The sequence below is a fragment of the Gymnoscopelus microlampas genome, assembly GCF_963454915.1.
Source record: "Gymnoscopelus microlampas genome assembly, chromosome: 5".
Taxonomy (NCBI): Eukaryota; Metazoa; Chordata; class Actinopteri; order Myctophiformes; family Myctophidae; genus Gymnoscopelus; species Gymnoscopelus microlampas.
This window is the reverse complement of record NC_139942.1, coordinates 15,752,920-15,856,660: the sequence shown is the minus strand read 5'-3', so window position 1 is coordinate 15,856,660 and position 103,741 is coordinate 15,752,920. Positions and strand designations below refer to the sequence as shown.

The following is a 103,741-nucleotide window of genomic DNA, read 5'->3' as shown; positions in this document are numbered from 1 at the left end:
TGGAGTATGGTCAGTAAGCTGCCTGAATTCATCTATCTGTACTTTTAATTCATAGACCTGTTCACAATAAACATGTCCATTCAAATTAATGTAATAAATAGTAAACACCATGATGAATACTATAGTTGAATAAATGTTTGTGTATGACTTTATGTTCATATTATTATTGTATGACTGTACTTTTACCTGCAGTCTTACGTTGTTGTTACAGTAAAGTGGACTGGGACAGTGCTAATATACTTTATATTAAAAAAAATAAGAGATTAGTCTTTTTCATTGTTGTGGATCATATGCATTTGTTATTTTAAAAGTAGTTTTTACTAGTGAAAGTGACTTTGCTATGATGTAGTTATAATATTGCATGTTATCTGTATTTAGTTTTGTCATTATGATGACAAGACTTCCCTACCAAGCCACAGCCCTGAGAGAAGCAAATATGTTGTTGGTACAGAAGTAGATAGTAGGCTTGCTTGTGTGTGTGTGTGTGTGTGTGTGTGTGTGTGTGTGTGTGTGTGTGTGTGTGTGTGTGTGTGTGTGTGTGTGTGTGCTTGTGCGTGCTTGTGCGTGTGCTTTGAGAAACTGATAAAACAGGAACATCTGGTAGGTTGGGCATAGCCATAGCCATGTATACTTTTTGTGTAAAAAAAATGATTCCAATGGATTCAGAATCATAAAAATACCCTAGTTTGACACCTCACATGCTACTTAAAACAGAATTGAATTTGGATTTTTTTGGGTTTTTTTTTTTTTAACCAAGGTTATGGTGGGTACTCCAACTTTAAGGAGCTGTCAAAAATTCTCCTAGGGATACTGAATTTCAATAAAGTTGTGATGTGTTACTAGACACCTTTGCAAACACATTGGTGAAGATTTTTTTTGGTAAGGAATTTATTCCAAGACTTTTTTAATATCCCCTGACTATATTGTAAGGCTCTTGTCCAAAATGCAATATGAAATTCAATATGTTACGCACTCAGGAAAGAGTTAACCTATCTTTTTTATCTTACAGTATATTTTACACTACAGTCTCCCAGTCCACTTGACACTGAACACAATAAAGAACATAAGACAGCAGGTTAAAGTACAGTCATAAAATAATAATAATAAAACATGTATTTCACAAAATCCATTTGAATTAAGAGACACACAACCTACTTCAGGTCTCCTGAAGGAGTGGCCGCCCACATCACAGAGATACAGGAATCGAGTCTTTGTTTCCTATCGTATTGTGTCTGGTTAAAAATAACCCAGGTTCGATCCACGTCACCAGCTGGAGGCATCTTAACACCACAGACCTGGAATCAAATGTTGTAGCAGAGCTGGTGGACAATAAATAATCAGCTTCCACAGAATATCCTTCTTTGACCTTATTAACACCTTTACACAGCAGTGAGGACTGAGGAGCATCACACAGGCCCTAATCTGGGAATGTCTTTCTATCCACCCTTTTCTACACAGCCCTTTGGTCTGTTTGGTGCTATTGACTATTATATCCACTAGGTGGCAATAAGAGTCAGTCTAACTGTATATCACATCTTGCTACCATAATTGACGGCCACAGTCATGGAGTGTACACGAGTGTATGTGCTCAATTGCCAAGCAGACACATGGTAGACACATGGCCCAACTAACTCCACATTTTCCCCCAAAATTCCTCAATATTCTGCCTGTGACACCAGCTGCTTCGCATCCCATCACTGTACTTGCAGGATGTACAATTAATATCAAACGCATTATGCTCCAATACTTATGCAAATCACTTCGCCAACACAAAATTCACGTCCGGGTGTTTCTTTTCACCAGCCAATCACCTTTCACGTTGCCACGTCCGTTGCCACGTCGCGCTGACGTACGCTAAACAAGCGCTGCCGTGCGCACAATGCAAACGAGCCCAAAGGCGCGCAAAAATAAGCCGACCATTGCTTAGACACAAAGTCAGACCTGGCAACGCAGCCTACGCCAATCATGTGTGAGAGATCTACAAGCTATGGGGCAGAGACGCCACCGTATCTTAGCAACAACTACAGCGCTCACTCTCATTGGTCGTGTCACGCTAAGAGCAGTCTCCAGACAATGGCATCGCAGACAGCTTGCTGTTACTGCTGTAGCCATCACAGGCAGTTGCAGCACGACGGACAGGGCGCTGTGATAGCTGCCATGTCGCTAACGCTAACGTGGTTGTCATGCCTGCAGCGGCTGTGCAATCACTTTGTCAACAATGCACGTTCGTGTGGTGAATGTCAATATTGCTGCTCAGTTCGTCCATTGTAGATGGTGTATGTTTGTGTGTGTCTTCTGGAGAACTATGTAGCTCCACAGCAACTACAGTAACTAACGTAATGGCAGGACCGCCCCGTGCAACGCATGTTAGGCTGCATTATGGTCATGTAGTAATTTCAGATAATTTCGCTCCGATTAGAGCAGTGCTTATCAACCCTTTCACGCCGCCCCCCCCAATACACGTACTTCATCTGGGACCCCCCCATTCTGTTTGACTCCGTTCCACAAGTAAATATTGTGAAAATAGCCGATCTACAAGCTCGAAACGCCTCACGTTGAGAGGCTTTGTAAGCTTGTAGATCGGCTATTTTCTACATGATTGCCTCTTTCTTACATTCTTTGCCAATGTGGCCCATGTTTTCATAGTATAGTTTGTTGACTACTTCTGTTGCAGAAATGGCCATTTCCTTTACTTTCGTTTTTTTATTGTCTCCGCCAGGCCGAAAGGCATGGCGCAAGACTATGTTTCACCCCCTGTCCGTCCGTCTGTGATAGCTAATCTCTCACATCGTTGACTTGATCGCAGCAAAATAACAGCCCGATGTGGAGAGTCAGTGAGAGCTGGATAAACGAGGTAAAATGTGTCAAAAGGAGTCTGTACGGCTGTCGATAAATGAACACATGACGTCGGTGGGAGAGGAGATATTGTGTCTTTTGGACAAACAGCAGCGTGGTGCTGATGTTTGTTGTGTGAAGCAGCTTAATGTCAGAGTGTTTGTGTTGGAGCGCCTCAGTGCGGCTGCAGAGTTCATGTGCAACCTCTTCCAGAGAGACACAGAGACACTAGAAACTCTGCTGGGGAAAAAAAACACTGCTGGGCATTGACTTTCATATGGACATTGATCTACACACTGCAGGTATATCTGCTACACACACAACATCAAACTACACACTGCAGGTATGATGCAGCGTTTGCATTACAGCCAGCATGCCAGCGTAGTTCCCATATGGTTTCAAGGTGGGCTAAACCATATGGACCCCATGTCAGCAATGTCAGCGGCATCCACTTCAGTCCCAACTGCGATGCCCATGCAGGCTATAAGTAGCTTCTACCTGGCCCTTAGGTGGGCCCCAACTAGCCATGTTTATGTGGGACCAAGGCGGGTCCTAACTGGGTTTGCCCATGCAGGCTTTAACTGGGTTCTACCTGGGCCCTAGGTGTACCCTAACCAACCACAGTGCAGTGCCCATCGCTCCAATTGTTGTGACGTCAGGGCTCTCAATACTGCACATTGGTGGAGGAGGAGGGGCCGCAGGGCGACCGCACACATCGCTGAACCAATGGTAGCCCACGGATGTTTCCTCTGGGGATTTACAATCTGCCCCTCTATGCCACATATCATCCGCACTACAGGGTCTTCACTGACCGAGCCACGGCCCCACTGACCCTCATGACGCTACGCCACTTATATGAGTTGCCAAGTGGCCGCGGGCGCAACGTGGGCGTGGCCGCGGGCTAGACGCGAGCCCCCGCGTAGCGGGGGCGAGCTTCTAGTCATAGTAATGCAGTAGAATAGTACAGTTGAGGAGATGAACAGGGTGGGAGAGGTAGAAAACAATGAATGATGCAGGGGCCGAAAGATGGACATGAGTCCTATACCAGGCTAAAATACTCCCATCCACACACATTTACCTACTTTTTTTCTCTCTTTGTGTCCACAATGTTGGTCATTTTATAGTATATTAAAGGTGAACCAGGTATTTTGCCACTTTCAGTAAAAACAATTTCCAAAGAGCTGTGTTTACAAGCAACATCATTCCCATAACCCGGAGGGATGTGTCAGCTGTTTAGATCCCATAACCCAGAGGGTGCATTGTAATTGGCTGCTTGTTTGGGGGTGGCAATGGCTCAGGAGGTAGAGTAGCCGCTTGGGAAACAGAAGGTTGAAGTTCCCAGTTCGAACCCTGGCTCCAGTGTCAGTGTCGAAGTGTCCTTGAGCAAGACACTGAACACATAGTTGCTCCATATGAGCAGGTCGGTGCCTTGCATGGGATCCTCTGCTTAAGTGTGTGTGTGAATGGGTGAATGTAATGCATGGCACATTGTAAAGTGTTTTGGATAAAGGTGCTATATTAAATGCACCATTTACCATTTAAACAACTGCTAGACCATAAGTAACAATTGAGGAGTATACATCTTTATTTGTCTTTTTAGAATAAACGTTGCTTCAGTTTATTGCATCAAGTACATACAATCTCTGCTTGTAACACTTTCAAGATTTTTAAAACAGTAGCAGACGTACACATTGTACAAATGTGCAATTTTCAAATAGAGAACGTATAAAGTATAGATAAAGGGGTTAAAATTATTGTGATGCTGTATTAACAAATTTAGCTGTGGACCCCCTGGAAACCCCTCAAGGACCCATGGGGTCCCCGCCGCCCGGAACCCACTTTGAGAACTACTGGTCTACAGTATACCACACAACTCATGTTTCACATTTTACTTTATTGTCATCATTTTCACTCCCTTACAGCATCCTCATGACACCCTCTAGTGACACCTCTAGTTACACCTCCCTCTCAAAGATCAGTGAATCTACACACCCAATGTCCGTCCTCTGAGATATTTGAAGACATGACAGTGTCTGTGTCAAAGATAAGGGACAAACTAGAGGGCATTCTTAAAGAGGAAGGGATAAACATCTCAGAGAAAGTGAATAGAGTGGATGTTTTACTGTCAACACCACCAGTCCAGAACCCAAGACCAGAGCTGAGTTCTTACAATATTCATGTCAAATCACACTGGATCCAAACACAGCACATCAACGCCTGTCTCTGTCTAAAGGTAACAAGGCTACAGTAACAAGGATAAGCAAACAACAATCATATCCTCATCACCCAGAGAGATTCACTGGATGTATTCAGGTTCTGAGTAGAGAAGGTCTGCTCTGACTGGACGCTGTTACTGGAAGGTAGAGTGGGGTGGAGACATTGTTCATATAGCAGTCTCATATAAAGATATATAGAACAGGGTCCAGAATAAGTAGATTAGGATACAATTATAAATATTGGTCTTTACAGTGTTGTAATGAATATTATGTTTTCAGACACAGACATTTTGTACAGAAATCCCAGGTCTTGTGTCCTCCAGAGTACTGCAGTACTTGGGGGTTCACAATTAGCAGCGGTGAGTGTGTGACCTCAAATAGATCACACTTTGTGTTTGTCTCTCATGACTCCAGAATAATGTATTCATAATCATTGTTTTTTCTCTCTCAAGGTCAGCATTTTCATCCACCAAACTGTTGTGTTGATAAAAAACAAATTTTGTCTTTGACCTCAGAAACCAGCAGTGATGCTCCTAAGCTTTTTTTATTGAATCATATGTCATTATGTTTATATTATTTGTCTATTGAGAAGATATTGCTAATTATTGTTTCTAATCCTACATGATCTTATACAGGATCATGTTACGTTATCCATTTTATTAGGTTTCAGAAGTCTGTGGCATAACCCTAGACATCTCTAAGCGTTTTGTAACGACTCGCTCTGAAATCTAACGACATCCTTCTCGTCCCTCCTAATTTCAATGTAGGAAACCTCTGCCTATGGCCCAATGCAGTGGCCCTCCTTCATCACCTGAGATTAACTGTAGCTTCGCTGCTGAATTTGACTGTTGGTTTGGTATCAGAGTATTTATTTTGTATCCAGGATAATTGGATTCAAGGAGGCGTTTTTTTGAATACTAGCTAAACCCTTTTAATCAATACCCAAACAAGTTAGGCCACCCTTAGATTTATAGGTTCAACACAGTAATATTTATAAGAGAGAAGCATAATAATGGTTGTACATTTCATAATGTTGATTGTAAAAAATTGGATTTTAGAATTATTTATTTCGCAGGTATATATTTGTTAAAGGAATAAAGGTTTTCACAAAAATAGAAAAAAGCGTTTTTAAAGTCAAGATAATTTTCAGAATACCAATCGTTTGAACAATTCAAAGTACATGTATATCAATGTTCCCAATTGAGTCAAAATCATCTTGATTGATTGATGTACTATATTTAGTAAGACATGAGAACAACAGTACATGGAATTACAAATTCACAATACAAGGTATACTAAACTGGAAGGCTCATAAAGCACTAAGCTTGTTTAAAATGAGATCCCCACCCTTCACCCAATGTATGCATCTTTATCCTTTAAACGAACAACAACCAAATAATACATATCTCATTTCATCACAGGTACTGTACTGTACACATATCATTTAGTCCATTTCATACGTCAGCATGATCAATACTGTTGATTAAATTATATTATTCATATAATTATAAGTTTCATCATGAGCAACTCTGTGCATCACTACAGCCAAGGTCTTCTTTCTTGAACACCCCTGTGATTTTGTAATGGCCCAGTGTGTATTGCAGCAGCAGCACCCTAAGCAATCTGTGTGTGCGTGCGTGCGTGCGTGCGTGCGTGCGTGCGTGCGTGCGTGTATTGCAGTAATATCCCGTCCCCCAGATGTGTCGTTTTAGCAATACAAAACAAGCTTTACACACAACATTATGCAGTGTGCAGTGATGAAGCAAGGTGTATGAGCCCTGCTGTGCTAGGCCTACTCCTTCCCAGAGGCGTACCCACTGCAGAGGAAGGACAGGCGGTCGCCTGCCCAACTAAGATCTCTCCTCCCCTAGAAAAATCCAGGCCACTTTCGATTTTTGTTTTTTTGATCGCCGATTTTTGATTGAATTGAAATATCTTTTTTGGGGGTAATAGAAGGGGGGTGCAATACTGTACCAACATGATACATATTATTGGTTGGATCTTTGTGTATTATTGTGCACACGCACGCACGCACGCGCGCGCGCGCACACACACACACACACACACACACACACACACACACACACACACACACACACATACTGTAATAAACTGCAATAAGACATTTGTAAGTAAAACCAGTTGTTTTAAATAAATATCCAAAACATAAATAACACACATGTGCTTTTTATCAATTTAATTGCTAAAATATCATTTCAATGTTTACATTTTAATCAGCGATAATCATTCCTCCGTACATAAATAAAGTTAATGTGTACATTGTAAGTTTGGTGGTCGTAGAGCTATAGATATAGAGTGGTAACTGGTTAATTAATGGGCCAATACATTGATTTATGGTTGATCAATTCATGATTGAATGCCTATGCTATTTTAATACTCAGGATATTGTTGAAAATCCATAACGTTATTGTAATACTCAGGGTCTTGTCAGTAGTACAGGAGTTAACAGGATATAATGTAGTAATATTCATACACCAGACAGATACAGCTGCCCTGCAAGCCAAAGAACAGCAAATACCTGAGAAGTGGAAGATATCTGTAAAATGTCAATTTTCAGAAAATTGACGATTAGTTTGTCATTATGATGACTATACTTCCCTTTAAACACTATAAAGAACAAAAGACAGGAGGTTAACGTACAGCCATAAAACAAAAAATAATAAAACACACAAACATTTATTGAACTGATTGTATTTATTAATATGTTGGTTACTTTTATATTGCATTAAATTGAATAGAATCATTGTTTCCAACATGGAATCACATGGAATATCAAAAAAAACTAAACAATTACACATGACAAATCCCAAATTGCTCCTTGAGATAAACTGTACTGTATGAATGCAAGATAACAAAATAGTAAAACAGATTATTAACAAATTCTACAATTTCTTTCCTATAGACAAAATAAACATAATGTGATTTGAGAGACAGAGTCAGATCTACTTGAGGTCACACAACTCAGCAGTGCTTTCTGCAGCTGTCCAAAATCCAGCATAGAGTGTCTGGGTGAATGTGGCCTTGAACATGCCGATAAGAGTCATGGTGTCAGAGATGCTGTAGAAGGACAGTGTACCTGCACTGTGATCCAGGTACACTCCTACTCTGGAGGACACATGGCCCGTGAATTTCTGTACTTCACCGTTGTATCTGTAGCTATAACCTCCTGCCTGACACTGTAAAGAAAAAGATGTATCATTCATTCCAAATCCAAATTCCTTATCGTGCCCTGTTCTGCAGAAATCATTATATGCGACTGCTATATCAACCTTGTTTCCACTCCACTTTACCTCCCAGTAACAGCGTCCAGTCAGACCCTCTACACTCAGAACCTGATAGCGGTCAGTGAATCTCTCTGGGCGTTGATTGTTCATCCTGGATACTTTTCTGTTTCCTTTAGACAGAGACAGGCGTTCATGTGCTGTGTTTGGATCCAGTGTGATTGGACATGAATAGTGTAAGAACTCAGCTCTGGTCTTGGGTTCTGGTGGTGTCGACAGTAAAACATCCACTGTATTCACGGTCTCTGAGACGTTTGTCCCTTCCTCTTTAAGAATGTCCTCTAGTTTGTCCCTCATCTTTGACACGGACACAGTCACATCTTCAAAGTGACAGACACTGCTGATGACTGGGTGTGTAGATTCATTGATCTTTGAGAGAGAGGTGTAACTCTGTAGAAAATGGATGTGATCCTCTGTGTGTGAGATCTGCTCCAGCTCAGCATGTCTGCTCGTCAGTTCAGAAACCTCCTGCTCCACACACTTCCTCTGTTCTTCAACAAGACTCACTTCATGTTTCTCCTGGTCTCTGATCAGCTCCCTCACCTCAGATCGTTTTCTCTCAATGGAAGAGATGAGCTCAATAAAGATGGTGTCACTGTCCTCCACTGCTTTATCAGCACATTGATTGATGGACTCCAACTTCTGTTGAAACCCCTTCATATCTTTCTCTCTCTCCTGTATTCTCTGCTGGATGTTCTGCTGACTCATATCTAGCTCTTTCTGTCTCTCAGTTCTTTCTACTGCAGCTGAGATAGTATCGTGACCTTTGTGTTCTTCCATGCAGCACAGATAACAGATACACTGCTGATCAGTACGACAGAAAACCTTCTTCACCTCGTCGTGAAGAGAGCAGATGTTCTCCAGAAGCTTGTTGGAGGCTTTGACCAGCTTGTGTTTCTTAAAGGCAGGAAATTGATAGTGAGGCTGGAGGTGAGTGTCACAGTAAGACACCAGACACTGAAGACAAGACTTCACAGCTTTCAGTTTTTTCCCAGTGCAGAAATCACAGGCCACATCTCCAGGCCCAGCATAGCAGAGATCAAGAGGAACTGCTTGTAGTCCTGTCTTCTTCAGGCTCTCCACCACCTCAGCCAATATGTTGTTTTTCTTCAGATCAGGTCTTGGGTTAAAGGTTTCCCTGCACTGTGGACAGCTGTAGAGTCCCTTCTGGTCATCCTTATCCCAGAAGCCTTTGATACAGCCCATACAGTAGCTGTGTCCACAAGGAACAGTCACTGGATCCTTCAGTAGATCCAGACAGATAGAACAGCAGAACTGTTCCTGGTCCAGTTGAACTCCTTGCTGTGCCATTGTACAACTGACTGTCTGACAGCCAGACTGAGAAACAGACTGAATGCAGTTCAGTTTCATTTACTCAGAAATCACATGACATGGGAGGTTCTTTTTGACTGTGTGTGTGTGTGTGTGTGTGTGTGTGTGTGTGTGTGTGTGTGTGTGTGTGTGTGTGTGTGTGTGTGTGTGTGTGTGTGTGTGTGTGTGTGTGTGTGTGTGTGTGTGTGTGTGTGTGTGCTTTGAATTAATCAAATAAACAATTAAAACCCTGGTCAATATTTAATGACAAGATACACTGGAACTTGTCCTGCCTCTCTTTCTCTCTCTCTCTCTCTCTCTCTCTCTCTCTCTCTCTCTCTCTCTCTCTCTCTCTCTCTCTCTCTCTCTGACCCCTCATTCCATGCTGAAAGTGATTAAAATGTATTATGATAATAATACATTTTTAAATTGTATTTGAAAGTTTCAGAGGAATACTTTCCAGTTTATTCACAAGTCTCCAAGAGTACCGAAGTCTGACGACGGGGGGGGGGCCGGGGCGGGGGGGGGGGGGGTAAAGTAACTATAGGCTACATTTACTCAAGTACTGTACATTTTAACTTTTACTTGAGTATCTACATTGCAGTATTGATACTTTTACTTAAGTAAAATAATAGAGTACTTTTTTTCCACTGCCCCCCCCCCCCCATTCTCGCGCAACGATGGTTTGACGGGGAAACCGGTTTTTAATGGCCACTCATTAACAATCCGGCCGAATGCAAATAAGCCCGATTTGAAAACAAAGGCGGATTTCTGTGGTTGGCTACAACAGAATGGGTGATGGGGTGCTAATGTTGTTATGTTGATTTTTTGTTTTTTTCCCCTGGGGGAGCAGAGTTTTCCAGACCGGGCCTTGGCCCCATTGGCCTCTATGACGATACGCCCTTGATATAGATGACCATAGAGTTATAATATATCTAGAGAGCGCACGGCGGCCCCGCCCACACCAGTTCATTTCAATGAAAGTTGCTCACAAGCGTATGAAGCACCCGAAAGTACCTCTACTTTTTTGGCTTCCAATTTTGGAGCCAATAGAGCAGGCGCACTAGCGTTTCAGACAAAAGAAGCATTCGCAGTAGCGTTTTAAATGCGGATGTCCTGCAATCCCAGATTTGACCACCAGGCGACGTCAACGTCACTGTTCTATACACATAGACTGGGTTCTACCGCGGTTCTGGGGGCTTGAAGATGACCCAATAATGTTATTTGGGGATGAGCGAGTGACGTCAGGGCTTCGGTACATTTTATTCAACTAAGCTAAAGCCTTCAGCAGTGGTGGAAAAAGTACTCTCATGTTTTACTTAAGTGAAAGTATCAATGTAGTAATACTCTGTCTCTGTTACAAGTAAAAGTCTGGAATTCAAAATGTACTTGAGTAAAAGTACAAAAGTATTGGTATCAAAATGTACTTAAAGTAGGCTACCAAAAATAGAAGTAGGCCTACCCATGCAGATTGTCCCATTTCACAAGTTTTCAAATGTATGCAAATCTTTTGAAATAGCAGATCTACAAGCTCACAATGTTGCATTGATCGCTATTTTCAATTGGCCGAAATGTTGTTAATGTATGCTTTGTAATAATAATACAAAATAATCTACAAAGTAAGTAACTAATAATTGTAGTGGAGTAGAATTAAAAGTACTGAATATTGGAAATACTCAAGTAAAGTTAAAAATATATATATATATATTATGTACAGTAGGCTACTTGAGTAAATGTATATAGTTACTTTACACAATGCTTTTCAGACCCAGCTTAGACCAGGGCTGGGTCTGAAGGTGAGTTAAACCAAAGATCCTTAAGTTACCTAACACTGTAGGTACAAAAAGTGACATACAATGTTCTCCTATTAAAGGCAGTGGTTCTCAACATGTGGGTCGGGACCCTCAGGGGGGGTCCCCAGATGTTTTGTTGTTGTTGTTGTTGTTGTTTTATGGACTTTTAAGACCTTTTCAATACCTCAAAGAAAACATTGGCCAAATTGTCAAATAATATAAGAAAGGTGAGAACCACTGTCCTATAGTGGTTGTAACAGACCTGGTGTGCAATAAATAATCTGCCTCCACAGAATTACACCTTTAACCTCATGAATATCTTTACACAGCAGAGAGGAGCGTCACACAGGTCCTAATGTGGGAAGGTCTTTAAATACACCCTTTTCAACAAATACAAGAGACACCCAAAGACCCCTTTGAGATCAGAAAAGTTAAACTGCTGTTTGGTATTAGTATTACCACTAGGTGGCAGTAAGAGTCAATCTAACAGTGTGTCACATCAGATTCCTGAAGTACATTAGAATAGAGGCAGATGGGGAGGAAACCCTGAATGAGTCAAGAGGCCCAGAGCTGGATAGGTTCCCTTCGATACCAGGCTGAAATACTCCCATCCACACACATTTACCTACTTTTCTTTCTCTCTTTGTGTTTAAAATGTTGGTTATTTTGGAAGAGTTTAAAGGTGCACAATGTACATTTTGACACTTTGGCCCGTAAAACAACTTTCATAGAGTTGTCTTTACAAGCAACACCGTTCCCATAATCCAGAGGGATGTTAAATAAAGTTGCTAGACCATAAGTAATGATTGAGCAGTATAATTATAGGATATGTTTATGCTACCTCAAGCAAGGGGTCAAATCCTGTAATGTTTATAGCTAAAATGCAAATGAGTGATGAAAATAAACTTCTAAAAGAAGGAGGAAAAAACTATATATATATATATATATATATATATATATATATATATATAGTGTTCCAACTGATCCCAAACTAGATACTGATGGCAATGTTTTTAACAGAGGACTCAAATTATGGATGGAAAAAAAAGAAACTGCATTGAAAATGCTCAGATGTTGACTGAATTATTGTTATGATCATATTGCCTCTGTTTATATAGTTTATGTATGTTCAATTATGATTAGTGAAGTGTTGTAGCGACAATTCAAGATCACTCTAGGATATTGCCTGATTTTGCAAATATGAAATCATTATTACAAAGTATAGCTGTCCCACTTATATGTCCAATATCATTTAATATAATATAATATAATGTGAAATCACCATACTTATTGGTGACTTTACACTGACAACGATACAGAACCTATAGGTTAAAGTACAGTCATAAATAATAATATAAACACAATACACATACAGGCATACACAAGCATTTACTCAACTAAAACTATTTATCATGTTGGTTACTTATTACATTAAATTAAATAATTTAAAATCAGTCAGGAATGTAAACATAACTGTAGTGTTAATTGCGATCTGCCTTGAGAGAGAGATTATTTCTTCTGATTAAACATGAAGAAATAGATGATTGAATGATATTACACATGGAATATGAAACCCATAAAATAATGGTGACTTCATAATATATTAAAAGAAAACGGGTACCAAAAAATGTAAGAAAAAAAAAACCCTGTTAAATACATTTTATGAATAAAAGAGAAGAACAAAATAGCAAAATACATTATTAACACATTGTGCAATATACTCAGTAGATCAACAGAACAGTTTATTTTTTTGGAGGCTGAAAATGTTGACCTTAATGAAACGAAAAAATAAGAAATTATTGTAGAGCCATTAATAGTTGCCAACACAAAGTCTGATCTACTTGAGGTCACACATCTCAGCAGTGGCTCCATCAGAAAGCCACAATCCAGCATAGAGGGGCTGGGTGAATGTGGTCTGGACTCTGTGGAGGAGAGTCATGGTGTCAGAGACACTGTAGAAGGACAGAGTACCTGCACTGTGATCCAGGTACACTCCTACTCTGGAGGACACAAGACCTGGGATTTTTGTTTCAATGTTTCTGTGTCTGAAAATATAACCTCCTGTCCAACACTGTAAACACCAAGATTTATCATTGTACCCAAATCCACTTTCATTACTTATCCCTGTTCTGCCAATATCTTTATATGAGACTGCTATATAAACAATGGTTCCACTCCACTTTACCTCCCAGTAACCACGTCCAGTCAGACCCTCTCTACTCAGAACTTGCCAGCATTCAGTGAATCTCTCTGGGTGATGAGGATATGATTGTTGTTGAATCATATTCAGTACTTTTCTATTCCGTTTAGACAGAGACAGGCGTTCATGTGCCGTGTTTGGATCCAGTGTCATTGGACATAAATAATGTAAGAACTCAGCTCTGGTCTTGGGTTCTGGTGGTATTGGCATCAAACCATGCACTCTATTCACTGTCTCTGAGACATTTGTCAGCTTCTCTTTAATAATGTGATCTAGTTTGTCCCTCATCTTTGACACAGCCATAGTTACATCTTCAAAGTATCGCAGAGGACGGATTTTGCTGCTGATTGGGTGTGTTGATTCACTGATTCTTGAGAGGGAGGTGTAACTATGCAGAAAATGGATGTGATCCTCTGTGTGTGAGATCTGCTCCAGCTCAGCATGTCTTCTCCTCAGTTCAGTAACCTCTTGCTCCACACACTTCCTCTGTTCTTCAACACCACTAACTTCACGTTTCTGCTGGTCTCTGATCAGCTCCCTCACCTCAGATAGTTTTCTCTCAATGGAAGAGATGAGCTCAGTAAAGATGGTGTCACTGTTCTCCACTGTTCTATTAGCACATTGATTGATGGACTTCACCTCCTGGTGAAGCATCTTCACATCTTTCTCTCTCTCCTGGATTCTCTGCTGGATGTTCTGTTGACTCATATCAAGCTCTTTCTGTCTCTCAGTCCTTTCTACTTCAGCTGAGATAGTGTCGTGACCTTTGTGTTCTTCCATGCAGCACAGATAACAGATACACTGCTGATCAGTACGACAAAAAATGTTCCTCACCTCATCATGACGAGAGCAGATGCTCTCCTGAAACTTGGTGGAGGCTTTGACCAGCTTGTGTTTCTTAAAGGCAGGAAATTGATAGTGAGGCTGGAGGTGAGTGTCACAGTAAGAGACCAGACACTGAAGACAAGTCTTCACAGCTTTCAGTTTTCTCCCAGTGCAGAAATCACAGGCCACATCTCCAGGTCCAGCAAAGCAGAGATCAGGAGGAACAGCTTGGAGTCCTGTTTTCTTCAGGCTCTCCACCACCTCAGCCAATATGTTGTTTTTCTTCAGATCAGGTCTTGGGTTAAAGGTGTCCCTGCACTGTGGACAGCTGTAGAGTGCCTTCTGGTCATCGTGATCCCAGAAGCCTTTAATACAGCCCATACAGTAGCTGTGTCCACAGGGAACACTAACTGGATCCTTCAGTAGATCCAGACAGATAGAACAGCAGAACTGTTCCTGGTCCAGTTGAACTCCTTGCTGTGCCATTTTACAACTGTCTGTCTGACAGACTGAGAAACAGAATGAATGCAGTGTGGTTTGACTGGTTTCATATACTCAGAAATCACATGACATGGGAGGTTCTTCCTGGGGGGGGGGGGGGGGGGGGGTGTGTGTGTGTGTGTGTGTGTGTGTGTGTGTGTGTGTGTGTGTGTGTGTGTGTGTGTGTGTGTGTGTGCGCGCGGTAGGAGGAGACATGAGTCAGTCATTTTCAGTTTAATTATAAGTTGACGTTATTCTGCCATTAATTAATTCTGCCTTAGATCACCATAAACCCTCCACCACAAATCACATCAAATTCAGACACTTTATTTTACACTACAGTGTCCTAGTCCACTTTACAGTGACAGCAGCAAAAGAACAAGACAGCAGGTTAACGTTCAGTCATAAAATAATAATAATAATAATACATTCAATACGATTACATTCATACAGAAACATTTATTCAACTAAAGCCTTTTCAGACCTACCTTGTGGACTGGGGCTGGATCTGAAGGTGAGTTAAAACAAAGATCCTAAGTTACCTACGGTACTACTATGAAATGTTGCATACAAGATACATGGTCTCCTAAGGGGCTGTGGTTGTAACAGACCTGGTGTGCAATAAATCATTTGCTTCCACAGAATTCCACCTTTGACTTCATGAATATCTTTTCAAAGCTGAGAGGAGCGTCACACATGTCCTAATTTGGGAAGGTCTTTATATCCAACCTTTTTTTTTACAAATACAAGAGACACCCAAAGACCCCTTTGAGATCAGAAAGGTTAAACTGCTGCTTGGTGTTAATGATTAGGTGGCAATATGAGTCAGTCTAACAGTGTGTCACACCAGATTCCTGAAGTACAGTACATTAGAATAGAGGCAGCTGCACAGGTTGGGAGGGGGAGGAAACGCCCTGAATGATTCCGGAGGCCCAGAGCTGGACAGGATCCCTTCGATACCAGGCTGAACTACTTCCATCCACACACATTTACCTCTTTGTGACCATAAGTAATGAGTATAATTTTAGGATATGTTTATGCTACCTCAATGGGCCAAATCCTGTTCTGTATAGCTAAAATGCAAATAAGTGATGAAAATACAATACTAAAAGATTAATAAGGGGAATAAACATACATAAATACAAGTACTCAATTACTCATGTTCAGTTATGAAAAAGTGTCAGGCGCCAAAAAGTTCTAGCCCACCTGCAGCCACATGAAATACACGCACGCACATGCACACACACACGCACACACACACACACACGCGCACACGCGCACACACGCACACACGCACACACGCACACACACTGGTACATTAGTGTGTGTACTTACAATAACTGTATGTAGGTTAATATGATTAGCGTAATAAACTGCAATAATACATAATTATTATAAGTCAAAGTTGTTTTAAATAAAGATCCAAAACACAAACAATACACATCACATGTGCTTTTTATCAATTCTTTAAATTGCTAAAATATCATTTTAATGTTTACATTTTAAACAGCGATAATCATTCCTTACATATATAAAGTTCATCTGTACATTGTAAGGTTTGGTGGTTGTGTTACATACATGTTCCAGATGGGATCGCTCACTACAGTATGTTTACATGCAAAACATACTGAACATACAGGAAGATGAATTCAGGCTATACAGCTAGAGTATAGAATAGTAACTTGTTAATTAATGGACCAATACATTGATTCATAATTGATCTATTCATGATTGAACGGCTATGTTATTGTAATATTCAGGATATTGTTGAAAATCCATAACGTTATTGTAATACTGAGGATCGTGTCCTGTCCTCATAGTTGATGTCCTAAATCCTAGTGGTACAGGATTGGACAGTATATAATTTAGTAATTTTCATACACCAGACAGATACCGCTGCCCTGCAAGCCAAAGAACAGCACATACCTGAGATATAGCTGGAAATGTTTTATTTTCTCTATGGCTTTGCTATGACGTAGTTATAATATTGCATGTTATCGGTAATTAGTTTAGTCAATATGATGACTACACTTCCCTAGCAAATATATGTTGTTGGTACAGAAGTAGATAGTAAGCTTTACTGTGTGTGTGTGTGTGTGTGTGTGTGTGTGTGTGTGTGTGTGTGTGTGTGTGTGTGTGTGTGTGTGTGTGTGTGTGTGTGTGTGTGTGTGTGTGTGTGTGTGTGTGTGTGTGTGTGTGTGTGTGCCATTTTACAACTGACTGTCTGACAGTCTGAGTGCAGTGTGGTTTCATTTACTCAGAAATCACATGACATGGGAGGTTCTTCCTGGCTGTGTGTGTGTGTGTGCGTGCGTGCATGCATGCGTGTCCTTTGAGAAACTGATAAAAATGGAATATCTGGTAGGCTGGGCACAAACACTCATGCCAGCTTGCCAAGCTATTTGTTGACCATGTATTTGTGTGTTCATTCAGACAAGAAGGTGTGGCTTGGTAGTTGCATGAACGTTTTGCCACAATCAAATCTCTTGTTCATGATCACCAAAAGGATCCTAGGGCCCTGAGAATGGTAAATATACACAGTTAGATAAAGTGCATTAGGCTCTTGTCCAAAATGCTATATGAAATTCAATATGTTAGGCACTCAGGAACCTATCTTTTTTATATACAGTATATTTTACACTACAGTCTCCCAGTCCACTTGACACTGAACACAATAAAGAACACAAGACAGCAGGTTAAAGTACAGCCGTAAAAGAATAATAATAAAACATGTGTTTCACAAAATCCATTTGAATTAAGAGACACACAAACTACTTCAGGTCTCCTGAAGGAGTGGCCGCCCACATCACAGAGATACAGGAAGCTAGTCTTTGTTTCCTATCGTGTTGTGTTTGGTTAAAAATAACCCAGGTTTGATCCACGTCACCAGCTGGAGGCATCTTAACACTGCAGACCTGGAATCAAATGTTGTAGCAGACCTGGTGTACAATAAATAATCAGCTTCCACAGAATATCCTTCTTTGACCTTATGAACACCTTTACACAGCAGTGAGGACAGGAGCATCACACAGATCCTAATGTGGGAATGTCTTTCTGTCCCTTTTCTACAACAGCCCTTTGGTCTGTTTGGTGCTATTGACTATTATATCCACTAGGTGGCAATAAGAGTCAGTCTAACATGTGTATCACATCAGTGATGCAGTAGAATAGTACAGTTGAGGAGCTGAATATAGGGTGGTAGGGGAAGGAAACGGAAGGAAACCATGAATAATGCAGGGACCAAAAGATGGACATGAGTCTTATATAACAGGCTAAAATACTCCCATACACACATTTACCTACTTTTTTTCTCTTTTTGTATCCATAATGTTGGTTATTTTGGAGCATAGGTGAACCATGTATTGTGCTGTGTTTACAAGCAACATCGTTCCCATAACCTGGAGGGATGTGTCAGCTGTTTAGATCCGACAACCCAGAGGGACAGGTGCATTGTAAGTGTGTGTGTGTGTGTGTGTGTGTGTGTGTGTGTGTGTGTGTGTGTGTGTGTGTGTGTGCGTGCGCGCGTGTGTATACAATTATAAATTGTGGTCTTTACAGTGTCTTTACAGTGTCATCAATATTATGTCTTCAGACACAGAGACATTTGTACAGAAATCCCAGGTCTTGTGTCCTCTAGAGTAGGAGTGTACCTTGATCACAGTGCAGGTACTCTTTCCTTCCACAGAGTCCAGACCACATTCACCCACACCCTCTATGCTGGATTTGGCCTGGATTTTGCAGTAATTTGGGGTTCACACTTTTTAGCTGCTGAGTTGTGTGAACTCAAATAGATCACACTCTGTGTTTGTCTCTCATGACTTCAGAATAATGTATTCATAATCATTGTTTTTTTCTCTATCAAGGTCAGCTTTTTCATCCACCAAACTGTGTTGATGTAAAACTAAATTATGTCTTTGACCTCAGAAACCAGCAGTGATGGTCATACAAAATTGTGTTTATTGAATCATGTTTATTTTATTTGTCTATTGAGAAGATATTGTATAATTTGTTAATCATCTGTTTTACTAACTTGTTCTTTGTCTTGTATTCATACAATTTATTCTATGGCTGAAATTAGGTTTAAGTTACGTTTGTTATGAAGTAATCATTATTTTGTGGCAAAAAAGGATGAGACCAAGGCACGCTTGTGGAAGAGTTAAAAGATATTTAATATCCCTGCTAATGCATAGCAAGAATTAAAAAATTGTGTACTTTTTATTCACAGATTATTTATGTAAACGTTTTATGCACCTGACAACGTAGTGCAGTGCAGTGTGTGTGGGTGGGTGCGTGCGTGGGTGCGTGCATGCGTGCGTACGTGTGTGTCCTTTGAGAAACTGATAAAACAGGAACATCTGGTAGGACTGGGCACAAACACACATGCAAGCTGTTTGTTGACCGTGTATGTGTGAGCTTTCATTCAGATATAAGCAGTAGGTGTGGCTTAGGAGTTGCACAAATGTTTTGCCACTATCAAATAGTTGTACATGACCACCAAAAGGGCCCTATAGGCCCAGAGGACAGTACATTTACACAATCAGATAGTGTATTGTAAAGCTCTTATAGAAAATGCAATATGAAATTCAATATGTTTTGCACTCAGAAAAACAAGGCTAATCTCTCTTTTTAATTATTATACAATATTTTACACTATATTCTCCCAGTCCACTTGACACTGAGCGCAATAAAGAACATAAGACAGAAGGTTAAAGTACTACAGCCATAAAAGAACAATAATAAAACACACAAACATTTATTCGACTAGTATTTATTATTTTCGTCACTTTTTCATTACATTATATTGAATATAATCATTTAATTCCAACATGCCTGTGAATTAATTTGCTATGTTTATTCACATACTTATCAATATAATGAAAGGTTATTTCATATGGAATATCAAACCCACATAACAATGACAGAAGTTCCCCCAAATTCCTCCATGAGATAAATTGTAGGCCTACTGTATGAATGAAAGATAACAAAATAGTAAAACAGATTATTAACAAATTATACAATATATTTTCTATAGACTAAAATAAACATGATTTGAGAGACAAACAAAGTCAGATCTACTTGAGGTCACACAACTCAGCAGTGCTTTCAGCAGCAGTGCAAATTCCAGCATAGAGGGGCCGTGTGAAGGTGCCCTTGAACATGCCGATGCGAGTCATGGTGTCAGAGACGCTGTAGAAGGACAGAGTACCTGCACTGTGATCCAGGTACACTCCTACTCTGGACGTCACAGGTACTGTAAATTTAATTACTATACCCTTACTTCTGTATAAATAACCTCCAGCCTGACACTGTAAAGAAGAAGATTGATCATTCATTCCAAATCCACTTTCCTTATGGGTCCCTGTTCTGCAGAAATCATTATATGTGACTGCTATATCAACCTTGTTCCCACTCCACTCTACCTCCCAGTAACAGCGTCCAGTCAGACCCTCTACACTCAGAACCTGATAGCAGTCAGTGAATCTCTCTGGGCGTTGACTGTTCATCCTTGTTACTTTTCTGTTTTCTTTAGACAGAGACAGACGTTCATGTGCTGTGTTTGGATCCAGTGTGATTGGACATGAATATTGTAAGAACTCAGCTCTGGTCTTGAGTTCTGGTGGTGTCGACAGTAAAACATCCACTGTATTCACTGTCTCTGATACGTTTGTCCCTTCCTCTTTAAGAATGTCCTCTAGTTTGTCCCTCATTTTTGACACAGACACAGTCACATCTTCAAAGTGACAGACATTGCTGATGACTGGATGTGTAGATTCACTGATCTTTGAGAGGGAGGTGTAACTTTGTAGAAAATGGATGTGATCCTCTGTGTGTGAGATCTGCTCCAGCTCGGCATGTCTACTCCTCAGATCAGTAACCTCCTGCTCCACACACTTCCTCTGTTCTTCAACGAGACTCACTTCATGTTTCTCCTGGTCTCTGATCAGCTCCCTCACCTCAGATCGTTTTCTCTCAATGGAAGATATGAGCTCAGTAAAGACGGTGTCACTGTCCTCCACTGCTTTATCAGCACATTGATTGATGGACTCCACCTTCTGGTGAAGCCCCTTCATATCTTTCTCTCTCTCCTGGATTCTCTGCTGGATGTTCTGTTGACTCGTATCAAGCTCTTTCTGTCTCTCAGTTCTTTCTACTGCAGCTGAGATAGTGTCGTGACCTTTGTGTTCTTCCATGCAGCACAGATAACAGATACACTGCTGATCAGTACGGCAGAAAACCTTCTTCACCTCGTCGTGAAGAGAGCAGATGTTCTCCTGAAGCTTGCTGGAGGCTTTGACCAGCTTGTGTTTCTTAAAGGCAGGAAATTGATAGTGAGGCTGGAGGTGAGTGTCACAGTAAGAGACCAGACACTGAAGACAAGACTTCACAGCTTTCAGTTTTCTCTCAGTGCAGAAATCACAGGCCACATCTCCAGGTCCAGCATAGCAGTGATCAGGAGAAACAGCTTGGAGTCCTGTTTTCTTCAGGCTCTCCACCACCTCAGCCAATATGTTGTTTTTCTTCAGATCAGGTCTTGGGTTAAAGGTTTCCCTGCACTGTGGACAGCTGTAGAGTCCCTTCTGGTCATCCTGATCCCAGAAGCCTTTGATACAGCCCATACAGTAGCTGTGTCCACAAGGAACAGTCACTGGATCCTTCAGTAGATCCAGACAGATAGAACAGCAGAACTGTTCCTGGTCCATTTGAACTACTTGCTGTGCTATTGTACAACTGACTGTCTGACAGACTGAATGCAGTTAAGTTTCATTTACCCAGAAATCACATGAAATGGGAGGTTCTTCCTGGCTGTCTCTGTGTGTGTATGTGTGTGTGTGTGTGTGTGTGTGTGTGTGTGTGTGTGTGTGTGTGTGTGTGTGTGTGTGTGTGTGTGTGTGTGTGTGTGTGTGTGTGTGTGTGTGTGTGTGTGTGTGTGTGTGTGTGTGTGTGTGTGTGTGTGTGTGTGTGTGTGTGCGCGCGCGGTAGGAGGAGAAATAGGATTCAGTAAGTTTCCTCTTGCTTTGAATTCCCCCCCCCCCCCCCCCAGTGGTAAAAACTTTACTGGAATATTTCCAATTTTCAGTACTTTTGCTTCTGCTCCACTACATCTAAGAGACAATATTATACTTTTACTCTTCTGCAATTATTTGAAAACTTTAGATAGTTAGTAGATTTTGATTATTATTACAAAACATTACTCACTTCATACATTTCGGTCATTTGAAAATAGCAGATCTAGGAGCTCACAATGCGTTGCGTTGTGACACATAATATGGATCTGCTATTTTCAGAGATTAAGATTTTAATACATTTTAAAACTTGTAAAATGGCCCTGTGACATTCTGCATAATGTGTAGGCTACTTTACACTTTTGGTTTACTTTAAGTACATTTTGATACCAATACTTTTGTACTTTTACTCAAGTAAATTCTGAATTCCGGACTTTTACTTGAGTAGGCCTATTGCAGTATTGATATTTTTTACTTAAGTCTTCTCTTCTTTGACCCTCTTTTAGTAGGCCTAAGGCTCAGATGGAGGCCTCATCTTGATCTAAAGTTAAGGGAAAACAGGGTTGAAAGGCTGATTTGTAAGCCATGTCTTTCGACATCATCTGTTTTATTAAATTGTTCTTCTCTTGTATTCATACAATTTTCTGAAATGGGATTTTTTTGGGGTATGTATCTTGTTATGAAGTAATCATTATGTTGTGGGTTTGATATCCCATGTGAAATAACATTCATTCATTTATGTTTTTCCTGATTAATCAGAGTAAATATTATCTGTGCAACAGATCCTTATTGAGTCCACAGATTTGATTGAACATTACATACCATACTGTACCAACATGATACTGTAGTGTACATATTATTGGTTGAATGTTTGTGTAAGATTGTACACACGCACGCACGCACGCACGCACGCACGCACGCACGCACGCACACACACACACACACACACACAGACACACACAGTGGCACAGTGGGGCGGCAGTGGCTCAGGGCCAGAGTTGCCGGGTAGAGTGAACTGGAAAACCGCAAGGTTCCCAGTTCGATCCCGGGCTGGGGCGCTCCCCTAGAGTTAGTGTCGAAGTGTCCTTGAGCAAGACGCTGAACCCCTATTTGCTCCCGATGAGCATGTTGGTGCCTTGCATGGTTTCCTCCGTCATCGGTGTATGAATGTGTGTTTGAATGGGTTAATGGCACAATCAAGTAAGGCGCTTTGGATAAAAGCGCTATATAAATGCACCTTTTTACCATTTTACGCACACACACACACACACACACACACACACACACACACACATATATTATTGTCTGTAGTTACATTTACAGTAGGCTAATATACAGATTACTGTAATACACTGCAATAAGACATTTGTAAGTTGTTTTAAATAAAGATCCAAAACATAAACAACACACATCACATGCTTTTTATCAATTTAAATAAAATATAATTTTAATGTTTGCATTTTAATCAGCAATAATCATTCCTCCTTACATAAATAAAGTTAATGTGTACATTGTAAGTTTGGTGGTCGTAGAGCTATAGATATGGAGTGGTAACTGGTTAATTAATGGGCCAATACATTGATTTATGATTGATCAATTAATGATTGAATGCCTATGCTATTTTAATACTCAATATATTGTTGAAAATCCATTACGTTATTGTAATACTCAGAATCTTGTCAGTGGTACAGTATTTGACAGGATATAATGCAGTAATATTCATACACCAGACAGATACAACTTCCCTGCAAGCCAAAGAACAGCACATACCTGTGCTGAAGTGGAAGATATCTGTAAAATGTAAATATTCAGAAAATTGTCAATTAGTTTGTCATTATGATGACTACACTTCCCTACAAAGCCACTGAGTAGAAACTACCAGAGAGATGTGTTTACCTTTTATCTTAAAAAAAACAAAAAACAGTCTACAATATTCTGAACACTATAAAGAACAAAAAACAGCAGGTTAAAGTACAAGCAATAAAACGTACGTACAATAATAAAACACACAAACATTTATTCAACTAATTGTATTTATTCATATGTAGGTTACTTTTTATATTACATTAAATTGAATAGCATCATTGTTTCCAACATGTCTATGAATTAATTTGCAATGTTTATTCACATACTTATTTTTTATCAATATCATTGAATGTTATATCACATGGAACAAAACAATTACACCAGAAAATGAAACATGAAAAAAGCCCAAATTCCTCCTTGAAATAAACTGTACTGTATGAATGCAAGATAACAAAATAGTAAAACAGATTATTAACACATTCTACAATATCTTTTCTATAGACAAAATAAACATAATATGATTTGAGAGAAAAACAAAGTCAGAACTACTTGAGGTCACACAACTCAGCAGTGCTTTCAGCAGCAGTCCAAAAGCCAGCATAGAGTGTCTGGGTGAATGTGGCCTTGAACATGCCGATAAGAGTCATGGTGTCAGAGATGCTGTAGAAGGACAGTGTACCTGCACTGTGATCCAGGTACACTCCTACTCTGGAGGACACAGGACATGTGAATTTCTGTACTTCACCGTTGTATCTGTAGTAATAACCTCCTGCCTGACACTGTAAAGAAAAAGATGTATCATTCATTCCAAATCCACATTCCCTATCGTGCCCTGTTCTGCAGAAATCATTATATGCGACTGCTATATCAACCTTGTTTCCACTCCACTTTACCTCCCAGTAACAGCGTCCAGTCAGACCCTCTACACTCAGAACCTGATAGCGGTCAGTGAATCTCTCTGGGCGTTGATTGTTCATCCTTGTTACTTTTCTGTTTCCTTTAGACAGAGACAGGCGTTCATGTGCTGTGTTTGGATCCAGTGTGATTGGACATGAATATTGTAAGAACTCAGCTCTGGTCTTGGGTTCTGGTGGTGTCGACAGTAAAACATCCACTGGAGTCACTGTCTCTGAGACGTTTGTCCCTTCCTCTTTAAGAATGTCCTCTAGTTTGTCCCTCATCTTTGACACGGACACAGTCACATCTTCAAAGTGAAGGACACTGCTGATGACTGGGTGTGTAGATTCACTGATCTTTGAGAGGGAGGTGTAACTCTGTAAAAAATGGATGTGATCCTCTGTGTGTGAGATCTGCTCCAGCTCAGCATGTCTGCTCGTCAGTTCAGAAACCTCATGCTCCACACGCTTCCTCTGTTCTTCAACAAGACTCACTTCATGTTTCTCCTGGTCTCTGATCAGCTCCCTCACCTCAGATCGTTTTCTCTCAATGGAAGAGATGAGCTCAGTAAAGATGGTGTCACTGTCATCCACTGCTCTATCAGCACAGTGATTGATGGACTCCACCTCCTGGTGAAGCACCTTCATATCTTTCTCTCTATCCTGGATTCTCTGCTGGATGTTCTGTTGACTCGTATCAAGCTCTTTCTGTCTCTCAGTTCTTTCTACTGCAGCTGAGATAGTGTCGTGACCTTTGTGTTCTTCCATGCAGCACAGATAACAGATACACTGCTGATCAGTACGGCAGAAAACCTTCTTCACCTCGTCGTGAAGAGAGCAGATGTTCTCCAGAAGCTTGTTGGAGGCTTTGACCAGCTTGTGTTTCTTAAAGGCAGGAAATTGATAGTGAGGCTGGAGGTGAGTGTCACAGTAAGAGACCAGACACTGAAGACAAGACTTCACAGCTTTCAGTTTTCTCTCAGTGCAGAAATCACAGGCCACATCTCCAGGTCCAGCATAGCAGAGATCAGGAGGAACAGCTTGGAGTCCTGTTTTCTTCAGGCTCTCCACCACCTCAGCCAATATGTTGTTTTTCTTCAGATCAGGTCTTGGGTTAAAGGTTTCCCTGCACTGTGGACAGCTGTAGAGTCCCTTCTGGTCATCCTTATCCCAGAAGCCTTTAATACAGCCCATACAGTAGCTGTGTCCACAAGGAACAGTCACTGGATCCTTAAGTAAATCCAGACAGATAGAACAGCAGAACTGTTCCTGGTCCATTTGAACTCCTTGCTGTGCCATTGTACAACTGACTGTCTGACAGACAGACTGAGAAACAGACTGAATGCAGTTTAGTTTCATTTACTCAGAAATCACATGAAATGGGAGGTTCTTCCTGGCTCTCTCTCTGTGTGTGTGTGTGTGTGTGTGTGTGTGTGTGTGTGTGTGTGTGTGTGTGTGTGTGTGTGTGTGTGTGTGTGTGTGTGTGTGTGTGTGTGTGTGTGTGTGTGTGTGGGGTAGGAGGAGAAATAGGATTCAGTAAGTTTCCTCTTGCTTTGAACCCCCCCCCCCCCCCCAATGGTGAAAAGTAACTAAGTAGGCTACATTTACTGAAGTAGCCTACTATACTTAAGTACAATTTTGAGGTATTTTTTACTATACTGGAATATTTCCAATTTTCAGTACTTTTGCTTCTGCTCCACTACATCTAAGAGACAATATTATACTTTTACTCTTCTGCAATTATTTGAAAACTTTAGATAGTTAGTAGATTTTGATTATTATTACAAAACATTACTCACTTAATATTTTTTGGGGTATGTATCTTGTTATGGAGTAATCATTATGTTGTGGGTTTGATATCCCATGTGAAATAACATTCATTCATTTATGTTTTTCCTGATTAATTAAAGTGAATATTATCTGTGCAGACAGATCCTTATTGAGTCCACAGATTTGAATGAACATTACAAATGACCTTGCATACAATACTGTACCAACATGATACTGTACATATTATTGGTTGAATGTTTGTGTAAGATTGTACACACACGCGAGTGCGTGCGTACACACACGCGCGCGCACACACGCATGCACACGCACACGCAGTGGGGCGGCAGTGGCTCAGGGCCAGAGTGGCCGGGTAGAGTGAACTGGAAAACCGCAAGGTTCCCAGTTCGATCCCGGGCTGGGGCACTCCCCTAGAGTTAGTGTCGAAGTGTCCTTGAGCAAGACGCTGAACCCCTAATTGCTCCCGATGAGCAGGTTGGTGCCTTGCATGGTTTCCTCTGCCATCGGTGTATGAATGTGTGTGTGAATGGGTTAATGGCACAATCAATGTAAAGCGCTTTGGATAAAAGCGCTATATAAATGCACCATTTACCATTTTACACACACACACACACACACACACACACACACACACACACACACATATTATTGTCTGTAGTTACATTTACAGTAGGCTAATATACAGATTACTGTAATACACTGCAATAAGACATTTGTAATTAAAAACAGTTTTAAATAAAGATCAAAAACATAAACAACACACATCACATGCTTTTTATCAATTTAAATAAAATATAATTTTAATGTTTGCATTTTAATCAGCGATAATCATTCCTCCCTACATAAATAAAGTTAATGTGTACATTGTAAGTTTGGTGGTCGTAGAGCTATAGATATAGAGTGGTAACTGGTTAATGAATGGGCCAATACATTGATTTATGATTGATCAATTAATGATTGAATGCCTATGCTATTTTAATACTCAATACTGTATATTGTTGAAAATCCATAACGTTATTGTAATACTCAGAATCTTGTCAGTGGTACAGTATTTGACAGGATATAATGTAGTAATATTCATACACCAGACAGATACAACTTCCATGCAAGCCAAAGAACAGCACATACCTGTGCTGAAGTGGAAGATATCTGTAAAATGTAAATATTCAGAAAATTGTCAATTAGTTTGTCATTATGATGACTACACTTCCCTATAGTCAGGGGATATTAGCAGAATATTTTCCAATCTTGGAATAAATTCCTTTCCAAAAAAAATCCTCACCAATGTGTTTGTAAAGGTGTCTAGTAACACATCTCACAAAGACTGAAATGCAGTATCCCTAGGAGAATTTTTGACAGCTCCTTAAAGTTGGGGTACCCACCATAACCTTGGTTAAAAAAAAATCCCCAAAAAAAATCCAAATTTAATTCTGTTTTAAGTAGCATGTGAGGGGTCAAACTAGGGTGTTTTTTATGATTCTGAATCCATTGCAATCATTTGTTTTGCACCAAAACCACTCCTTGGGCTAAAAACGGCCATAGCCATGTATACTTTTTGTGTAAAAAGCCCATCGAGATTTGGCCGTTTTTAGCCCAAGGAGTGGTTTTGGTGCAAAACAAATGATTGCAATGGATTCAGAATCATAAAAACACCCTAGTTTGACACCTCATATGCAACTTAAAACAGAATTAAATTTAGATTTTTTTTTTTTTTTTTTTTTTAACCAAGGTTATGGTGGGTACCCCAACTTTAAGGACCTGTCAAAAATTCTCCTAGGGATACTGAATTTCAGTCTTTGTGAGATGTGTTACTAGACACCTTTGCAAACGCATTGGTGAAGATTTTTTTTGGTAAGGAATTTATTCCAAGACTTTTTTAATATACCCTGACTACTACAAAGCCACTGAGTAGAAACTACCAGAAAGATGTGTTTACCTTTTATCTTAAAATAAAAATAAAAACAGTCTACAAAATTCTGAACACTATAAAGAACAAAAAACAGCAGGTTAAAGTACAAGCAATAAAACGTACGTACAATAATAAAACACACAAACATGTATTCAACTAATAGTATTTATTCATATGTAGGTTACTTTTTATATTACATTAAATTGAATAGAATCATTGTTTCCAACATGTCTATGAATTAATGTGCAATGTTTATTCACATACTTATTTTTTATCAATATCATTGAATGTTATTTCACATGGAACAAAACAATTACACAAGAAAATGAAACATGAAAAAAGCCCAAATTCCTCCTTGAAATAAACTGTACTGTATGAATGCAAGATAACAAAATAGTAAAACAGATTAGTAACACATTCTACAATATCTTTTCTACAGACAAAATAAACATAATATGATTTGAGAGAAAAACAAAGTCAGAACTACTTGAGGTCACACAACTCAGCAGTGCTTTCAGCAGCAGTCCAAAACCCAGCATAGAGTGTCTGGGTGAATGTGGCCTTGAACATGCCGATAAGAGTCATGGTGTCAGAGATGCTGTAGAAGGACAGAGTACCTGCACTGTGATCCAGGTACACTCCTACTCTGGAGGACACAGGACCTGTGAATTTCTGTACTTCACCGTTGTATCTGTAGTAATAACCTCCTGCCTGACACTGTAAAGAAAAAGATGTATCATTCATTCCAAATCCACATTCCCTATCGTGCCCTGTTCTGCAGAAATCATTATATGCGACTGCTATATCAACCTTGTTTCCACTCCACTTTACCTCCCAGTAACAGCGTCCAGTCAGACCCTCTACACTCAGAACCTGATAGCGGTCAGTGAATCTCTCTGGGCGTTGATTGTTCATCCTTGTTACTTTTCTGTTTCCTTTAGACAGAGACAGGCGTTCATGTGCTGTGTTTGGATCCAGTGTGATTGGACATGAATATTGTAAGAACTCGGCTCTGGTCTTGGGTTCTGGTGGTGTCGACAGTAAAACATCCACTGTATTCACTGTCTCTGAGACGTTTGTCCCTTCCTCTTTAAGAATGTCCTCTAGTTTGTCCCTCATCTTTGACACGGACACAGTCACATCTTCAAAGTGAAGGACACTGCTGATGACTGGGTGTGTAGATTCACTGATCTTTGAGAGGGAGGTGTAACTCTGTAAAAAATGGATGTGATCCTCTGTGTGTGAGATCTGCTCCAGCTCAGCATGTCTGCTCGTCAGTTCAGAAACCTCATGCTCCACACGCTTTCTCTGTTCTTCAACAAGACTCACTTCATGTTTCTCCTGGTCTCTGATCAGCTCCCTCACCTCAGATCGTTTTCTCTCAATGGAAGAGATGAGCTCAGTAAAGATGGTGTCACTGTCCTCCACTGCTTTATCAGCACAGTGATTGATGGATTCCACCTTCTGGTGAAGCACCTTCATATCTTTCTCTCTCTCCTGGATTCTCTGCTGGATGTTCTGCTGACTTGTATCAAGCTCTTTCTGTCTCTCAGTTCTTTCTACTGCAGCAGAGATAGTATCGTGACCTTTGTGTTCTTCCATGCAGCACAGATAACAGATACACTGCTGATCAGTACGGCAGAAAACCTTCTTCACCTCATCGTGAAGAGAGCAGATGTTCTCCTGAAGCTTGCTGGAGGCTTTGACCAGCTTGTGTTTCTTAAAGGCAGGAAATTGATAGTGAGGCTGGAGGTGAGTGTCACAGTAAGAGACCAGACACTGAAGACAAGTCTTCACAGCTTTCAGTTTTCTCCCAGTGCAGAAATCACAGGCCACATCTCCAGGCCCAGCATAGCAGAGATCAAGAGGAACTGCTTGTAGTCCTGTCTTCTTCAGGCTCTCCACCACCTCAGCCAATATGTTGTTTTTCTTCAGACCAGGTCTTGGGTTAAAGGTTTCCCTACACTGTGGACAGCTGTAGAGTCCCTTCTGGTCATCCTTATCCCAGAAGCCTTTGATACAGCCCATACAGTAGCTGTGTCCACAAGGAACAGTCACTGGATCCTTAAGTAAATCCAGACAGATAGAACAGCAGAACTGTTCCTGGTCCATTTGAACTCCTTGCTGTGCCATTGTACAAGCAGACTGTCGGACAGCCTGATTGAGAAACAGACTGAATGCAGTTTAGTTTCATTTACTCAGAAATCACATGACATGGGAGGATCTTGACTGTGTGTGTGTGTGTGTGTGTGTGTGTGTGTGTGTGTGTGTGTGTGTGTGTGTGTGTGTGTGTGTGTGTGCGTGTGGGTGTGGGTGTGGGTGTGTGTGTGCGTGTGCGTGTGCTTTGAATTTATCAAATAAACAATTAAAACCCTGGTCAATATTTAATGACAAGATACACTGGAACTTGTCCTGCCTCTCTCTCTCTCTCTCTCTCTCTCTCTCTCTCTCTCTCTCTGCCCCCTCATTCCATGCTAAAAGTGATTAAAATGTATTATGATAATAATACATTTTTAAATTGTATTTGAAAGCTTCAGAGGAATACTTTTCAGTTTATTCACAAGTCTCCAAGAGTACCGAAGTCTGACGACGTAATTTACCCATCCGGGGTCTCCCCCCCCCCCCCCCCCCCCCCCCTATAACTATAGGCTACATTTACCCAAGTACTGTAAATTTTAACTTTTACTTGAGTATCTACATTGCAGTATTGGTTTTACTTAAGTAAAAGATTAGAGTACTTTTTTTCCACCACTGCCCCCCCCATTCAGAATTCCCATAGACGTTAATATCGCGTCATATAAGAACTGTGTTCCCAAAAAAAACAAATGACCTCGGCAGTTTGACTCGTATGGATATGAGCGATCAACTAACGGCGAGAAAACTCTAACGTCAACACCGCCGAATTAATTAATATTTCCACCAGAAACAGACTGTATCAAATATGAGTGACTGTGACTGACTATCATAAACGATACAGAGCCACCTTCATGACAATATCGCCGGGACAGTTTGTTTATTTTTGGACCACAACTCTTATATGAGACGATTCTATAAGGTGACCATAGAGTTATAATATATCTAGAGCGCGCACGGCGGCCCCGCCCGCACCAGTTCATTTCAATGAAAGTTGCTCACAAGCGCATGAAGCACCCGAAAATACCTCTACTTTTTTGGCTTCCAATTTTGGAGCCAATAGAGCAGGCGCACTCGCGTTTCAGACAAAAGAAGCATTCGCAGTAGCGTTTTAAATGCGGACGTCCTGCAATCCCAGAGTTGACCACCAGGCGACGGCAACTTCACTAATACACATAGACTGTGTTCTACCGCGGTTCTGGGGGCTTGAAGATGACCCAATAATGTAATTTGGGGATGAGCGAGTGACGTCAGGGCTTCGGTACATTTTATTCAACTAAAATAAAGCCTTTTCAGCAGTGGTGGAAAAAGTACTCTCATGTTTTATGTTTTAAGTGAAAGTATCAATGTAGTAATACTCTGTCTCTGTTACAAGTAAAAGTCTGGAATTCAAAATGTACTTGAGTAAAAGTACAAAAGTATTGGTATCAAAATGTACTTAAAGTAGGCTACCAAAAATAGAGGTGGGCCTACCCATGCAGATTGTCCCACTTCACAAGTTTTCAAATGTATACAAATCTTTTGAAAATAGCAGATCTACAAGCTCACAATGTTGCATTGATCGCTATTTTCAATTGGCCGAAATGTTGTTAATGTATGTTTTGTAATAATAATACAAAATAATCTACAAAGTAAGTAACGAATAATTGTAGTGGAGTAGAATTAAAAGTACTGAATATTGGAAATACTCAAGTAAAGTTAAAAAAATATATATATTATGTACAGTACTTGAGTAAATGTATATTACTTTACACAATGCTTTTCAGACCTAGCTTAGACCAGGGCTGGGTCTGAAGGTGAGTTAAACCAAAGATCCTTAAGTTACCTAACACTGTAGGTACGAAAAGTGACATACAATGTTCTCCTATTAAAGGCAGTGGTTCTCAACATGTGGGTCGGGACCCTCAGGGGGGGTCCCCAGATGTTTTGTTGTTGTTGTTGTTTTATGGACTTATAAGACCTTTTTAATACCTCAAAGAAAAAAAGGTGAAAAAAGAAAAAGACCATTACTGCAACAAAAGTAATCAAAAAACTATTCTATAAAAACTGCTCAAATATTGGCCAAATTGTCAAATAATATAAGAAAGGTGAGAACCACTGTCCTATAGTGGTTGTCACAGACCTGGTGTGCAATAAATAATCTGCCTCCACAGAATTCCACCTTTAACCTCATGAATATCTTTACACAGCAGAGAGGAGCGTCACACAGGTCCTAATGTGGGAAGGTCTTTATATCCACCCTTTTCTACAAATACAAGAGACACCCAAAGACCCCTTTGAGATCAGAAAAGTTAAACTGCTGTTTGGTATTAGTATTACCACTAGGTGGCAGTAAGAGTCGATCTAACAGTGTGTCACATCAGATTCCTGAAGTACATTAGAATAGAGGCAGATGGGGAGGAAACCCTGAATGAGTCCAAGAGGCCCAGAACTGGATAGGTTCCCTTCGATACCAGGCTGAAATACTCCCATCCACACACATTTATCTACTTTTCTTTCTCTCTTTGTGTTTAAAATGTTGGTTATTTTGGAAGAGTTTAAAGGTGCACAATGTACTGTACCATTTTGACACTTTGGCCCGTAAAACAACTTTCATAGAGTTGTCTTTACAAGCAACACCGTTCCCATAATCCAGAGGGATGTTAAATAAAGTTGCTAGACCATAAGTAATGATTGAGCAGTATAATTATAGGATATGTTTATGCTACCTCAAGCAAGGGGTCAAATCCTGTTCTGTTTATAGCTAAAATGCAAATGAGTGATGAAAATAAACTTCTAAAAGGAGGAAAAAACTATATATATATATATATATATATATATATATACATATATATATATATATATATATATATATATATATATATATATATATATATATATATATATATATATATATATATATATATATATATATATAGTGTTCCAACTGATCCCAAACTAGATACTGATGGCAATGTTTTTAACAGAGGACTCAAATTATGGATGGAAAAAAAAGAAACGGCATTGAAAATGCTCAGATGTTGACTGAATTATTGTTATGATCATATTGCCTCTGTTTATATAGTTTATGTATGTTCAATTATGATTAGTGAAGTGTTGTAGCGACAATTCAAGATCACTCTAGGATATTGCCTGATTTTGCAAATATGAAATCATTATTACAAAGTATAGCTGTCCCACTTATATGTCCAATATCATTTAATATAATATAATATAATGTGAAATCACCATACTTATTGATGACTTTACACTGACAACGATACAGAACCTATAGGTTAAAGTACAGTCATAAATAATAATATAAACACAATACACATACAGGCATACACAAGCATTTACTCAACTAAAACTATTTATCATGTTGGTTACTTATTACATTAAATTAAATCATTTAAAATCAGTCAGGAATGTAAACATAACTGTAGTGTTAATTGCGATCTGCCTTGAGAGAGAGATTATTTCTTCTGATTAAACATGAAGAAATAGATGATTGATGGATATTACACATGGAATATGAAACCCATAAAATAATGGTGACTTCATAATATATTAAAAGAAAACATAAAAAAAATGAAAAAAAAATCGAAAATGTAAGAAAAAACCCCCCTGTTAAATACATTTTATGAATAAAAGAGAAGAACAAAATAGCAAAATACATTATTAACAAATTGTGCAATATACTCAGTAGATCAACAGAACAGTTTATTTTTGGAGGCTGAAAATGTTGACCTTAATTAAACGAAAAATTAAGAAATTATTGTAGAGCCATTAATAGTTGCCAACACAAAGTCTGATCTACTTGAGGTCACACATCTCAGCAGTGGCTCCATCAGAAAGCCAAAACCCAGCATAGAGGGGCTGTGTGAATGTGTTCTGGACTCTGTGGAGGAGAGTCATGGTGTCAGAGACACTGTAGATGGACAGAGTACCTGCACTGTGATCCAGGTACACTCCTACTCTGGAGGACACACAACCTGGGATTTTAGTTTCAATGTTTCTGTGTCTGAAAATATAACCTCCTGTCCAACACTGTAAACACCAAGATTTTTCATTGTGCCCGAATCCACTTTCATTACTTATCCCTGTCCTGCTGATATCTTTGTATGAGACTGCTACATAAACACTTTTTCCCCTCCACTCTACCTCCCAGTAACCAAGTCCAGTCAGACCCTCTCTACACAGAACTTGCCAGCATTCAGTGAATCTCTCTGGGTGATGAGGATATGATTGTTGTTGAATCATATTCAGTACTTTTCTATTCCCTTTAGACAGAGACAGGCGTTCATGTGCCGTGTTTGGATCCAGTGTCATTGGACATGAATAATGTAAGAACTCAGCTCTGGTCTTGGGTTCTGGTGGTGTTGGCATTAAACCATGCACTCTATTCACTGTCTCTGAGACATTTGTCAGCTTCTCTTTAAGAATGTGATATAGTTTGTCCCTCATCTTTGACAAAGCCATAGTTACATCTTCAAAGTATCCCAGAGAACGGACATTCCTGCTGATTGAGTGTGTAGATCCACTGATTCTTGAGAGGGAGGTGAAACTATGCAGAAAATGGATGTGATCCTCTGTGTGTGAGATCTGCTCCAGCTCAGCATGTCTTCTCCTCAGATCAGTAACCTCCTGCTCCACACGCTTCCTCTGTTCTTCAACACGACTAACTTGATGTTTCTCCTGGTCTCTGATCAGCTCCCTCACCTCAGATCGTTTTCTCTCAATGGAAGAGATGAGCTCAGTAAAGATGGTGTCACTGTACTCCACTCCTCTATCAGCACAGTGATTGATGGACTCAACCATCTGGTGAAGCACCTTCACGTCTTCCTCTTTCTCCTGGATTCTCTGCTGGATGTTCTGTTGACTCGTATCAAGCTCTTTCTGTCTCTCAGTCCTTTCTGCTGCAGCTGAAACCGTATTGTGACCTTTGTGTTCTTCCACGGAGCACAGATAACAGATACACTGCTGATCAGTACGGCAGAAAACCTTCTTCACCTCGTCGTGAAGAGAGCAGATGTTCTCCTGAAGCTTGGTGGAGGCTTTGACCAGCTTGTGATTCTTAAAGGCAGGAAATTGATAGTGAGGCTGGAGGTGAGTGTCACAGTAAGAGACCAGACACTGAAGACAAGTCTTCACAGCTTTCAGTTTCCTCCCAGTGCAGAAATCACAGGCCACATCTCCAGGTTCAGCATGACAGTGATCAGGAGAAACAGCTTGGAGTCCTGTTTTCTTCAGGCTCTCCACCACCTCAGCCAATATGTTGTTTTTCTTTAGAACAGGTCTTGGGTTAAAAGTTTCCCTACACTGTGGACAGCTGTAGAGTCTCTTCTGGTCATCCTGATCCCAGAAGCCTTTAATACAGCCCATACAGTAGCTGTGTCCACAAGGAACAGTCACTGGATCCTTCAGTAGATCCAGACAGATAGAACAGCAGAACTGTTCCTGGTCCAGTTGAACTCCTTGCTGTGCCATTTCACAACTGACTGTCTGACACACTGAGAAACAGACTGAATGCAGTTTAGTTTCATTTACTCAGAAATCACATGACATGGGAGGTTCTTCCTGGCTCTGTGTGTGTGTGTGTGTGTGTGTGTGTGTGTGTGTGTGTGTGTGTGTGTGTGTGTGTGTGTGTGTGTGTGTGTGTGTGTGTGTGTGTGTGTGTGTGTGTGTGTGTGTGTGTGTGTGTGTGTGTGTGTGTGTGTGTGTGTGTGTGTGTGTGTGTGTGTGTGTGTGTGCGTGCGTGCGTGTGTTTATAGAAGGAGTGTATTTACACAGTTTGAATTCATTCGTTGGAAATATATTCACCCTGTTGAAATATGAGTCAGTCATTTTCATATTGCGTTGAAATGATCAAATAAACCTCAATTAAAACCCTGATCAATATTTAATGAGTACTGTAGATAAACTGGAACTCATCCTGTCTCTCTCTCTCTCTCTCTCTCTCTCTCTCTCTCTCTCTCTCTCTCTCTCTCTCTCTCTCTCTCTCTCTCTGCCCCTTCACTCCATGCTAAAGGTGATTCAAATAGTTATTGTTTTAATTGCTACTATTTTAATTGTGACAGTTTCAGAGTCCAACAGTCTAACAGTGTATCATATCAGATTTCTGAAGTAGCCTACATTAGAATAGAGGCAGCTGCAGGGTGGGAGGGGGAGGAAACCCTGAATGATTGGGGGCCCAGAGCTGGACCAGAGCCCTATGATACAGTACCAGGATAAAATAATCCCATCCACATACATTTACCTACTTTTTCTCTCTCTTTGTATCCAAAATGTTGGTTATTTTTGATGATTTTAAAGGTGCACAGTGTACCGTACCATTTTGTCACGTAGTGCCAGTACAAAACGGCTTTCAAAGAGCTGTGTTTACAAGCGACATCGTTCCCATAATCCGGGGGGATGTGTCGGCTATTTAGATCCCATAACCCAGAGGGACGTTAAATAACTGCTAGGCCATAAGTAATGACTGAGCACTGAGCAGTATAATTTTAGGACATGTTTATACTACTTATTGGGGGCAAATCCTGATCTGTATACAGCTAAAGTGATTTAAAAAAGAAAAAAACAGTAAAGAAAAAGAAGGGTAAAACCATTATTGAAAATGCTCATTCTCATACCAATACTCATGAAAAAAAATTGTCAGTTTAACAAATATCACGATAGCCCAGGAGCACAGTTGTCAGGGGCAAAAGATTTCTAACCATACCCGCAGCTACACACACACACACACACACACACACACACACACACACACACACACACACACACACACACACACACACACACACACGAACAGGCAGTGTGATCACTGGTACATAGCGCCATCAGATTAATGCGTGTAGCCTACTTACAAAGAGTTTATGTTGGTCAATATACAGATTACTGTAATAAACTGCAATAAGACAAATTGTAAGTCAAACTAGTTTTAAATAAAGATCCAAAACACAAACAACACACATCACATGTGCTTTTTATCAATTATTTTAATTGATAAAATATAATTTTAATGTTAACATTTTAAACAGCAATAATCATTTCTTACATAAATAAAGTTTATCTGTACATTGTAAGGTTTGGTGGTTGTGTTACATACATGTTCCAGATAGACCCCTTAACAGACGACGTCACACTGATAAGAACCAGTATGCGTGCAACGAGTATGCGCTAAATGAAACCCATTCTATCAGGTCTCGCCAGGACGTGCCACACTAGCCAACACACAAGAGGGGGTTGGGGTGTGCTGAAACTAGCGCACCCCGAAACAACAGGTTGGAAATTGATTGCGTGAAACAATCACCTGCGCATCCAGTCTCAATGTTAGTAAACAATTAATTGGTCTATGGGATCGCTCACTACAGTATGTTTACATGCAAAACATACTGAAAGTACAGGAAGATGAATTCAGGCTATAGAGTTATAGCTATAGAGTAGCCTAGTAACTGGTTAATTAAGGGACCAATACATTAATTCCTGATTAATCGATTCATGATTGAACACCTCTGTTATTGTAATATACAGGATATTGTTGAAAATCCATAACGTTATTGTAATACTGAAGAACTGTCCTGTCCTCATAGTTGATGTCCTATATCCTATAGTGGCAGTGGTACAGGATTGGACAGTATATAATTTAATATTATTCATACACCAGACAGATACCGCTGCTCTGCAAGTCAGAGAACAGCAAATACCTGAGCAACGTATATCTCTATGGCTTTGCTATGACGTGGTTATTATTAATATTACTTGTTATCTGTAATTAGCTGTGTCATTATGATGACAACACTTCCCCACCAAGCCACAGAGTTTTGCTCCTTCACAAGCAAATATGTTGTCGGTGTCCTTTGAGAAACTGATAAAACAGGAATATCTGGTAGGCTGGGCACAAACACTCATGCCAAGCTGTTTGTTGACTGTGAATGTGTGTTTCATTCCGATAGAAGAAGGTGTGGCTTGGGAGTTGCACCACTGTTCCAAAAAGGGCCCTAGGGTCCCGAGAGTAAATGCACACAGTCAGATAAAGTGCATTGTAAGGCTCTTGTCCAAAATACGATATGAAATGCAATATGTTACTTACTCAGGAGAGGGTTAACCTTTTTTTTATTATAAAGTATTTTACACTATAGTCTTCCAGTCCACTTGACACTGAACGCAATAAAGAACATGAGACAGCAGGTTAATGTACAGCAATTAATGAATAATAATATAACACACAAATGTTTATTCAACGCATAGTATTTATTATGTTGGTTACTTTTATGGTACATTAAGTTTCATAGAATCATTTAATTCCAATATGTCTGTGAATTAATTTGCAATGTTTATTCACATAAGAAATATATATCAATATCATTGAATGTTATTTCACATGGAATATCAAAACCACAAAATGAATGACACAAGAACATGGTATGAAAAAGCCCAAATTTCGCCATAAAATAAATTGTACTGTATACTGTAAATGCAAGAGAACAAAAATAGTAAAACAGATTATAAACAAATTATACAATGTATTTTCACTAGACAAAATAAACATGTGATTTGAGTGAGTGACAAAGCTTATTGTGGAGTCATGAGAGACAAACAAAGTCAGATCTACTTGAGCTCACACAACTCAGCAGTGCTTTCAGCAGCAGTCCAAAATCCAGGATAGAGGGTGTGCGTGAATGTGGTCTGGACACTGTGGAGGAGAGTCATGGTGTCAGAGACTCTGTAGAAAGACAGAGTACCTGCACTGTGCACACACACAATTTACTCAGAAATCACATGACATGGGTGGTTCGGAACAGGTCTATCTGCCTACATACGGCCGACATACCTGCGCACGTGTGAGCGGCGATCGCGTGTGTGTGTGTGTGTGTGTGTGTGTGTGTGTGTGTGTGTGTGCGCGTGTGGTTGGTGTGTGTGTGTGTGTGTGTGTGTGTGTGTGTGTGTGTGTGCGTGTGCGTGTGTGTGTGTGTGTGTGTGTTTAGGAGGAGTGCACTGTATTTAAAGTGGTATAGTGTCTATTTCACTATGATTTGGTAGGAAATATATTTACCCTGTTGAAATATGAGTCAATAATGTTCCTCTTGTGTTGAATTGATCAAATGAACCTCAATTAAAACCCTGATCAATATTTGACAAGATGAACTGGAACTTGTCCTGTCTCTCTCTTATGTAGTTGTTGTTTTAATTACTACTATCTTAACTGTGACAGTTTCATAGGAATATCAGTTTATTAAGTCAACTTCTCTGCCTTAGATCATCATAAACACTCCTTCACTTACGTTCTATTTTACTCTACAGTGTCCCAGTACACTTTACACACAAACATCAATAAAGAATGTAAAACAGCAGGTTAAAGTGTAGTCATAAAAGAATAATACAAAATACAATATGCATACATACAGTCATGCACAAATATTTATTCAACTGGGGTGACAACTAGTGCCCTCTTAATACGTGAGGGCACTATTGCACTATTACATTACTTCTTAATTATTCTTTTTTATTATTATATTTAATTATTTTAATAAAAATATATACAAGAAATGAAAAAAGTAATTGAAAAACACAGCCCCCTCACACATTAGAAGGACAATATCAGTCACCAGAACCAAGGACGCGTGTTTTTGATGATTCTATCATGGTTAAAATTGAGTTTGAAGTTGAAACAATGGGTTTGTATAGGAAGGGATCGTGTCAGATAAAATGAATATCAAATATCTAAATACGGAATCAGGCAAATTAAAAACTGTCTGGGGTAATCACAAAAGCCAGAGTAGGTGGCCGTGGTTGTCCACCCCCACCCTATTCAATTTCTATTGGAATTAAAGAGACTCACAACTGGTGCACTGGTGCACAATAATTAATCACAGAACACAATAATTCCACAGAATATCCACCTTTGACCTGCTAAGAACATCTTTACACAGCAGAGAGGAACATCACATAGACATATGACCGCAATGGAAACAAGTCCTCAGGACTTTTTTGTGTTATCCTTTTAGCCCAAGTGTATGACTTTACACGTACTGTTTGCATTTGTCTAATAAAGTATTCAATCAATCAATCAATCGAAACCTTTAGGATGTCTTTCTATCCGCTATCCAGCCTTTTCTACAACAACCAGAGGTGTTGGTTTCATTTATGAGTATATTAAACCACACAAACTAAAATCAGTACAGACGCCTCCCAAGTATCGTCTGTTTGGTGTTAATGGTTATTATTGCCTCTAGGTGGCAATAAGAGTCAGTCCTAACAGTGTATAACATTAGATTCTTGAAGTATATTAGAGGCAGGGTGGGAAGGTGGGAGGAAGCTCTAAATGATTCAGGGAGCCCAGACCTGGACCGGAACCCTACTGTACATGTATTTACTAGGCTAAAATACTTAATCTACAAACATTTACCTACTTTTTTTTCCTCCTATTTGAGTCTAAAATGTTGGTTATTTATGTACTGTATGTACATAAATACTGTAGCATGTTGCCACTTTCACCAGTAAAAACAACTTGGTGTGTTTCGAAGCAACATCGTTCCCATGACCCGGAGGGGTGTGTCGGCTGCTTAGCTCCCATAACCCAGAGGGATGGGTGCATTGTAATTGGCTGCTTGGTTGTTAACTGCTAGACCATAAGTATTATTGAGGAGTAGTATCATTTTAGGATATGTTTATGCTACTTCATAACTGTATACAACTAGAATGCAAACAATATTTCTTTTTTATAAACCCAGTAAAAGAAAAAGAAGGGAAAAACTATTATTTAAAATGTTACATGGTATTCAAGTATTGATTGATTGATTGATTCATTGAATACTTTATTAGCCATAATATGTAAACAGCACGTGGTACAGTCAGGCTAAAAGGATAACACAAAAAGGTCCTGGGGACTTGTTTCCATTGTGGTCCTACTCAGTTAGGAAAAAGTTGTACCAGTGCACCCATAATTGTTTTTGAGTCAGTTTAACTATATTATGGTGTCAGGGGGCAAAGGTTTCCAGCCGCACCTGCAAGCAAGCACACACATTTACGCACACGCATTCACACACACACACACACACACACACACACACACACACACACACACACACACACACACACACACACACACACACACACACACACACACACACACACACACACACACACACACAGAGTGTGATTGTAGGTGGTAAGCCACTGCTGGTACATACTGTGGAATCATCATATTATTGTGTGTACTTACAATAAACTTATGTCGGTTCAACCCAACCCAACATACAGATTAGTGTAATAAAATAAACTGCAATAACATATTTGTAAGTTAAACAAAAAGATCCAAAACATCAACACCACACATCACATGTGCTTTTTATCAATTATTTTAATTGCTAAAATATCATTTTAATGTTTACATTTTAAACAGCGATAATCATTCCTTACATAAATAAAGTTCATCTGTACATTGTAAGGTTTGGTGGTTGTGTTACATACATGTTCCAGATGGGATCGCTCACTGCAGTATGTTTACATGCAAAACATACTGAAAGTACAGGAAGATGAATTCAGGCTATAGAGCTATAGCTATAGAGTAGTAACTGGTTAATTAATGGACCAATACATTGATTCATAATTGATCGGTTCGTGATTGAACGCATACTGTATGTTATTGTAATATTCAGGATATTGTTGAAATTCCATAACGTTATTGTAATACTGAAGATCCTGACCTGTCCTCATAGTTGATGTTCTACCCTGCAAATAGTGTCAGTGGTACAGGATTGGACAGGATATCATTTAGTAATATTCATACACCAGACAGATACCGCTGCCCTGCAAGCCAAAGAACAGCACATACCTGAGAAGGGGAAGATAATTATCTGGAAAACAGGGAATTAGCTCTCTGGCTTTACTATGATATAGTTATAATATTGCATGTTACAGTATGTGTAATTATTTTTGTCATTATGACGACTACACTTCCCTACCAAGCCACAGAGCAGAAACTACCTGAGAGAAGTGTTTTATAAGTGTGTCCTCCTTCACTGGCAAAGATGTTGTTGGTACAGAAGTAGATACTATATCATTTATTAACCTTTATGGATGTAACTTCGCTGATATGAAATGGTAAAACGCTTGTCATGGCCTTTAGACTTTAAAACAACACACAGAAAGTGGTTCCTGCTCATTACCTTCTGGAGGGCAGAGCGCAACCATGCAATGTATGGTTCCTTATGAGTTATGGTTACATGTTTAACATGGTGAAATGTATAGTTATGATAGAGCAATACATGGGAGATTTCATGACATACTACTATCAGTGTACTACCAATGTAATCTTTGATACATCTGTTATAATGATGATATGAATACATTTGACTCTATTTGTCTTTAGAAGCTGTTTCCCTGAAATATGAAAAGAACATTAATGAAAGCCATTAGAAACATGACATACAGTGATATACCTGTAATGAGAAATGGTTAAAAAAAACTAAAAGTTACAATATCCAGATTAAATGGTGTGCTAACTTTTACAACAAAGGAAGATTGTGACTCCTGAACTGGTATCATACCCATGATGCATTGCACAAACAGCCCGAGCCAAGCGGTGCCAACCTATGTTAATGTAAAATGTTTGTGTTTTAGGCATTACATTAGAGATGGTTACAGTAAGTTTAGTTATACGCTTAAGAATTGATGCATTTAGACATTAGGTTACACATGGTTTATGTTTATGTATAAGGTTAAAATTGGTAAAGTTTAGGCATTGTGTTAGAGATGGTAAAGTTTAGCTTCAAGGTGTTTAGGCATTAGGTTACAGATAGTTAAGCTTAGGTATAAAGTTAAAAATAGCTCCTCTTGGGACCGGTGAGCCCTGCGGAGGTTGTAGCGGTCAGCCAAGCGCACCATGAGGACTCCACTCCCCTCCCTGTAGGGCTCGTATTCCAGAAGGTGGATCATGAAGGACCCCATCACCCCAGCAATGGACTCTTTGTGCCACTGCGGTCAGGCCAAAGCATACACAGCAACAAAGCCAACTCAGAGACTCCGAAAGGGTTTCATTTTTTCCCCTCAAACTATCATAGCTCTGAACAAGGACTCAGCTGTCTTTAACCTGTAATTACCAGCTCGCCAACAGAGCACTTTGTTTTTGACAATATCTTTTACAAATTTCTTTGCACAAATTAAATTGAATGTAAATTTGTTTGGATTGTATATGGCTCAGAATTGTTATAGTTCACCGCAAAGAATTCACTGCTATGTGCACTATATGTATGTATATGCTTTGGTCGTTCTTCTGCTGCATGAATGTACATTCTGTGTATCTTTGGTTGTTCATTTATTCATCTATTTATATGTATATATTTCTGCAATATTTAGATAGGTCCTACCTCAGTAACCCAGGGAAGGTGCAATTGCAAATTCTAAATGATATGCTAGTCTATGGTTATTCTCTAACACCAATCTGTCTATATTGATGCTATATTTGCACTCTTATCAGGTTACTTAAATATTTTACATTTTATTACTTATTATTACTTAGCACCGTACAAGTATTATGACTTTTGTAATTTACCTTGTATTATACTGTGTATGTTGGACAATATTAGTACAGTTGCGGAGTCTGCCACACCAACATGTCACTGGACATAAGACAAAATCTTTGAATCGTGAATCTTAACAAATGTGTTTAGGCATTAGGTTATACACGGTTAAGTTTAGGTATGGTTTGATGTGGTTACGGTCAGGTGAGGGATCTGGGAGGGTGATTAGCCAGTGGAATTACATCACCAGAAACTCCCACATTCAAGCTTGTAGAAATGTGGTACCTTCCAGTTCAGGAGCCACAACCATAAAGGAAACGTTCAGTAATATCACATGTGCATTAACATTTTCCAGAGAATAACAAGTCTGCATTCAACATACTTTATCCCCTTCAATTAGCTACATTATTTTGGGAGTCAACAGCATCATTTTCAGAATGACTGAATACTGAATAAAGAATAACGAATATATAGAATAACGAATATAAGAATCAAAATAAGTTTAGTGCAGTAAAGGAAATGCATTTCTTGGCTAGTAAATTTGTATCAGTCCTCATTAACATGTGAGAATACATGAATGGGATCCAATGAGAGTTAGCATGGAGGTGCTAACCTGTTGGCACTGCCAGGCTGCGCCTCATTACACCCAAGTTACAATTTCTAATAATATTCTTCATAATTTGAACATAACAGATGATAATTAACGATCATAAACCCCTTAAGGCCAGATAAAGTACACAGTCAGATAAAGTGCATCGTAAGGATCTTTAAACCTTACCATCATACAATACATTTTGTTATCATGTAGCTACTGAGGAAGGCAGAAGTCAAAAGGTTTGGCTGGACACAACATGGACATCACGTTGTTTTAAAATATGTATTAATAAACAAAACAAAGAAGGATGAATATTTGAAGAGGTACTATTAATATAATATTATGAATGTCATAAAACATCTATTTTATTTAATTGGAGTCTTTGCTATAGGGTAACACAGCATCAGGGTGAACTAATAGGAGATTATTTGGTGGGGGAGCACATTGGTTCTTAAACTGCCAACATTCACATACTGTACAAATGATTCTAAGAATAGAAAATCATAACGGAAAGATACAACTAATCATGTTCCTGGTTGGTTGATGAGGTCTTCCCCAAAATACATTTCCACCATATGAACAACTACAGTACCAGGGTTCAGGGTTTGATTTCCCTCCCTCTGGTTGACTGTACAGTGTTATGGTCAGTGGGGATATGATTTATTCCTGCTTCAGGTTAGACTTAAATACTGTATGCATTTCTGTTTGGGAAATTATGTTCGAAATGAACCATTAATTAAACATGTAACAAAAATGGCGTTGTGTTGTGTTGTGTTGTGTTGCATATGTTGTTTTGTTTTGTGTTGTAATGTTGTATTGCATAGTTGTGTTGCATTGCATTGTGTAGTTTTGTGTTGCATTGCATTGTGTAGTTTTGTGTTGTGTCATGTTGTGTCATGTTGTGGCGTGTTGTGTTGTGTATCGGCTTGAATTGTGTAGTTTTGTGTTGCGTTGTATTATTGTGTTGTGTTGCATTGTATAGTGTATTGCATTGCATTGTGTAACTTTTGTGTTGTTGTAGTTGTGTTGCGTTGCATTGTGTAGTGTATTGCACTGTGTTGTGTTGCGTTGTGTAGCTTTGTGTTGTGTTGCATTGTGTAGTGTTTGTGAAGTGCAGCAGGGTGAATGGCTACAGCAGAACAGATGAGATAACATTGGTTGTTGATAATAGTATGTTTTCAGTACAGAGAGTTGAGGAGTGAATGTCTAGTACACTATCATCTTCTACAGGGTTTTGTCTTGTATTCAAATGACTGTCAGACTTATCATGAAGAGAGGTATGTGCTTAAGTGTGCAGATACTTGTAATAGTCATCATTTTTGCACTGTGAGGAACAGTCATGGACCAGTGGTAGGATAATCTGTCAGTCGGTGTAAACGGTCTGTCCTACAATTGAATGTTTCTATAACCAAAGAGATATTCATTGATTTTCGCAGGAGACCTATTACTCTACTTTCCTTTTCCTCCTCTGTCTTTATCCTGGAAGATAAACAATACCTTTAGATAGGGCAAGTGGTTAAGGAAGCTACTTGTTTTAATGTTGACATGTCTCTGCTGAAAGTGTTTTATGTGTAACTTAAACGACCTTTGCCACCTGTACCAGGTCAGAGCCACACAGGTTGTGTTAATGGCCTCCCAGCAGCCTTTACACACAGTGAGTTTCATTTGTTCCCCTCAATGTGGAGTTTTTACCACCCTATAGAGGTGACACTAACACATATATGAGGTTATTACTGCCCGCACAGAGTACAAAACACTGATGTTGGCCTACAAAGCAACCAAAGGTATTGCACCCCCATATCTTCAAAGCCTGATCCAACCCTACAACCCCTCTCGCTCGCTCAGATCAGCTAACACAGGGAAGCTGTCAGAACCTGACACATAAAACATCCGGGACAACGCTCCACGCATCACAGACTCTTCTCCCTTATGGCTCCCGCACTGTGGAACAGTCCCCATTGCAGTTAGAACGGCAGACTCACTCCGAATCTTCCGCCATAATCTGAAGACTCACCTCTTCAGACTCCACTTTAGCCCGTAACACTTGCCGTAGCACTTGCCATAGCCTTGACGTCCATGCAGTCTTATGCAAAGGTTAAAATGTAATTTAGACAGAATAACGGGTTCATTTGTTGACCTGGTATCCTATAGTTTGTATAGTTTCAAAGCAAATATTATACATTTTTTGACATAATGTTCAGACTGATGATAGGTTCTTGGTTTACCTATGATCGTAGATTACTGAGGCACTACACTGTCTGTGTACTACTGTATGTGTTTAGTGTGTATGTATGTGTATAATGCACATATTGTATGGATTGCATTTCTTTTTAATGTTTAATGCTGTTGCATGCCAAATTGTCCCTCTGATATTAAAGCTTTACCATACTCTACTGTAACAGACACACACGCGCACACACACACACACACACACACACACACACACACACACACACACACACACACACACACACACACACACACACACACACACACACACACACACACACACACACACACACAGATGGACAAACAGCTGCTCACTGTGTGTACAGTAACGTGTGCGTGTGCGTGCTACTTGTAGCTTCGGTATTAGACATCTCCTTGGGTCATTTCTAATTGAGTGATTAATTGCATGTGACTAAGTCAATTATTCATTCAATTAGGGTCCTTCTGTTTGGCTGGAGACACACTCTTCAGTTTGGATGGAGCGTCTCACACTCACATTCTGTGTGTGTGTGTGTGTGTGTGTGTGTGTGTGTGTGTGTGTGTGTGTGTGTGTGTGTGTGTGTGTGTGTGTGTGTGTGTGTGTGTGTGTGTGTGTGTGTGTGTGTGTGTGTGTGTGTGTGTGTGTGTGTGTGTGTGTGTGTGTGCACATACACAGGCATTGATGATTAATGTATGATTAATATGAACTAATCAAACGGACCATTTTGACCTGAGCTTATAGAGACCAGCCATGTTTCACTGCTTCCTGATAAACGGGAACAAAAGGAGATGATTTTCTTTTCCAAGGAGAGAATCAAACAAACATTGCTTGTGTAACGCTGACACCTGCAGGACAGATGTTGAACAACAAAGATCACGACTCCAATACACCCACAGAGGAACCACTGACTCATTATACCTGCTGTTATCAGGTGATGGAAGAGAGTCCTACTCTCTCTCTCTCTCTCTCCTCACCTCTATCCCCCCCTCTCTCCCCTGCCCTCTCCCCCCTCTCCCCCCTCCCTCCCTCTCCCTCCCTCCCTCCCTCTCCCTCTCTCTCTCTCTCTCTCTCTCTCTCTCTCTCTCTCTCTCTCTCTCTCTCTCTCTCTCTCTCAGGGTTGTGCTTCTGCAGGTAGCTAATGAGCCACTTAGTGCAGTTCCCTCCATGTAAACAAGAAGAAAAGAAGAAGAGAGCTACGGTTGTTGCTTTTGTCCTCTCAGCTTGAACGGCTATGTGACGTTTACATGTTTATTTGTTAACCAAATTAACGTCGATGTCCCTGTTATGGGCACATTTTTCAAAATTATCAAATCTGTTTCAAGAATATTGAAAATTACGGATCTACAAACTCCTGACACGTCATGACGCGACACATTATGAGCTTGTAGATCAGCTATTCCAGCTGTTTGTCATCCGGCACAGTATATAGGGTGGTTAAATGGGTGTCATATGTTTAGCATTTACTGTCAGTCCTGTGTTTAATGGTTTAAAATGGGATATGTTCACATGTAACTGTAACAGTGTATGAGTCCTGTAATTTATTGTATTTGTACGGTATTTTACTTGGTGAATAAAGTGGTTTTGATGACCCTTGTTGAAGCATGTTTGGACAATTGGACAATTAAAAAAAGAAATGCTACATAAATTTGCGATAGTTGTTCATGTGTTTTGAAGATACACATGTTTTTGTTCAATAAAAGCATTCATAATTCCTTATTAACTATTTGATAAGAGCTATCGTTGTTTAAAGGGTTCCACAGTCACATTCCACCATTTTCCCTCCTCTTCCTGTTTCCCAGCAGAGTTCCACAATCCTCCAACAGTTGAACACAGTTCATCTTCTGGAAGGCATCCCATAATATGTCTCTCCTAGCAACATTTCCGCCAAGCAGCACACGGCCAAACTGGCAACTGTCTGAACCAGCCTGGCAACACGCTCTTTCATCACTTGTTGTTTTGTTCATTTGTTCATTCCCCGCGTGTCCCCGATGATATTCTCCAAAAAAAGAAAAAGCCAACTAGGCAACGCGCTTTCACATCATTGTTCCATTCTTTCTGCAAGATCTTCCATATATTTAAGCCAATAAAAAAAACAAAAAAACATCCCCAAGATTTCATCATCATTCTCCCACCAAAACCATCCAACCGCCATCTTTCCGTCACTGGTTCACTGTTTTGTGAAAACAACCAAAGAAACGTTCCCCCGAACAAACTCCCTGGCAAACCCCCACAAACCTGCCACCCTTGTCCCCCCCCAGTGCTGGTGCCACTACCACCAGGGCGGTGTCACACGTCGTCCAGGTGGAAGGCTCTCATCAGCAGGTCCAGGTCTCCGACGCTGGCGGCCTGTAAGAGCTCGGGCCGGTCCATCATGGAGATGGCGATGCGCAGAGCGGCCCAGATGTTCACCGAGATGTCATGCTGGTTGTCCAGCTGGTTGTGTCTCTGCTGCTTCAGAGCCGTCAGGAAGTTGCTGGCTGCTTCCCTGTAAGCACAAGGGTTCCCAAATGTTTTAGTGCGGTGACCCCCCCCCAAAATAATCATATTTGAACTGGGGATTGGGGACCCCCCACCCTGACAAGAACATTTCGTTTGACACGGTTCCACAGATAAATAACGCCTCGCAGTGTGAGGCGTGGTGAGATTGTAGTTCGGCTGCTTTCACAATGTTTGCCTCTTTCTTACGTAATATTTGACAATTTGGCCAATTTGGTGTTAAAAAGTCATGAAATTGTAACTTTAGATATGTGCATACTGTATGTTGCATGGTTTGTTTACTGTTAAGTGAGAAAACAATGTTGCACCTTAAGCTAATCATCTGGGGACCCCCCAGTTTGGGAACCACTGCTGTAGCAGACACAGAGATATATGTTAGGAAGTCACTGACTGCTTCCCTGTCAAAGAGGTATAATGACTTTATGTAACCCAACCCTCACCTACTGTACTTATAACCCTCAAGACAATTAGGTGCGCTGTGTGTGGTCCTTAACCTTAATTAGCTCAACCTCTTATAGTTTGTGTGTAGGTTAATCTGAATTGTTCTTCATTCGCTATTTTTTTGTGTCTTTGTACAACTCCTTCAAAATGTTTGGAAGATTTTGAACAATTTGGAAATGCTCTGAAATTAGTTGAAATATGTTTTGCGGATTTTATTTTATTGTATTATTAAAAAAAGGATATGTTAGCTTATAATGGCATGCCCAAAATAGGGATGGAAGTGGTTAACACGAACATCAAATTGATAAATTGTTATATCAGTCATGTCACTGAATCCGTCCTCTCCTCCTCACATCGTTGAGGCTTAATCAGGAGTTTTAGGCCAGTGGTAGGCTGAGTGGAATGTCCTATATGTATGTATTTTTGTTTTAGTTTTTTTGTGTCATGTCAAATGTATGTACTGTTTATGTATTGCATACATGACTGCTGGGTCGCAAGACAAATTTCAGTGTGAACTGACAATAAAGTATCATCGTATTATCGTATCATATTATCGTATCGTATCGTTGTCACGGTGTTCACTCTCCATTCCGACATCTCACCACTCCGACTAGTGGCTTCCGCGTGCGGTTAGGGTTAGGGTTAGGGTTAGGTATAGGGTTCGTCAACGTCGGAAAGGCGACATGTCGGAAAGGAGAAATGCACCCCGTTGTCACTGCTTATCTTTACTTCTCTCCTCCTCCCCTACTCTCCCACCATCCCCATCCTCCTTCCTTTCTCCTCCATCTTCTATAGGCCAGTGGCTCTCATACTTAGATTGCTACCATAGATTGGTATGCCTTACGGACACAGACCCCCATAACTCTGAGATGGACCCCCCAGATGGACCCTTACGGGTCTGGTTCCATTTGTACACTCTCAGAGTTACAGTTGAGTTCAGAGTAGAGTTCCATGTAAGTTGAGTTGAGTTCCATGTAAGTTTCAGAGTTACATTTATACACTCGCAGAGTTACAGACCTGTTAAGGCTCCATTTGGTTCCTAACTATCAATTCATTATACCTGGGGGACCCCTGGAACCACCTCAAGGACCCCACTTTGAGAACCGGAGCTTTAGGCTATACCTGTGTGCTCCCAGGTTGATGCAGCTGATTCCCAGGTTGTATCTGGACCTGATGAAGCCAGGCTGCAGCTCCAGGGCTCGGGTGTAGGCCTCCACCGCCTCCTGGCTGCGGTCGCCGTTGGCCAGCGTGGCGCCCAGACGGTTCCACAGCAGGTAGTCCTGCAGGCAATAAAAATCATACTGAGAAGGAAATCATATCATATGATAATAAATACTGGCATAATGGTAGGTTTGAGATAGGCCTGCAACTGTGGATTATTTTATATTTTTCGATTAATCGTACAATCAAGACAATCATATATATATATATATATATATATATATCAATGAATCAACCACATTTCATACAACGGTGTCGTGCTAATATAGCGAAAATATAATATAGCCAATCTCCAAGCTCAATTTTGGAATGTTTCAAACATTTTCTTTATTTCATTTTGTGTATAAGTACATGCCCAAATTAGGGATCAAATACGTTTCAATTATTTTATAAAATATAATCAGTTTAAATCGATTAGTTCGATTAACTGTTGCAGCCCTAGTTATACGTTTCCCATCCAAACATAGTGTTTTGGATTTCTAACCAATCCAAAGTAGTAGTTGGGTCTACTCCAGCAAGCAGTCCTGCAGTACAGAAGGTTATATACAGAGTGGTAAATGTCAGATTCAAGACGGATGCACTGGCTCCCACTTCCACATGCTACCGCCCATGTCTGTATGCTGTAGATGAAGTTCCCTACCTGAGTGTCAATGTAGGCTCGCTGTAGGGATACATTCAACTAGACTTTCAAAGTTGTGCAAACTTTTCATTAACACCAACTGGAGATTTGTCGAAATACATGCATTGTTTTTCAAAACAATACTTTTTTGTGTGAATTCTTGCTAAAACTTTGAAACCGGATTTGTTAATTTTCAGGGGAAAAAACATACTTCTGTGTTTCAAAATTGTTTGGTCAAATTGAATAATCTTTTAGTGCTAAAACATAAAAACGTTTTTTTTAAAAGAGAAAACAAAAAATGTACTGTAGGTGTGTTTTTAGCTATGACAACATTTAGATGTCTATCAAACAGTAACGTGGAGAGGCATAAAAAAAACATCATATATTGTCTGTCTGTTACCTGCTGTGCTTGTGTGTTGTGTGTGCATGCATGCATGCATGCATGCGTGTGTGTGTGCGTGCGTGCGAATGTGTACGCGAGTGAATGTGTGCGCGTGTTTGTGTGCATGAATATGTGCGTGCGTGCGTGTGTTACCTGTGGTCTGATGGACAGCGCTGCAGTGAAAGCATTGACAGCCTTGTCCCACTCCGAGCTCAGGTTGAACAGGACCCCCAGGCCTGTCTGGAGGTCAGGGTCCACACCGTCCGGGTTCAACAGGGCTGCTTCCTGAAACAAATTCCTCACCTCCAACAGCTGAGTACTGGAGAGACACACACACACACACACACACACACACACACACACACACACACACACACACACACACACACACACACACACACACACACACACACACACACACACACACACACACACACTTTGACACACACTCTGAATTCAGTCTGCTTGTCAGCAAGTTTAAGGTCTGAAGCTAAATGAATAAAACTTCCATTTAAGTAGGCTACAGACTCTACAAGCGGTAGAGCCTGACCTGGGAGATACCGCAATGAATGGATCATTGTGCGTGAACGCGCGCATGTGTGTGTGTGTGCATGCACGCATACTCCTCAAGGCTCTGTGTTATCTGAGCTATTGTACTCTTCTCTTCATGTTTAACAATGGTCTTCTGTCACTTCATGTGCAGTATAACACTGTCTGAACGGCTAAACCAGTGCTTCTCAACCTTTTTGTCTGGTGACCCCCCAAAAACACTTGGCCGTGGCTCGCGAGTCGCAACCCCCCTCCTTCACAACTCACCGATCTAACAACATATATGCACTGAACAAGCGTCTCCAACTGAGACCGCTATACTTAATTAAATAGCTATATTAGTTAATTGTCATTTAATTATAGGTAGCCTACATTTTCTAAAACAGGGGTTTTGATAAGAGGAGTAATATTATACTCGAGTCGAACCGTGCATCCCGAGAGGAAAATATAGACTCCTCTTCAAACAGCTCCAGTTAACCAGTGGCACTGGCCACCCACGTTGGCCCTGCTGCAGTTCCAACTCTTACGTTGAAAAACTCCACTGATTTGTATGTTTGAACGTACGTCTTTGTTTTCACTGACGTTAAGCTTTCGTGTGTCAGAACGTCAGGCACATTGGGGCGGATCAATTTCATAAAATGGGAGGTGAAAATTGAAGTCTCCTGATGGTATTCCCCCCCCCCCCCCCCCCCCCGCTTTGTAAACAGAAGTGCCTCAACTTGCCCACTGTGAGTTTCGCACTTGCGGGTCGAAGTCGACAATACTTCTTGTTAGGTGTGTGATATATTTTATTGACCGTAGTATTTTACCAACAAGATGCATCCATCACACCGTTCCATCCACTGTCCACAGAGTGAGCTTGCAGATCCGCTATTTCCACTATTTTTGAAACCGTTGCAAAATGCACAAACCTTTCTCAACATGTGGAAACGATCATGACGTTCCCGCAAAACTACTGCGATTATCTCAAACGATTGCGATTAGGGCGATTACGTAACAATCCATCCACCCCATCCCATCCCTCCCCTACCTGTGCAACCCGTGGGTGGGGGTCGGCGTGCGGGTGGGCGTGCGGGTGGGCGGCGGCGTGTGGGCGAGGGGAGGCGTCAGGCGGGTGGGCGTCAGGGTGGGGGTGGAGGGGCCCCTGCGCGGCGTGGCGGGGGAGCCCTGCAGCGGGCTGCAGCTGTCCAGCAGCAGGTGCTTGTAGCGCGGGTTGTGGCTGATCCAGCGGTGGAGCACCTCGCAGGCCTCCTGCTCCATGCCGCCGTTGGTGAAGCTCACCGCCAGCGCCATGAGCGCCGGGAGGTTGTTGGGGTGAAGCTCCAGACACCTGGCGGTAGAGAGGGGGGTGGGGGGGGGCAGGGGAATGTTACATGTCTTTAAATGTCTTTTAAACCCATTTAAACCAGGAACGCATCTGTGTAACCACTGTATCCATATTTTATACTTTGGCTATTCAAAAATAGCAGATATACAAGCTCATAGTGCGGCAACGAGAACTTGTAGATCTGCTATTTCTTGAATTTTGTGCAAATCTTTGAATATATATTTTTGAAAGCGAACATTTGTAACTCAAATCTTTGCTTCTGGGAGTCCCTGGAACTAAATATTTGAGATGGGGGTTCCGTGGCTAAATACATATCATTTGGGGGGTCCTTGACATGAAAAATGTTGAGAGCCACTGATATTATAGCAACATACGTGTTTCAGAAAAATGATAATTTTGTAGAATCGGCCTCAGGTCTTAATGGGTTAAAACACAACTAAAGACCTTTCTGTTTGCCGCTGCCATTGATTGAGTTACTTTTCTTCTTTCGCTTCTGCTCTGTAACTGTATCTGTTATCTTTTTGTTTTATGCATCCTTGTTTTATGTCATTGTATAATTGTGTTTCCTTTGCTTGATATTCTGTGTAAAGCACATTGAATTGCCTTGTTGTTGAAATGTGCAATAAAAGTGCCTTGCCATGCCTTGCCTTACAGTGGTTCTCAAACTTTTTCACGTCAAGGACCACCCAAAATGACTATTTGGATGCAGACCGCCCAATCTCAAAATATGTTTGGCCAGGGATCCCCAGAAGTGAAGATTTGAGTTAAAAATGACAGTTTAAAAAATATATATTAAAAATTGCCCAATTTTTTTCAAGATTCACAAAAAAATTCATGCAGATCTACAAGCTCACAGCTCAGAGCTTGTAGATCTGCTATTTTTGAATAACCATGTTATTTAATACACTTTAAAATATGGTTAAAGTGGTTAAAATGATTGTGATGCTATATTAACTCATGCTGGGGACCCCCTCCACTTTTGTGAATCACTGGTTTAATATCTCCAACCTTTACCTCAAACATTGATTTCAACACATATATAGAAAATACACTTTTAACATCAACTATTGTGGGGGCGAACATTCAACGGAAATAGCATAATTACAGCTTGTACATCTGCTATTTTCCCCAAAGATATTTAGTGTTGACTGTTGAGTGGAAAACAGGAGAGGGCCTAGTACACGTATAGAGCCCTGGGGAACTCCAGTCTTTATGTGGATAATTGATGCTGTCCTCCAGAATGACAGCCAATCACTTTCTAGTTCACTAAACTCAAACCAATCAAATCCTCTCTGACTGATGAGCACCAGCTTAGACAGCTCTCACTACTCTGGATAATGACAACGGGTTCACCTCATTTCACATTAACATTTTAGAAGTGTAGTTAACAATAACCTATGACTTGGGCGATGCCTGTTCGAGGTGCGCGCCCCTCCGGTTGAACGGCCATACTTTCGCTGAATGTTCGGCTATTCGGACATGCCCAGAATTGGGACGCTAGGGTTCATTTGGTTAGAAATAGGCATACAGCCATTAATGTCAATTTTATCCTTTTTCCACCTTGAACACGCTACATACACTACAAAACATGGTTAGAACCGGTATGGAACTGAAACACAATCTGGGCTTATTCCACTCCAACACGACACCAGCTTTGACAGGGTGTGAGAGCCGTATCCTGCAGAGGAAGCTGCTGTTAACATCTTACCTCTGTAGTGATACGATGGCAGCCTGCTCATTCTCATTCTCAGCTTGCGTCATGCCCAGCACCTGCCACGCCTACCACACAATACAATGAAATACAAGAGAAACAGTTTTAATGTAGTAGTAAGTAGCATTTCTAGTACTAGCAGCATTACTAGTACAAAGTCAATTCTATTGTGTTGATTTAACCCCAAAAATGTATCGACTATTTTATAATAATTCCTTTTTTAAAGAATCTATTGAACCGATTAGTTGGATAGTAGTAGTAGTTGTAGTATTAGTGTTGACCTCAGAGTCGTGTGGGTCTTGGAGGATAGCAGCCTCCAGCAGCAGCACAGCTGTGTTGAGGTCTCCCTGCTTGGCTCTCTCCTGGCCCTCAGAGAAGGCGTTTGGACAGTCTCTGTACGGGTTGTTGCTGTGGAAGTAGTAGCCCTGGAACGAAAGAGCAAATAATAACAACTGTTTACAATGCTACCCCTTGGCCCTCGTTCAGTTTCACTTTGCTCGCCAACAGGTCTGTAGATCAGTGGTTCTCAAAGTGGGGTCCGGGTACCCCCCAGGGGCCCTTGAGGGGTCCCCAGCTAAATTATAGATAGTTAGATACCACCTTAAGGGTCTGTAACTCTCAGAGCGTACAAATGGAACCAAATGGACCTGTAAGGGTCCATTTGGTTCCCTTTGTACATTTAGAGTTACATTAACACTGATTTTGCAGTGTAGACTGGGGTCCCAGAGATAAAAAATGCCATCAAATGGGGGTCCTTTAAATCAAAATGGTTCAGAATCACTGCCATAGCCGTAAACACAGTCTCTTAGGGGGGTCCCTGGCATATCTTGTCAAATGGGGGTCCGTGGGCTAATATGTGTCAATTTGGGGGTCCTTTCCTTGACATGGAAAAGTTTGAGAACCACTGCTGTAGATGACGCAGTCAACACCCTCCACCCACTAGACCCCAGAACCTATGCCAGAATCCTGTTTGTGGACTTCAGCTCTGCATTTAACGCCATCGGCCCGGACTTGCTCCAGAACAAGCTCACCCAGATTACTTCCCACGAAAGTGGATCACTGATTTCTTAACAGACAGGTAGCAGCATGCGTGGCTTTATTAGCATCTCTGGACCACTCCGTCCCGCACCTGCACCACTCCAGCACAGAGAAGCGAGCAGGAACGATTACTGCTGACTCCTCACACGCCTGGCACCACCTTTTCCAAAAAGCTACCTAAGACATACCGTCTATCAAGGCCCCATGCGCATGTCAACACTTTCTTCCCTGTGGCAGTGAGGCTCACAAAAAAGCCCACTGCCCGGCCCCTACTGACTCTCCCCGGCATTACGCCTTCTGCTTGCCTTTCTATCTTTATAATGTTTGAGTCAATAGTTGTACATAAACGAAACATTTCTATATAGTTGTTACTCAGTGTAGTGCACAAACATCACAAAGAAACATACCTGGCAATTCAAATCAGATTCAGATGGATCGGAGAGAGTAAAGGTTTGGAAGTTTATCTGTGATGGACTCATCACGCGTCCAAGGTAACCTGCCTTCTGCCCAAATGCATGCTGGGATATGGTACGCTCTGGCGCCCTGCAAGCCTAAATGGGATTAAAGTGGACACAGAGAAGTAATGAACGAATGAGTGATGATGATAATGTCTGCCTTTCTGTGGGGATTTGAGGGTTGCTGGGGGACAAATCACTTACTCAGTAATCACTCTGCGTTTATTCCACAGATAATGGTGGAAAGCAAAACGGCCAGCAAAAGGTTCCTCGTGTAGGGACTTGAAATCACGCAAATTAGCAAAAGGTCATGTTTCTGTATGCGTGCGTGTGTGCGTGCACGAGCGTGCGTGTGTTTGTGTGTCTGCAGTTGGCTAGTGTCGCCCATTGTCCTGTGGTTTCAGCTACAGATCGGCACCCGTAGGTTAGGGGTGGCTAGCTATTGCTCACACCCATTACCTGACTGCCAGAAGTGTGGGAAAAACTAACATTGAGAGCCTTTTTTTTCAGCTTCTCGCTTTGGAATTTAACAACATTCATTCATATTTTCCGATTTCAATGTATTGCACATAACTTGAAAGCTTGCCGGTGTTAATGCCGGGCTCTAGCCCACTGGTTCTCAATGTGGGCTCCAGGGACCCCCCATGAGGGTCCCGATGTCAAATGAACACTGATAAATCGGGGTCCCAGAAATAACAGAATCGTATCAAATGTGGGTCCCGTGGCCTAAATTAATATCAACCTGGAAATTCAAAGAGGTTGAGAATCACTGCTCTACCCTAAAGCATATTCAGCAATATTTAAAAATACATCATACAGCATAATATAGGCCTATACTGTATCATGTCCAGGTGGTTGGCCTTAATTGTTAAGATTAATGCGGTGGTTGTGTGATGTGCTGCAGTAACTCCCAGCTCCATTTGTCAGTGTGTGTCTGTGGGGGGAGGGGGGGGGGGGGGGGGGGGGGGGTTGGTGGGGGGCGTGGCGCTATGTTGAGGACCGTTGACAGAGGCCATATGTTCACTCACTGCCTCAAGGACAAGCAGCCCCTATAACCACAGAGGTTACAGTAGACATTAAAACACTGGCACAGTGTGGGACACCAAAGCAAGGGATGATACTGAACACTCATAGCGTTGCTGTCGTCGGGCAGAAACCTCTTCTATCCATATTCTAACTTTTTTCGTAATTTAATGCCCTACTTGATCATACTGCAGTGTCACACGAAAGCATTCGCGACGCGTTTCGAGCTTGTGGAGCTGCTACTTTTGCTATTTTTCAATTTGAATCCTGAAAAACTGTTTTGGGCATTATGAGGATTCCACCGGACAGAGACAATATGCAAACACACATAAATATGATTACAGAAATGTTCGCAATATGCTGGTTGATTCTCTTCCATAGTAAAGCGAAAGACGCATTTCAGGGTGGTGCCTGCTGTTATTGTCGGCGCGAGGTCGAAACCTTATGTCCAAAACTGTTAGCCTATACTTTTTAGGAAATGGGAAGAAAAGAACCTGTGTTCCAATGAATCCAGTGCCGTTATTATTTAAGACTCACAAAATCTTGTTAATACTTTTCATTGGCTGAATATCTATAAAAGACCAATTTTCCACACTGGAGTCCCTGTTTTGGTCATGTTATTATAGGGTGAAAATTTCAAAATTCCAAACTCTTCAAAGTTTTTCGATACTTCTGTGCGCAACTCATACAACAAAGTGCAAGATTTCTACCGGTGCAGCGACTGTATTTCTATTCTATTGTCCCTACTGATATAAGACACACACGTGACATAAATGTCCACATTGTGCCAGTAGGCTGACAGAGTGCATTTCAGAGTTATGAGAAATATCTTCTCCATTACGGCCAACATTCCCCAGCACGTAGCACTGCAGTCAGAGAGGCGGTTTATAGCCCCTCTCAGAATCCTTTAAACTGGATTAAATTACACCTCTTTTCACTCCAGAGGCAGGCAGAGAACCAGCCTATAGATCCCACAGACGTCAACACAGCCTTGCAGACAGTATGGATGGATGAATAATAAATGGATGGATAAAATAAATAAATATTGTTGGAGCATTAGTGACGAGTGAGGCATTGATCTGTGCGTTGTTTTATGTTATGTATGCTGTTGTCGGGCAGAAACCTGGTATCTCCCTATTTTAACTTTATTCCCCCCCCCCCCCCCCCCCTCCCCCCGTAAATTAATGCCCTACTTTGTCATACTACTGCTATTTTTGATTATTTATTTGTTGCGAAAGTGAAATTGGTTAAAGGTAGGGTAAGTGATATTTTGTCGTTAAAAGGTTAAAGCTCTATATTCTATGGGTAGGCCTACTCTCTTCTGTATTCAGGAGAGAGTATCACCTTACATTTTTATAGTGTTCCAGATCCAAGTTTGTGTCACACAAAAGTATCAAAAGTAGCGGACATTATTTTGAGCTTGTAGATCTGCTACTTTTGATACTTTTGAATTTGAATCCGCGTGTGCACGTGTGTGTGTGTGTGTGTGTGTGTGCGTGCAGTGAGTCAGCCTCACCTTGTTGGGGGACACAGCAGGAGCCGCGTCGCTCTCTGACTCCTCCAACCAGTTCCTCTTGGCAAGCTCCTCCCACTCCGCCTGCATCTTATCCCAGAACACTGTGTCGGACTGAAGAAGAAGAAGAAGAAGAAGAAGAAGAAGAAGAAGAAGAAGACGAAGAAGAAGAAGAAGAGGAGGAGAAGAAGAATTTGTCATTTTAAAAGTCTCATCCTATATAAAAATTGGCTTAAGGGAGGACCGGCCGGCCGGCCGGCGGGCGGACAAGCGGACAGACCTCTGACATCACACTCATGTCACCATGACTCAGCCATAACCATATAAGGAGTTTACAATGCAGCTACGCCCAAATATGTCGTCATGGCATCAGGCGCAAACAAATCACTCATCTCCATATATGAGCACAAAAGGGGGCATATACTGATGACCTGATGACTCTAGTTTATTAAACCTTGTCTACCATGTACCTCCACATCTCAGTGAGAACAGATTGTTGTATTTAAAAAGAGAAAGCTAAATCAGAACAGCACACCCCGTTTGTTAATATGTTTGCATTCAGTCCGTTACACCAGTTGTTCTCAAACTTTTTCGTGTCAAGGACCCCCAAATTGATTTGTATGTGCCCGCGGACCCCCATCTCATAAATATGTTGTGCCAGAGGCACGAAGTGACGCGCTGTGAACTTGTACATCTGCTATTTCTGAATAGCCAAAGTACATTTACCTCTCCTTGTCGTCTCCTGATAGTTTTTTTCAGGCCAATAGGCCAATTTTGAATGGATGGTGTCAGGGCATTCCACATTTTGGTGGCGGGGTAGTAGAATGAGAATTTTAAAGCAAAAAATACCTCAAAATTGTACATAAGTACAGTACTTGAGTAAATCTACTTAGTTACTTTACACCATTGCACATTCTATTACACAAACCAGTGTGGAGAGAGAGAGAAAGAGAGGGAGGGAAAGAGAGAGCGCGACACAGTTGGCCAATCAGAAAGCTGCTCACATCCTGATAACCTTGCATGGTAACATAGTGACATACAAAGGAATTAATGTCTGTCTGTTCATAGACTAATCCCAACTACATATCGTCTCTGTCGGGTGGAACCCCCTGTCCAAAACTGTAACTTTTCAGGATTCAAAAATATCCAAAGTAGCAGATCTACAAGCACAAAACGCATCGATTTGCGTCACGTTTCGAGTTTGTGGATCTGCTACTTTTGCTTCTTTTGTGTGAGGCTGTAGGCCATTAAAATATGGAGATAGGAGGTTTCTGCCCGACAGCGATGATATACTTTATTCTAAACATGCAGAATCTTTCATGAGTAAATCAGGTTTGTACACGTTGTGTTAATATGGTGCTGTTGTGTTAATAGCATACTTAATAGGACTACAATGGAAATAAGCTCCTGAGCTTTTTTTGTGTGTGTGTATTTTATCCTTTTGACAGATTTTTACAAAGATATGGTCATGCATATGCACTTTTGTCACATCAATCGATCAAAAACAACAACAAAAATCTGCGTATCATATGTTCCTTCTCCTCCTGGCGGGCCTTTTCCTCACACCAAGCTGTTCCACAGAAATAAATTAAAAATAAAAATCTATAACTCTAATTAGTCTACTGGACCACATCACCTGGGGAAATGTGGAGCTTGTCAGTTTGCATTAGCCTGTGTTAAGAGTGAATTTGGAGAGAAACCAATAATTACTCCAGCTGGATGAGGCGCAGTTCAGGCATTCATGTGCATGATGCTGCTGTGAAACCAACAGACCCACATCTAACCTGAGGAGCAGAGGGCTGTGTGTGTTCTGCGCAGCACTCAATGTGCACGGAAACGAACATGTTTGTCATTTGGATTCAATGGAATCCAAATGAGTGGAATCAGTCGTGGCTACTGAGAACTTTAATCCATAAATATTTAATTCCAGGGACACAGCTGTATGTTCTTTAAAGCAGATTGGGTGATCCAATGTATGGCTGCCTGCAACAGTTAATCCAACTAACTGATTTAATCTATAAGCACAAAGTCCAACAGATGCTGCTTTGTCTCAGTGGCATAAACTGCAGGCCAACAAGGGAGAAAAAAAAATCCAAGGCATTCCGTCTTCAAGTGAATTTCTTTTTCAAATTTGTTATTGAGCAAGGCAACTGTTTTGTTCCAAATTGAAGTAATCTATTATAACAAATAATTGATAATGACATTAATACATGAATAAAATAATCTGCAGCCTCAAGAAAAGTTCAGACTGGTCTGGTGCATCTCAAGAGCAGGACTTAAGGCATGAGGAAAGAAGGCGGTGAAGCAAAATCGGACAATTGAAGCCTTTCTTTTATTAAAAGTGTGCAGGCAAAAAACAGTTTCAATGTCACTACATCTTAGTCAGCTATTTCCACTCTTTGTGCATCACAGATGTGCGACAAAGTATATATTAACTCTTAAGTGGTTATTCAATTCATTGATATATAAAAAAAGAAAAAAATATTCGGACACGAAAAAGCAATCGATAGGATAATCGCTATGAAAATAATCTAGCATTTGCAGCCCAATCATCATCATCATTCGAGTGCCCTCGAGATCTGCGACACAAGCTGCTTCCACTGGCCTGTTGCTTGGCCTTAGCAAGACAGGGGATCTGACCGTGAACCAGAAGGAGTGCGTGTGAGTCTATTCTGTATGCATACAGCGTGACCCCTGGGAGATGGATTGCTGAGGTGGAGCGCTGCACCTACCATCAGCTCCCAGTACTTCTGCAGCCAAGCTACGCTACTCATATGCCGAGTTGGCGGTGCCCGGGGTCGAACCCATGACAGAAACACAACAGAAACACATGGCTACTGAATATGCAATATGCAAACCCTATGCAAACCAGGGACCCGCCGCAATTTATTGATTTATCGACCATGGATCGTCAGCCAATGGCGTCGCCTCACTAATTGCCACTCGGTACGGCTCACCCCCTGACACAGGGAACAGCCTGTGTGAGTGCATGTGAGTCCACAGACAGTGACACAGGGAACAGCGTGTGTGAGTGCATGTGAGTCCACAGACAGTGACACAGGAAACAGCCTGTGTGAGTGCACGTGAGTCCACAGACAGTGACACATGCAGGGAACAGCCCGTGTGCACCTGTCATCCACCGCTGTATGGAGAAAAAAAACAACACCGAAGTCCTGACGTCAAAGCCACGCCCCCAGGATCATGAAAACATTTTCCCATTCAAAAATCCAATTGGCTTTTTAAAAATCACTCAATAGAAGAACTGTGTTCTAAAAATAAGTAAAACAAAAAGGAATCTGTGGCAAGCCATTTTAACACATTGTGTGCCAGAGGTTTATTAAAATAGGGTACGTTCAGTGTGCCTGCATATCTTCCATCCACTTACGTTGATGTTTCGTGCTGTAGAAGCCCCGACACGGAAGTGCATGTAAACAGAGCGTGAGTGCGAGACGGCGGAGGGTCCCGACTAACGCCTGGAACAATAATATTTCTAACGCGATCCTCCATTGCAGAGTCGATCGCCGATCGAAAACGTCTCACTTCCACCACGTTAAAAAGAAATGGAGATATTAAGCTTTTAGTCAAGGAGTTAACATTGGAGCGGCCGACCGGAAGGATTTTTGACATGGATCCACATCCGGCCTCTCCTTCTCAGAGACTCCTTGGTTGATCCCAAAGTTTCGTTAGAGCGCCCCACGTGGGCCCCACGTATTAAAAAAAAATGGGCCAAAAACGGTCCGGACCGTTTATGGCACATGACGCATGGATTCTCAAAAACGGTCCGGACCGTTTATGGCACTTAATGTGTTAACATTTTATAGCAAGACTGGATATGTATTCCAGATATCCGTAATTCAATTCTTCTCAGTCAAAATTTACATTTCAGAATAAACTGATGCCGGTAAAGCACTAATTTATCCAAACTGTTATTACGCCCTCATCAGCCGTTATTATACCAGTCTGACATACTAAAATATAAGTATTTATATTATTTATATTAAGTAATTAGTGACAAAAAGCCTCTCTAAATCAATCCGTGAGAGGATTTGATTGGTCTGCGTTCAGTGAAGTGGAAGGGGATTGGTCAGTAGAGGATGGGATTTCAAATGAGATGGGACTTAGTGACGGGCGGAGCTGTTCTGATACTTTACAGGATTATTAGCACTAATGCTAATGCCTGAATGTTATTATACGCATAAGGCAGCATCCTGACCAGAAGGTCAGATGTCTGAACCATAAGGTGAATGACTTGCAACACAAGTCACACGCACACTCACACGCATGCACAAACAGAAATACACGTACACCTTTTGTACACTCGCCGTTAAATGAACAATTGTGATTTTACCATGTACCAGCAGTGTGACAGAGAGGTATGTCACCTCAGAAAAAAGGGCTTGGATATACTTTTCCCAGTGGTGGAAAAAGTACTGACATTTCTTACTTAAGTAAAAGTGTCAATACTGCAATGTAGAAATACTCTGTTACAAGTGAAAGTCCGGAATAAAAAATCTACTTGAGTAAAAGAACAAAAGGATTGGTTTCAAAATGTACTTAAAGTACCAAAAGTAGAAAGTATACTCATTGTGCCAAATGTCCCATTTCACAAGTTTTCTAATGTATAAAAATCCTTAGAAAATAGCAGATCTACAAGCTTGCGATGCGATCATGCGACACATTGTGAGCTTGTAAATCTGCTATTTTCATATGGCCGAAATGTATAAAGGGCTTAAGTGGGCAATGTATGTTTTTTAATGATAACCAAAATCTAGTAAGTAACTAGAACTAAAGTTTTCAAATAATTGTAGTGGATTAAAAGTATTACAAATTGGAAATACTCCAGTAAAGTAAAAGTACCTCAAAATTGTACTTAAGTACTTGAGTAAATGTACTTAGTTACTTTCCACCACTGCTTTGTCCTCACAAAAATAGAGGTTCTACAAGCCCACGGCGCGCCACTGCGTGACGCGCTTTGACCTTGTATATCTGCTATTTCCTGTGTGCGACACAGGCAGACAAGGAAGTGTGAATCTGGCTTAAAATCACACGTGGTATGATCGGAAGAGCATATTGAATATCGTACAGAATAACACAATATGACCACGTTATGGAGCCAATGCAGTGAAAGGACAGAGGCAGGAGGTGTGTGTGTGTGTGTGTGTGTGTGTGTGTGTGTGTGTGTGTGTGTGTGTGTGTGTGCTCGCGTGCGCGTGTGTGTGTGTGTGGGGAGGGGATGAGGACGCGGCTGGAGGCAGCTATAGGAGGGTGGAGGAGGAGAGGTGACTGATGGATGGATGGATTTAGGGAGGAGAAGAGGACTGGAGGGGGCGGGGGAATGAAGAGATAAAAAAGGAGAGGAGGGGATGGGCGTGGATCGTCACGTGAACGATGACAAGGGAGGTGGAGAAGAGAAAATGGATGGCATGTGTGTTCGTGTGTTTGTGTGCGTGTGTGCGTGTGCGTGTGCGTGTGCGTGTGCGTGTGTGTGTGTGTGTGTGTGTGTGTGTGCGTGTGTGCGTGTGTGCGTGTGTGTGTGTGTGTGTGTGTGTGTGTGCATCACTGTGCACACTCATGCAGTTCAGTACTGATGGCCGCCCGCCGTGGTGTCATTGCATGGATCACTTTCCCTCTATCTGTCCTCAGTTCATCCCTCCATTTCCTCTCTCTCTACAATCAGTCATGTTTTCCTTCCCCTTGCTCTTTTGTACAAAGGAGAATGGCTTTCACCTTTGTTCAGGCCATCATTTTTTTATGGACTGTAGTAATATCGCGTCTTATCTGACTACTGTGTACTATAATGTTTGTGGTACTGCAGTGCTATATCTTATCTGACATGTACTATAATGTTTGTAGTAGTACTGCAGTAGTGAATCTTATCTGACATGTACTATAATGTTTGTAGTAGTACTGCAGTAGTGAATCTTATCTGACATGTACTATAATGTTTGTAGTAGTACTGCAGTAGTGAATCTTATCTGACATGTACTATAATGTTTGTAGTAGTACTGCAGTAGTGAATCTTATCTGACATGTACTATAATGTTTGTAGTAGTACTGCAGTAGTGAATCTTATCTGCGGCAATAGTCTGTCCTCGCCCACATTTTCCAACTCCCCACACCGGCTGTTCTCTTCTTGTCCACCGGATGTCCTCGGTGTTCATCTCGTTTCCCCAGCACCTGACTGCCCCTCCCGTCTACACACCTGTGCAGCATCTCTTTAGCTCTATCTGATTATCAAGCTAATATTTTCCAAAGAAAACTCCCTTTAGATGTGTATATCCACTGAATTATACCTGAATGTGGAATAGCAATAATGTCAGAAAACAAACAGATCTTTGAAAAATACATCTCTGGAAAATGTACCACTTTTAGGTAACATGACAGCTACAAACAGTTTTTCATCATGTTCACTGGAAATGGTCTTTATCAATGTTAACATTTCCACCCGAAGCAAACACTTTTTAAAATCAAAATCAAAATATGTCGTTTTTAAATCTTTCAGAGTGATGTCATAAACCATGAGAAAGCGTGTGTCTATTTTGTTTCCTCGTTTGTGTTTTTCTTTTCTTCTTCTTCCTGTTCTGAACATCCACAGAAAAAGAGAGACGCGATTTTCTATCACTTTTGACCAGTGGTTCTCAAAGTGGGGCCCAGTGTGTACAAATGGGTCCATTTGGTTGCATTTGGTATGCTCTCAGAGCTATGGGGGTCCTTGAAATTAAAATGTTTGATAATCACTCACAATCACTCACACCTTTGACCAGAGGAACCAGAGACAGCTTCTCTCTTCTCTGACCATCAACTGCTCCTGTTTTTCCCTCTCCATCTCTCCACTTCATGTAGTCTGTCTACAGTATAACTACAGTATAAGTATCTCTCTCTCTCTCTCTCTCTCTCTCTCTCTCTCTCTCTCTCTCTCTCTCTCTCTCGCTCTGTCTGTCTGTCTGTCTGTCTGTCTGTCTGTCTGTCTGTCTGTCTCTCTGTCTGTCTCTCTCCCTCTCCTCTTTCTGTGAAGAGTCTATATACTGTATACAGTATATCTATGCAGTATATCTAGGATGAGAGTTTATGTTTGGGGTTCATTCTCAGGTGAAATGCCTTTTTTTATTTGTAGCTTTGGTATACGGCTCACAAGAAGAAATAAATGAATACATAAATGACAAGGATTTTCTCTCTCTCTCTCTCTCTCTCTCTCTCTCTCTCTCTCTCTCTCTCTCTCTCTCTCTCTCTCTCTCTCTCTCTCTCTCTCTATATATATATATATATTTATATATATATATATATATATATATATATATATATATATATATATATATACATACAGTACATACATACAGTATATACATATTCATTCCTTTTCTGTATCTCTATCTTTCGGATCCATCTCTCTACTTATTTATCTCACCCCACCTCTCCCCGCCTCTCTGAATCTCCATAGCCTATCTCTTTATCTACATCTCCACTTGTCTCACTCTGTCGATCAGTGTACCTCTACCTATCACCCCCTCTCTCTCTCTCTCTCTCTCTCTCTCTCTCTCTCTCTCTCTCTCTCTCTCTCTCTCTCTCTCTCTCTCTCTCTCTCTCTCTCTCTCTCTCTCTCTCTCTCTCATGCAGCAGCCTCCCCTCCGGTCCTGTGTGTTGCGACTGTGATGTATGGGAGTGTCTCTGCTTGCTGATTCATTAGGTGCAGCTGTGGGCTGATAAACGATATGGTTCTGTAACTCTACATGCCGGTGATACCCTGCACGCGTTGGCTCCATCGCAGGTCAAACCACAAGCACCTGGATCCGGTTGCACGCATACTGTACTTACTGTACACGTACTGTACTGCGTCCTTGGACATGAAAACGCAAACCGAGAGTCACTGCATCACAACAGCAGCCATGTTGGTTTGCCTCAGCCTGATTCACTTAAGGCGGCTTTCCATATCCATGGCCTCACCCTACCCCACACCACACCGCCCACTTGTGCCTTGGTTTCCATTACAATGAAGTGGGTAGAGTGGTGTGTAAGTGGTACTAAACTGGTGCCTAAAAAGTACCCAGTCCTGGGTAGGTCTGAGCTAGGCCAAGCTGGGCCATGTGCACAGGTGATTTGCATTTGTATACAGGACAGTTGGCCACTCACCTACATTCCATTGTTAGGCAAAAATGTACATTACAAATGAGTGTGAATGACCGGAGTCTGCGTGTGTGTGTGTGTGTGTGTGTGTGTGTGTGTGTGTGTGTGTGTGTGTGTGTGTGTGTGTGTGTGTGTGTGTGTGTGTGTGTGTGCGCGTGTGCGTGCGCGCGTGTGTGTGTGTACCTCTACAGCAGCTTTGGCTCTGACAAACTCCTCCTCCGTAGTTAAGTTCCCACGCAGCACCTGAGACCTGGTTCTCCTCCTCTCCCTGGTCACACAGCACTCCTAAAACAGACCCACACACACACACACACACACACACACACACACACACACACACACACACACACACACACACACACACACACACACACACAGAGTGTCGAGGTCAGCCAAAAGTCATGCCCTCTGTGGTAGTGGACAGTACACGTCCTTAATGAAACCTTCAGTAGATTTGATCTGTTGCTCTTAAAGAGGAAATGACGAACCCTGCTACAATACAATAATAATAATACTACGGTACTACAAATACAATGAAAACTGACTAAAGAGTATGAGGGCCTCAAACAGTAAGGCAACACTTTACTAAACTGTACAGATTATCACATCATAGTATATTATATTGTTGCTGTCAGGCAGAAACCTCTTATCTCCATATTCTAACTTTGTGCGTTTTTTAGAAAATGAACGCCCTATTTGATCACACCACAGCGTCACACAAAAGCATCAAAAGTAACAGATCTACAAACTTGTAGATCTGTCACTTTTGCTATTTTTGAATATGAATCCTGAAAAGTAACAGCTTTGGACATACAGTATGAGGTTTCCACCCGACAGAGATGATATACTATATAATCTATATAGTATATTATACTATATAGATTAATCATTGCCTGATGATGGTTACCGAGGGCAACGATGCGTGCCGGCCCGCCCGCCCGTGCCGGGCGATAATCTCTCTTATATCACATACCTCCGGCTCCGCCTTAAATAATAAAAAAAAAACATGAGAACAATTAACCAACAAAATATCTGCCTCGGAGGAAAAAAAGGGTGACACGAAGGGACACAGGGAGAGAGGAGTGCCAGGGAGCGAGGTGGAGTCTGAAGAGATGAGCCTTCAGACTATGAAAACACAGAAATGAGTGAGTCTGCAGTTCTGACTGCACGGGGGAGTTTATTCCACAGTTTGTGAGCCAGAAGGGAGAAGAAGTTTCTAGGATGCGTTGAGCGTGGTCCAGGGTGGGTTTTTACCCATTCACTCCGGGAACGCATCTGTGTCATTTTTAGATTGAAGCTATAACCATTTTATACTTTTTGCCTAAGTGCCTGAGTGTTTTTTTTTTCATGTTACCTGTCTGTTTTCTGTATTTGTCTGTTTGTTTTTGTTTAAAAAAGGAAGCTATCCATGTATGAACAGAAATGTATAACCATAACCTGTGCTTCTCAATAAAAAAATATTTGAAACATAAAAAAAAAAAAAAAATAGCAGATCTACGAGCTTGTAGATCTGCAATTTTGGGTTACAAAATTGTGGGATAAAAAAAAAAATATATATATATATATATATTTAGGCCTATATATATATATATATATATATAAGATTTGCACACATTTTCACGATAAAAAAAATAGAATATATATATATATATATATCTGATATATGTATCTGCTATTTTTGAATAGCCAACGACATCTTAAAATGACACTGATGCGTTCCCGGTCTTAATGGATTGGGTTGGATCATTTGGTTGTATCGTGGGCCATCACCAGAGGTTTGCACTATAGGTGCGGGCAGCAACTGGAAGCCAATGAAGGGAACGGAAAAGAGGGAGACAGTTTTTAGGAGGTTGAAATCCAGGCGTGCTGCAGCATTCCGGGTCATTTTGGAGGTTTCGCTTCAGCGAGCATGCCGGGAGGCCAACAAGGAGGAGAGTTACGGTAGTCAAGCTTGGTTGACCGAGGCCTGGATTACTGTTGGAGCTGGGCAGACAACCTGGGTGATGCGAGGAAGGGTCTCATCCTACGGATGTGGTAAAGCAAGTGCTTCTCAACCTTTTGTGGATCAGGGCCCACTTGGAAATCTCAAAAGCGTTTCCAGTAACATAACATGGCAGCCGATAGTGGTCAGATGGTGGTCATGTTTATTTGAATGATCAATTATTGATTGTGTTCCGGCTCGAATCAGTGGATCTAACGTAGTATACTTTAATTTATTGGTATCACAATGAAGAAAAAATACCATGACAAATTTTTTAAACTTTCGTTTTGTTTTTAATTTATGTATTTATCATCAAAATCGTCAATTTTGGCAATTATTTGTGGGACCACTTGCAATATCCTCACAGCCCACAGGTTGAGAATCACTGTTTAAAGCATAGACCTACAGGATGTGTGCCTTAAAGGACAGCTGACTGTACAGGACTACACCAAGGCTCTCCGGTGCGATCCCGTAGGTGGTAGGACTTACCTCCTTTGAGACTACCAGCCCACCCTGAGTGTCGTCCTTCCCCGGGTCCCTCACCTCTCCTCTGCATTCCATCCATGTGTTCATGAATCATTGTAGCCTGGCGTAGCTAGACTATATCACTGCGTGGATATGAGTCCGGTGCTTCCATGAGGACGTTTTGTTTCCCAAGGGGCGGGATCAAAACAATGTCCCTCGACGCAATTGGTTACAACCAACTACCAATTACAGTCGCCCATATTCGAATACTGGGCCCTGATTGGTGCCCCACGTCTTCTGGAGCAGGAAATGGATTCTCTATGGAGCGGTGCCAGACCCAAATCGCAGAGTGCAATTTTTTTTTGCACTCGCAGATTCGTCTGGTCCCAGGCTAGAATCATTGACCCTTCTACTGATGGAAAACCAACTTCATTCCATATCCAAAGTAATGTTTCTGTTGGTCATTCATCTACCAACAGTGAACCGGTGTCTGCTGTCTGCTACTGTAAGTACCATCCACTAACTGTGCTGTGCTGTGTGTGTGTGTGTGTGTGTGTGTGTGTGTGTGTGTGTGTGTGTGTGTGTGTGTGTGTGTGTGCGTGTGCGCGCGTTTGTGTTTGTGTGTTTGTGACAGAAATGTGAAATAAAAAACACAGAGGTCACTGTCACCCAAAGATAGATGACTCACACAGAACTGCGGGGGGGCGACGAAGATGAGTTGGACTCACCTGCTGTGTGTGTGTGTGTGTGTGTGTGTGTGTGTGTGTGTGTGTGTGTGTGTGTGTGTGTGTGTGGTGTGTGTGGAGGGGGGGCTGATGAAGATGAGTTGTGCTCACCTGCGGGGAACTGATGAAGTCCATATCGTCCAGGCTGTGGACCTCAAAGCTGTTCTTAGATGTAGCAGCTGTTTTAAACTCTGCAGACCTGCAAGGAGTACACAAAGACATTCATTCAAACCTTCATGAGGTTAAGATTTCACTTCGTTCATGGACAATCAATGTTTTAATCCACAATATATCACATTTCATTGAATATATTTCTGTTCATCATCTTGAACTGGCTCAAAATAAAATTCATCTGTCTAGTTTGAACCAGTTTGGACTAGCAGGGACACTTGGACAAATATAATGGGCAGACCAGAGGGTGAACCGGTTACCAGACAACTCTGGGCATCGAAAATGATGAATGAATGATGAATGTATTCTTTAAGTAAAGTTTCTTGAGACAACTTGTTGTGATTCGGCACTGTAATAATAAAAAAACCAAATTAAATTGAATTTCAGAGGAAATGTGAGCTTACTAACAATCTAAGACCTTAAGCTAAAACGGATGTGTGGCTAAAGGCTTGCAGTCAGAGCAGGCTATCTTGCAGATTTTTTATTTGCATATTTGCATAATGGAACATTACAGCAAAGCAGGAATTAAGTCCAGAGACCCACAGGGACCAAAACATAAAAATAAAAGTCTAGATCACTTGTTCTCAACATCAGGTCTGGGACCACCAGGGGTCCACATTTCACAGTGTAGATTGGGGTCCAAGAGAAAAGTAAAGTTCCAAATGGGGGTCTCATGTGGCCTAATGCGTATCGTTCCTGTCGGGCAGAAACCTCTTATCTCCATATTCTAACTTTGTGTGTTTTTTTGTAAATTAAAAAACAACAAAAAAACACACAAGCTCTGTGTGTGAAGCTCTATACTCAGGGGTGCACATAACTGGTGCACAGGTGCGCATGCGCACCCAAAATAAAAAATGCGCACCACATCAGACGACGCGAGGCGCTTTTGCGTACCAACAGCTGGGACAGGAATTTCCAAGCTTTTATTTTTTAGCAAAACTAAAAAATAAAAGCCTGGAGATCGAGGCTAGGAATTTACTTTCTGAAGCCACACTCACACAATCACGCTAAAGCATGCGTCGGCCCCATACACAGCCATTAGGCGGAGGGGGAGAGGAAGCATGCTGCACGTGATTGTGTAAGTGTCTCGCATCGCCAGCAGCGGCTGTTTAGAGGCACTCGTCACCGATGATGAACGCACCGTGATGGTGCAAAATATGCCGTGAACGTCCCAATCTGGCGGATAAAAGTAGCGCAGCACACGGCACCAACCTTTGAGGGCTTCACCAAACGGTGTGAGAAAAAAAAACTGTGAAAATCGGCGGAATTTTGAAGCAGAGCGTCCTTTTTTTTTCTTTTCGCAGCAGCACCCCCCCCCCCTCTTGAATCCAGAAAAGTAACCATTTTGGACATACAAGGTTGCCACCCGACAGGGACGATATCAACCTTGAGAACCAGTGGTTCTCAATGGTAAGATTGAAAACCACTGGATCTGGATCGCTGCTGGACTAGAACAAACATGGCAGGTGTTGGGTTTACCACAACAGTTCACTGGAGGAGTGATGGGAGGTGCACCTCTTCTCGTATCTCCGCCTCCTGCCCTCCAGCTGAAGACTCACCTCCTCCCATTTCTCCATCGGAGAAGACATACCGACTGCAGAGGGACAGAACAGAAACATGTCTGACATTTTAGCCATCGTTTGAATCACTTTATTTTACAAAGTTAGATAAAAAGGCACATTTTTGGTTAAAGCCTCACTATGTAACCTTTCTTTGAATGAATACAATGGAATTTCGTCCAATCTGTGTGGTAGAGTATGTTAACACATTGAGTGCCAAACACGAGGTTTTGCAAATACACCCGTCAAGTGCCATAACCGTAGATCTTCATGTGTTCACGTTTTTTTATCATTATTTTTTTTCGCACATGGGGCGCAACTTAGGAATGGTCCGCGGACCCTGTACAATGGAATGGACGGATGTGAATCCAGTCCAAAGGACGAAACTCCCGTCCACTCCAATGATAGGATCTTGAGGAAAAGGTCCTTATCTCCATATCTTTTTACCGTGGTGAAAACGAGCCATTTTCGATGGCCGATCACTCTGCGATGGCCAGTCGTTAGTCGGGACCCTCGACCATCGCGCACGGCAGCCTTTGTTTACATCCGGGTCCTCGTGGAGGCTTCTACAGCTCTAAACATATCAGCGTAAACGATAAGAACGGTGGCACTGGATGTACCCTGTTATAAAAAACCTCTGGTACTTGGTGTGTTAATACGATATAACTTATACAATTATGGTGGTTGTATTTTGCTGTAAAAATGTCAGCACTTGCGCAGGAAACCGGGTTCAAATCCGGGCTAGAAGAGGAAAGTTACATAGTGCTGCTTTAACCATCTTTCACATAAAGAATTTAATAACACAATTATAAAAGATAAATAGCTAACGTGACACGTTGTGAATATGTACAGCTGTTATTTTCTATGCAAAGAATAGAGAAAAAAATCGCCCCTGACTTGCCCAAAATAGGGACACCAAGGTCACTCAAAATATGTAGAACCTTGGCTTGTGGCAGCGAATGGAATGCCTGCGATTGACTGGTACCATTACATCCATGAGCCACGAGCCAGAGGGGCAGTAGCATTGTAATTGGCATGGGCTCGTTCCTCTCCATAGCCTCGCGGGACATGTGTCCCATAGCCTGGAGGGATGACTGCTCTGTGATTATTCATTCACAAAAATGACATAGTTGTCATTCACTGATTTGAGAAGAATTTGGTTATCTAATTAAGTGCTTGGCTTGATGGCAGCCTGCACAAGAAATAGGGATGCTGATCAGTCTGGTAGTTTACGACAGGGGTCTTCAACGTTTTCAGGCCAAGGACCCCCTAGCTGAGAGAGAGAGATGAAGTAGGGACCCCCTCTATATTGTAGCGCGAGGCGTTGTGAGCTTGTAGATCTGCTATTTTTGGCTAAAGTTCTCCTCAGAAAAGGGGATGCAAGGCTTCAAGTGGTTAAGGTAAAAAAAATAATCACATCACACAAATATTTGGCAGACCCCCTGTAGTAACTCCCCCTAGGGGTCCCGGACCCCCTGTTGAAGACCCCTGGTTTACGAGATTAGCTAGAGACACACACACACACACACACACACACACACACACACACACACACACACACACACACACACACACACACACACACACACACACACACACACACACACACACACACACACACACACACTGTGGGATATTAATAAAACACAAAGATGATGACACACACTGCATATAAAATATGAAGATGACAACAGCATACATCTAAGAACAAAAACAGTGTACAGTATATGATTTATCGAAACGCGGTTTTCAGTGACATCTAACTCCAGTATGATTCTGCATAATATCATTTCCTGTAAATGTATCTGTGGCTGATCTGTGACCCTGTCCTCTGGGATCAATATCTCATCTCATCTTACTTTCTCAAGTTTTAGAAATGAAACTTCACAGTGTCACTGTTGACTTCTGCATCTTATTGCTTGTCCATGTTAAAAAAATGAGTGAAAACTGTAATAAACATTGCAAGTACAGTATGTTTTGATGTACGGTATACGCCTTTCAGAATAAAGCTTTATAGTGAAGACCAGGGGTCTTCAACGTTTTCAGGCCAAGGACCCCCTAGCTGAGAGAGAGATGAAGCAGGGACCCCCTCTATATTGTATAAAATTGTGTTTCAGATTTTTTTTTTGTTTACTTGGTCTGCTCTTTTTTCCCCCTCTACACCAAACACCTATTTGCCAAAAAATAGCAGATCTACAAGCTCACAACGCCTTGTAAGCTTGTAGATCTGCTATTTTTTGGCTAAAGTTCTCCTCAGAAAGGGGATGCTAGGGTTCAAGTGGTTAAGGTAAAAAAAAAAAAAATTCACATCACAATAAGATTTGGCGGACCCCCTATAGTAACTCTGAGGACCCCCTAGGGGTCTCGGACCCCCTGTTGAAGACCCCTGGTGAAGACGATTGCTTTCGGAGTGTGGGAGAATAATAATTTGACCATAATTCGCCCACAACTTTGTACACTCAGAGATAAGAAATGGTATGACATGGTGTTCCTTGGCCTGATGCATATCCAACTGGGGGTCTATGAAATGCAAGAGGTCGAGCATAACTGTAATTTACTGTTCAAAACTGTAATGTAGGGCAGGTGCAGGACAAGACAACGTTATTGTTTTGTCCTGCACAGTGGTGGAAAAAAGTATTCACATGTTTTACTTAAGTAAAAGTATCAGCACTGCCATGTAGAAATACTCTGTTACAAGTAAAAGTCCGGAATTAAAAAATGACTTGAGTAAAAGTACAAAATTATTGGTATCAAAATGTGCTTAAAGTACCAAAAGTAGAAAGTACTCATTATGCAGAATGTCCCATTTCAAAGGTTTCAAATGAATACACTGTATACAAATCTTTTGAAAATAGCAGATCTACAAGCTCACAATGTGTCGCATCGCGACGCATTGTGAGAGATGTAGTGGAGTAGAAGTAAAAGTACTGAAAACTGGAATCACTCCAGTAAAGTAAAAGTACCTCAAAATTGTACCTAAGTACAGTACTTGAGTAAATGTACATTGTTACTTTTCACCACCGGTCCTGCATCTGCTGCCCTACGGTATATTTTGGATGTGTGTGTTCCTCTCATTTTTTAAGTGTAGCAGGTCATCCGTGACTCCAGGTAGAGGATAAAGATCAGTCAAAAAATAGCTCCTATAACGGTTTGTCAGTCAGTGAAGTGAGTGACAACCTCATTATCTTAACAGCAGGGATTAACTCCCGCCTGCACTCTGCGCAAAGCACTCTCAACCAAATGAAGTGCAGCAACCCATGATGAGAGAATTCATTTTGTCTAAATAATTAATATACTGGCAAACAAAACACGCAGGAAGGGCGCACACACCAGTGCTGCGAAGGTGAGGATTTGAAGATGAAGAGAGAGGTCGCGCGACCTCGACAAAAACAAAGGTCATCATCAGGGATTCAGAAGAACACAGTCTGTATATCGCTGATGTCGGGCCGCTTCTATCTGCAGCGTCTAACTTTTTTTTTTTTTTTTTTTCGTAAATGAACCCTTTAAGACCCGGGACGCATCTGTGTCACTTTTTGATTTGAGCTAAAAAGCATTATTTTACACTTTGGCTATTCAGAAATAGCAGATATACAAGCTCGTAGATCTGCTATTTTTGAAAAATCGTGAAAATGTGTGCAAATCTTTGAATATATATATTATTTCAAAGCAAACATTAACTAAAATCTTTGCTTCTGGGGGGTCCCTGGAACAAAATGTTTTGAGATGGGTCTCCGCGGCCAAATTCATATCGTTTTGGGGGTCCTTGACATGAAAGAGTTTGAAAACCACTGATATAGAAACATACGTTTTTCAGAAAACCGTTTAGAATTTAGAAGACATTTTGCAGAATCGGAACCTCAGGCCTCAATGGGTTAACGCCCTACTTGATCATACTACAGCGTCACGTGAAAGCATCAAAAGTAGCAGATCTACAAGCTCGGCGGCACGTTTTGAGATTGTCGATCTGATATTTTTGCTACTTTTGAATTTGAATCCTGAACAGTTTTGGACATGTGAGGTTTACACCCGACAGAGACATCTCATATCTAAAAGTAATTTAGTAGCACCGTAGAGTCCCTATTCTGGGACATTTTGGTTTGATTTAGAGATTTGGTGTACAGGGGGAAAAAAAGGAGTGGACCTAGTATAAAGCCCTGGAGGACTCAACTACAGTATAAATAGTCCATTTCATGCTCCCATGCATTCGATACTAAACCTAGAAACTTCTTTCCTGTCAAGTTTCTTTTGTTGATTTAGTCGTGTTCATATGGTGTCCTAGAACAATTTTAGCTTGGTTGCCCAAAGTTTTGCATTTGCAACTCTTGTTATGTGCATAATCCAAGATGGCCACTGAACGCCATGGAGACAATAGGGCATCGCAGTTCCCGCCCACTTCCTGGTGCCACTGCAAAATACTCAATGCATTTTTCCCATTGACTTTTCCAAAAATATTTATATCAATGAATTTAAGCCTCGAATCAAGCCATCCAGGATCCTGGTGAATCATGACCATAAAACGTTTGATTCTGTGATTTATTTTATTTTATATTTAATTATATGATATCATCATATAATTAAATATAAAATAAAATAAATCACAGAATTCAATGTTTGACACGCTTTGTCCTAGAATGATGTGTAATACCTCTTAAAATGGTTGAAGTGGTTTTTCATTCTTCTATTTTTATCCACCAGTTGTCACTAAGCCACACATGCGCGTGCACACACGCGCACACACACGCACACACTGTACTGTACCTGAGTCTATGGAGCAGCGTTCAGGGGGCGTTCGCGGGCTGGGGGTCAGATGTTCCACGTCCACCTGGATCAGCTCGGAGTCCTCCGCTCTCTTCCTGCGCAGGGGGCTGCTCCTGCCGCTGCTCCCCTTAATGCTCCCCAGGGCAGGAGGACACCTCTTCTCCCTGCTGCTCCCCTTCCTCCTGCTGCTGCCTCCTCCTCCTCCTCCTCCTCCTCCTCCTCCTCCTCCTCCTCCGCTCCCCACCGGCACCCCGCTCTCCCCCGGTCCCACCGGCTCGCTCAGGTCCACCAGGTCTAGAGCTGTGGACAGGACTGCAGGAGAAACACCCACCGGAAGATGAAGGAAGGTGGTGTTGGTCTGGTCAGTTGTGTGCCCTAACTCAGTGGTTCTCAAACTTTTTCATGTCAAGGACCCCTAAAATGATATGTATTTGGCCGCGGACCCCCTTCTCAAAATATTTTGTTCCAGGGACCCCCCGGAAGCAAAGATTTGAGTTAGGAATGTTCGCTTAAAAATATATATATATTCAAAGGTTTGCACATCATTTTCAAGATTTTTCAAAAAATAGCAGATCTACAAGCTCATAGCGCGGCACTCGGTGCCGTGCTATGAGCTTGTATATCTGCTATTTTTGAATAGCCAAAGTATAAAAGGTTAAAATTATTGTGACGCTACATTAACACACTTTGCTGGGGACCCCCTGGTACCCCCCCCAAGGACCCCTGGGGATCCCCGGACCCCACTTTGAGAACCAATGCCCTAACTTATATTACTTAAAGGTTTTTCTACCCCGGATATGAACCTGGTTTCCCACGCAAGTGCTGAATAGTTTTTTTACCATTGAGCCAATAAAGCCTGGCTGCTTGCTCAGGGGATAAATCTTGACCATCAGGTCAGAATTTGTGTCAGATCCTGTGTCTAGGTGAGACGTGACCTTTGACACGATCTAAATATCTCAATAGAAGAGCAGGGAGACAACATACAACCGCCCCAATTGTATAAGTTATATTGTGTTAACATACTCTACCATACAGATTGGACAAAATGACATTTTATTCATTCAAAAAAGTTACATAGTGCCGCTTTAAATAGTTAATTAGTTCACCTGAATTAAATCAAGACACACAGCTTCATGTCTTTTAACAAATTTTCTTAATGACTGTGCCCCTCGAACCGAGACAGTCTAGATCATAACAAAGTTACACCCAATGTGTGTCCCTATATTGGCCAATACTTTTGTAATTTTTAAAGGTGTAGTGAAATGAAAAATATGTTTTTCACACTTTTAGAGCATATCCGTGGTCATCATATGCCAAAAAAATAAAAATAAAACATTTTTGTGTATTTTTATATTTAAAGTCTCTAAAAAGCCAATCTTACTTACTGTAAACGAAAACGTGCTGCGTGATGCCATAACGCAGCTTTCATGAATATAAATGAATCTTGATTACATGCACCTGTTTGATTCCCATAGCTGCACTTTCTTCAAACACAGCTGATTTTAATTACAGAGCTACTCCTTTTTTGAATCTCATTGAAGATGACATCCAGACGGTGTATTACTCATTTTAAAATCTGCACACTAAAATATGTATCTGAAAACATTATAGGTTAGACATAAGCCAGGTAGTAGCAAACGTGCTTCACTGGCCGTCTCTCTCTCACTTGTAAACAAACACTAGCCGTGTTGCGCCCGGCTGAAGTGATTGAGATTCCAACGTCCCATAGCCTGAAGGGATGGGACCTTCTGATTGGTTTAGAGTCGGTTGAGACGCCGTTTCAGTCTGAACCTTCAAAATAAAATGACCGAAAATGTCACTGCACTGCATCTTTAATGCAAATGTTTTTTCATTGCGGTATTGCTTCATTTAATTAAGTAAAAGTCAAATATTACAAAAAAGAAATGTAACACAAATGTCCAGCAATTATTGTGGTGATAACAAAGAAAAGGAGGTCTGTAACTCTCAGAGTTATGGACGTCCTTGTTTGATTGACTGATTTAGAGGTTTCCGTGACTTGAGGACGGTGCATGCTGTTCTTCCTTTGACTTCACTATCATTAATCCTTAACGATTATTCTGCATGACGTTTCAGTTCTTTGGGGAGAAATACAAGGGAGACCTGGCGTACATATGCTGGCATGTCTCTGGCTGGAGAAAAAGAACTGTAGGAATTAGCCGCAGACTCTCAACATACAGGATGACAGACAAGTGTCCTTGATGCTGTGAACGAGCACTGTTGTCGTTAGTCACTGCAACGTAGATTTAGTCTGTCTGTCTGTCTGTCTGTCTGTCTGTCTGTCTGTCTGTCTGTCTGTCTGTCTGTCTGTCTATCTATCTCATGATGCTGGGGGGAGGGGGAACTCGCAAACCCTGCCACAGTGAGCCAGGTGTTACAAAAGACAAGATGACTTGGCTGTACATGTGTAAACATAGCACATTTGGTAGGAGAGGAGAGGAGAGGAGAGGAGAGGAGAGGAGAGGAGAGGTTTGTGTACCTGCTGTGTTGGAGGTGACGGGCCGGGGGGCGGGGGCATCGACACGACTCTCAGACTGGAAGTCATCGATGGATGGACTCAACAGGGGACGGCTCTCCTGCTGCTCTCTCTGTTGAGAGAGAGAGAGAGAGAGAGAGAGAGAGAGAGAGAGAGAGAGAGAGAGAGAGAGAGAGTGGGGGGGGGGGACATGAAGGAAGGAAGGGAGCAAACAAAGACAGAGATAAATTGTTATTTCTTAAATCACCAGATCCAGGGTCAAACCCCAGTCTGTTCAGACTGACTTGATGTAAATATGACAGTTTATCTGTGTCTGGTAGCTCTGCCTCCTCATCCCAACACACACACACACACACGCACACGCACACGCACACGCACACGCACACACACACAAACTCTCTCTCTCTCATTCTCTCACGCACGCACGCACGCACGCACGCACACCCAGACTGGAGAGTCCTGACCTGTCAAATAACAGTGGGATATAGAACAGCACAACAGACAGTCATATGCTCATGTTCTGGGTTGAAGGAGAACAGAAATAATAGAGTTGAGTTCAAATGAAAAGTGACGTTTTATTACAACATTGACCTGTTGGATGGGAAGAGGCACATGCACGCACGCACGCACGCACACACGCTCACTCGCGATCATTAACTCGCGCTCACATCCAACCAAAATAGTGTGCATTGGATTCATTTAATACTAAATATAATCCAATGCAGCTCCACAGATACATTAAACTGGATATATACTGTAGTGTAGATACTGTAGACAGGCAGACAGACAGACAGACAGACAGACAGACAGACAGACAGACAGACAGACAGACAGACAGACAGACAGACAGGTGGAATTGATCAGTGTAAATGACTGATCGGGTGCTGATAGCAGGATCATTTACGTCCTCGGTTGACAAACTGATCCTCCGTTTTTTTTTGTGAATCGGGGGGATCATAAGCACAGACACAACAACAGTCACAGTGCATTGTTTACTAGGGCTGGGCAATGAACCCAAACTTCATCGAAGCCGATATGTTATAGCCAATCACTGACTTAATCTTGCTCCTGTAGGTTCATCGAATAATCTAGAAGCAGGGTTTTTTTTGTTTCGTTTAAGTCTTTCCCATGTATATCAAATAATGGACACGAAAAAAATCTAATATATATTTTTTTAATAATCGACTGAATTTGTCTGATTAGTCTGATTAACCACTTAACCACTTAAACCACAGCATCCGTATTCTGGGAAAACTTTCGCAGAGAATTGCCGCTCGACAAGCTCACACACTTTCGCAGAAAATAGCCTCTCGACAAGCTTACAACGCGTTGCAACGCAACGCGTTGTAAGCTTGTTGAGCGGCTATTTTCAGCGAACATATTTAATGTAGAGTGAAAACACAAAAGACACTAGTGTAGAGCCCTGAGGGACTCAACAACGTATGGGGTTGAAGTGGTTAACCCTGTTTTATACTTCGTCGCACAACGGTGGCGCACAGGCATCGCGAAATAGGCGATCTGCAAGCTCACGACTTTTTGCCTCGATCGTAAACCGAGGCAAAAAGTTTGAAACAATCGTGATTTGAAGTCATATCGCCCAGCCCTAGGGTGTACTACCAATCCAAACAGGAAGTGTTGGCCCCCCCCAGCCACTTCCTGGTCGGTCGGTGGTCTCGTCATGCCCACCTTGGTTGTCACGGTGAGGAGGCTATTCCCTTCAGAGGAGGCCTTTTTACCAGGAAGCTCCTTCATCACCATGGCAACGACCCTTTCACCTTTTCCCTATACAACAGGGAGATCGACAAGTCAGGGAAGGGTCGTCAGTGGCAACGCAGCGGGAAATGTTTTGTTTCTATAAAGATATATGTATACAACATCAAACAAAAAGTTCGGAAATTAGAGTTTGGTTGATTATGCTCTGTTGTAACAACGTTTTTTGGCAAACACCTTTATACCTTTAGCCTTTTTGTTTTACTTTTAAATAGTACCCGATTTGCATTTATGGGATGAGAAGCACAGTGTGCGGGTTGCGCCCACATACTGTCTATAAAAGGAATTGCCAAGAAGTATTGTTACAACAACAGAGACAAATCGACCAAACACAAACTTCCAAACTTTAGTTAGACGTTTAGAATGACCAAAATAACACAATGAAATCACCATTTGCTTTGCTCTGTGAAAGTGTAAGGCCTGATTTATACTTGGTGGCGCGCCAGTGTCACACAGCGGAAATAGCGAATCTACAAGCTTTGGGCTATTTTCACTGTAGCGCACAACCAACTATGAATCAGGTGCAAGGATATACTATTCTGACTGCTCAAGGGGGTCACTGTTTTGTCAACCAAGGACACAATTTACCTGCAATCCTTTAGTTAATGCTGTATTTATAAGAATACGCTTATTATTTTTATGTAATTTTCGATTCAAATGGGGGACAAATTAACAAATTCACCAAATGTTTTACTTGTCGTGGCTGTTGTTAACCATTTAAACCCCATATGGTCCCTCAGGGCTCTATGCTAGTGTCTATTCTGTTATTGTGGAGAAAGCTTTTGCCAAAAATAGTTGATCGACATGCGTGTCGAACTTGGAAGTGGAAATGCAATCTCCACCAGTGAGCTAAGACGGAATGCCCGCTTGGCCTGGGGAGGTATTGCGCTTTGAACTTCAGGCTATACCAATTGTCAACCACTGGAGTTCCTACTAGAAATCCTAGTTGTACAAGTTATATTGTATCAACGTATACTCTACCATGCAGATTGATCAGAATCACATTGTATTCCCTAAAACAAAGTTCTAGACTGCAGCTTTAAGGGAAGGAAAAGTTTTCCCGTACCAATGTGATATTGGCACACCTACCCCATTATTAATTATTTGAGACACGCATGCAAGTATTTGGGAGCATAGGGCCTAATCTGCCATGGTTTTGGTGCAAAGAGCACAGGTATCAACATAGGGTTAGTAAGATGGATCGTATACAGTGATATTTTTGTTTGTGTCCAAGCACAAACCTGTGGTTTTACAGTATATCCCCAATGCACTCAAGTTTGACCACTTGAGCAGAAATCAGCTGGGTGAAGCTGAAGCGCCCTATCTTGCACTCCGCCGTACCCCTCATGCCTAAACCTTTTAGGCATGAGGGGTACGGTGGTGCCCCTCATGCCTAAAAGGCATTTTGAATAGTTAAAATAGCCGATCTACAAGCTCACAACTTGTCGATGGAGATTGGCTATTTTCACTATTTTCATTTTTTTTTTTTTTAAATAGTATAACATGCCAAAAAAGTTTAGGCATAGGGGGTAAGGCGGTGAAAACAAGATAGGGCCCGAAAACTCAATTGCCCTGTGGGATCAAATAGGTCTAATTAAGAAGGGGGTGCTCTAAGGAAAAAAGGTCAGGAACCACTGATTTAGGTTCTTGTTATTCCAGCTGTCTATTTTACAGCATGTGGCACCAGGTGAATGCGATTCATTTTCTAGTAGGTTACACGCAAATGTTTCGGTCAAACAAGGACCTTCAACAGGACAATGATGATAATGTCCTGACGAAGGTCCTTCTTTGACCTTGAAACAACGATAAATAAAGCAGACGTGTGTGTGTGTGTGTGTGTGTGTGTGTGTGTGTGTGTGTGTGTGTGTGTGTGTGTGTGTGTGTGTGTGTGTGTGTGTGTGCGTGTGCGAGAATATGCAGTATGTTTGATAGGTTTTTATCTAAGGGGATTTACTCACAGCACCAAAAACCTTTTTGAAAGAGTGCATGTTGATCTCCTTTCATACTTTAGCAGGATAGAAAACCAGGGTCTTGTTGTTTGCGAATGTTTTTGTTTTTTGTCTTGCCTTTGTCATTTTCATGCCATTGTTTTTAAACCCTGTAGCACTTTGTGATTTGCGATCTATATTTAAAATCCGCTAGTGGTCCAACTTCCGCGCAGTGTTATCGTTTTTGTGTTGTGCTACTTTCTAGCTATGTTCTGCCAGACCACCTCTACAATTTCCACCACATTTTGGCCTAAAAATCTACCGATCTGCGTAAAACTTTGTTTGTGCACTCCCTAGAGGCCAAGGAAAAGCCTTTGCCCTGCATTTTTCACATCTGCCTTTTATAGTGCCACCAGGAGGCCGGCTTACGTAAAAAAAAAAAAATATATATATATATATATATATATATTACTCCTTCAGATTTTATCTAAATTTCACGCAAATCGGTACACTGTAGTCATGTGATCAAGACGGATCTGTTTGTTTTTTCATATTCCATCTTGATTGGCTAAGATTGAGTTTGCAGGAGTGGCCCTTTTTGAACAAAATGCTGCAAATCATATACACAGTGTCCGACTGCGGTGAAACTTTGCACGCACATTCGCACTACATTGAGGAACATTTCCCTATTATAGCCCCACCAGGAGGCCGATTTTTACAAAACCTTTTTTTTATATTAGGCCTACTCCTACAAATTGTGCAAACATCATGCAAATCGGTACACATTATCTCTATAGTCAAGTGATCAACACGGATCTGTCTGATTTTTTATATTCCATCCTGATTGGCAAATTCCGAACATTGCTTGCCCACTATAACCTACCTGACCTGGCGGAGAGCTGTGCTCCGAGGAGCACTTTTTCTCGTTTTGTAATGTGAAAGCACTGGGCAACGGAAGCCAGCTTTTTGTATTAAGTCAAATTGTGTTAGATTAAATTAGAGTAGAGAATAAGTGAGTAAACTCAAGCTTAGGTTTAAGATGATTATATTTATTTCCCTGAGTTACTCCGTGTGTCATATATGATTTTGTTAAAGTCTATTTAAGTTTATGTAAATATATATTAAGTTCTAAATAAAATACGGGTTTCACTCCCACTTTATGTTGCATCCCTTTTTCCCATAGATGGGGGCGTAACAATATGATATCCATTCCAAGTTTTATTAGCCTTTGGTCATGAGGTTAAACTGTAAACAAACTTCTTATTCTCTTCATTATACGTGAGAGTCGGCTATTTACTTCACACGTCATGCCGTGCTGTATGTAGCTGCCATCATGATTAAAGTTCATATTATTATAAATAAGTGAATAAGTTAAGAAGTTCATAATGTTTTTTGTTTTGGTCAATTCATGTTTGGATTGTGCTCTTTGCTTGTGCTGTGTACTTGAGTTCCTGTGATGTCTAGGGTCACAGTGACCTGGCAGCTGAGTCAGATCAGTCAATCAAGCAATCAGCAAGGGTGGTTTAGATTTTGGTTAATCACCAGAGCAGGGGCAGAGTCAGTCATTCTGCTCTGAGCACTAGAGCTGGCAACATGCAACAAACAGAGGATGTCGAGTGTGATGCTGTTTAAAGAGATGTTTAAAGAAGGAAAAGAGAGTATAAGTTAAAGAGTTTAAAGAAGGAAAAGAGAGTATAAGTTAAAGAGTTTAAAGAAGACATTTATGTTAAAGAAGAGCTGTTTAAGTTAAGATAAAAGAAGAAGACCTCAAGATTGTTTCCCCCATATAATTTGATGCGGCCAATGAGGTAATCATTGTTGCCAGAGTATTTGTTTGTATGGTTTTGTATGTTTTGTTATGTTTGAGAAAATGTGATACCGAATTAATGTCTGTTGTATTTTTATGCTTATTTATTCAGTTCTCACGGCATTTAATAAATGTCTGTAAAAGAAAAGAAACCTTGTGATCGTATCTGTCAACCGGAGGGAAGCTACACTGTAGATCTGTTCCTTTTCAAGAGTGGTGACGTATTGTGTCAGTTTCCGGTTGCCTTCTATGGTCTTAAATGAGGCGTGGAGCAATGCAAATGATTCTCACATATCAGAGATATACACGTACCGGTCTGTACGCACGTCCGTTTGTGCTTATCGAAAATACTCACCCTTTTAGTCACTGTTTACAAACAGCTTAGTGAATCAGGCCAATTCTTAAAAAAATATGTATAATAACAAAATCTTGGCTTGATGTCAGGGGTTGGTCAACACACGAACACTCCACTTGCCCCGAAACTTACCCCAGACTGTTGATCAGAGCTCTGGCTATAATATAGGCGTCTTTCCACGCCTTCAATGTACTTACATAGTGTACGGTTAATAAAAAAAATACATTTCCTATTACATCCTAACATTTTAGCCACAGCAGCTGTCCTTTTTTCTGGCCGCAGTATCTTTTGAACGGGCCTAGATGTGAGGGCCGCGAAGCGGCCCAAACCTCTTGTTATAATTATTACTAGAGGTCCAAGTAGGATATAAAACCAGCAGTACTAGAGGTCCTGGTAGGATAGAAAACCAGCAGTACTACAAGTCCTGGTGGGATATAAAACCAGCAGTACTACAGGTCCTGGTAGGATATAAAACCAGCAGTACTACAGGTCTCGGTAGGATAGATAACCAGCAGTAGCTACAGGTCCTGTAGGATAGATAATCAGCAGTACCAATGGTCTTGGTATAACAGAAAACCAGCAGTACTAGAGGTCCTGGTAGGATGGACAACCAGCAGCGTATGTTTAATTTAAGTCAAAATACGTTTTTTTTATTTTTTTATTTGACCCAAAGACCAAGGAGATAGGATTTTTTCGAAGATTTAGACTCCCATCCACTTCCTTGTTAACTTAAAACTTAAAAATTCTGTATCTCGGCTCCTGAGTACTTTTTTTTTTCATTGAAAAAGTCTGGCAGTCTACTGTAGAAAAAAAAAAAAAGATGGCAGCCAATGTGTTAAGAGAGAAACATGCTTAAATCAGAGGATGAAATGGCAAATGCGTACGATGGCACGATGGCTCGATGGCAACGGTTTGTGTTTGTGTGTGACATCAGAGCAGATCTCTGGTCTGCCTATACAAGCTGCGAAAGAGATCTATGGAGACATTGAGAGTTTAAAAGAGTGGTAGAACGAACAGACGGCCAGATAGACGAACAGACGAACAGACGGCCAGACAGACAGACAGACAGACAGAGGGAGAGAGAGAGGGGAGATGTACTGGACAGTGCCCCTGAAAAGAGGTCCATTTCAGATTAGTTCACACTATCTTGCTTGTGCTGCTGTGTCAGCAGGGGACAAGGTGTATTACTTTGGAGTGTTCTATGAGGGGAAAACCTACGACATGGATCAGATTGATGTGCGCGTCTTCAACACAGTGATGTTGCGCTGGATGACGTTGCCCCCAGTGACACATGGAAGAAGAGAACGTCCCGTTGAGGTTCCACCCATGTGCTACGGCCACACAGCTGTGCTTATACAAGATATCATCTACATATGGGGGGGCACAGTGATTGGTAAGATAGAAAAGGGTAAGATAGTCCAATGGTTATACAGGGACAACAACGTTCTTTATGCATTTGATGTCGACACCCACAGATGGTTAAGTCCCATAATTATTTCTGGGACCGTTCCGAAGGACAGGTTTGGCCACTCAGCCTGTGTCTTGGGTAAGGTCATGTATATCTATGGAGGATGGACCAGGACTGGACCCATTAATGACATGTACAAGTTGGACACCTTCACAATGGTCTGGTCTTTGATTAACACCAGAGGCATTTCACCACCTGCCTCACATTTTCACTCTGCCACCATCATCGGGACAAAGATGTTTGTATTTGCGGGTGTTGTGGGCCGGGGGGATCAGTACAACAGCATCAGTGTGTTTGACACAGAGACCGACTGTTGGCTGAGCACGCCTTCTGCACAGCTTCTTCCAGAAGCACGCTGGTGTCCTTCAGCCTTTGCCTACAATGGAGAGCTGTACATATTTGGTGGTTACAACTGTGATCTGGAGTCTTACTTCATAGATCTGTGGAAATTAAATTCAAAGACCTTCTCCTGGAAGAAGGTCGAGCCCAAGGGGAACGGCCCGGATTGGACGTTTCCTTGTAAGGTGTGTTGCCTAGTGGGAGATCGTATCATCATGTTTGGAGGATACACAACCAACACACAGCCAGTCTTACAGATCTTAGACATAAGTCCTAGCCTGAAGACGATATGCAAGCTAGCGGTCATTCAGTACGGTCTGGAGCAGTTGGGACTCCCACCCAACATCAGGTGGGAACTGATGAGCGCTGAGCGTTGGTCATTTGCTTACCCATGAGTTCTTTAGCAGACTGCTGCAAATTGTCTCTGCTATTTTCTGCAAAGGTTTGGTTGCATATCACAGTGGTTCTCAACCTGTGGGTCGGGATCCCCAGGGGGTCCCCACATGATTGAGGGGGGGGTCCCCAGATGACAGTGAAGTGACAATTTAAGGACTTTTAAGACCTTTTTAATACCTTTAAAAAGAAAGAAAGAAAGAATGTCAAAGAAAGAAAGAAAGAACAAAAAAGAGCATTACTGCGTCAAAAATAATCAACCGACTATACTATCAAAACTCGTCAAACATTGGCCAAATTGCCAAATAAAAAAAAGTAGCCCAAATAAAAAAATTAAAATGAAAATAGTTGATCTACAAGCTCACAACGCCTCGCGTTGTAGATCAGCTATTTTCACAATATTTATCTGTGGAACCGAGTCAAACTAAATATAATGAACTCAACTACAACAATTCCAAGTGCTTGTCAGGGTGGGGGTCTCCAGTTCAAATATAAAAAGGTTGAGAACCACTGCTTTAGCAGACCACTGCACATTGTCTCTGCAATGTTCTGCAACTGGTTTGGTTGCATATCACCATTGCATTGGTGTGGACTGGGCTTAAACCTGGGATGTGACAACAAAGATGATTCAGAGATTCTGTATGAATGTTGTTTTTATGTACTGTTGTTAATGATGCTGGTGGAGACACCGACAAGCCAATACAAAAGGATCGAATAAAACAAACAAACTGCAAAATCCCCAAATTACAAGACTAGAGCCAGACCAATATGTCACTTTGGCCGAATTATCGGGCAATATCTATATTTTTCTACATTGTTATCGACAACTATGCAGCCGATGAGCCCCGGTTTAGAACCACTTTTAACCACTTAAACCCCATATGGTTGAGCGGAGTCCCTCGGGGCTGTACTAGTGTATTTTCCGTTTCTGTTAGAGTGGGAAAGGTTTTAGCTGAGAATAGCCGAAAGACAAGATCACAACACGTTGCAGTCAATCGATCGGCTATTTTCAACGAAAGCTTTCCCCACAATATGGATGCTGGGGTTTAAGTGGTTAAACTTGCGTCCCTATTTTGGGCATATGTCATTACATGCAGGAGAAAATGGACATTTTCCCGAAAATGATCAAAAACAGCCGATCGACAAGCTATAAGTATAACAGTACAGAAAAGCAGCAGTACTACAGGTCCTGGTAGGATAGAAAACTAGCAGTACTAGAGGTCCTGGTACTGTAGGATAGAAAACCAGCAGTGCTACAGGTCCTGGTAGGATAGAAAACTAGCCGTACAACAGGTCCCCAAAGACAAGGACTGATGATGACTTCTAGACAGCAGGTTTGAGAAGGTTGATGGTTAGAATTCTCAGAGAGTTAAACAAAGAATACTGTCTCCTAAAATGGAAAGCTTTCCAGCTTTTTGGAAAGCTCAAAACGTGTCGCTTCATGCTGCGTTTCGAGCTTGAGGATCTGCCACTTTGTCTCTCTCTCTCTCTCTCTCTCTCTCTCTCTCTCTCTCTCTCTCTCTCTCTCTCTCTTTGGAGGTATGGGGTTTCCACCGGACAGAGACGTTACAAAGTTAAATATATAAAAATCATATAACATAGGTGAAACTGAAAATAATTAGCGGTGGTACAAAATTGGCGTACTTGCAGCGTGCACACGTGCTTATCGGTCCAAAGTTGTTGTTGTTTTATAACCCAATAATTGAATTGCAGATATTTATTTGGGGAGACTATTCACACAGCATTATGCATCAATCAAATTACAGCTTAGAACAGTTATGGCTTCAAGTTTTTGTTGAGTGCAAAAGAGTAGCAGCAGAGATGCTGTACAAGACAACTCATTGTCATTCCCTGTTCATCACATAATAACACGTTGTGTTCTGGGAGGTGAGGATCACTGCATACTGTACGTTAAACCTCTCATGGCAGTTGTTGGTCGTATAGACTTGAAACCCGGTGATCCGTTATTCCGTGCCAAAACCTTGACATAGCCTAAATTTCAAGCTTGTTTCCTGATAGTGAAATGGCCAAATACAGATTTAATTATGTCTTTCAGTCTCAACTTACGTATTCCAGTCCGAGGAGGTTGGTTATACTCTTGCATTTCCAGTCGATCAGAGATCTCCGCCTATACAATACGTGTGGGGACTTCTAAATGCAAGGTACTGTAGATGCTAGAACAGCGGCGACAACAGCCGCTGACAAACCTACCCTTACTGCTTTTGAAAGCAATCATATCCATCCATCCATCCATCCATCTTCAACCGCTTATCCGGAATTGGGTCGCGGGGGCAACAGTTCCAGTAGAGAGCTCCAGACTTCCCTTTCCCGAGCAACATTAGCCACTTCCTCCTGGGGTATCCCGAGGCGTTCCAAGGCATCCGTACCAGATGCCCGAACCACCTAAGCTGGCTTCTTGCCAAGTGAAGGAGGAGTGGTTCTACTCCGAGTGTCTCGCGGACGACCGAACTTCTCTATCTCTAAGGGAGAGGCCGGCCACCTGTCTGAGAAAGCTAATTTCGGCCACTTGTATCCCACACAAATATGAAGGACCACCCTAAAGACTTTGGATTTATTCTTCTGTTTAACTGTTTCCACACAGTTTTAACAACGAAAGGTGGGATGATTGTCACAGTTCTTGATGAGCGTAGCATTTAGAGACTGAATTGTTTCTAGTCGTTGGTTAATTCATATGTCTGTCCCACTTTCCTTTAGGGGTCCTTACGTTTCAATAGTTGTAGCCTGGCATACTCTTAATGAAAGAAAACTGGCTTGACATAAAAAACTTAGAAGGAAACCAAAACACACATGCGTGCAAACACACACACACACACGCACACGCACACGCACACGCACAGACATCTGTTTCACCCTTCAGAGCACAGTCTCTCCACAGACTGACACGAAAGGTGAAATGGATCATTAGCATTACGCTAAGTGTTCTTTTGTCAGAGAGTATCTGACAAGAAAGTTGCCGGTTCAAAAAAGCTGTGAAAATACCAGAGGGCAAAGTGATGACACTCTCCTCAGCACCACCCTCAAGATGCCTGGACTCCTCTGAGATGGTCAGTGTTCAACAGTACATTCTTTATTAGGAATAAACCAAGAGTACCCTAACACAGTATGAGGCCTTTAAGCAGTATTATCTGTGCAATTGATTTCAGACCACAACATAATATGTTATAAACCACCCAGCCAAATTAGAATGATTTAAAATAATTGTTAAGTATATAAAGATGATTTCAAAGTCATGACAAACTAGAAAAAGTGCTCCTCGGAGCACAGGTCTCCGCCAGGTCAGGTAGGTTATTGTGGCATCTTGGTGGCGCTATTATAGAACAATGGGCCCGATTCATGAACCGTACTTACGAACAAATTTGTTCTTAGACCCACTTAAGAAGTTTTTTAAGAGATTTTGGCATTCACAAATGTTTTCTTAGCTGTGATTTGTTCTTAAGTTAAGAAGAAATCTACGCATACTAGAGAGCACTCTTAGGGTGGCATTTGAGTTCTTAAGTGTGATATGTTTGTGCAAAAATAATTAATTCTCAAAGTTTCTTCAATTCTACAGTTGTATAATATAGGATTTAAATTACAATAATATTTTTATCATATCTTTAGAGCAAAAAAGGTTCTCAAAGGTGTGGTCTGGGGACCCCCAGGGGTCCTTGAAGCTGTTCCAGGGGGTCCACAGCAAACGAGGAACAGTTTAATCACTTTAACCCTATTTTATACTTTGTTTGAAAATAGCTGATCTACAAGCTCACAACGCGTCCCATTACTGGCAATTTTGAACTTGTAGATCGGCTATTTTCGACCCGGTTGAGTTGAAGCCCAAGCCCCATACCCACCCCATAACCCCCCACCCAACCCACCCTCATCGCCCCCCCATACCCCCACCCCCATATCCCGACATTCGCCACACCCCCATTTTCAAGTCCCCTTCCTACCTGAAAGCCCCCCTATACCCACCCGTCACACCCATCCCCATACCCCACACAGCCCCCTACACCCCTCCTTGCACCACCATGTCACCCACCACACCCCTATTTCCACCCCATTACATACCAAGCAGCTGCTACCTTTAAGACCCTCTATATCCACCCACCAGCTTTCAGTACTAAAATGTTTTATATCCACTACTAACGCTACTCCTGAACATGAAATATGGATAACATTTTTAACAGCTAATTTCAGCAAATTTACATTGATATCGAGTGGTGATATGTTGATTAATGTGAGAGAAATAATAAAATACATTCATTAATTAAATAAAAATAATTTGCTGTTCACTTCAGAAGTACCTCCACAGAAATATTTATTTATTTTTATGTTTGGAGTCTGGTGTTCCACCATCTTTAGGCTTTAGTTTAGGTATTCTTTACTTCATTCTCTCAACTTCATTTCTCTGTGTGATTTCCTGTGATTTCTGTGTGCAGCAATCACACACAGGTGTGACTGCAGGCAGAGCCTAAGAACATTTCATGAATCTCACTCGACTTCTCTTAGGAATTCACTTAGGAAGAAATTTAAGAAGACAACTTACGAATTTATTGCTGAATGAGGCCCAATGTGAAAAGGGTGCCATTTCTTCTTAGGCCTTTAACGGCAATCGGACGCTGCATTCATGATTTCAGGAATTTTGTTCCAAAAATGTGTTTTGCAAAAATCCACCTGCTGGTGGCGATATAACAGGCCAATGTAAAAAGGCTGGCATTTCTTCCTCGGTGTACTGTAGTAGGAATGTGCGTGCAAACTTTCAAGGAAATCGCACGGTGCATTCATGATTTGAGGCATTTTGTTCAAAACGGACCAATCCTGCAGGGTTGGAATATGAAATATCGGGCAGATCCGTTTTGATCATATGACTATAGAGATAATGTGATTTGCATGATTTTTCGACAGAATCTGAAGGAGTAATATAAAACAAAATCAGGATGTGAGCTTGTAGATCGGCTATTTTCAAATGGCCGAAATGTATATCGGTGAAATTGGTTCATGTATGTTTTGTAATCAAAATCTACAAGGTAACTACGGTAGTAACTAAAGTCTTCAAATTATTGTAGTGGAGTAAAAGTGCAATATGTGTCTCTAAGATGTAGTAGAGTAGAAGTAAAAGTAAAAGTTGGAAATACTCCAATAAAGTAAAAATACCTCAACATTAAGTACAGTACTTGAGTAAATGTACTTTCCACCACTGAAAACCACATATCAAACATCAAACCAGACATTGCAATCATGTGCATGTGTTCCAATGCAAGAGAGAGTACAGGCAATCAGTTATGGTACAGGCATGGCTGGTTTCTACACATACAGTACCATATGCACATGTTATGTAAAAATTGACCCATAAAGCCTGGTTGTGACGTAAGTGTGAAGTGATTTAATCATGTAAATGACTGAACCATAAGTGAGCTGTAATCACCGAGAATATAAACCGTGAATGGCTGAATGAACCCAGCAGGGTTTCCAACTCTGTCAGCCTTCAGACCAGATGGTCATCGGTTTAAATCCCTACACTCTGGGGATTTTTACATTATTTGTTTTTGTAACCCTTTTGGGGGTGGGGGGGGGACAATGGAAGGCAGAGAGAGAGATAGAAAGTCATGTTGAGAAAGAGAGGGAAAGAGGGAGCAACGAGTATGAGCAAGCAAAAAAAAACACTGTGCGTGTGCGTGTGCGTGCGCGTGTGTGTGAAAAAGAGGATCCTAACTATCCTATAAACTCCCGGGTGAGAAACGGCTTCATGTGGAGAGAGTAGGGGAATGACGTACAGATAATGGTTCCAGCCTTCAGGGGAATTGAACCGGGGACTCGCTCCTCAGGGAATGTTTGCACCCCCCCGCCCTCCAAACAGAGTGAGATGCCCTTGAGCGAGACATCCGCTGCGCTCGGCAGGCAGGGGAACTGCACGTGTGGTAATAAACCAGTGGTTGTCAAAGTGGGGTTCCGGGGACCCCCAGGGGTCCTTGGTGGGGTTCCTCATTTTTAACCCCTTGATCCCTATTGTATACGTTGGCTATTCAAAAATAGCAGATCTACGCAGCGCAGCGCGACACTTCGTGCCGCGCTGCGAGCTTGTAGATCTGCTATTTTTTTTTACATTTTTTTAAAATCTTTGAAGTATTTTAAGCTCTTTTTTTATATCAATATCATTTTAAAAACAGTAGAAGACTGGTTGTATTGGGCAACTGTGTGGAGTGGACTCTGTCTGATTCTAGAACAGGATGGTTCCATCATAGACCAGTGGGGTCCTTGAGGGGGGGGGCGGGGGGTGGGCAGCTAAATGATTGATAGTTAGGATCCTTATACTGTAGGTCTGTAACTCTGAGAGTTATGGGGGGCCGTGGCCCTAATGCAATCCAACCTGGTGGTCCTTGAAATGAAAAGGTTTGAGAAGCACTGCCATAGACCACTGACTGACACACCTCAGCCTGGTCTGGGACCTCATCCACCACAGTACACAGCCTTTCATCCTGTCTCTCCTACGCTGTCTCCCTCTCAGCTTTCCTACTGTCTGTCTCTCCTACTGTACATTGTCTGCCTCCCTGCTTTCCATACTGTCTCTCATACACTGTCTCCCTCTCAGCTTTACTACTGTCTGTCTCTCCTACATTGTCTCCATATCAGCTTTCCTATTCTGTCTTTATACTGTCTGCCTCATTAACACTGTCTCCCTCTCAGCCGTCCTTCGGTCTGTCTCACTTACACTGTATCCCTCTTAGCTTCATTCATGGTCGACTCGGTTGCACGACGGTGTCGTTTGCAGAAAATAGCAGACCTACAAGCCCTCAACGCGTCCGTTGAGGGCTTGTACTGTAGGTCTGCTACTTTCTGCAAGCGACACACCGCCGTGTGACGAAGTAGATGGATCGGCCTTTAGCCATCCAGCGTCTGTCTCACGTGAGTGAGTGGACTGCTCAGTACCAGGTGGGAGGTAATTGGCTCTAATTAGATGCCGTGGGAGTGTTTTTCAGAACAGCTCAGCTCAGCCATGGAACGGCCCAGCTCAGCACTGCTGGGGGTCTCCAAGGAGCTGACTGTACACTGTCTGCTCAGCACAAGGCAGGCCAGGGTTATTTATAGGCTCCCCCATACACAACCACACTGAAACATTCCAGAGTCGGACGACCGACACAGTGAGGGAGAGAGAGAGAGAGAGAGAGAGAGAGAGAGAGAGAGAGTTGTAGGGGAAAAAGAAAGTCATGTTGAGAAAGAGAGAGGGAAAGAGGGAGCGAGGAGTGAAAGAGGGAGCGAGGAGTGTGTGGGTGTGTGTGTGTGTGTGGGTGTGTGTGTGTGTGTGTGTGTGTGTGTGTGTGTGTGCGTGTGCGTGTGCGTGTGCGTGTGCGTGTGCGTGTGTGTGTGTGTGTGTGTGTGTTAATATACTTGTGAGGGCCAAATGTCCCCAGAAATGGTTGTTTCATGGTTACAAATGATTCTTAGAGAGGTTTAGAATTGAGAACATATATTCAGGTTGGGGTTAGGTTTAGTATTAGACATTTAGATGTCAGGTTTAGGGATTACAGAGGGAGTTACGCCTGATTTAATCGTGCACCGAAAAATAGCCGATCCACAAGCTCACGATGCGCCGCACTGCGATGCGTTGCAATGGGTTGTGAGCTTGTAGATTGAAAAAAAATCGGCTTTAGGTTTTTACCGTATAAGCTTTAGGCTTACGGTAAAAAGACCTGTGAGGGAACCGTGAGGGTATCTGGACCTCACTTTGAGAACCACTGTCCTAGATTTGTTTAAATTACACACTGGTATTGGTTCGATACTCTGTAGAAGTTGTGGGTATCGGTATCGGGAAGAAATAAAATGGTATCGGTACATCTCTACTTCAAACAGCTGTTAATGACAGTCTGATTTTTTGCATCTTTTGTCATCCTCCGCGGTCTCTGAACCGTAGAGAAGGATGGATTTGACGTTGGAATTGAAGCTCTAAAGTCCTCTAAAGTAATAGCCATGACAAGTGCGGACTTGTCATGGCTATTTTTTTAGAGGACCAGATGTTCTTCAGGATGATGAAGTATGCTCTAGCTTGACCTACTCTGGCTGTGACGTCACTGTCTGTGCCGCCCTGCTGTTTGTCTATAATGCTAGCGAAGTAAGTGAAGGAGTTGAGATGTTAATCTTCATGTTGGTCTTCTTATTGTTATGCCTGTTTATTCTTAACCCTATCCCCAGGGATGTGGTTGCCAGCTTGGTTGTCTTGCACTGCATCTGATGAAGTGTGACAGGAGAGCCAGGTTATTGACAAAGTCGAGGTCATCCAGTTTCCCGTCGTAGCGGTCCTCATGATCCAGTCATGTCTTTTCTCAGCACCCTGTCATTATTCTTAACCCTAGTCACCTGTGTCCTGCTTGCTTGTTTGCCTGTTAGCCTACCCTGTGTTGATTGTTGTTGAGTTCACCTGTCTCTAGTTAGTGCCATGTCTATTTATACCCCTCTGTTTGTGTTTGTCAGAGGAATCCCATGTTCAGTGTGTCTGTACTCTGTATGTCTCTGTACAGTATGTATGCTTTCTGAAAGTCTTATTATTACTTAAAACCTTTGTTTGCCCATTCTGGAAGAACATTAGTTTCGTAAACACTTATTACATTACATTACAGTCATTTAGCAAACACTTTTATCCAAAGCGACAATAAGTGCATTCAACATAGGTAGGGAACAAAACTACTAATCACCAGAAGTATTAAGTGCATTCTTTTCTAAAACAAGCAACTAAGAGTATGCCTAGCGCTAAGGTAAAAGTGCAATATATCAGCTACCACTTATGTTCTGCCCATTGTCACCTGCTTTTGGGTCCTCCTCCAAACTCATCTGTGACAATGCAAGAACAATGGTTTCAGTGGCATGTGCTGGCTGCAAATGAACCCGACTGCACACAAGACGCAATGGTTCTCAAAAGACAGCCCAACAATGTGCTCTCACATTTGAATGAAACTGAAACTGCACTGCAACGTTTCGATTAGTTGCAACAAAGTTACACACGATTGACACAAACTGTCACTTTATAAAGAGCAAAGAGGATGCGTGAGGGCAAGGACACAGACACACACCCTTAGTACGACCACGGCCAGGCAAGGAAGCCTACCGTACTATCAAGGGCAAGACCACCAGATTTCTGAACAGCTTCCACCTGGCTACCATCAGACTGTCGAACAAGGCCTGACCACCGCCTGAAGTCTTTGGCTTATGTGTTATTTTTTTTGCATCTTGTCATCATCTCATGTACATACATACCTGCCACTATGTGGATCTACCGATGTGTTACCTCTTTTGCATATGCGTATGTTGTAACCTCATGTAAAGTATCTGCTGGTCGTATGCTATGTGTATATATTCATATTGAATGTAGATATCTTGACATGATTTGACATGCTTCTTTAATGTTCGATTTTTCTCCCCACTTCCACTCCCCCCTCCTTTTTCCTCTTCTCCCTTTCTGGAAAAACAACAAAATGATGGACCTTGCACAGAAACGAATTTCACCCTCCTCTTTACACCTATAAACCAGTGATGTGACAAAAACGTCGATTCTTGATTCATTGCATTTTTCCCCTTGCGCACCCCTGGAGCAGTAGTTCTCAAAGTGGGGTCCGGGGACCCCCAGGGGACCCAGGACCCTAAAAATAACAGGAAAACAATTTCTGATATTAAAACATTTTCAAAAATAGCAGATATACAAGCTCACAGCGCGTCACTTCGTGCCGCGCTGCGAGCTTGTACATCTGCTATTTTTTTTTTTTTTTAATCATTTCTTCTGGCACAAAACATTTTCAGATGGGGGTTCGCGGCCAAATGTATATACATATATATATATTTGGGGGTCCTTGACATGGAAAAGTTTGAGAACTACTGCCCTAGAGGCAGCTCGTGCACCCCAAAGGGGGGTGCATGGCGCAGCATTGGCACACACCCCACTTTGGGAATATCTGAATTACAAAAAGGCTGTACTCTGCAATGTGCCAAATTCCACATCCCCCAGGCCAGAGCAGCGTTGCCATGTCCACTTATTACAAGCGACTATGGGCTTGTTTTTCTGTAAAGTCAAATATTGGTAGTTTGTGGATTGCTTGTTTTTGGGCTTGTTTCTATAGTGTAGTCGCTTATTTGGGCTTTCTTCCTGATGTTGTTTAAACCAGAGATTCTCAAACATTTCATGTCAAGGACCCCCAAATTAATATGTATTTTGTAGCCCCATCTGAAAATATGTTGTGCCAGGGACCGCCTTGCGTTGTTTAAATGTAAAAAGAAAAAAATCCAAATATTTCACAAATAGCTATCTACAAGCTCACAATGTGTTGCATTGCGAACGCAATGGGAGCTTGTAGATAGCTATTTTCAAATAGCCAATGTACTGTATATAGGTTTAAAGTGCTCATGTAGCTATAGTCGCTTATTTTGGGCTTGTTTTCATGGACCCGGCTGCTTGTTTCTCACTTAGAATATGGCAACACTGGACCAGAGCGTATATAGAGTCTCAAGGACATGTGATGAGTGCAGCAGGGTCCGTCTGGATGACAGACTGATGTGTTGACTGGAGAATTGGACTCAAGAGGATTTATGTATTTATATCGTCCAATGATCTGCCAGCTCTCCATCTAATTCATCTTTCATGAGAGGGTCCATCCCCTCCTGTGGTTGCCGCTGTCTGACTCACCCACACTGTAACTACTGTATGTGTGTGTGTGTGTGTGTGTGTGTGTGTGTGTGTGTGTGTGTGTGTGTGTGTGTGTGTGTGTGTGTGTGTGTGTGTGTGTGTGTGTGTGTGTGTGTGTGTGTGTGTGTGTGTGTGTATATATATATAATTAATTTCCATTTCCATTTTAGTAATGTTTGCTCCTTCTGTATTGTTGCTTGTTTTCTATATGGGGACTATATGGGAAATTAGCATTCTTGCTAAATCCGGCGTATTTACATTGCATTGTATGTGTGGTGGTGTTCATTAATATGTGCTGTCCCTCCCAAATAAACGTATAAATAAATGATGATGTGGCCTCACTGCTAGAATGTCAGAGTCAGTGGTCATGTACAGGTACTGTATCACTCCGAGTTATTTGACCGTCAGTTGACCTGGCAGAGCAACCATCGTGTTCCACGTTGTATGTAATCCATCTATCCAATCTATCCAATCTATCCAATCCATCCATCCATCCATCTATCTATCTATCCCTAAACAAATGCTTGTTTGTTTAACGCAGTCGTTCTCAAACTTTTTCGTGGCAAGGACAGCCAAAATCGTTGTGTTTTTGGCCGTGGACCCCATCTGAAAATGTTTTGTGCCATAAAAGAGAAGATTTGTGTTAAAAAATACAAAATGATTTAAAAAAAATCCAAACATTTTTTAGATTGTTCAAAATCTTTCAAAGATAGCAGATGCACAAGCTCGCAGCACGGCACAAAGTGACGCGCCGTGAGCTTGTAGATCTGCTATTTTTGAATAGCCTACAGATAAAGTGGAAAAAGTGGTTAAAATGATTGTGATATAAATTATTTTTGCTGGGGACCCTCTGGAACCCCCCCACCCCCCAAAGTACCCCAACTTTGAGAACCACTGGTTTAACGGGGGCACCATTTCACTTGGCCTCTTTCACTCACTCTGAATTGTATTAATAATTACATAATAACGTTCCATCCATATGGACTCACCACATCGCACAGCTCTGATTATACATGACCAGATGTAGGCTATTTCAGGCTTAGGCTCGGCTATTAGCCCTAATGGACTGACAACTACTATTCCAATCCCAGAAGCGAGGCTGAGGGATTGCAGTGTGTATGTGTGTGTGTGTGTGTGTGTGTGCGTGTGCGTGTGCGTGTGCGTGTGCGTGTGCGTGTGCGTATGCGTGTGTGTGCGTGTGTGTGTGTGCGTGTGCGTATGTGCGTGCGTGCGTGCGGCCACGCGCTCGTGCGTGATAGCAATATAAAGACCATGTCAATGTCAGCCACATACCGAATAAGCCCGTTTTCCCATTATGATAGCATGAAATAGAATAATATTATGCTGCTATATTACCTCCTGTACAACATAAACAATGTGACGTGCATACAAACTAGAATAGGAATTAATTGTGCATTCTCTAGTGAACTACAGAAATATTGTTTATTTATAGCACATAAACAATCTAGTTTATATACATTTATATTTGTATCCTTCATATTTATACATTCGGGTCCTCGCACCCACAAGGGGCATATGGACAGTCTTTGTACATAGTGGTATTACTGTAGCTGCCCTCTGTAACTTTCTTGTTCTATTGTGGATTTGAACCCAGGTCCCCTGCTAGCAAGTACTGAAACTTTAAGCACTTAGCTATAGCGCATGCCTGCTTGCTCAGGGGAGGAATTGAATTTTGACCTCCAGACAGTATCACTTGTCAACCAGTTGTGTCAAACCACACACAGGATCTAAATATCTCCACAGAAGAGGCAGGGACACCAATATACAACCACCACGATTGTATCGCGTCTCAGTCGGGTGAAAACCTCATATGTCAAAAACTGTTACTTTTCAGGATTCAAATTCAAAAACATCAAAAGCAGCAAAGCGACGCGTTTTTGTGTGACGCTGTAGTTTAATGAAGTTCATTTCATTCATTTACGAAAAAAACACAAAAAAAGTTATATGGGGATAGGAAGTTTCTGCCCGACAGGAACGCTATACTCTACCATACATATGTGACCAAATAGCATTGCATACACAAAAAGTTGCACGGTACATCTTTATGTACTGACTAAGGTTCTGCTGTGCATTTTAGATGCCAACCCCCCACTCCCTCCCCCTCCCTCTACTTCCAGGGCCAGTCTGTCTGGCTCTTGTTGTGTTGACGTGGTATAGAAGTGATGCTGACTGGCTGGAGGGCCAGCATCTATCTGTACATCATCTATACTCAGCTACACACCTGGTCAATACCCCGACGCCGTCCTGTTGTGTCGCCTGTAGAGCTGTAAGATGTGCAAGCTCCAAAACGACTGCACGTTAGTGATTTCAAAGGGTTGTAAGAGCTGTACCTGAATCCCTGTATCCAGCACACCTCTTCTCTGGGCAAATCATTTGACGTTATCTCTACCTCACCTTTTCAACTGAACCAAAGTCATTTTGGCAAAGAGACCAAATCTCTTGGCCTGAAAATAGCCGATCTTCAAGCTCTGTGAGCATGCAGGAAAGGGCTAAGGCTACAACTCTCCATCTGTAATACATTTTTTGTCTTAAATCGCATCACTTTTGCTGCGTCTTCACCTAGCATCCACACTACTCCGAACATTTTCAAACCCGTTGTACCCATTTGCAGTACCCAGTATCTTAGCATTTGGAGGCCAGACTTTGTCAGTGCTGTGACATCATATTGGTGACTTCAGGGATTGCCATATTCTGTATGGGAATACAAGTGATCACAGACAGACAGACAGATTCAGAGATTTGTGGATTTATAGATATCTGGACAACCGCCAATCCGCCGACTTCACTTGGCGCTTCACTCCCTCAGGTCCTCTGTGATACACACGCCACGGTTGAAATCTTGAGATATGCCCGGGTATGGACGGAGACGGGACACACATGGACGGGACACACACACACACACACACACACACACACACACACACACACACACACACACACACACACACACACACACACACACACACACACGTACACAGAATTTGTGTATTTATCCATAGATTTCCTTACAAGAATAATTTCTGCAAAAGAGTAATCCGCGACTGCCTGTACAAACACGGAGGTTGCTCTGCAATGTTTACATTAGATTATTTGTTCAGTCTCATTGTGTAGCTCTGCCTGTCGTCCTTTGTTATTTATTTCTGATAGTGACATAGAAATATTGCAAACTGTCGGGGCGCCACTGGCCTAGCGGTTAAGGCGCATACCACATATACTTATACTGTTAAGCTCTAATGCAGCCTGACAGCGAGTAGCGGGTCCCATTCCCGAGCCCGACGACCTTTGCTGCGTGTCACTCCCTGTCTCTCTCCCGGTTTCCTGCCTCTCTCTACTGTACAATCAATTAAGGCAGAAAAGCCCCAAAGACATCTTTAAAAAAAAGTTATATTGAAAAATGACAATAAACCACACATTTGATGCTGTTTGCAAGATTGAAATCTGCACCTCTTTCCTGACACCTTCATCAAAGCATTTGACGGTCCATAACGGTGATCGCTCTTCATTTTCCCCCCCATCAATCTCATCTTTCTGTATCTTGGCGTGTCATTCTTTCAAGGTGGACTTTCCCCAGAGATGTTCTATCCATTCCTCCATAGTTAAGCCTTTTTAAAGCAACTTAGCCAACAGCATTAATTTGTACAGTACACACACACACGCACACGCACGCACACACACACACACACACACACACACACACACACACACACACACACACGCTGTATTACAGTTTGGACTTGTCAATGCCGGGATGCCATAATATTCACATTTTATTTTGGTATCGTCTATGCCCCGCGTCGACGCTCGGAAATATAACCGTGCTCTGAAAGACGCAGCTTTTGATGCACCCACTTGACACCTCCAGTGTCGACAGACGTTTCTTGGACGTGCGTTTCTTGCCACGAGCGTCTCTCGCTTTCTATGTGTCAGGGCCTTTACAGTACATCCCGTTATAGCTCCTGCTATATTATTATATTGTTACTGTTGGGCAGAAACCTCTTATCTAAGCATTTTAACTTTTTTTCCCCCGTAAATTAATGCCCTACTTGATTATACTACAGCGTCACACAAAAGTATCCAAAATAGCAGATCTACAAGCTCAAAACGTGGCGTGTTTTGAGCTTGTATCTGCTATTTTTGCTAATGTTTTATTTTATTTATTTTCAGTTTTGGGCATATGAGGTTTCTACCCGACATGGACGATATTATAATGATGATTATTGTTATTCAAAATGCTCCAAAATGTCATCCATGAAGCACATATCTAATCATAACGTATGTCCTTCAATGTTGTTAGTTAGTTAGTTAGTTAGTCAGTTCTTCTGTTGAGCAAGAGTAGTTTTGGTTGCAGTTATAAAGAAATACACAGATTTTTCTATCCATACAGCAATGTAGAAATAGTCTGTTATTTGTAAAAGTCCTGTATTCAAAATGGTACTTGAGTAAAAGTAAAGGTATAGACATCAAAATATACTTACAGCACCCAAAGAATAAATTATTATGCAGAATGGCCCATTTCGCAATCATAATTGGATTGTAATTACTAATGCATTAATGTGTAAATAACTTTAATGCTGCAAATGTTAATGTTGCAATTTTAATTATTGTACTTTATGTGCTGCTGTGTAGCTTAACCTATGATAATACATAATCAACACTTAATGTTGATATGTTTTGAATTAACAATCTAAATTTGCAATGTAACTAACTAGTAACTAAAGCTGACAAATAATTGTAGTTTGCTTCTGAGATGAAGCCTACTGGAGCAGAAGTAAAAGTCTCAAGCAAATGAAATACTCAAGCAAAGTAAAAGTGCCTCAAAATTATACTCAAGTCCAGTACGTCCACCACTGGCTGCAGGTGCGAGAGTGGCTGGATTATACCATGGAAGATGGAGGCACACGAGTTGCATCAAGATGTATTTTGTTGCTGTCGGGTAGAAACCTCTCAAACTTTGTGTGATTTTTCGTATATTAACGCCCTACTTGATCATACTACAGCATCACACAGGTTACTACTAGGCCTTACACTCAGACCTCACCTAACCCCTGCTCATTATGCTAGGGTAGAGCAGGGGTTCCCAAAGTAGGGGTGGGGTCGCGGGAGACTGACGTGGGGTCGCGAAATTATTTTGGGTCATAAAA

The 103,741-nt window shown here is 41.5% G+C and overlaps 6 protein-coding genes across 7 annotated transcripts; all 6 read right to left on the bottom strand.

Annotated features, from left to right (window-relative positions):
• Positions 1-7,807: 7,807 nt before the first annotated feature.
• LOC311046239 (tripartite motif-containing protein 16-like) lies at positions 7,808-9,664 on the bottom strand (the record flags this gene model as incomplete). Of its 2 annotated transcripts, XM_084058443.1 has the most annotated exons (2): positions 7,808-7,963; positions 8,019-9,664. In XM_084058443.1, 2 exons carry the CDS (start codon positions 9,662-9,664, stop codon positions 7,945-7,947), a joined length of 1,665 nt encoding a protein of 554 aa, XP_083914569.1. In that variant the 3' UTR covers positions 7,808-7,944. The 2 variants fall into 2 exon arrangements, with proteins under 2 accessions (XP_083914569.1, XP_083914570.1); XM_084058444.1 differs by having other exon boundaries at positions 7,808-9,664.
• A 3,555-nt stretch (positions 9,665-13,219) lies between these two features.
• Positions 13,220-30,498, bottom strand: LOC311044950 (uncharacterized protein; the record flags this gene model as incomplete). The annotated part of the gene is made up of 3 exons (XM_084056761.1): positions 13,220-14,991; positions 15,451-15,470; positions 28,853-30,498. 3 exons carry the CDS (start codon positions 30,496-30,498, stop codon positions 13,295-13,297), a joined length of 3,363 nt encoding a protein of 1,120 aa, XP_083912887.1. The 3' UTR covers positions 13,220-13,294.
• Positions 19,991-21,663, bottom strand: LOC311046242 (tripartite motif-containing protein 16-like; the record flags this gene model as incomplete). The annotated part of the gene is made up of 1 exon (XM_084058447.1): positions 19,991-21,663. The coding sequence occupies one exon, from the start codon at positions 21,661-21,663 to the stop codon at positions 20,035-20,037; it is 1,629 nt and encodes a 542-aa protein (XP_083914573.1). The 3' UTR covers positions 19,991-20,034.
• On the bottom strand, positions 24,182-25,967 carry LOC311046241 (tripartite motif-containing protein 16-like; the record flags this gene model as incomplete). Its single annotated transcript, XM_084058446.1, has 1 exon — positions 24,182-25,967. One exon carries the CDS (start codon positions 25,965-25,967, stop codon positions 24,318-24,320), a length of 1,650 nt encoding a protein of 549 aa, XP_083914572.1. The 3' UTR covers positions 24,182-24,317.
• Positions 30,499-33,864: 3,366 nt separating the features above from the next.
• LOC311046238 (tripartite motif-containing protein 16-like) lies at positions 33,865-35,973 on the bottom strand. The gene has a single exon (XM_084058442.1). It carries the CDS (start codon positions 35,965-35,967, stop codon positions 34,294-34,296), a length of 1,674 nt encoding a protein of 557 aa, XP_083914568.1. The 5' UTR covers positions 35,968-35,973; the 3' UTR covers positions 33,865-34,293.
• Positions 35,974-49,090: 13,117 nt separating this feature from the next.
• On the bottom strand, positions 49,091-82,971 carry LOC311044949 (PEX5-related protein-like; the record flags this gene model as incomplete). Its single annotated transcript, XM_084056760.1, has 14 exons — positions 49,091-49,289; positions 50,864-51,021; positions 52,117-52,282; positions 53,630-53,842; positions 55,548-55,618; positions 55,832-55,975; positions 59,583-59,693; positions 67,884-67,985; positions 70,983-71,070; positions 72,522-72,636; positions 77,360-77,671; positions 79,857-79,965; positions 81,540-81,635; positions 82,909-82,971. The coding sequence occupies 14 exons, from the start codon at positions 82,969-82,971 to the stop codon at positions 49,091-49,093; spliced, it is 1,947 nt and encodes a 648-aa protein (XP_083912886.1).
• Positions 82,972-103,741: the final 20,770 nt, after the last annotated feature.

What these genes read in the sequence shown, in the direction of transcription:
- LOC311046238 (XM_084058442.1), bottom strand. Translation starts at nt 35,967, where the DNA reads ATGGCACAGCAAGGAGTTCAACTGGACCAGGAACAGTTCTGCTGTTCT.